Source organism: Sceloporus occidentalis, unplaced genomic scaffold (assembly GCF_023333645.1).
Source record: "Sceloporus occidentalis isolate IW3139 unplaced genomic scaffold, rSceOcc1.0.p SCAF_2, whole genome shotgun sequence".
Taxonomy (NCBI): domain Eukaryota; kingdom Metazoa; phylum Chordata; class Lepidosauria; order Squamata; family Phrynosomatidae; genus Sceloporus; species Sceloporus occidentalis.
Genome location: NW_028316982.1, coordinates 79,151,185 through 79,295,363, shown reverse-complemented (window position 1 = coordinate 79,295,363; position 144,179 = coordinate 79,151,185). Strand labels below are relative to the sequence as shown.

The window sequence follows — 144,179 nt, the reverse complement described above, 5'->3', positions numbered from 1 at the left end:
TAGCTGGGCAGTAGTGAGCAGCTTGGGATCATCCAATATATGCTGTGGCTATACAGGGCTTAGTTTCTTCAACCTCATACAAATGAGTCTAGAGAGTAAGGGAATCTGTCTGATGAAAGGAATGAATGTCTAATACAGAGAGTCTTTATTTTAAAGAGGTGAAAGCAGAATTTTTAGAAGATGAGAAGAACCACACTCTTTCACACAATGGCCAGTCCATTGCCCATGTGAAGACATTTGGTTCTGTTTCACATGTTGTGCTGTGTTAAGATTGCCACAAAGTACAGAAAGTAGCCTTCTTATGTTAATAGACAATCATTCCTACATCAGGGTAAATCCCTGCATATGGACTACACATTAATTGTGTTACACAGCTCTTGTGCTGAATGGCAATATTGTACAACTGAGTGCACACTGGAATATGAAACCATGTACACATGCATATTGCTTGCACAGTGGGACTGCAAGTTATCACACTGCTTCTATAAACTTGAAATGAATGAATGAATGAATGAATGAATGAGAGGGAGCGATCAGGCAGACCCAGCAACATCAGGGACTGCCTGAAGGATGAGACTTCTCCCTCCTTTAACTGTCACATTGTATTTTGTATTGTATTGCAGTTTTTTACTGTACACCGCTATGATCATTGCGGAATAGCGGTCTATAAATAAAATTTATTATTATTATTATTATTATTATTATTATTATTATATTTTCCATTGGATTAAAAGATGCAACAATTCCTTTTGGAGGTCCTATGTATGTGCATATGGATCTTTCTCCATATGTATGATCACCTTCTGCCCCTCCCCATTACAGAAGTAGTAGTGAATAAACAGCCATCTTATTGCTACAGTATTGACTATAATACAGTGCACCCATGCTATAGGTGAGTGCCCCATATGCGGCTTCCTGCTTATGCAGAAGCCGCATGATGGGAAAGTGAATAGCGCATGCACCAATGGTGTGTGTGCTCTCCCGCACCACGAGCATGAGCCCCATTCAGTCGAATGGGATTCAAGCTTATGCATTTTTGGGCTTACTTGGGGGGGGGGGGTCTGGAACAGATCCCCCACGTAAGCCAAGGGACCATTCTATAACTAAACAGCAATGGACAAACAACCATTTCATTGCTCCCATTCTTACTGCACTAGCTCAGTGGTTAAGACACTGATGACTGCAAGATCATCAGCAGTTTCAGACTCAAGCACCACATGATAGAGCTTCCATCACTAATCCCAGCTTCTGCCAACCTAACAGTTTGAAGCATGTAAAAGTGCAAGTAGATAAATAGGTACCATTTTAGTGGGAAGGTAACAGTGTACTGTGCAATCAGACTGGCCACATGATCACAGAGTTGTCTTTAACAGCGCTGGCTCTTTGGCCTAGTAACTGAGATGAGCACCATCCCCTACAGTCAGACACAACTTGACAATCTTATCAAAGGGGAAACCTTTACCTTTTTTAACTTAGGGGCTCTACAGACTCCCCTAAGGGGTGGCAGAACATTGCCCCTTTCCTGGCTGGATTGGGGCCATGGCAACCTCATGCTGTGGCACCAATCTGGCCTTTGGAGTACACATAAAGGAGCTTCAAAAAGCAGCTCCTTTTTGTGTCCTGAAAAGGATGCCATAGCTGCAGCAGCACAACTGTATGGTGCCCCTTTAGCGCTACCTCTGGAGTTTTGCACGGCATCATGGTACCCTGGGGTGGAGTCAGGGCATGCATCATCAGGATGCTGCACCCCGACTCTGCCCACAGGCCGACCTTTCGGGCCAGTTTGTATAGGACCATAGTGGAATATAAGACAAATAGCTATTGGACAGCAACATTAGTAGAGAGTAAAAGCTGGAGGAAGAAACATAAATATTTTTAAGGTATGGAGATTAAACCGCACTACTAGCAGAAAATAGCAAAAACTTGGAATGATTACTGAAGAAAGTCAAGGAGCAAAGTGCAAAGGCAGGTTTATAGTTGAACACTGAGAAAAGAAAAAACAATGACTACAGATGACTTACATAACTTTAAATTAGACAATGAAAACATTGAAATAGCTTGAGATTTTTCATGCCTTGGCTGCCTCTCAGAATGGAGACCTCAGTAAAAAAAAAAGAGAAGATAACTAGGACTAGGACAGTCATGACTATGTTCCAAGATTAATCCTGGACATATTTTCTGGTGATGAAAGCCATCCACTTTTGATTCACTAACTTTAGGTAATGTAACTGAAAAGTTATGGCTATTAAATCTATATTTTTGTATATGAAGTGGGTGAACAGTGGGTTAAGATCTTATTAGAGAGGTTAATGCACAGAAAGCCACAACTGTAAATGAGGCTTTAAGCCTAAGATTTGAGCTTCTCTTTTTTGAACTTGCAACGTTTTAACAGATGTGTTTTTAAAGAGAGCACAAGGAATGAAGACATAATAAAATGACATCCCTGCAGCAGAAATTCCAGATTTTCAAAATCCCCATAGACTTGATCAAAGAGGAGGGCAAAAGTCATCTAAACAATGTTTCATTAATTAATCCTTGTAATTTAAGATTTAGAATTCCGTCTGTCCAATGTTTACATTCCATGCAGTGCTCTGAAATGAAGCCCTATTAATTTTAGCTGTATAGTAAGGGGGAAAGGAAACCTAACTTGGACGTTATACTGAAACAAATGTGACTGTATACAGTATGAAGACAGTTATAAACAGTAATTTGTAATGGTGGATTTTTGTGTCCACATGGCACACTGATCAGATGACTTGTCCTACCAGGCAGTAAAGAGAAAACAAGGCTTTGTGTTCTCTTAATTTACGGATGTATTTATTTATGAAGTCATTTGATTCATATCTCACTCTCCCATGAATAAGACTCAAGACAACTTGCAAGGATATGGTACAAATGTTATTAAAACATAAAATGAATAAAAGCATAGAAATCCTAATTACAGAACATAGAAATAAAAGAAACTGTACAGCATCACCAAGGGAAAACAAACTCCTTCTACATTTTGATCTGGCATCCAGATTCAGTAATTCAGATCTGTCTGATTTGATCTGGATGGATTCAAACTCAATCCAGGTTTCAAATCTGAACAGAGATATTGGAATCTGGATCATCAGCCCTTCCCTATTGACTGGAAACAAAACATAGCTAAAACTTTACTATTTGCTTTATTCACACATCCTCATGAAGACACAGTAGACCCCAAAGAGTTTATTAAACCAAACAAATTTCAGAGTGATTTGGGCTTGGCACCTGCAAATTTGCTTTAATAAAAAAGAAAAAGAAATAGAAGAATATTGGCTGTTCAGTCTTGACAATTCATGGTGCTTTTGTCTCACAATGTCATCTTGCAGCATCAGTCAGCCAAATCTGAAAAAAATTAAATAAGATAAGATGCGGTAATGTTAATGATAACAAGCTACTTTTTATTTGTTTTTAAGGAAAACTTCATCGATTTATGATACAGGAAACATTTTTTTAAAAAAGTTCAGCTTTCATATGCCTAATGTTTACTCTCTAGGATTGCATCTAGTTCTTTAATAGCTGTCCCTCCCATTCCTAATCTTCGGTATAAGCTCCTGCTGTCGACATTTAAAGCCCTCCATGGACTGGCCCCTCCTTACTTATCAGACCTTCTTTCTCCTCACCTTCCCACTCGGGCCCTCCGTTCTGGTAGTCAAGGGTTCCTGTCTCAGCCCAGGATTTCCTCTGCCCCATCCCGGATTCGCCCCTTTTCACTCGCTGCCCCTCACTCCTGGAACCTTCTTCCCCCACAAGCAAGAGCCATCACTTCTTTAACCAGCTTCAAAACGGAGTTGAAAACCATCCTGTTCAGAGAAGCCTTCCCAGGCATTGCATAATTGTCGCTTACTATTTGAAGTTCTTTTGGTGCCTGTTTATCAAACCATTTCCTGTATTGCTATGTACTGTATATGCATTATCCTACTTGAGAGTATGTATTTTCCCTGGAAAATGATTAACCATCCATTATGAAGCCAAGCCCTCCCTCCAGTCCATCTGCCTTGGTCCAGGCCTTGGAGGTAGAGAGGAACTGCTGGACCTCTTACCCTTTCCTTCCACCACTCCCTTCTCCTTCTGTGTCATATCTTTTTAGATTGTAAGCTCGAGGGCAGGGATCCGTCTAACTAAAAAGATTGCATGTATAGTGCTGTGTAAATTTACAGCGCTTCATAAATAAAGGTTAATAATAATAATAATAATAATAATAATAAATTTTTTTGATTCCTTGACTGCAGTCTCCATTCTGATCAATGTTTGATCCAAGGTATGGGAAATTTTTAAATAATTTTGATTTCTTCATTATCTAGGTTGAGTGACCATTCTTTTTGTTTTCTTTATTTTTAACATTAGTTCTACCTTAGCACTTTCTTCTTTGACATTCTTTAGTGATCCAAGTCTGTGATGCTTTCTGCTAGTAGTATGGTGTCATCTGCATATCTTAGGCGGGTTACAGACCGCCCATTTGGGGCGGGCTGTACCTGCCCCTTTCCCCGGTGTATCGGGGCCTCAGCTGCCAGAATGGCAGCTGCTGAGGCCCCGATCTGCCGCTTTTCAGGCTGCAGGGAAGCGGCAAAACGTCGCTTTCCCGCAGCCTGAAAAGGGGTGTCCTTGGGGCTTCAAGCCCCAAGGACACCCCGCGGTGGCGGGGAGAAGGAGAAAGGGACCGCTTGGTCCCTTTCTCCCTTGCTTCACTGGGCGCAGCCGTCTGAAGGCTGCGCCCAGCGATGCAAAGCGGTGCCACAAACCAGGAAGGAGCTCTGAAACGGAGCTCCTTCCTGGTCTGTGGAAAGGGTGCACTAAGCGCCCTGGTGCGGACCGACGTCCCGTCTGCGCCACCCCGTATAGAGGCGGCGCGGTTGTGACGTCGTCATGGTGGCCCCCATGTGGAAGGGGAGCCGCCATTTTGTACAGACTCAGTCTGTACTAGGGTTAGGGGGGTGCGGAAGCACCGCACCTTCTTAACCCTAGTACGGACTGACTCCGTACTTTAATGGTGGTGTGTAACCCGCCTTAGATTACTGATGTTCCTTCCTCCTATCTTCACTCCTTCTTATTCTGTGTCTAAACCTGCTCTACGTATTATATTTTCTGCATACAGGTTGAACAGACAGGGTGATAAAATGCAGCCTTGCCTGACCCCTTGGGAACCATTTTGTTTCTCTATATTCTGTTTTTACAGTAGCCTCTTGTCCTAAGTACAGATTCCTCATCAGGACTATCAGATGTAGTGGCATCTCATTTCTTTATGTGCATTTCCTAGCTTTTAATGATTTATGCAGTCTAAGGCCTTGTTATAATCTATAAAGCACATGCTGTTTGTTTTTTTCTGGAATGTTTGCATTGTGAGGGTAAAAGGTAAAGGTAAAGTTATCCCCTGTTGACAAGGTTGTCAAGTCTTGTCCAACCATATAGGGCATTGCTCATCTCCGTTACTAAAACAGATGATCAGAGACTACTCTGTGCTCATGTGTGGGTACTTTTCCTTTGTTCTACCAGCAGTCTAACTGGTGAGATTCAGTGATGCAATATATAGAAGGAAAAAGTGATGAACGGCTACTTCACCAGTGTTCCAACTGATGAAATCTTCCCGATCACCCTGCCCCAAGTCATCTGGTGATCAGGGTTAACATTGGTGGAAACTTTCAACCCTAATTCTTCCAGAGTCATCTGCCTAAACCTATTGGTCTTTCCCTTGCTGGATGATGGGACTTTTCAGCATTCTGAGTGAAACTGTTTGATGTTACCTCTTGAGGTACTTGAACAGGTTGCTAGTGCTTTAATGCTCTGGCAGTCCACCCTTGCTCATTTACATCTCCTGTGAAGACAGCTGGAAACTCTGGAAATCTCTCGCACCTCTGACTGGTTATAGATATTCATCTGTTTTTCTGTAGTGACTCAGGTAAGCAATCTTCTTATACCTAACTACAACAACTGGGGCAACTGGGTTGGGAGAAGAATATATTTTGTTAGCTACAACAGTTATAAACTTATGAATAGATGAATTAATGAGTTTACAAGAAAATTAAACAGAAGATTAATACAAGAGGAAATAAATAAAAAACATAAACAATCAACAACTTACCCTCAATAATTTTCACCATCTACTACTTTGTTGTTGTTATGTGGCTTCAAGATGTTTCTGACCTATGACAACTCTAAGGTGAATCTATCATGAGGTTTCCTTGGCATGATTTGTGTAAAGGAGGGTTGCCCTTTCTTTTTCCTGGGACTGAAAGTGTGTGACTTTCTCAATGTGACCCAGTGGGTGGCTGAGCTGGGGTTGAACCCTGGTCTCCAGAGTCCTAGTACAACATTAAAACCACTACACTATGCTGGCTACCACAACTAAATCAAGCAGAGTTCTCAGAGGAAAAAAACTGACAATATACATAACTTCATTTACTAGATTACCGCACTATACTCTTATAGTGCTGCTATTCCACTTTAACTGCTTTGGCTGGCTCCTGTTGCATTCTGGGATTTGAAGTTTAAGGAGGGGCATTTAGAATTCTCAGCCAGAGAGCTCTTAGGTCTCACTGAACTACAAACCTCAGAATGCAACAGGAGGCAGCCAAAGCCGTAAAAGTGGAATAGCAGTACTATAAGAGGGTAGTGCAGTAATGCAGACAATTCCTCCCCATAAACACTGTAATTGGAGAGTGTTGAGTTCTGTTTTGTTTTGACTCAGACTGCATGACAGAGCTGTCAAAAAGCAAGCTCCATCTTCTTTACTCCCCTTTCATAATATCCTTTTTTGGTAATTTTCATATATGGTCATATTGGAGACACCAATACCCTTTCACACTATACAATTGTAGCACTATGATTCCACTTCAGTTGCCAAGGCAACCTACTATGGAATCCTGGGCAATACCACACTACACTGTTACAGATTATTATTCCATCTTTACTGCTCTAGCTGCCTCCTGTGGCATTCTGTGGTTTTGTGAGACCTAAGATCTCTCTGGCTGAGAATTCCAAATGCCCCTCCCTAATCTGCAAATCCCAGGATTCCACAGGAGGCAGCTATAGCGATTAAAGTGGAATAATAGTGTAGTGCAGTAAAGTCAACATTTAAGGTAGAAGTATTTATAATTCTCAGCCAGAGAGCTCAAAGAAAGCATCACCAAACCCCAGGATTTTATGGGGCAGTTAAAGTGGAGTCATAGTGCTCTAATTGTGTAGTTTGAAAAGGTCCAATGTCTGTCTTTCCCCCACATATTTTAAAAATCCAGTTCTCTGGATTGGTCTGAAGTGTTTTGGGCTGTGCTGTTTTCTTCTAGAACCAAAACAGGCCAAACTACCCGCCCTGCATATACAACACAAATGGTAGCATCTTGTGGTGACTGAGGGGCTGTGCAGACAAGGCCTTTAAGGCCTGCCTGACAGTAGAGTTGGGGTGTGGCATTGCATGTTCTGACTCCGCCCCCATGGTGGTGTGATGTTACGCATGTTGCCACACAGTGCAAGGCATCATGGCACTTCTCTGGTGCTGTGTTTACATGACACATTGCCAAAGGAGTGCCTTAAGGCCATGGCGCCATGGTTATTGCACCCTTTCCAGGAAAGGGCAGATTGGTTGCCATGGCCCCGATCCAGTGCAGATAGAGGCAGTTGCAGGCCACCCCTTAGGGGTGTTCTGCACACAGCCTCTGAGTGACTTATACCACTTCAGGGGATAGGTCAGGAGATACAATATTTAATGCCTCTATATGAAGAAAAAAGTCATCTAGAGAGGAGAAAACTACCACACTAACCATGATGGTAGGATTAACTATTATCCTCTCTGTTGTACCATCAGTCAACTTACCGATTCTTACATATGAATGCAAAAACTTGATTCTTCCCTACCCCACATCACAGGTATCCCACATAGTACAATCTGTTCTACCAGCCCAGCATTTCTGATGCTTTACATCAATGGTTTCCAAACTTTGATACTGCACGTGTTTTGGATTTCAACTCCCAGAAGCCTCAGCCAACACTCAGGACTTCTGGGAGCTGAAGTACAAAACACCTGGAGAACCAAAGTTTGGGAACCACTGCTCTACATTCTGCTTCACGTGTAGAGCTAGCGAATTCGTTTATGACTGGGGTGGGATGAATGACAACTCATGGGAGGTGCTTCCCCTGCTCAGCCCACAAATTGCCTGTGGATGGGATGCACTGTGGAAATGTCACTGTCACAGTTGGTTTGAAATGGCTGATTAAATATGTCTTCTCCAAAATTCATCAGTAGTCTCTTCTTGCTTTCTCTCGTTTCTTCTCACATTATTTCATGCCATGCTGTGGAACAGCCTATTCAAAATGACAGGCATTATACAGCAAGGTGAACAAGGACACCAGTAATCTGTTTTTCTTGGACCTCACTTTCAAATATTAATAATTACCTGTGATACCTAGCACAGCATCCAGAATTAATTTTGATTTATTTTCTTTTAAGAATGAAAGAGCATATCAAATTATTGGCATGTGATTATATCTGCTGATGAATCCCAAAGGAACTTTTGGTGCTGGAAATATTTTACACATGTTTCACACATGCAATACTGGTAACACAAGTATCAGGAAAGAATTTACATAGATTTAGGATGACTTTTTTCTTTTAAAAATGTGAAAACTAAGGCTGTGTCATTTTATTATTTTATTTTATTTATATTAGTTTAGTTTAGTTTGAGAATTTATACCCTGCTCTTTAGCCACAAAGTTTCTCAGAGTGGTTTACAGATTATTTCATCTGGTATCTCCTCTAGTGATTAGGATCTGGGCCCAATTTGTTCCAGATACAGGATATGAGCCTCAGATCCAAACTGAACTTTAGAAATCCAGATCACCAGGTCTCCCCTTGATATTCATTAGAAACTGAAATGGCTGCAATTGTATTTGTTTCCATATTAGCATAAAATTCAAAGACATGGTAGATACTAAAGAAAGATTTGTCCTAAATTTCAGTCTGTTAGGTTTGGGGGCTTTGTGATAAGCACCTGTAAAGTCTGCTTTTTCTAAAACAAAAAACAAAACAAAACAAACAAAACTGGCTCTGATCCAGCATCAAAGACACAGAGTGTAACTTATGCTCATGAATGTTTACAATGGTTTTGCTTTGCCACCTTGTTGCAAAATTGTAACATTGCACAACCCCCTGCACTATGTGAAACCATACATCAATGCGAAATTATGCTCAGTACACACACAGAGTGCACAATGATTTACAATGGTATCACTTGAATATTTCTACTGATAGAAATTTCAACTGAATGTGGACATTATGCATAGGCCAAAAAGAGATCTTACACATGTGTAAGACACAAGCTGAAGGCCAGAAATTAAAAAAAAACAACAACAACCTCTTGACAGCTTTTTCTTGTCATTTCATGCTGATTTTCTCCTGGCACAGTCCTGTCAGTACTGGGGCACTAACCTATCCCACCTGGAGCATCACCACTGTCTACAGTTGTAGAACTCCATAAGAGAAAAGCAGGTGATGCAAAAAAAAAAAAAAAAAAAAAAAAAGGCAGAGCATCAGATTTTAGGTTCTTTTGGCTTCTCAAGTCAAGATGTCAAGAACAGAGCATCAGTCAGCTAATTCAGAGTTTAACTAAAGGGGTATATATAATGGGGTGGGTAACTGCAGAGAGGATGGAGGCAGGTTTTGGGTTTTTTGGGTGATTCTGGGGGTGAGGGAAACAAACAGTCACATTTGTGGGTTGTGTGAGGAGCTCTGCGTCAGCTTTCCGGTGGAAAAAAATCACCTGAAAATTGTCATTTTTTTTTATATGAGGGGGAGTTCTGAGGAGCTTCAGATGTTGCACTTAGGGATCCCATATTGTCCATGGGCTACACTTTGCCCAATATATAACTATGACATAGTGCAGAAGTAGGCAACCTTTTTGAGCCGGGGGCCGGGTTGCTGTCCCTCCGACAACTGGGGGGCCGAAGCCAAAAAATAAACAATGAAATAATTTTTTAAAAAATTAAATAAATAAATAAACCGGGACAAATATAAGACAAAATTTTCAAATGGAGGACACTTTTTTTTAAAAAAGTGGAGGACACGTGAAAAAATTTGCTGATTTTTTAAAAAAATGTTTATATAAATGCATGTTTCTGAGGCTTCTATAGACAATTTCCCCCCTTGCCCGCTGCTTGCCCCCCCCTTGCCCGCCTCCTCCTGATAGGCCAAAGGCCCCACACCCTCATGCGAGAGGCCAAAGGCTCCGGCGGCAATCGGCGGCAGGACTGGGCTGTTTACTATTTTGCTGAATCAAATGTAAATAGTAATTACAACTGGCCCTCTGTGGTTTCTACATCCATGAATTCAACCATCCATGATTTTGCTATTTTATATAAGGGTCCTATTTTACTGCACGGTTTTGCATAATGGGATTTGAGCATCCATGGATTTTGGAATCTATAGGGAAAGAGGTACTGGAACCAAACCCCAAGGGATACCAAAGGTCCCCTGTATTTGCAGACAGAACTGAATGCACACATATGCACCTCCCCACACATTGAAAGAAGTTAAATTGTATTTTCAAAGAAACAAATACTTTTCCTGACAAAGCCCAAATAAAACCTGGGGTCCAAGGGAAAGCAATTTTGCCAGGTTTATCCTCCTACCCAATGAAAAGTTTAAAAAACAAACAAACTACACACTCAATCTTGGGGGGCGGGGGGGGGGGGAGACTGGTGAAATTGCTTCTAAAGCCCCTTGGGTATATGAATATTTTCCAACCATTATTAAGACTTTGGGCAGCAATGCATTCTTCCCAGGTCTAAGGAAGGATTAATTTACTTTCATTTTCTGGATATCATGGATTCTGACATCAAATAACCCCAAGGAAGACCTAGAGAATGAAGAAGAAAGGCAATGGTTTAGACTGGGCAAATAAATGGAAGACCTAACCGTTTACTGAGCTACCTCCAGTTGCATTATTGAATGCTTTCCCTCTTTTCCACAGTTTAACTCCCTTCTCTTATATTTGAAATTAAGGCAGAAAGTAGAAGGGTGGAAAGGTTTTCTGTGCTACTTAAAGGAGCTTAGAGAAACATCAGAAAAGTTACTTAATTGAAAGCAACTTAGCCAAAATAATTCAGCAACCACTGCAGTTAAGAAATAGGCTAAACATCAGAAAGTAATAAATATACTTTAAAATAAGAGAACCCACTATCTATTCACACTGTGGCCCTGTAAAAAAAAAAAATACCCAAATGAAATAAAGAAATCCAAATAGCAACAGCTATAATATATTAATTCAAGGGTCTAGTCAAGTTGAGACTACCAAATGGATTTAGGCCAGTTTTTTAGTCCTCCCCCCCCCCCCCAGTATTCATGATCAATCCAAGTGACAGTGAGATAAGATGTCCCCTTTTACCAGCTGTGTTGATTCTTTTTCATTGGAGGCTTGTCCTTCTAGATGCTTGACAGTTTTAATTTTAATTAATACTTTCCACCAATTTGCCTGGAGCAGACATTAAGCTAATACAGAAAATCTGTAGTTAATTGAATCCATCACCCCCTTTATTAACTGTAGCCAAATTTATGGCTTTTCAGACATTATCAAAATAGAGTTTCATAAGAGCATTACAACCAGCTGTGCAGGCTGATTTGAGAATTGTGTTTGGAACCTCTGATTTTAAATATTTGAACTGATTCTTGCTTTAATTGATTAATTAATGCTTTGTCTTTTGATATTTTATTTCAATACACTTAAACCTTTTTAAATATAAAGAATTTTATTTATTTGAAGCAAGATCTGTTTTAAGATATTGCTGGATATTGCAAGTGATGTAGAAAATCCATGAATGAATAAATAATACACAAAATCTCACTGCGGCTGTTTCCAAGCAATTCTGTGTGGTGTAACTATGAAGGGGTATCCAAAAGTAATAGTTATCACCCAGACGTTATTATGGTATATGATGGCCCCACAGCCACCACGTGGTAGGGCTTGGGACCATGCAGTTGCTTCACAATCATGAGCCCTAAAATTAGCCCCAGACTGCCGCTTTTTGCCAGTCTGTACCAGGCCTAAATGCATGATGTTGAGAAAATCAACTCATTGTGTCCTTTATTTTTGTTACAGGTTGTGACAGAAGTGACTAAAGTGTAAGATGGAGAAGATTGAGGCTCACAGTGTGATAAAATCACTGCATTTGAAGAGTTATAATGCCTGGCAAATTCATGATGAAATGATGGTAGTTTATGGAAATGATTGCCCATCTTAGGACTCTATTGTGAGGTGGAAAAGGAATTTCCAAACTGTTCACATGTCCCTCACAGATGAGCCAAGACCTGGAAGACCATCATTGACGGATGATGCGGCCACAGTGAAGAAAGTGGAGTGTTTAATACTGGAAGACAGACAAGCAGCCCTCCAATCATGAATGAAATTGGTCTCAGAGGAACTTCCTGACAGTAAGGGCTGTTCGACAGTGGAACAAATTCCCTCAGAGTGTAGTGGAGTCTTCTTCCTTGAAGGTTTTTAAACAGAGGCTGGATGGCCATCTGTCAGGGATGCTTTGATTGAGATTTCCTGCATGGCAGGGGGTTTGACTGGATGGCCCTTGTGGTCTCTTCCAACTCTATGATTCTATGGTAGTGTGTAGAAAATTATTCATGATGAACTGCACATGTCTAAGGTGTCTGCACATTGGATTCCATTTTTGCTAACTCTTTTCCAGAAACAAACATGGCATGACCTTTCAAGACAAATGTTGATGCTGTTGGAGCAGGATGAAGAGGACTTTTTTTTGGTGGTCTGGTACTCATGGAGTAATCTTGAATCTATCAGTATGATCCAGAGATCCATGAGCATGGAATGGAAGCATGGTGATTACCCTCCCCTCCCCCCAAAGAGGCAAAGGTGCAAAAGTCATCAGGAAATATCATGCTCTCAGTTTTTTGGGGGACTGTCGTGGAGTCATTCTCATAGATTACCAAAGGGACAAACCATCACTGGCACATACTACAGCAATCTTCTGGACAAGTTGAGAGATGCTCTGAAAAAGAAACACTGCGGTATGCTCTCCAGAGGCATTCGTCTTCTAGCTGACAATGCACCAGCTCACTCGTCTCAAACTGCAGTTAACAAAGCAAGGGCATGTGGCTTTGAGATTTTACAACATCTGCCTTATTCTCCCATCCCCGCACCAGGTGACTTTTTCTTATTCCCAGAAATGAAAAATTCATTGCAGGGACACCGATTTGACAACACAAATGACACCATTCATAAAGTGGCAGAGTGGTTTAAGGTTCAATCTGCAGTTTTCTACAATAATGGTAGTCGGAGGGTCAAGGAACATTGGAGGGGAAATGTATAAATCTGGATGGTGACTACGTAGAGAAAAGTTGACAACTACAAAACAAAACAAACTTTCTGTCACATTTTTAAAGGTGATAACTAAAACTTTACAATACCCCCTCGTATTAATGCCAATATTCCTAGCCTAGTTCTAGTGATATAACTAAAGAATTTAACTATTTATATCTGTGCTAGGAGAAGATACTACCATCCATTTTCTGATATGCTTCCCTTCCTGTAACTCACAGTGTTTTCACAATTAGTGAAATCAAAGTTGTCTAGTTAAGCATTAAGAACAAATAGGTCAGCGTATAAAATTTAAAATGTAGTGTGTGTGTGTGTGTGTGTGTAGTCAGTTGAAGCTAAAATGAGATAGTACACATTCTTGCATTTCACAGTCATATACTTTTCTGCAGAATATATAAGATAAGGAATATTTCTCTATAACTTCTGGAGATATGATTCAGCAACTTAGTGGGATAGGTCTTAAATAGCTCATGGCTGGAGAGAAAGAAGGAAGAAGCTGTTCACAAATGTCTTTAACAGACATAAAATTTATGACCTGCTTTTAATTAGATATTTTTCTTGTGAAAAATATGAAAACAATGTTATTTTTAGCTAACTTGGCCATCTTTCAATTAGATTAACCTTGTGGCTGGAATCCTATTGGTGACATGCGTGCATATAACTTGGACAGTCATTGACAATCAGGCAAAGTGACTTTATTTTTCTTCCTCTGGCTGCAGAGCTGCAGATGGACATATCTGTTGCCTTCTCATCTCTCCTTTCAGTCCGTCTCCTTTCAATATAAATGACTATGGGTATGCCCTTGGGGCTTGTGGGAGAGCAACATAGATATACTGAAGGTTATGCTTCATATGCCTGGATGTAGGATTGTACTGTGTATATTTTAATGCAAGTTTTTTTTTTGGGGGGGGGGAGGAGAGGGTGGTTACAAATACATATGAAGTACCTCCCCAAAAAACTCTTCTCCAACATTACCCCCACTCCAATACAGTTTTGTTTGTTTCTTTTTGGGGGGGAAACTCGGTATATACATTCTGTTTTCCTTGATGATTTGTTAGCATGATCACAATAGATCAGGAATCACATTGTTGTTGTTGTTGTTAACCATCCTCAAGTTGGTCCCAGCTCATGGCACCCTGTCCATGACACATCTCCAAGACCCCCTGTCATCCACTGCTCTGCTTAGGTCCTGTAATTCAGGCCTATGGTCTCCCTGATTGAGTCTATCCATCTGTGGCTTCCTCCCTTTCTGCTGCCTTCTACCTTCCCTAGTTTTATTGCCTATTCCAGTGAATCATGCCTTTTCATCATGTGGACAAAGTATGACAGCCTTGGTTTGTCATTTCATCTCCCCATTTTTGTGGTTTTTTGAGTCCTCTCCTATATCTTTGATGGCAAGGATTGGATTTGGAAGGAAGTAAAAATGTGGGTGAAATTCTAGCCATTTTCTAGTGTGCCTTGCTTTCTATTAATATAGCAACCAAGGTGTCTAAAACTTTTTTGTAGACTTCTTTGGAAGGAAACATGCCTTGATTCTGTATTAAGGGACCCTACATGTGTCATATGTGTTGCAGTTTGTTGCAAATCTGCATCTCCACTTTTTAAAATGTTCAAACAATAGTCACATGAACTCCCAAATCTGGCGTCTGAATCCATGACACAGGAAGCTCCACTGTGATCAGGCCTATGAACTCAGGAATTCATTTCGACACACTCCTCTGGCCATGAATGGGATTTTTGAATCAGCAGTTTGGGTGAATGGCATGTTAGTTTTTGAAAGGAAGTGTTCAATTCTTCCTAGTAATACAAATGCTCCTGAAGCCAAGGATATGTATGAATAGAATTAACCTTTTGGTACAGAAGTGTTCATCTGGTTTCTCTTACTATGGTATTTCAGGACATTTGCCTTGTTTTTCTGCTTTGAAGACAAATACAGCATCTATTATAGAATACTAATAAATCTTTGATGTTCAAATAAATAACAGCAGGCTCTGTCTTGCAGATGAGAATCAACAAATGTTAAGCCAATTAACAGTCTGACTCTATCATTTGTAGGGAGTTGGCTATGTTTTCATATAATTTCTACTGTTGGCTATGTTTTCATATCATTCTACTGTAATCAATAGCAAAGAACACACGAGGAAATATTTTGCTTTTAAGGCATCTGATCCATAGAGTCTGCATTTTTACCTTCCGAGACATTTTCCAACATGCTGGCACAAGTTTAGGTTTAATGACTGTTAAATCAGGTTTGAGCCATTTGCTCCACAGCTGTGAAATCATATTGCTATGTATAACTAAACCTAGAATCTCTTTTCAGTGCTTGCTGTCTGACATGTAAAAACATATCTCAAAGGAAATGCAGCATCAAAATGAAAGAGATATTACGATATACCATTAACTAAATTTACATTATATGCAGTAATCACATTTGCTGATGCTAAAAATATTTGCTGATGCTATAATTGATCTTGGAAAAGCAACATGTTCATTTGATTCATAAACACCTGACCCAAGTATAATGACAGACAGGCCAAGTATTGTCATCATGTTGGAAAATGAAAGGCTATGGTTGATTTCCTGTTCAGTACTTATGAGATCCTAAGTTGGACTTAGGATCTTGTAACTTTGGGGATTCACATTTATGGTCTCTAACAACCCAATGTGACCCACAAAACCTACCTTTTCAGACAGGCAGAGCCTCAAGCAAAAAGTTTCAGAGGTGCTGCAGTGCAGGGCACTGGGAAATTATGTCTGCAATGCTCTCCCAGTCAAAAAGCATGTTGAAGGGCACAGTTATGCCAGGCCCTTGAGGAGTCTCTCTAGATTCCACTTCTTAATGTACCCTTCAACTGGGAGAGCACTGCAGGCATCATTTGCCAGTGCCTTGAGCTCTGTTGTCAGAGTTACAATTGACATTACAGGCTCTCGGACAATGTTTCTTTCTTTACATCTGACTTGTATCAGTGTTGGTCACAGAGTAGCTCACGGTTAAGTGAAAATACAACATCCTTGAAAACAGAACCTGGGGAGCAATTGTGCAGCCCCCTAGAGTCACATTTTGTTGCAGAACACACACAACACCATACATAAAATGTAGGCATTTGATCACATTGTCACCTCAAGAGTTTTAAACTATGTCTCCAAATATGTCCCCTATCATGGAGATTTTTTTTCAAAAAAATTGTAAAACATGGCTGGAACAACAGAATGTCCCAACTAATAGATTATATTTTGTTGTTGGGTGTCTTTTTGTTCCAGTCAAGATAATGTTTTGGCATTTGCGGTCGAGTCATGAAGCAGAAAAGATGATGTCAATGTGTAGATGAGAAAGAACCCCTTCCCTTCTCAAACAGAGAAAAAATGGAAAATAAATTGAAATGCCATCACTGGCATAAACAACCTATTCTTTTCTAAGGCCCCATTCATAGTGACCTTTTTGTGCTGGAAGGAACTGGGAAGATTCCCCCCCCGCCCCCGAATCCCTCCGGAAGCAAGTGCCCACTGCTCAACCAGGGTATTTTTTAACTCTGAATGCCCTCTAAGTTACTGTGGAGAAATCAGTTTAAAATGAAGGTGCCTTTGCTATCATTCAAATTCATTTCCGCTTTTGTCTTAGGTGACATTTCCTGCACCCAATGAGTAATCAGAAGTGTGCTTCCCCCTCCTTTAAAAAAAAAAACCAAACAGGCGCCAGTATGCACATATTTTGTCAAATAAGAAACCTCCTGTGTGCGTGTGTGTTGTGGGTATTTGGGTCACTGCAGGTTATGGATCTTCCCTTGGCCCCGTTTTCAGCCCCAAAATGCAATCTAATGCCATCTCTGCATCCTCCCTCCTTGCCACCCCAGAATGTCTCATACATGTGTAATAATAATAATAATAATAATAAATTCCTCACCTCAGAATGCCAGAAAAGGATGGCATGCATTCTTTGCTTTCCCTCAGCTATCCCTGAATTCCTTACAGACAGTAGCAAAAGCATTCTGTATCAATTTGCCAAACATTCACATTGTAGCATTCACAAAGAAAAAAAGCCTCCTGCAAAGTGCCCTGCTGCTGGAAGCAAGGAAATGAAAGGGAAAGTGAACTGGCAGGCAACCACATTCTATCTATATATCTATCTACCTGTAGCAAAAAACATGTGCATAGTCTGTCAAAAATAATTAAAAAAATAAAAATAAAAAGAGAGAGAATACTGCCTGGTGGGAGAACCCTCCCTGTGACCTACCCTGAACTTGACCCTTCGTCCTGCTCCTTCCTTCTCCTCCTCCTGCTCCATTACTCAGATTGCCTTTCATGGCCCCCTTCTTCCCCCCGGCTCCTTCATCCTCCTCCTCCTCCTCCTGCTCCTCCTCCATCACCAATTCTTTTGGCACCCTTTGGCTCCTTCCTTCTCCTTCTGCTCCTGCTCTGTTACCCTGACTGCCCTCCATGGCCCCCTTCTCCCCCCCCCCGGCTCCTTCATCCTCCTCCACCTTCTCCGTCACTCTTGGCACCCTTTCTCCAGTTCTGCCCTCTGCCCTCCCTCTGCCCTAAATCCCTCCCCTGAACTTGCCCCGATCATGATCAGGGGTAAGTTCATATTCGCCAAACCCATTTTTTTTCAAAAGATACAGCTTTTACCCCAATTCCAAATGACCCGTGCTAAGGGGCATTTGCCTCAAAATGGTTGTGGAGGCCTCAGATTTGTTTGTGGGAGATTCGGGGCGAATATGAACTTCACATGCATAATTCGGTTCCTGATCCGGGGTAAAAGGTAGTCTGAATGGCCCCTAAGACTGGAATCCTGTTGGTGCACTAAGGGGAATAACTATGCTGATATAAAGAGCAGCAGTAAGAGGGAAAAGGCTGTGTACATAGTAATAATGAAGGGAGGCAGGCACTGGAGAAAGAGGCTTCTAGGACCTAGCAGTTTTTGCCTGCCTTCTCTCACCACAGTTGTGCAACCCTGGACCCAAAGAAGACAAGAAAGCAAGCCAAAAAGATTCTGGCCCAAGTTAGCAATGTCCTGGTTTTTAAAGCAAAGCAGTTTTCATATTGAGGATTTCCTGAGATAGATAGATAGATAGATAGATAGATAGATAGATAGATAGACAGACAGACAGACAGACAGACAGACAGACAGACCGACCTTTACTGGAGGTTAAATCCCTGGCTTCCCCATCAACTATAAGTGTGTGTTTGCAGAAATTTCCTATCTATATCTGTATCTATATCTACATCTATATCTATTTGTTGTGCTCTGCATGAAGACATTACTGGTGCTTCATAGTGTGGTGTGTAAAATAATTCCTATTTACTGAAGCAGGACATATGGGGTGGGGAGGTAGCATAGTTGTTGTAATTGTTTTTATTGTATTTTGTAATACTGTTGGGGTATGGGACTGTGATGGTTTTACCTGTTTTTATCCTTGTTGTACACTGCTGTGATCCTTGGAACAGCGGTATAGAAATATTTTTTTTGTTATTTATTATTATTATCAGTACAGTTGTCATAGCTGGTCTTGCGTTTTTGTGTTCTCCTTTCTGAAAGTCCCATTAAGTGAAAATGTTCATAGGAAGCTCTGGATCCACTCTTTCAGAGCAAGTGTGAAAATGATAACATCTGAAGATGAAGACACCATGCTACCTAATGAAAGTGTTCAGAATCTGAAGACAATTTTCCCTCAGAATTTTTGTCAAGCACAAGCATAGTTAAGAAATAACCTCTGCAAGTGCCTCTAGGTGCACAAGATGGATACTGTGGCCATGGTTATCCAAGGGGCAGAAGAGCAAGAGGTAGGAAGACAGCAAGTACATGCTTAGTTGATTCTGTCCAAGAAGGACCAAGAGAGATGCTGCTGGTGTGAGTAACAAGGATAGTAGCAGATATCCACAGACAGTTCACCATAGAACACCCGGAGATACCATATGGGAGCACCCAGACACAAAAAGGGGAAAGAAATGAATTAGTGCTAGGAACTTTTAACAGCTCCTCACAAAAAGCATTCTTTACTAAATTATCTGTGAATTAAATAGTGAAGCATGGTATATGTTAAGGAAATGAAGCAAGAGAAATCCTACCAAAACTGAAATGTGGAATCCTCTTAATATCACTGAGCTGAAAATATAAATTGCCTGGAGGAAATGCAACATTCAGAAAAATGAAAGACTGAACAAACTGCAACATTCAGTCATAAGGCACTACCACTTAAGCACAATGATGAGCCTGAAGCAGTTTTGTGAAGTCAGGTATATGAACAATACTAAGAGACTGGACAAGGATATTAGAGTGACGCATACGGTAACTGATAAACTGGCTGCCTTTCCAGGCATGCCAATTATGCTTGTTGAACAACTTCAGAAGTGGCACACTTTTGATGGTTCAGTGGATGGATCTAATCACTGAAGAACAGCTGGTCAATTTTAGCAGTAGAAGTAAAGTGGCTCAATGCAATGGAATTCTGAGTATTGTAGTTTGTTGTGGTGCCAGAGCGCACTGACAGAGAAGGCTAAATATCACACAAAACACACACAGAGAGAGTATTCCCAGCATTCCATAGCATTGAGCCATGGCAGTTAAAATGGAGTCACGCTGGATTATTTATGCATTAAGAATGCAGCCATAAAAGTGTGGTGTTGCTGTAGTGCTAAGAGATTTTGTTTTCTGAAGGGAGACATTTACCTGAGCAAGAAGCTTAGTATATCGTGGGAAGCCAAGCTTGGTTGCAGTGGGGTGATAACACTTTCCCACATGGAACTAAATGTGGCAAGATACATTTTTCCCCACCTATATTGAACTGGCAAAAGGTATACTTGTCAAAATCCTAATGTAGATTGGGACAATTTAATGGAATAAGGGACACCCCCCCCCCCAATTGTTTTCACACTAGGGCAGCAGCTAAGAAACCCAGGAGGCAATGCAGCACATGTGAGAGCTATGCTTCTTGTTAGGTTTTCTTTCAAATAAATAACAACAGTTACTCTCCTTCAAATCTGGTTCATAATTCAAGGGGTTCAAAACAATTTTTTTTTTAAAAATTGAGAATAGTATTTTAAAGATGCAAATTATGCTGATTATATATTTTGAGTTGGGATGGAAGAAGGCTGATAGCTATTTGAAACAAGGCTGGTCAACCACTGAAGATTTGGAAATCTGCAAGTTGTTACCAAGTTTGGTTTTATATCAATTTTGGGTGCCAAGCGATCAAAAATCATGACCCCTAACTGACCCCATTGCAAGCCGCCATTACCCTAAAAGTGAGCTGACCACGTAGCCAGCCTGCCTTGCTGGACTTGGTCATAGAAAAAGGTAAATTTAAACCTTAAGAAACCAGTTCTGGGAGTTGCCCTACAAGTTTCGCAGGCAGCCCAAAGAGAAGAGGACAAAGAAGTAGCTTCTCTCCTAATGAGCAAGTGATTGTATTAACAACTCTGCCATTTAGATATTTGCCTTCACCTGAAAGGTGTCCGACCTCTTCTTTGTGTATCCATTGTGTAAGTTTCAGCTTAGACAAAAGATAGCCATCAAGACCTTTGTTCACCAGGTAGCCATAGCCTGAGGATACGTTTCACAGTATAAATAGGACCTAGATTTCTGCCCTCATTGGGCTTGTCGAGCTCAAGTTCCAAACCTCAAAACCTTGCTTGTAGAGCTGCTGCTCCAGGCTTGAGTTCCCCGAGCCTTGGGCTCCACTGAAATCATTTGAGCTAAGGCAATGCTCACTGTCTCTCTGAGGCCTCTAAGTTAGCTTTGCCCGCTGGAACTCAGCTCCTAAACACCGCGGTCACCACTTGCTTTCCCCGTTTCCGCGACCGTGTTTCACCATCCACCATCCCTCACATCCGTTGCTTGGAGAAGACTCCTAAGGTAATTATTCCAACGGTGCCTCTATCCTTTCTCCTTTACTCCCAAACTCTCCCCCTCCCTTGCTATAGCACTGAATGTGTGTGTGCATGCATGATCCCTTTTGTTGTGTGGTTTTAATAAATGTTTATATTTTATTGCAACTCATTGGCATTGGAGTCTCTGTTTCTTGGGGTTGGACTAGATGACCTCTGGTATACACATAGGGACCCGATCCGCTGCGTGCGTTGTTAGGACATGCCTCTCGTAAATTTGAGCTAATTAAATTCCCTTAATTCGATCCTTCCCAACAAAGTGCAACCTAGTCTTTCACAACTTCTTTGAATAATGAGTTCTCTTCACCTCAGTATCTGAGGTTAGCTGTATTCAAAAGTGACAGTTTCATCTGGGGTAGCAATAGATAGCCATACTTCATCCTTTTATAATATCTCCAGCACGAAGCAATTCTAAATCCCTTCTTATTCATGGGATTGTGGAATTGGCACCCAAGGGATACCTGATGGCGCATAGCTACAACAAAAGATATTCCTGCTTAGCAACATTTGGAGAAAGTAGTTCTCTACTGAATGTGTTGGCAGTACATTGAGTAAACATTTATTTCTGTGTTTTGATATTTTTAAATTAGGGAATATAGTACCATGCACTTCAGAGAATGGTTCTAAATGGTTTGAAGCTGTCCTGACCCTGTAAATGTATGAGATGAATAAAATGAAACAAGTGTCAGAATAACTTTCAAGTCATGTCTCCAGCCAGATATATGTCCTCTGCTGCAGAAGATTTTTTCTGGCAAGTCTGTATTGTTTGAGTGGCATTAATTAAGTCAGGTCAGTAGTTGGGCAGCATTCAAGTCCTTGAAGCATACCATTTTACAGATGAATTTGCTTCTCTTGGGATTCCAAAATAGAACCGCTATATCCTTTCAAATATGCCAGAAGAAATGTTAACTGCATTAGCAGCCTTTGTGAACTACCTCACAGACACACTGAACAGTAGAATGTTCCTACTTTCTTACTTGTTTACCAACACATTTTATCTAAAATATCTGTGGGGAAAAGCTACATATAAAAATAGAGTAGGTCTGTGCTGTAAAAATATTCAGTCTACCTGTCCCTCAACTGATTGCTGCAGGCTGATTCAAAACATCTATTATGGACCCTTTCCATCAGGCATTCTGGGCTATTAAAAATAATTGCCCAAATTATGTAATCCTAGCCATCTTTTTCTTTTTTTCTTTTTAAAATTCAGATGGTGATGGTATCACCACTGTGCAGGGAAAATTTCAAAGAACCAGGAGAGGCGATTTGCGTTTCCATGGCAATTGGGCTTCTTCCTTATGTACAAGTAAAAAGACAATAGAATGACTCACTTTATAGTTCAAGCAAATTTAAAAGAGGGAACCTGCAATGTAATCCCCCCCCCCCAAACAGGGTTGTGTGCACTTCTGAATAACTTGAATGAATTTCAAGGTTAATCTGGGGGAGTAGTGGGTGTAACATATATGCGCCATTTTCCCCTAGAAAAGTTACACTTTTTAAAGTATTGTCTACTACACCTTTATTTTTATGCCACAGTGGGAATCTGCATATGTGAATCACTTTCAGAGCAACAGGAGAAAGTTGAGGAAGGGATTCACTCAAGATTTCCTTTACCAGTTGTGTTGTTCTATCAGTGTTCACAACATAATGCTAAGCCTGTCCTTGAACTGAGATCTGGGATAAGGAGAGAGCTGCTGTTCCACTCTTCAGTGAGTTGGGCCTCTGCCACCAGGCAGATGGGTTTTAGAGTCCTAGTTAGCATCATGGCCAAATGTTAACAGTTGTCTAGGGGCATGGAAGAATTAATGATATTTTACATTCACGTTGCAGACTGAGGCTAGGAAAAAAAATATGAAGGCTGAGGACCAGCTGAAGATGTGCATTGTTCTCTGTTGCTAACCTGCTTTACAGTTCTCATAGCTATTGCAGGAATCAGTGAGACAGCTCATGTTTGCACATTTTGATTTTCTTACTTTGCTTCTGCACTAAAATTTAGAAGTCCATTTTCCATTGGCCTCACTATGGAGGAAAACTGCTACCCAGCCCAAGGACTCTTCATATATCCAGCAATGGGGAATTTGATTTTCAGTGGAGGGACAGTATCAATAGAGTTTGTTTTAGGGCTCAGTTTTACCATTGGCTGTGAGGGGATGTTGGAACTTTTTTAGCAAAAGAGCTGGCATTCTTCTTTGTTGTGTAGCATCCACTACATCATTTACATCATAAAGCTTAAGCTATAGCTGTAAAGTATGGTCCAAAACACACTGCAGAAATAATCCAGTTTGAGACCACTTCAACTGCCCTGGCTCACTGCTAGGGAATCTTGGGAATTGTAGTTTCCTGTGGCACCAGAGCACTCTGACAGAGAAGGCTAAATGTCACACAAACACTAATAATAATAATTAATAATAATTTGTTTTATTTATATACCGCTATTCCAAAGATCATAGCGGTGAACAGCAAGTAAGCTAATTAGCAAGTAAGCTAATTTGCCCCCAACAGTCTGGGTACTCATTTTAGCGACCTCGGAAGGATGCAAGCCTGAGTCGAGCTTGGGCCCTTTTGCTGGTCTTGAACTCGCAACCTTGTGGTTTTGAGTGAATGGCTGCAGTACAGGCATTTAACCACTGCGCCACCAGGGCTCCGATGCATTTCCCAGAGTTCCCCAGCATTGAGCCAGGGCAGTTAAAGTGGTCTCAAACTGGATTATTTCTGCAGTGTGTTTTAGACTTGAGTCTTTGGCATGGGAAAAAACCCTTCTTGGTGATGCCTTGTAACTACACCCTCTTCTGGAACAAGACACATTCCTTTATTGTTCTGTGGATCTGTTGTTGTTGTGTACCTTCAGGTCATTTCTGACTTATAGTGGCCCTAAGGCGAACTCACCTTGGGATTTTCTTGGCATGTTTCCTTAGAGGAGGTTTGCCATAGCCATCCTCTGAGTCTGAGAGAGTGTGACTTGCCCAAGGTCACCCAGTGGGTTTATATGGCTGAGCCGGGAATCGAAACCTGGTCTCCAGAGTTAGTCCAATGCTCAAACCACTAGATCTACTTTGTCCTTTATCTCATGCCTTCCAAATTCTAAATATGGCCCTTCTTATCATGAGAACTTCTTATGCCTGCCTACACTGTTTCCAAAATGTTATGGTATGTCCAAAGCAAATATTAAAGAATTATTTTATACTTGGAATAAATAACATTGGAATCAGGCCCTGTTGAATGGCATTCCAGTAGATAAGAAGACATGAGATCATACAGTAGCTTTCCTGTGAAAACTTAATCAGTTTCACCAGGAAAAACAGTGGGGAGAAATTATTTAAACAGCTGCTCAGCCTTTCTGTTGTCAGAACTGCTAGAAGCGGGAAAGGAAGACCTTGTTTTTCTGAGTCAGGATTTCTTCCTCCATGTTTTTGAGGCAAGCAATACAAACATCAGCATTTGACCACACCTTTGCCTGGTCTATTCTGGAGAGAATACACACCTGCCTGAGAGTTATGATAGTCTCCAGGGTACTCCTCCCTGAGTATGAGGTTTGTGCCAGCTCAAGAAGAGATGGAGTTTTCTTGCTTTAAAATGCCTACTGCCTTTAGGAAACACCAAGAAATCTTCTTTTGCACCTACAGCTTTGTCTCATTTTGAACATCCTTAAATCTGCTTTGGTGAAGTGGTCAGGATCAAGCCCCAAATTGTGATAGCATCACCTTTGCACTTGAGGGGTTGATATCTACAGTATGGAAGCTGATATTATCATGATTTCTGCACAATTTAAAAGCAACCAGAATCAGGATTCTGAGCACACCTAACTCAAACTGGGAGGAAAATATTTTTCTTCCCTTGAAGAAATGTGGAAGAGTTCCTCCTGATTTGGGAGGAGGAAGAATAGCTTATTTTTTCAGGGACATGTGGGTTACTGGTAGACACTGAAGGGTACAAACAGTCACAAAGGGGTGGCCTCCAAGCCACACCTTCTTCAACCAGATTGGGGCCACAGCAATTGCATACCATAGCCTTTCCAGGGTGTGAAAAGGAGCTGCAAAAAGCAATAGCCATGGTGCTGCAGCTATATGGTGCTCCTTTGGCACTGCATCATATGGACGCAGCACCGGAAGAACACAGTGACAATGTGTGCCATGTGGAGCAGCACACTGCATCATGGTGCCCTGGGGGTGGAGCCAGGGCATGCATTGTGAAGATGCTATGCCCTGACTCTGCTTCCCCATCCGGTCCAAAGTGCCAGTCTGTACAGGGCCTGACTTGACTTAATCTTATGAAGTGGCAAGGGGGCGTGTGTCTCCTTTCCTCTTCTGCTTTTAAAACTTTTTAAAAGAAAAGATCCTGCATTTTCTTACATAAAAACAAAGTTCACTCTGCAAAATTGCTTGCAGGGCATGCCTGGACCTCTGTCTGGTGGGAAGTTGAAGAAAATGAAAGCTTCATGGGGCTCCCCACCAGCCACACACATTTCCCAAAATGCTGCAAATTGATGCAATGTGAAATGGCATAACATGGCCACATGCTACTGTAAGCAGTACAGAGCTTTTTAAAATATTATTTAAAAGTTAAGTAAAAATTCAGTTTAAATTATGTCAACCAGCTATATAGAGTATGGAAACGACCTTTTAAGCTTTTGACTCATAACAGCTGGAGGTGGGCTTTTAGGTGCTCAGAATAATGAAGATAAGAGTATTTAATGTTATTTGGACTTTATAAAAGCATGGTCCTGTGCTTGAACACAGATTACTTTGTATTCTTCAAAAACACTTCTAAGGTTTCCCACCTGTGCAGTTATAAATTTTGCTCCCATTGACAGCAGGTATAAATGGTTATTGTGGAAAAGAAAGGAAAGGTGTTTAAAAATGTAATTCCATTTTATTGCTCCAATTTACAGATTTTAAAAAAGTGAGGGACATAAACCTTCTGGGGCTTTCAGATCTCTCTTAGTACTATTTTTAGTAATATGTTGTTGCCAAATTGTATACAAAGCTTATGTGTTGCTTCCAAGAGTTAATGTAGGTACTCTTTCAGTTTAAATTCTCACTTAGCCAAATGCACTATTGCAGAACTAAACTAAATACAACAGTTTAAAATGCCTTGACAGTTTATGAGGAAATTAAGTATAAACTCTATTCTCTGTTTATGGGCTTCCTTGCCAAATTGACAGACTTCTACATGCTTTTGGGTACATAGGTACTTTATTTTTTTAATGTTTTGGTGAGTGGAGAGTGAGTGTTGAAACAACTCTCTGCTACAAATAGATTACTGTATATATTTGTGTATAAATCTAGAAATTTTAGTCAAAAATTGACTCAAAAAATCCGAGTCCACTTATCCACGGGTCAATGTATGCACTGTACATTACTTTCATAAAAATAGAAACCACCCCCTAGTGAAATGCAAGGTGTAATCTGTCTTGGAAGCATTAATCTTCCTCTGTTCTCACATCCATCCATCCATCCATCCTTCAACGTGAACCCAAACAGTTATGCCGCCTACAATTTTGTAAGTTCTTTGGCATTGTTTTCCTTGGCTTCATCCTTTAGAATATTTGGCCTGAGACACTCTGGCCAAAAGCGGTGTGCTGGTGCCGAAACTAGGGTTCCACAGTGTGTGGCAATTGCACGCTCTGGAACCCTAGTCCATACGGGCAGCGGCATCATGGCAGTGTCCTTTCCACATGGGGGCTGCCATGATGATGCTGCCACTGCTGTGCAGCGTCTCCACATCACTGCATGTTGTGTATATCAGGAGTGTGCCAGAAGCCATGCCAAGCCACGCTCCAGTCCTAAGGACTGGAGTGCAGCTTTGGCACAGCTTCTGGCTTCTTAAGATGCATGTGTCATTTAAACAGCATACCTCCAAAGTGACCTGAAGCAGCTTTATTTTGGCCTGTCTGTACAGGCCCATATATTATTTTTGAAAATGTTCAAGCCATGGATGCTTGAATCTGTGGATAAAAATATCAATGGATATGAAGGGCTGACTGTACTTTAGTCATCAACGTGTTATTCACTAAGAAAGTCAGCCTATCCATTTTTCTCATCTCACTGACTTTAAGGATCTATTTAATTATGATCTTTTTGAAGTACATATGTCATGTTGAAGAGATATAATTCTGGCATAAAGGACTATTGTATTTTGAAGATTTTTTGTACTGTCATGTCAGAATAGCTTTTGGCTTTCATGACCATTCCTCAAGATCCTTATCTACCTAGGCTCCACCTTATATAGCCCCAATGGACTTTATATAGCTCCAACATACTTGCTACAAAAGGCCTGGTCCTTTCACTACGTATATCCAAGAGCGGGGTTCTGCAAAAGTGGGGTGGGCAACTGCAGAGCAGCGGGGGGGGGGGGGATTTCACACCTAAAATCTAATTATTCCCAATTAGAGCTAATTCCTAGTTCTATTTACAATAGATTGAGTGGTGTCTGTTATATTCTAATGAGTTAGAATTGTTTGCTGAATATGACATTAATGTAAATCTCCTTGATTCAATGGATTTACTCTAGTCAGGACTAAACATTGGATTTAGGTCTTTGGGATTTGTAGTTCTTCATATGAATAGGTAGACTATTCAAACAATTGAAAATATTGACCCTAAAACCAGTCTATCATTGGATTTTCTTGGTACGTTTCTTCAGAGGGGGTTTGCCATTGCCATCCTGTGAGGCTGAGAGGGTGTGACTTGTCCAAGTGGTGTTTTTTTTAACTGTATGTAAAGTTATGTAATGTAACAGGTCATATAGTATTTCAGCAAATAAACCTTCCTGTTTCTCCATTCGTTACGTATTCAGGGTTATCCATGTGAGAAATACAGTCAAATACAACAAAATCCAAAATACACAAAGCAATGATATTTTTGTGGGTTTTTGGGCTATGTGGCCATGTTCTAGAAGAGTTTCTTCCTGATGTTTCGCCAGTATTTGTGGCTGGCATCTTCAGAGAATGCTTGCCTGGAAAGGAATTGGGTGTATATATATACTGTGTGACCTGGGAAGGCAGGAGTGATTTGCATGTGTATTGTTCTGTTGCTAATGGCAGGACTCACGGTGGGAGGGTCTGCAAAAGAGGATTAGTATCTGCTTGATTAGTGCTCATTGTCTTCATCAGGCAGAAATGTTAAAAATCGTACAAGAGGAGAATCTCCATCTGTCCCTAGTCATCATATGGCCAAGGAGGAGAGTGGCCCCTATGTGCATTAAAATCCCTCAGTACCATCTTAAATAACAGCAGAGTAACATCTGAAACAAAATGTTTAAGCCTGTGACTCTAACATCATCACCTCCTGTATGATTTTTAACATCTCTGCCTGATTGGAAAAAAAAAAAAAAACAGTGAACCTTTGAAAGTTTGCATGATGTATTTTATCTTTGGAGTTGGCCCAGTAAAGGTGTCACTGCTCTATAGTTTTTGAGTTTTGTTGTATTCTGTACAGCCACGTATTAATACAGGACTGAGGAAACAGTTTCCACAGCCCTCTCACATTCATTTTTTTCAAATGGCAGAAAACACCCTAGGGACCATGGTAGTTTTTTTCTTTTAAAAAAGAAAGTAAAAAATTGGGCAGCATGGTATGGTATGGGAGGGGGTATTGCGGCCCGCTATCTCTGTCCTTTGTCTACCCCTAGTGTAACAGCAGAAGCACAATTTCTTAATTCTAGAGAACAGTCTTGGGCAGAGGTCAGACCAGCAGGCCTTAGCAATTTGCATTATTTATTTAATTTGTATCCTGTCTTTCTTCCAATACAGGGCTCAAGGTGGCTCACAATATAAGACAAAACAAAATACAAAGTAAAACAATGGGTAATACAAAAGTTAAAAATTAAACAATCATATGAAAAACATTAATTTCAAAGGACTTTATCACATGGGGAAAATTGGAAGGGTAAACTGGTCAGAACCCAAGGTTATCCAGGGCATTAGGCACAATTTTGCAATTGATTATCATATGCCGCTGCATGCAAACAGCTTAGAACCCAAACAGAAAGTGACATTAATCAGGGAGTAGGCATTTTTTGAAGAATACCATGTTTTCATTTCCAGTTCATTCCCGAATTCGCTGTGTTTGCACAATTGCTGTAATCTGAAAACAATTTGCAGGATTCTCCTTGTTCCCAGATTTCCCATGGCTCTTTTGTTGTGCCGAGGAGAGGGAGGCAGCCTTGTTCTTAAAGGGACACACACACACAAAACACTTCTTTCCCTTGCACAGCTGGTCTCCTCCTCGTGCAGCTTCTGAAAGGGAACAGCTGATTTTGACCCTTGCTGAAATCAGACAGGTTTATGGACCAGCCACATGCTCCTTCTCTCTAGTGAGTGTGTGGTTTGTGTTGTTTTTTGGGAGTTTGCAAATGGAAACTTCAGCCTTCCTTCCTCTGAAACAGCTTCTGGGGCAAAGAGTATTTTCCTCCCTGGTTTCCCTTCCCTCTCTGGAGCATGTGTGTGTATCAACTTGTGGAAATGACAGTTTTGAGCATGTGCAAAAAAGTTATTTTTTTGCACATGCTCAAAATTGTCATTTCCAAGTTATCAACAGGATTTGTCCACATCTGTCTGAAACCCAAATTCACTTTTTGCCCACTTTCTCGTATAAGTAATGTGCTTTTAATCCATAGTTGTGCTCTGTGTGTGATAATCATTAGCGAATTTGCTTGCTTTTCTGAGATGACTACACTTTAACCATTTTTAGGATGGAAGCACATTTTTGGGATGGAAGGTCCCTGTGTGATAAGGTCCAAAGTGTTTTTAAAAGGCCTTTTAATAATAATAATAATAATAATAATAATAATAATAATAATTGCACTACTCAGTTGAAAGACCTTCTCCAGCATACAGGCCTGGGCAGATAAGGTGGGGAGGACAACCTAGCCTCCCATGGGAGTGAATTTGACAGTCTGGGAGCCACCACTAAGAACCATTAAACATGCTTGTGATGGTGACGGGACTGAGAGAATGCTCTCCCATGATCTTACCATTTGAGCAGCCTCATATTGGGAGACGCAGTCTTTCAAGATTGTTTGAGATTGTTCAAAACTCTGCTTCCAATTGGCTCTGACAATAGATACAAAGGTACAAAGAAACAAATTTCTATAAATATCCTCTGGCATGATCTATGGCTTGTCTTCAGTTTTTTCCTCAAAGTTATGGGGTTTGTAGCTTAGGCCAGGACCATCTGGACCTCTGGAGCTACCATGGCTAAATGCTAGGGAATTTGGGGATTTGTAATTTGTTATGGCACCAGAGCTCTATGACAGAGAGGGCTAAATGTCTCACAAAACTACAATTCCCAGAATTCCATAGCATTGAGCCATGGCAGTTAAAGAGATGTCCAACCACATTATTTCTGTAGTGCAGATGAAGCCTGAGTGCCAGTACAGTGTCCTTCCTTCTCAGGTGCGAAAAAAGAATGCTGGGCTAGCTTGTACTCTAGGCTTATTTGGAAAAGAATCTGAGACTACATTCCTGTTTCACGGTATTACAACACAACCTTTTGAGCCTATTGCTTTAGGAAGCTGAGGGTTAAAAACTGTTCCAAGTAACACACAGGAAAGAGCTGTAGAATGGAAGTGTGGTGCCAAGTAGCCATTCCAGCACTTGTGCTGGCCCTGTTAAACATTTTCTTTCCCAACATACCATTTCATGCTCCAAAAGAGACAAATAAGCAGTACCCCTAGTCAGCTAAGGAGGAAGAGAAATTGCTTTGCGTCCTTTGATGTTTCTTTTTTACTGGCAGGAATATGTAAAATTGAGGGAATCAGGAGTGTTTGCCAAATGCATACATTTTTTCTGTCCTGTCCTGTCCTGTCCTTTTATTTTATTTTTGCTAGATGTTATGGGACTGCCATTTCTATCATTCCTCTCCACTGGCTATATGGTTATGGATTATACGAGTTGTGATCCAACAACATCTGGAGGGCTGCAAATTGTCAACTCATGTTTCATATATAAGTATAGTATAGCTTACTGTGAGTGCTGAAAATGCCCTGAAGTATTCAGTTTTCCATCCAAAGTGTAGGCTGAACATGCTTGGATTGGAAGGTCTGTGTGCATGAATATGCCCAGTGATACATGTAGAGGAACATTAGAGTCAGTAATGCATAGGCTATTTTTGAACCAGGAATCTGAGTTCATTGATGAAACATTCAAAATTCATGCAGATCATCATCATCATCATCATCATCATCATCATCATCATCATCATTATTAACCTTTATTTATAAAGCACTGTAAATTTACACAGCGCTGTACATACAATCTTTTTAATTAGACGGTTCCCTGCCCTCAGGCTTACAATCTAAAAAGACATGACATAAAAGGAGAAGGGAAAGGTGGTGGGGCTAGTAGGCTAATACATATAAAGTACATAGCAATACAGGAAATGGTTCGATAAAACAGGCATCAAAAGAACATCAAATAGCAAGCGACAATTACGCAATGCCTGAGAACACTTCTCTGAACAGGATGGTCTTCAACTCTGTTTTGAAGCTGGTTAGGGAAGTGATGGCTCTTGCTCGGGGGGGGGGGGAAGGTTCCAGGAGTGAGAGGCAGCAAGTGAAAAGGGGCGAATCCGTGATGGGGCAGACCACAGCCAAGGCTTGTAGATTCTTTTTGTACAATATTGCTAAAATCTGACCATATCTCAGGTATATACATGAATCAGAAAGTCAATAGAATCATAGAGTTGGAAGAGACCACAAGGGCCATCCATTCCAACCCCTTGTCATGAAAGAATGCACAATCAAAGCATACCCTGCACAGATGGTCATCCAGCCTCTCTTTAAAAAACCCCAAAGACGAAATCTTAATCACCCAGCAAGGCAGCATTTAGAGCGTTGAACAGCTTTTACAAGTAGAAGTTCCTCCTACTTCATTTTGCTCTTTAGCTTTTCTGATTTTCTCCCTACACAGGTTAGCTATTCAGTTGAATTTCTCTGGTGATTTCCATTTATTGCACATGTCCCTTTTAAATCTCAGCTCAGTTGAAAGTTCTTTAGATATCCATCCTAGTTTCTTTGGACACCTCCTATTTTTCCTCCTTATTGAAATTGTTTGAAATTGTGCCTTCAGTATCTCTTTTTAGAGAAACTTCCATCCACCATGAACTCTCTTCCCTTTTGGTATTTTGTATAGATGTATTTTTCTTTCATTTTTGCATTTGGTAAACACATGTGAAACACAACAAACATTCATCTTCATGTTGCTGTCCCCTACCACAGAGCTGATAGAAATATGAGAACTGAACCAGATGATTCCCTTATGAATTTCATTTCCAGGAAGAAGAAAAAGAGGATCAGCCTTGCATACAGATGCATTTTTCTCTTTCATATTTTTGAGTTTTTGCTATATACATGCGTCAAGGAGCTGCTTTCAAGATCTCTCCAGCTAGCAATGACTTCCTTGAATAGTGTCAGGTGACTCTGTACAGCCAATAATGTCCTGTGCTTAAAAAAAAATTCTTTCATACAGTATGCTGAAGTCCAACATAACTATAACACAAACTTATGGTGAAAAAAAGTTAAATAATTAGGGAACATGTAAGTTCAGGATAGTTATGCAATTAAAGATTGACGTTGCATGATTATATTGCAAGACTTAAACCTTAGGAGGTGTGTTCGTTGTTGTGTAGCCTCTAAGCCATTTCTGATTTATGGCACACCTAAGGTGAACATACCATGGGATTTTCTTGGCAAGATTTGTCTGGGGAAAGTTTGACATTGCCTTTATCTGATTCTGAGAGCATGTGACATGCCCAAGGTAACCCTGTGGGTTTCATGGCTGAGCTAGGAATCAAACCCTGGTCTCCAGAGTTATAGTCCAGCACTGAAACTACTATGCTATGGCCCAATACACATGGGCAGTGAAATGCCGCCCCTCTTTGCTGCACAGCTGTGCAGTAGCATCTACATGTGGCTGCATAGATGTGCACTCAAAAAGGAGCTGTTCTAGGCAGCTCCTTTTTTGCACTGTCATAAGGGTTACGACACAGCCCTATAATGTCACTTCTGTTGACAGGTGTCTGTACGCAGTGCCACAGCTGCACAGCTGTGGCACCTGTTGTGTGGACGGGTGTGCATACCTGTGACATCACTAGGGCTGGGCACATCTGGATGCTTAGCCCTATCGAGCCCTAACATCGCCACAATGTGCCCGTCTGTACTGGGCCTCTGCTAGCATATTCCAGAGTAATGTCACTAAAAATATCAGACATATTTGTAGGTGTGGGTGTGTGGATGAAAATATAGGTTGGCATCTTGTTTGTGAGTTATGATGGCATAAATTAGTCTTACACCATCATAACTCACCTTTTCCTATAATTGTGGTGATTTTTCTACTGATCATGCAATGACCGACCTCCTCCAAGCCATATTTTCTGAGGTGAACCTCCCTTCAACATCACAATTTCCTGGTTGGTTGAATGATGGAGGGGGCTGTGGAAAGTGGCTTCAGCTTTCCATAACTGGATGGACAGTGATGGCATTATATATGGGAACCTCAGGAGGATTCCAGGAGAATCCTTTGGATTCCTTCCAATCATAGGAAGATTGCTGTTTGTCTCCTGGCACCCTCATTACTCACTGTCCAGGAAACCACCTTGTGTGGGGAGGGTACTACTGAGAAAAAGTAGGTGGGAGGGGGGCTAGATGGGAGAAAGATCATAGCCATGTATTCTAGCCACATCTCTGGATCCAGGATCTTGGCCACAGCTTGATTTTTGGCAGTCACAAGTGAATGTGGTGTTGTGATTTCAGTGTTGGATTATGACTCTGAAAACCAGGGTTTTGATCCTTGCTCAGCCAAAGATATTTCACAGGCTTTATCTCAGATTTCTTCTTTTGAAAAATTAAGAAGTGGAAACACTTGTGATATCAAAATGAAAGCTTTGGGTGACAGAGCTATTGTCCAGAACCACAGGATAAAAAGGAGAATAAAATGTAATGGAAGTGATCCAAAACAGAGCAGTGTGCAAACAGCCTCTGAACATTTTCCATCTCATATGTGGACAGAAAAATTCTCCACTGAGATTTTCCAACAGTTTCACTGAAGTGTGTGTCACTTCTATTCTTTCTCCATTCACTGGCAGTGACAACAGCAGCAACAACTCTTTTGGTCTCAAGGCCACCGTCCATCGTAATGCATCAGACCTAATATCATTCCAGGACATTGTAGCACTGGAATATGGCTGCCAAAAACAATTATAATCAATAAATGAAGAAAAGCAATACAGAATATTCAGAGAAAAATATTGCAATGTACCACTCTGGCCTTGCATATATGTGTGTGTGTGTGTGTGAGAGAGAGAGAGAGAGAGAGAGAGAGAGAGAGAGAGAGAGAGAGAGAGAGAGCGCACATGGACAGGAGAACAAAATATCAGGTTTTCCCACCGGGGAAAAAACAGATGTCTGTAGTTGAGCTCTAAAAATAATAAACAGAATGAAAGATATGGATATAAATCTAGAACAGAAAGAGCTGGGGTGTGAGGCTATTTAGGGCCAATAGAGACAGGCCAAAATAAAGCTGCTTCGGGTCTCTTTGGAGGTATGCTGTTTCAATGATGCATGTGTCCTAAGAGGTCAGCTAAAGCTACACTCCTGTCCTAAGGACTGGAGTGCAGCTTTGGTGCAGCTTCTGGCCTCTTAGGATGCATGCATCCTCAAAACAGCATACCTCCAAAGTGACCCGAAGCAGCTTTATTTTGGCCTGTCTGTATGGGCCCAATGCCTAATATTCTGATATTAACGTCTTGATTGCTGCAAGGGTTTCAAGGGGGCAATGCAAAATATAAAGTTTCTATGGTCTTGAAAGCCTGCACCTGTTTTCTATCAAATGCTGGAGGAGGAGAAGGAATTTTTAGAAGCATGTTTTCCTCTCCTTTTCATGGAATCTGAAGGCTATCTTAATATTCTGTAGTGGGGAGGGAAAAGAACCCAAACCACAGGAGAAAACATTTTCTCTTTCCTCACTTTCATCTGAACATATTATCCAGCACATAGTCCCAGAAGGAGAAAAGATGCATTTGGTAAAGGGATTTGGAGAAGCAGTCCTGTGGCCAATTTCTAATTCGTTTGAATAAACAGCAGTGTTCAGACTCAGCATTCTATCAGTGCTCAGACGAAAGCAGCATACATTTTGTAAGCCAAGAGTTTGATTAAAGTTTTAATGGGGAGCATGTAAAGGTGGGGGAAGAAGAGGAAGAAGGGAGGAACTGCAGAGACTTGGGCCAGAGAATCACACCTGCCAAGTGCTGGCTCTCTTCTCTCATATATGTCTGCATGTGTGTCTGGCCAGGCAGCCCTAGTGATCACATGAAGCTCAGGCAACAGTCTCCCTCCCTCTATTTCCAGTCCTCACTCCCACTTCATTACTTGCAATTTTGCAAACTCGTCCAAAGCAGAAGCATTTATCCCAGACTCTGCTCTTGATCTTGGGACATACTAACAGCCAAGTTCTCTGTTTTTAACTTGCTGCTGAAACTAGACTGAATATTCATAGAGGAGCTTTTTTGGTACAATAAAAGTAACTTTTTTTTCTTTTGAAAATGAGTCCTCTTTTGAAGAAAGTATCTGGTGCTCAGGTCTGTCTTGTGCTCTGTGTTTTAGATTTGACATTGCTTGGGGATACAATTTGGGGTCTCCCTATGGAAGACCAGGATTATTACCTACAGGAAATTATCAACAGGGGTCATTATTATTCCTTCCCGGATCCTGATGAGGAATTTTCACCTTTCACAGAACAACCAAGGGAAGAAGAAATGGAGCCTCCTGCAGAAACTGAAGAACCCCCAAAATCCAGAACAGATAAGAAGCAGTTCAAAACAAAGAAAGCCAACAAAAAAGAGAAATCCAGTTTGGAGTCCCCATCAGGTAACTTTTTTCTTTGACTTCCAAACTTTGAGATTCCAGATTCTGAATATCCTCAGAATAAAAGGAAAGGGAATGGGGGGGGGGGGGATAGAAAAAGGACAAGCTACACTGCAAATGACGTTAAACATCCTCGTACTAACAGCAGCTGTTAAATTAATAGTTAGTGATCATGATGGTGAGAAAATCTAAATTTATCCTGAATCCATTATTTTGGCAAGGCACAAAATTACTTCCCCTTCGTTTCTCTCTTCATCTAAATTTAAGAAAATGTTCTTAATACAAGTCATGCAGCCTGTGCACAAGCTTTTCCCTTCTTAATTGCAGGTGACATCTGAATTGATTTGCTTTTTAAATAGTCATATTAAAACCAAAGATAGAGGTGGCCTGTGTTCTGTGCTCAGACTGCAATCTGTTTTTGGGACAGACTGTGAATTATGGTTAGACTTCAGAGCAAAGACTTCCAAAAAGCCAAAACTAATTAATAAGATATTAAGGGATGGCACATTTTATTTTGATTTTGTTGAACCAATATGTATTGTTTTAAACTGTGCTCTTGATTGTATCCTGTCCTTAAATCTTTAGCTATAGGACAGAATATATGTCTTCTAAAAATGAAATGAAATAGTTTAAATTAAATTATTTCCTTTGAGAAAATAATTAATATAATCCAGTGGAGAGTATGACTGCTCCTATTTGGCTTCAGCAAATCTGTATCTGCTGCTACTGCTTAAGTATAAGTGGCTTATCTGCATTGAATTGTAATCAGAGCACTAAGGCAGCTGAAATATGATTATTTGTCCAGACATGTTCCAGGCACCTTGTGGTTTATGCCTGCATGGAGATTTGAGCAAGGTTTTAGTCACTTCAAGGTCCAGATTTTGGGACCAGCTCAAGACATCTTGCCGCCTGAGGAACAAATGGTGTCCTCCCTCTAAGTCATGGTTCATAGGCATCAAGGCTGATCATGTAATTTTTGACATCTGTGGTGGAAAACACAGATGTCAAAAACTTCACTTTTCTCTCTTTCTGATAGGAACAATACAGTGATATTAAATTAAATAACGTAAAATGTGCCACCTGAGATAGTGGCCTCATCTGGGTAATGATAAAGGTAACCATTTGCCTTCTTTCTACAGAGACCCAAGATGTGAGCATAAAGTCTTATCCGTCTGCTAAAGGGTGCCTCACAAAATTACAAATCCTGGGATTCTGTAGGATGGAACCATGGCAGTTAAAGTGGCATGAAATTACATTATTTCTCCAATGTAGATGTACCCTTAGCCTGATCCAATCTTGCATCACTGTAATGTAGCCATGGGATTGTTGTTTTTCCTCACCTTTGTGTGTCCTCATGAAGTATCTGATTTGGGCTACAGTATAGAAATCTTAGGGATGCAGTGGCTTAGTGGTTAAGACACTAATTTTGATGATTGGAAGGTTGGCAGTTCGAGGCCTGAGTGCTGCACGATGGGGTGAGTTCCAGCTTCTGCCAACCTAGCAGTTTGAAAGCACGCAAATGCAAGTAGATTAATAGGTACCATTTTGGTGAGAAGGTAACAGTGTTTGGTGCAGTCATGCTGCCCCCATGACCACCAGAGTAGTCCTCGTACAACTCTGGCTTTTCGGCTTAGTAAGAGAGATGAGCACCGTCCCCTACAGTCAGTTATTCATGTCAAGGGACTACCTTTACCCACTCACAGAAGACTTAGGTTGAATTCTAGGTGAGCTGTTCTTACTATATTAATTCCTTTATGCAAAGGTTGCCTAGGGGATTAATTTAACTGAAAATAGAGCTTGCTGCGGGTGGGGAGCTTCCAGAATTCTACAGCCAACATGACAAAATTTCCATAGCAAACAATGGTGTATGGCTTTCTGGGAGCCATAGTACCAAAAAGTATTATTTCCAAGCTCTGGCCAAAGGCAGAAAAACACAGAACAAATAGAGTTAGCAATAATTAACCTTGATTTACAGCTAAGAAATTAGCTGTAGGGTTAATTGTCTCTCTCTGTAACACAGCATCCAATAAAAAGTTGATACAGTGTATGGAAGACAATTTAACTGGCATATTGCTTTCATCTCACTTTAGCTGAATGGGGCTAAAGGCATGTTGGATTAATTAGGTGTTTGTAGCAAACAATCAGTTGGCTGGGTCTGAGCTGGAAGGAAGGAAAGCCAAGGGATAAGAATTAGGAACATGTGATCTGCCCTTTGGCTGAGCAGCTGGTGTCAATCAGTGGTTGCTTTGAATCAAGAGTTGGAACCAAAATTCATAACAGTCTGAAAGCTACAGCCGCTTACATATGACACACACTTTTGATTAATCTAAGCTAATGGGAATGGAGAGTTCAAATGCAGCTGTTTCCAGCACTGTGACAGCAAAGAGAGGACACACTTTCTTCCACTTCTGTTGTTTTAAAGTGGAAATCGATTATGACAGAGCAATTCAGAGTTTTGTTTCACATAAATAAAGGCATGCAAATCCTAAAATATGAACTGGCAGAACCACACCCTTATACCTTCCAACCAATTAAATGTTGACAGTATCACTGTACAAACAAGAAATGCCCAAATGTCCTCTGGGGCAGTGCTTCTCAGAGGGCTGGTCCTTAGACTGGTGTTAATCCCTGAATCATTGGCTGCTGGGCCCTGGTAAATTTCCAGGAAAGAAAGAAACAACTGCAGCCAAGGGGCACAAATATGGTACCACTATGGCACACTGGGGGGTGGGGGGTGGAGTCCTGCTAGTCTCTTAAATCAGATATCTTGAGATGTGCTGTTCTGGAGCACATACTTCATATGATAGTTTGCTGTTAGAGTGTTGGACTAGAACTTGGGAGATGCAGGTTCAAGTTCAAACTCATTGAGTGACCTTGATCCAGTTACTCTGTCTCAGCCTAGCTTACTGTGCAGGGTTATTAGGAAGATGAAGTAGGGAGGAAGAGTATTTTGAACTCAGTGGAGGAAAAGTGGAAAATATGTAACTACTGTTGTTGTTGTTTTCATTGTTGTGTGCCTTCAAGTCATTTCCAATTTATGGTGACCCTAAGGCAAACTTATCATGGGTTTTTCTTGGCAAGATTTGTTAAGAGGAGGTTTAAGAGGAGGTTAAGAGGACAGACCATTGCCTTCTCCTGAGGTTGAGAGCATGTGACTTGTCCAAATTCATCCAGTGGATGTTATGGTTGAACTGGGAATCAAACCCTATTTCTCATACCAAAACATTTCCTGGAGGGGTTTCCAACCTTCTGGAGCAGGTTTGGGGGGTTGTGCTTGGGAGGGGGTGAAGCTGTGTGAGGAAATTGCACACCCCTTCTACACGCTTGTGTTGGATTTTATTTCTGATCAGCAGGACACGGCTCCATACTTATAGTCACCCATAGTATTTAGCCATTGGTGTGGAGAATCCATTCCAGGTTAAAACCAAATTTTAGATGAGGTATCCAAGAGATAACCAATCCTATACCCAAAATAGGTACAGCACATTGGATGAGTGGTTTTAAATCCAGAACAAATCCTGGCTTCAGTGCACCATTGACATTGGTGCCACCAGCCTTTACTGACATGATACTGCCAGGACTGAGAGGGTTCTTGGCAAGATACCTTGTGGAGATCTCCCTTTATTCCTTCGGCTTCTCTGCACCTTACATACCTATGCTTGCTTATTCCCATCTCTAATTAAAAGTAAGAAAAAGGAACAGTTCCTTTCCTTTCCATCGCCTGCCAAAGGGCGGTCGGGAAGTGTGTGTGTATGCTTTATTTGGGGGAGACCCATTTGTTCTTCCCTCTTTTTTTACAAGGTGTATGGAAAAAGATCAAATGGGACCTAGAAGCTCTTCATGGCCATCTTCCATAACAGTGGGGTAGGGCTTAAGCTGTAGCTTTACCTTCAGATAGTGTTTTTTTAAGTTTAAATTAAAACCTGGAGATAGTAACTGCCAGCCTCTACAGAGCAGGGAAATGAAAATGTCAGATGCAACTACATTTGCTCCACAATAGCTAACCCTCCTGCCATGAAAAGGGGGGTGGGCATAGGGATTGATTTTTATTTTATTTTATTGTAACCTTGATATATTTTACCAGTGTAACCTGCCCAGATTCTCCGTGATAGGGCGGGCTAGAAATAAATCTATTATTATTATTATTATTATTATTATTATTATTATTATTATTATTAAAAATAAGTCGGTAGATAAGTAGTCATGTGAGTAGGTAAGTATGTATGTAGGTAGGTAGACAGATAGACAGACATAAGAAATTCAGTGTGACAGTTGCTGTCATTTCATGGCATTCCAGTCTAAGGGCCCCCCAGACATGTGCCTAGTGGTGTGCCTCTAGTGGTGCATCCTGTCAAAGATTTTCTGGTTCAAAATTGCTTGTACATCATATATTGTAGCTGTGTATGACTTAGTGGTTTGAGTGTTGGACTATGACTCTGGAGACCAGGGTTCAAATTCCTGCTCAGCCATGTAAACTTACTGGGCAAGCTTGGGCAAGTCGTACTCTCTCAGCCTCAGAGGATGGCAATGGCAAACCCCTTCTGAAATACTTGCAAAGAAAACCTCATGATAGACTTAGGGTTGCCAAAAGTTAGGAACAATTTAAGGGCACACAATGACACCACATATGATAAACTGTTAGGCAGTGATTTGTAAGAAAGCAATATGAAGTATGATATATGTGGGTGTATCAGTGGATACACGGCAAATATAATTTCTAAACATGGGTGACCATTTAGCTGATAGGACTATTCCAGAAATGATCTGTTTCAAATCAAGATTAATACAGATATACCTTCTAGGGCTGTGGTGAGGATTGTTTAGGAAATGGGGTGGGGGATGTTAGCTCATATGTTCCTGTGAAGTGCTGTGAACGTTTCCTAGCACTCTCTCCCAACCACAGCCTGAGCTGTTGGACTAAATTCCAATCACCCAAGGCCATTTCTCCTTCTGGTTGTGAATGATGGATGTTGTAGTCTACCATCTGGGGGCTGTTTCTGGCAAATTCTGTATTTAAAGCATTAAACAAATTCCAGGTTATTACATACCTCCTGACCCACCCTAAAAGGTAAAGGTAAAGGTAGTCCCTTGACTTGAATGTCTAGTCGTAACTGACTGTAGGGGGTGGTGATCATCTCCATTCCAAGTATTGTCTGAGGACTGCTCTGGTGGTCATGCGGCCAGCATGATTGCACCAAACACTGTTACCTTCCCACTAAAGTGGTATCTATTTATCTACATGCATTTGCACGCTTTTGAACTGCTAGGTTGGCAGAAGCTGGGACTAGTGACAGGCGCTCACCCTATAGTGCAGGACTTGGGCCTTGAACTGCCAATCTTCCAGTCTTCCAATCATCAGAATTGGCATCTTAACCTCTAAGCCACCACATCCCAGCCCCATCCTTATTGTAGCATAAAACAAAATGTACGCCCTCCACTACCAATATAAAGATTTTCTTGGCAGAGAAAAGTTGCATATGAAGCTGTTTAGGATGAGAACTATGTTTTCCTTCCAAGTAAGCTTAGAATAAAAATATCTAGCCACGGTTGCCAGATGCACTTATTTAAGGGAACATTCCTTACTATGCAATGCCTCCTGGCCAAATGTCACTTTTCCATAACATTCCTGAGAGAAAGTGGGCATTTCAAACTGGATTATGTTTCTAATTTTTCAATGGTGATGTGCCAGACCTATAAATCTTAAAATACCTTTTGAGTTTTATGTGCAGTTTCCTTTCTTCAACTAAAACTACTTTCCTAGATTTGGGTCTGTTTTTATTACTGTCAACAAATATAATCCATTTCTGCTAATTTCCTGTTGTACTCTGAGTAACACTTCTAACAGGAATCTTCCATTCAAGTTAAGGCTTTTTACTGTCCTACACAACTTATGGAATTACCAGTTTAAATGCCCCCCCCCCCCCCACCTCTACCATTAGTTCAAGAAAAGATACTCTTCCTTTTGCCTATTCTGGGTAATGCCATGTTTAGCTCTGTAAATAGGTACAGTTGTAGAGCCATAGTACATGCAATCCTATCTTAACCCTACTTATCTATTTCTCTGCCCTAGTAGTGTAAAGCAGTTATCTTATGTAAAAGGCAAACATTCTTGCCCCAGCCTAACATTAACCAAATGTTTTTATTATTTGTTGCCAATACCAGTGAAAGGATGGGCTGTTTGAAAGTGTGGGGAAATTGAGTAGGTGGAGGTGGAGTGTTGTGCAATCAATATAAAAAATAAATTGAAGTGCCATGTGTAAGATCAGTCTAAATTGTTTGAATAAAGGAGGGTCAGAACTAAATTAGAGGAGCTAGAGAAACAGGACATCACACCCAAGTGCGTGCACATTCTCTATTATTCACTTAAAATGTTTCACATTTATGTCTTGTCACTAGGATACCCAAGGCAGATAATAATAACATTTATTTATAATGCCCTTTTCACCAAAGGGTGGAACATCAGACAAATATACAGTAATCAAAATTGGTTGATAAAACACAGCACTATAAAATGCTAAAATACTAAACTACTAAAATAGTATAGTAATATACTAACAACAAAATCCTCATCAGTTGTTACCCATCTCAGACACCTTAGGCACACTCAGCAACTTGATCCAGAGAATCACAGAAGAAGACCTAGGCTGACATCCTGTTTAATACTTATGAATGCATAAACTAGTCTAATGCATTTATAATTGTTTGGTATTCATGTTTATGATTGTGGCACTATTGTCATGATCATGAATTCCCCTCTCAAACCCACCTTAACATCCACCAGCCCCAACTAGGGCTTGTCTACATGGGTTATTTAGTCTGAATTCCCTCCATGCTTGCTGCATCCTGTTTACATGATGAATGGCCAAAACCCCAAATCAAGCACAGAGTGTTTTCACAACATCTGCACCCAATTTGGCCTTTCCTCCCCTTAACCAGAATTTAAAAACCTCACCTTTTGCTCCAGGTTTTTGGCTCTCTCTGCAGTGACAGTGGGAAGAGAGCCAACCACATGGTCCTTGTGGGCCACCCAGCATCACAGCTGTAAGCTTGAGTTGCTGTGAGATCAGCACGAGGCACCCAGTGTTGATAACATGTCTGGATGCCTCATAGTGACCTCAGCAGCAGCATCTGGGTGATGAACAGGGATTGAATGAGATGGCAGCTGCTCATTGTCACAGCAGAGAGTGCATGGGTAATGGAGGAGTTTGGGGGGAATTTGAGGACAAAATACTCTGGGTAGCCTGGAGTATTCTGGCCAGTGAAGACATGCCCCTTCTGATGGAAGTCTGTCCTGCTGGTGACTGCGGTGCAGCAAGATGACATTAACTCACCCCACTGTAGATTTGGAAATTTTGGTAAGTTCTTTTCAAAAACAAATTGTATTAAATTAAATCTGGCCAAATTCAATAGGTAGAGCTATTCCTGGTATGGGCAGGATCACACACAACTTACCTGCCATGCAGCTTTTAAAGCTTTTAAAGAAGAAAAGAATCATAGGTGCTTTACAGACTGCCCAAAAGGGCAGTCTGAAAAGTTCCTTCATTTGCTGCGTGGAGGAGCCTCCGCGGCCAAACCGCGCGGCTCCTCCGCGCAGCAAAAAGAAGCTGCAAAATGCTGCAAAAAGAAGCTGCAAGAGTGGCACTATTAGTTCCGTTGATCTAGACACTATACTGCTATTGATGCAACCTAGAATCGCACTGGCCTTTTTAGCTGCCGCATCTCACTGTTGACTCATGTTCAACTTGTGGTTTACTAAGACTCGTAGATCCCTTTCACATGTAGTCTCGTTCAGCCAGGTGTCACCCATTCTATACCTATGCATTTATTTTTTCCTCCCTAACTGCAGTACTTTACATATCTCTGTGTTGAAATTCATTTTGTTATCTTTAGCCCAGCTTTCTAGTTGATTAAGGTCATTCTGAATTTTGATCATGTCCTCAGGGGTATTAACTATTCCTCCTAATTTGGTGTCATCTGCAAATTTGATAAGTATGCTCCCAATTCTGTCATCCAAGTCATTGATAAAGATGTTGAATAACACTGGCCCCAGGACAGAGCCCTGTGGGACCCCACTGGTCACTTCTCTCCAGGATGAAGAAGAACCATTGCTGAGCACCCTTTGGGTTTGGCCGGTCAACCAATTCCAAATCCATTTAACAGTTGCATTGTCTAATTACTAGCTTGTTTGCAAGAATGTCACGAAGAACCTTGTCAAAGGCCTTAATGAAATCAAAAAGAGATAACAATCATAATAACACAACACAACAGCAACACAAACTTCATTAAATACACAGGGATTCAAATCTAGACCTTCAAGAACAAAGGATTCTGTGGCTTTTTCCTAGCTAGGCAAATCTTTGTCAGATTTGCTTTCTCTGATGTTCCTTTTGTAGTTCAAATGTTAATGCCTTTGGTTATTGTGCCCTAATGAAGCCTTGGGAGTCAGTGTAGTGAAGTGATTTGAGTATCGCGACTGAGGCCCTATACAGACCGCCAGAAAATGCTGGCCTGTGGATGGAGTCTGGGTGCAGCATCCTGATGACGCTTGCCCTAACTCTGCCCCATGGCACCATTTTGGTGTGCACCAGTCCAGACAGCGCACTCCATCATGATGCACTTCCGGCACTGTATCCAAATGATGCAGCACCAAAGGGGTGCCATAGAGCAGCCACGCCATGGCTAAGGCACCCTTTGGAGGGTGCAAAAAGGAGCCGCTTTTTGTGGCTCCTTTTCGTGCTTTCCAGAGGTTGGATCACAACCGCGGCGTGAGGTTGCTGCGGCCCCGATCCATGCCATGCTTAGGGGAAATCTGTATAGCTCTTAGGACTCTGGAAGTTGGGAGACCAGGGTTTAAATCCCCTCTCAGCCATGAAAATTCATGTGGTGTCCTTGGGCAAGTCACACTCTTTCAGCAATGGCAATGGCAAATCCCCTCTGGAGAAACCTTGCCAAGAAAGTCCTATGACGGGGATGCCACAAGTTAGGGTTGACCTAAAGGCATACAACAGCGGCAGCAGCAACAACAATAAAAACACTACCTTTCCCTACCTTGGTCTTCCAGCTGTTGTAGCTTCTCTCCCCCCCCCCCCCCACTTATTTTCTGGTGTGTGTGAGGGGAAGGGTTCCTTTTTTCTTTCCTTGTTGAAACCAATGACGCTTGGGGAGGAATTTTGTTTATGTCTACTGAAAAGTAACCCCACTGAAGACTGTGGAATTGACTTTTGAAGAAACATGAACAAGATTGTATTGCATTAATAAAAATGGAATTATTAAAAGCTATTAAACTTTGAAGAAAACCCCATGTCTATATGACTTTTAGACTACAGTATTTGGCAAAAAAATGGAAATTCTCTGTTTACTTTTGGTAATAAGAGGGTGGGTGATGATGGGATTTCCCCCTCTTTGTTTTCTTAATTTATTGACTTGGTGTTATGTTATGGTAGCTTATATATGAGGGAAATAATATAACATGTTTCTCTTTTATTCTGTCAGCTAAAAATGGCAACAAGAAAGGTGAAAAAAGCAAGAAGAATAATGAAAGAAACCTGGATGGTGACTCTGAAAGGCGAAGCATTCATGAAGATATCCGAGAAAGTAAGCTAAAATCTTTTGGTCATGCTTTCCTTGAAACTGATAGGCTTTGTACTGCTCCTGTTGGAGTAGCACATCAGCATAACTCTAGGTTATGCTGCAGTTGCATTTTCTACAAGCTTCCTCGAGCTGTTTCCTGTTCATCCACACTGCAATGTGCTGGCTGTAAAACCCCTATGACCTGGAATGGCCAACAGAATGTTGCTCAGAACATTACTATTGTAGATGTACATTGGTGTAGTTTTATGTTCTGCTGGTGTTACAAGAATCTCAGTCATAATAATAAAAAGTAGACACTTCAGTGGGATGGTTGCACTGTTGTCATGTGTTCATCCTGAAGCTTTATTTTCACTAGTTGTCGTTGCCACAACTTGTGTGACAGGTACTTTTGCGAATGGAAAAAACCCCCAATCTATTGCAAAGTTTGTTAAAAGTAAAATCATGAGGAGAAAAGAATATTCTGTTGCACTGGGTTCTAAACTATATCACAAGAGAGGCTGGTGTCACAAACTGCTCTTTGGAAAATACACTTAGTTCAAGTCTGCCTGCCCAGGCAAGGCAAAGCAATCAAATCTAACAAGGGGCCTATAGAACAAATTAGTGGGAGGGATATGCAGACAAGTAGTCAGAAGGAGCACTTCCACACTGCAGAAATAAAGCAGTTTGACACCACTTTAACAGCCATGACTCAGTGTTATCGAATTCTGGGATTTGTACTTTTGTGAGACATTTACCTTCCCTGTCATAGATCCCTGGTGCCCTACCAAACTACACATCCAAGAATTCAATAGTATTATGAGAACTGAGTTAGCAAAGCTTGGTAGGATGTCTTTCACAAGTTGTCTCTCATGGTTGTTTCGAGCAATCAGCCTGTGTGCAATCCCACCTTTTCTGCAAAGGCCAATTGAGAAGTAGGAACAGCTGGGACTGGTCTAATTGTGCTACTGACGTGTGCCTTTCCGCTGAGCCACTCTCCAAACACACATACTTGTGACTTTGGCTGCATTTGCTGCCTTAACAGCTTGGGTACTGTTGTATGACTGAGAAGGAAAATAAAGTAAAATCTCATGAACTGGTAGAATAAAGCTTTCATGGGAAATAATGATTGCCCAATATCTCTAGAAACCTTTTAAGCCCTCTATTTTGGTATAGACTACTGTATTTTCTGGCGTATAAGACTATTTTTTAACCCAGGAAAATCTTCTCAAAAGTTGGGGGTCGTCTTATACACTGGGTGTCATATTATAGGGCAGGTGCTGAAACTTCTGAGCCGGACTGGAGAATCTGCGGTCGCCGCATATGGTGGGGAGAGCTCAAAAACGGCCGCGGCCACATCCCCACCATATGCGGCGATTGTATGAAAGCAGCTACCGCTCTGATAGTCTTGGAGACAGGGAGCACTGGGCAGGCAGGGAGAGCTGACCAATCCCAGCAGGCTTTGCATACAACAAAGTTTCCTGCTAAGGACCTGCATGTCATAAGCATTTGAATTTAAATTATCATATTGAAATCAAATCTGATGTTTTGTAAATTTTTATTTGGTGTGCTTTGGAAGAGGGGTAGTCTTATACAGTGAGTACATCCCAAACTCTATATTTTAACTGGAAAAATTGGGGGGTCGTTTTATATGCCCAGTCATCTTATACGCCGGAAAATACAATAAATACTATTCATTACTTTATTATAACTAAGGATAGAAACTGCATTTTTAAAGAAAGCATTTATTTTAGATTGGGGGTAGTGTGACCACGTGAAATAAGGGACTGGGCTTCTGTATTTTTAATGATAGTTCAGAAGTGGATATTTCATCAGGTTACAAGCAACACCATTCTGTGTAGGTAGGTAGCTACCTACTTCTCCTTGGTATTCCTTCATAAAATTTGTAGAGTCCCCAGGTTTCTAAAAAGTTTTGTATTGTATTTCCTTTAATCAAATTTGTTATTTTTTCTCAATTTCCACAATTTCCACTAGTTTGCCCACCCACTCCAAACAGTCTGGCAATTTGTTTGTTTTCCAGTGTCTTGCCAGGACTATTCTACCTGCTGTTACTAAGTATCTATTTAGATTGCAATTTCCCCCCATTTATTTTCTTCATTTATCATGTTTAGCAAACATACGGTTCAGAGTCAGTTTGAATCTTAAGATCCTTTATGCCCATTTGCTCATTTTGAACCAGAATTTATTAACTTTCTGATAGCTTCATAACAAGTTTTTTTAAAAAATGAAACAATTTGTTTCCCATATTTCCAACAAATATTATTGACCCCTTCCTCTGAGTCTGAGAGAATGTGACTTGCCTAAGGCCACCCAGTTTCATGGCTGAGTGGGAATTTGAACCCTAGGCTCCGGAGTTGTAGTACTACATTCAAACTGCTATGCCATGCTAGACTGTATGAACAAATAAGCTTTAGTCCCTTTATCCAAATATTTTCTCATTGGCACATTCTGATATTGTGCCTCAAATTCTTTGTCCAACTGATCATATATTCCTTAACTTGTTTATCTTCCATATCAAACCTACATAGTAGCTTATACATTTTACTAATCAGGTAACATTCATCTGTATATAGCAATGATTCAAATTCTCATTTTTGACCTTCATATTGTTTATCCTACCTATCTTCTCTTACCCCTTCTCTTAGTTTATAATATGACAAGCAATTTAATTTAACCCCTTCTCTTTCCAGTTCTTGATTCTAAATTTAAACCCTTCTCTTTCTAGTTCTTGATTCTCCTTAATTTTCCAGCCCTCTGATTCTTTCTTCAGTATGTCTCCATATAAGTTGTCCAATTAACTGCTCTCAATTCACACTTACAAAAGGCTTCTTGCAGAACTCTGCTGTTTCATAATATTAAAACACACAGAGAGACTGTAAATGCCCATTTCACAATCGAGCCATTTCTTGTCTCCATTACTTCATTAAAAAGACTTCTGTGATTAATCTAAAGAAAAGCAAGAAAGTAAAGTGACTGGAATTGTTTTTGTTTAACATTACAAACACTGAAAAAGATGTATCAAGTCTTGTGCTGGCAAAGATAGGCAAGTCCTAATTGAATATGAAGTTCTTCCTTATTGTTTCAAGTTATTTAAAAAGTCATAGTTATTCTTTCTTATCCACATGCTCATGTGTCATCAGGAGCAGTAGCCCTGGTAACCATGAATGCTATAGAACCATTTGACATAAACCTTGGGTGGCATTTAGAATTTTCCATGTCAATTACTGGAACTCATGCTAGATGGTGCCAACTGTCTGATTTTTGGAACCACCAAGCTACATCAAGTTGCTATCACACTGACAACAGATATCAGTTAGCAGTTTGATAATATTGCTCTTGTATTTCCTTGCCTATTGGATGCATGTCATGTGGAGAAAGCTGTGGCAAGCAGTTCTAACTGGCTTACCTCCCAAGGCTCAGGCCTGATTAGCTGAAAATGAAGTGCTTTGCAGAAACTGTGAAAAAGCATTGGGGAAACAAAACAAAAAATGGCCTCTTGGGATGTGTTCATGTCCACCTTCGATTATAAATTCCTTTGGCTCATACTCCTGCATTTGCTTTTGTGTATGCAAAATAAAGGCTATAGTCAAGAGGACCCACCAATATGCTCTGAATACTTAATTTTTCTTTTCCCAGAAACTCTTCCCATCCTTCCTGACAAAGGTAAAACAATTTAGGAGAAAAGGCAGCTAAAAAGAAAGATTTAAAAAATCAAGCATAGTATGAAGAGAATGTGTACATAGAGATTTTTCATCGTGCCTCATAATTCGGGAAGCCAGGATCAGTGAAGCCCATGAATGGAGAAGGACTCCACAATCTATGGGGACTCTCTAAATGTAGTGGAACCCTGCAAATCCTGTTGGGCAGTTATAGATACATAACATACAGTTACACATTTGTAAGTGCTGCGTATTCATATTCCTTTACAGTCCGTCCTTGCCTTACGCGGGGGATCCGTTCCGCCTATGCGGAAACAATGGGACTCGTGTGCGGCGGCGTGGCGGCGCGGCGGTGCGGGCACGTGTGGGGCGCAAAGGGCGCGCGCACCCATTCAATTGAATGGGACGCGCCACCCCTTCCGCCCCGTGCGCGCGCCGCGGCTTGAGCACGTACGCTCAAGTCCGCGTATGGCACGCCCGTGTATGGTGCGGGCGCACTGTACTTTAGCAGCTCTATCACATCTGGACTGAGGAGATTATCACATGGAGGATGGGATGTCATTGTCCCATGCCTGCCCCGTCCTTCCCATGTGATTGTGGGAAGGGCTTTCAAACAATGTTGTGCTTATCCGGACATTGCGCTATTCAGAAAGTGCGAGTAACATTGATCACATGAAAGCCTTTCAAATGACATTGCACTGATCCTGTCATTGTCTTGTCATTGAAGTGGCATTGCCCCGGTATTTTGCATTAACGGGAATTTGCATTAATGTAGTGGCGATTCAATTACAGAATAATGACATGATCAGCGCTACAATATGAAAGGCTTTCTCGTGATCACCCCCATGGACAGCATAAGGATGAGAGAGAGATCCCATCCCTATCTTGTGTGAGTGTGAGAATCGCCTCTGTCTTTAAGGATTACACAGGGACTGTGAAAATCCCACTTACCAGTAAGCAGTCATTCTGTGTATTCTGGTTTCAATACACAGGTCCATTCCCCTGTCAGTTGAGAAGTGGCTGCTGGACATTCCCACCTCCTTCTTGCATGAACGGTCTCTGGGATGAGGGAGGATATGTGATGGGAGTCCTTTTCCTGCCTATTGTGCCAGAGATGGCTCATTGGAAGGGGTTAGGACCACCAGACCGCAGCTTCTCAGTTGACTGATACTTGTTAATGTCAGTGGCTGCTTACTGGTAAATGGGGTTTGGGAGAGATCTGGTTGAATCCACTACATAGCACTGCAGTTACCGTGCCACATGGTAAGTAAGGGTCATACAGATTTGACTGAGCATTTTCAGCATCACAAACAGCGATTTCTGTGCAAAAAAAATAAGGTGGAACCTCACAGGAGATTAAAGTGAAAATGCCAATAGATCAGAGAGAAGTCCCTCAGATCACCTCAAAAACAGTTAACCAAATATGAAAATAACTCAGAATTTGGGGGAAATTACTTTTTTTCATTATAGCTACCAGTATGGCTACAGTATGGCCCTGGTAGAACTACTGTAATGCTGTCTCACCTTCTCATGATTCTAGTAACTTCTCGAGAAGGTCAATGGCATTAAACGTTGCTGAGATGTTCAGGAGAATTGAAAGGATTGAGATGATCATGAAATCTTAAATTCTAAATGGGTCACTCTTTTTTGACAAATTATTGAACCTGATGATCTAACAGGTTATAGGAAGCATGTGTGTTATAATAGACTCTTCTCGATTTTGGTTTGCCTTTGGTTTATCATTGAATTGATCTGTGGTATTCTGTACAAGGAGCAATCCCTTAAACTGGCACAGCTGTTGAGCGGTACATATTTCTAACAGCCTACTTGTGCAAGTCACAGTTCATTTATTCATGTAGAGGAAATACATTTTTATCACTCTAGATTGTTCTGTGGAAAATCAGTATGAAACTTTTCTTATTATACCTGGCAAAGCCAAAGATTTATTGAGGTGACAAAAATAAGGAAGCGTTTGTTGGTAGAAAGCAAATGGAAATGCTTTGGATGAGGGGAAATGATTCTGTTTTTCTAGTGATTGGGCCATTTCCTACCTTTATATAAAAAAAGTAATTTTCATTTCTATCTCTCTTTCCTCCCTCCCACATTGCCATCACACACTGTGCAATTAATTTTGGTTTCTCTCTCTCTCACTGTATATTTATCTGAATGCATAGGGCAACTGGACATATCAACTGTGGGATTCCAATTAGAAGCCCCCATTTACAAACTTACTTTCTTTATTACTCCATTACTGGTTAGATAATTAAAAACTTAAAACCTTTTCTTAGGAAAAATCATCTAAGGTCATAGCCAGTGACAGCCAGAGCCCAGAATGTCTGGAAACACCTTTCTTAGTCTCCCTCCAACCATGATTCACCCTCTTTCTCTCTCTCTCCCTTCATTTTTCTCTCAAACACAAATGTTCACACTCTCTGGACCATCCCTCACAATGATAGGACAGTAGATGCAGGAAACTATTATGAGGGCTGCCACATGGCTTGTCTACACCAGGGAAGAACTCAAGCCAAAGGCAGTGCTGGTAGTTCTGATGGTGTATGGCTATTTCTGGTGAGGTACCATGGTTTTGGGGCTTTAACCTGACTTTGTTTTGAACTAAGCAAAGTTGGGTGGGGAGGACCCAATGTTTCCGAGAAGCCCTGGCATGACCTTGGGTTCGTTTTGTGTGTGGAAAGCTGCATCAGGTCTGATTTGGCCTAATCCGTGGTCCACATGCCAAGAACAGTGCCATACCCCTTCCTCACATTGAATAGTGCAGGGAAAGGGGATGGTCTGTTTTTGGAGCAGCCACTTGCAGGCAGGAGCTCTTTCTAAATCCTGCCTGGTGTGCCACCATTTCTGAAGAGGACAGAAATGAGCACCTGTGATCAACAATGAGTCTGGACACCTGTTTCTGTCCTCAACAGAAATGGTGGTGCACTGGACAGGACCTCCAGTCCGAGAGGAAGCAGCAGGGGTAGTTCTGAGAACAGGCCACCATTTCTGCAACCTTGCCATTAAATCAGCTCCTTGAGAAGGCCTGGCCATCACCATTACTCCTTCTGTGGTCAGAACAGGGCACCTATGTGATCAATGGGGGTGGGGGGGCAGGTAGATGGGTAATAGGCAGACGTTGATGCATTTGCTGAGTCTCCTCTTTCAACATATATAGCAGCATAACAGTTGAGCCCCCTTACTTTGACCTAGGAATGGGTCTGTTTGTTTCCAGTGCATGCAAGCTTCATAGCTCTTTGTTATATAAATCAATTCCATCCCATTTCTATATTAATCTGTAATTTAAGAAGACGTCATGATAATTTATAGACTAAACAAAATCCTTGAGTTCTCCTACTGTGACTAGTTGTCAAGTAACTGAGAATGGTTTGAAAAGATAGTAAATGATTGGTTTTATTCAACTTGTTGAAGAGGTTCTGTCCTGGTTCCATTACTGACCCAAAAATCCCTAGAAGAATCCTGCCCTGAGTCCTGCTGTCTCCCTTTGCCCAGTCTGAGGTGCTGGTAACCTTGAGTGTTCATGGTAGTCTGCTTGACAGAGTAGTATGATAATAATGTTTCAGACACAAAGCTCAATGGCCTTCCTGGTAGCCTTGTTGGCTGATATACTGGAAGTTGCAAACCAAATAAATAACTTGTCCAAATTCCATTCTTAGTATATCTCTGAAAGAGGATTATATATGGGATATGTGGGGAAAGATAGGTTGGTGGGCATACCTTTTCAAAAAAGTAATTTGGTTTAAACCAATGTTTAAACCAACCTTGTTTAAACCAGCCAACCCTGAGAATAATGCATGCCTCTGAGATATAGAGTTTAGAAATTTCATAATTGTTTGCGACAATAAAAATCATTTTTTAAAAAACAGAACAAGGCGCGCGCGCAAACACACACAGACACACACAGAAATTGGTCATGCTGGCTGGGGAGTTCTGGGAGTTGTAGTGCAAAAAGTAACTTTTCCAAGTTCTTCTGGGATAATCTTCATATAACTGTGGGTGGATTGGATTTCTCTGCCCTCTGAAGCTCTCAGTGCAGCCCCAAAATCTGCATTAGAGGACTAGAGGACTGGCTGGAGAAGCTTGAAGGACATCACAGGGAGGAGGGGGAAGAAATCCCATTCTGCAGGCAAAAGTTCACTCATTCAGTATGGGATGTCACCAAGCTGATTCACTGAGTTGTTTTGATGACAGATTTCCCATTTTATTGGCATCATATGGCTATACTGGTGAGACAAGATATGAGAGGAGTAACAATCTTAAAAATACCAGTTCCTAAGTTATCTAAATCTTAACCGAACCTCTTTTGAATATGAAAACTTGGAAGGGAAATCTCATGAGAACAGATTTACTGGAATTTCCCTTCAGTTCTGCCAAAATAACAGAAGCTCAGCATTAAATGTGCTTTTTAGAAGAAAAAGAAGAAGAAAAGATTGGCACCACACAACAAGCTGAACACAGAAGTGCAAAGGAGCATTTAACTCATTTAAAGACTGATGAGTAAACAGTCAAGCTTTTCTAAATATCCTAAATGTTTGGTTCTACATTTTCATGTTTGGAATAGAAAGACCACGCTGATCATTATCTCAGTGTTGTTTTGCCAGCATGAGAAGCGATGATACGAATGGGAAGGGAACAGGCTCCTTTCCTTTGATAATGATGGTATTTGCCACAAATGTTTTCAACAAAGTTAAGTGCTCAGTTCGATTGCTGTGAACAGAATATGCTGCAGCTTTTTCCAGGAAGAACAGTATCTTTCATCTTTAAAATAGGGATGATCAAAGAGTGGCCCTCCAGATTTTGTGCTGGGCAGCAGCTCCCATATCCTCTTAACATTGGGTATGCTGGCTGGGACTTCTGGGAGTTACAGTCCAATAACATCTGGAAGGCCACATGCTCCTCATCACTGAATTAAAAAAAACACTTTTGTGAGAAAAAAAATCCAGGGAATTCCAAGGACATGGAGAGAAGGTGGGCTTCCATATAAGTATGGCACTTAATTGTACTTGCTGCCAGTATGCTTCTGGACTGAATTCAAGAACCCAGCAATGGCATTTAAAGCCTTAAATGGTTTGGGGACCTCAGTACTTGAAGGAGAGCCTCTTCATACATATGGCTGCCTGAGGTCTGGTAGAAAGGTTCTCATCTATGCCCCATAAGTCAGGGCAATATGTTTTCATAGGATGTGGGAGAGGGCCTCCTCTGCTGAAGTACCAGTTATGGAATACCTTCCCCTAGAGAGGTGTTAATGTATATTTAAGGTAAAAATGTTCAGATGTGACAATGCCTGCAGAAGTCTAAATTGGCTACAGCCAGAGGCCAGAGCCGCAGATGGATGTTCAAGGTCAACTGAGCAAGACTAAATGTAAATATGATATGTCTTCAGTCTGAACAGGGATTGGTTTCTATGTTGCATAGCAACTTGTACAGAAGGAGGCTGGACTTAGTAGTCACATCGTGGGAATATTGTTCTGGTGAATTGTGGGAGTCTAAGAGTCTGGGAGTTTGGAGTCTGTGAGTTGAAGGTAGTGTGGTGTGACAGTAAGAGTGTTTGTATAGTAGTGACTAGCTCGTGTTATTTAGCAACAAAGAAATAAAGCCCTCTAAGGAGTGAACCTGCTGGACTGTGATTCTTTAATTAAACAACTGTTTCACTAGACATTGTTCCAGCAAGCTGAAAAGGCTGTTTGGAGTTTCACTTTGTTCCTGAGTAGGAGAGGAGCTGGCATCTTCATCCAGTGGGCACCAGACCGGGACCACGGGCAAGGTTCATCACCCAAAATATCAACAAGAGGGTCAACATGGTGTAGTGGTTTGAACTTTGTGTAAGGACATTGGTGACCAGGGTTCAAATCCCAGCTCAACCATGGAAACCCACTGGTTGACCTTGGGCAAGTCACAGCCTCAGAGGGAGACAAGGGCAAACCACCAAGAAAATCCTATGATAAGAGTCACCTTAGGGTTGCCATAAGCCAGAAATTACTTGAAAGCAACCAACAAAAACAACATGTTATAGCCATGGGAGAGGTCTTCCATCACCTCTTCTCTTTTGATATCAGAAACTTAATAAAGCCTATGCTGGGTGACCCTTCCATGACCATGATGTGAACACCATCACTGTAAGTATCCTTAGCACATAAGCTAGCTAAGGAGTGCATGATGGCCCTTGACCTTGACTGATCTGTTGTGGACATTCTGAGGAGGTGAGGAGATCCAGATCTAAAGATCAATGGGTTGCAGATTTAATATAAACAAGACACCTGCAACCTTGTGCGCTAATCCTCTCTGCCTGGAAATGCATGTCCATCATTTCCCATTCACACCTCAGTGTTATCACCTTGGAAGGATACTTGAAAGCATCTCTTAACATTTCCAAAGTACTTCAAAACCCATTTCAAAGAATCTTAAGACCTTTTGGTCTTTTAGAATCTGCCCCCAAGACATAAATTTACTATAAATATGGGTGCCTTGTCATTGTGCCTTTGGCTTAGTCCAGCAGCAGGCAGAACACTGCCAGTTTGCTTGATTTAGCACCTCAACAGCGCACCCACCTCCATGCTGTCTAAGTTCTCCATTTCATCCAGGACCCCAGCAATTGGAGACAAGATCTGTTCCGGAGTCGTATATCCATGAGGGATGCCTCATTTTTTCCCTAACCTTCTACCCTTGATTTCCTTAATCTCTTCAGTGTGTGTGTTTGCATTTATTGTGTGAGTGTGTTACTTCTCTTTTTAATAAAATTCATTATCATTGAACATTTGACTCTACAGTTCTATATACCTCTGGACTTCGTATATATATAGGGATTGGTCCTCCTAGGGTAAGTTACCCAGCCATCCTTTGTGCTAAAACATAATTCCCCTAAGTAGGACTCTCCTTCTTAGAACAGGTCTGCTTTCAGGACAAAATACAAAAACAACAATGCAGAGGCTCAATTGGTCCCTACACTCTTGTCATTCCAGTGCTAGGTTAAAACATGGCTATTTATAAAAAAGCTTTTGAGGCCTAACTTGTTTCATGCAGATCCACCCTTGCAAAAAGGAAAGGCTTTGGTAGTTTCTGAAGTACCTGTTAATGTACTTTCAGGAAAGTGCTTGGCTAAGTACACTGTCAAAAGTGTACCTGGCTTCAATATCAGATGGTGGCTTCTGTTTTCCTTCCAGAGTTATGGACAGAAGGTTTGCCTTAGGTTATAAAAAGGGCAATTTTGGGTATCTTTGTGAGTAAACCTTTCAGTTTCCTGACAAGAGGAGGGCTGAGCTTAGCAACAGATGCCACCAAATCACAACAAAATCACTCACAGGTTCTTTTCCAAGTATCATTCTGGCTTTCCAGGCACAATCTTTGAAGACTCCTCCTCTCTCATAACTAACAGGCTGTACAGACAGGCCAAAATAAAGCTGCTTCAGGTCACTTTGGAGGTATGCTGTTTAAGTGACACACAATGTAAAATATACAAGAACAGGGAAAAACAATGTTGGAACTGTATGGGAAACATTGGGACCTTTGTGCACATGTGGTGGGATTGCAAGAGAGCAAAAAACTTCTGGAAGCAAATATGTATAGAAATAAAAAAAGGTTTTAAATATTAAAATAAAGTACAATATAACACTATTCTTACTTGGAATGATAGGAAAAGATAATATGGAAAAGCAATATGGTAGAATAATCTTCTATATATGTTGGTTGCAGCCAGAATGACCTTTGAGAAAAAATGGAAGAGGAAAGAGGTCCCAACGTTAAGTGAATGGTATAGCAAGTTATAGGACGTTGCAATTTCTGACAAGCTGACATATATATTAAGGGATGGAAAAAATAACAAAGTGGAAAAACAATGGATACCTGTTATTGAATATATTGGAAAAAAGAGGGGGGAAGATTAATGGGAATCAAATACATAGGAGATTACCTCACTAGGGTAAAAGCGTTCCCCAATGCATTCTCACGGGCGCGAGCCTGGAACATGATGAGGGCCAGAACGCTAGTTTACCGTACAGCAGAACACCGCCGTCACCGCCGGGCGTTCCAAATGTGTTCCAAATGTGTTCCCAATGTGTTCCAAGGAGGCCATTTCTGGGAACGGTTTCAAAACCGTTCCCAAAAATGGCCTCCCTGGAACACATTTGGAACACATTTGGAATGCCTGGCGGTGACGGCGGCATTCCGCTGTGCGGTAAACTAGCGTTCTGGCCCTCATCACGTTCCAGGCTCGTGCCCATGAGAACGCATTGGGGAACGCTTTTACCCTAGTGCAGTAATCTCCATAGACTAGGAGTAATTAAACAGAAATATATGAAATAATAATGTTGTATATAGAGAGTGATTGTGATAAAAGGATGTAATTAAGAATCTTATGAATATGAGAAGTAGAAGGGTTGTTATAAAGTAATGAAAGATATGAATGCTTATACAATTTAATCCAAATATAGTAATCACTTAGGGAACTAAAAATAATGAAAGAATATAGACTACAGGTAATTAAAAAAAGTCAAAAGGAAATAAAATTATTTTTTTCACTTCAAAGGAAGGGAAGGTTTTTATTTTTTAAATGTTTTAAGTAAGAAGAGAATGAGAATAGCAAATAGGTAGAAGTAAGTATGTCTATATAGTAAATGTATGTATGGAGGTTTGAACTGTGTATACTGTTGAATGTCTTTTGTGGGCTTTTTGTATATTTTTTTTAATTAATAAATATTTAATATTAAATAAAAATAAATAAATGACACACACATCTTAAGAGGCCAGAACCTGCGCCAAAGTCCTCAGGACTGGAGTGCAGCTTTGGCGCGGCTTCTGGCCTCTTAGGATGTATGCATCATTTAAACAGCATACCTCCAAAGTGACTCAAAGCAGCTTTATTTTGGCCTGTCTGTACAGGCTCTATGTTTTCTGTCAAGAAAAAAAGAAGTGAAGATTCCTGCTAACTCTGAATTGAAGTCTCCACCGCAAGATATTGTATCAACACAAGAATGGGCTTTCTAATAACGAAGATTTTCACACTTGCCTGCATCGCTGCATAATCATCCTCCAAACAGAGCTAAAAGGGAAAACAGCCCCTGTATGTGAAAGCTTGGGGTGCTGCTGAATTGCCATGGAAACATACCTCCCTCCTTTGTGTGCCTGAATCATTCTTGGGGAGAGGAAGAGAAGAACGCTGAGTTTGCATTAAGAGGGAATCTGCTTCCCTTGCAACGATTCAGGCTGAGAGCATATGACTTGCTTTAGATCATTCTGTGGGTTTCATGGCCAAGCAGAGAATTGAACCTTGGTCTCTAGACTCAACTGTGGAGCTTATCACATGAACTTTATAATCAACTCAAGCCTCCCAGACTGCAGCCGGGACACAGGATGGAGGCATGGATTATCGCATGCTAAATCACTGCCTAATCGCCACCCGTCATCAGCCCAGGACCCAGCCACGCTCTGCCAACACTTTTTAGAAGCTGGAAAGCTTCCAACTTTGAAAAAGTGCTGGCGGAGCATGGCTGGGACCTAACTTGGTCGCTGGCTGATAGCGGGCAGTGATAAGGCAGAAATTTAGCATGTGATAATCCCCACCTCCATTTTGCGTGCTGGCTGCAGCCTGGAAGGCTTGAGACGGTTTTAAAGTTCATGCAATAAGCTCCCATATTTACTTCTGCGTGTGTGTGTGAGAGAGAGAGAGAGAGAGTTGTAAAAAAGGGAGGGGAAGAGAACTGAATTTAGGATCAGGGTTAATGTTGTCTCATGTTGGGTCAAAGTGGCCAGCTGAACAAGTTCATGACAACCCTCTCTCATACTCACTCTTTAAAGCACCTTGACATGGTTTCTTTTGTCTAAACTGCATATAAAAATAGAAGAACAGTAGTTGTGTTAGCATCAGGGGAAACAAAACTATGCCTCAAACCACTCTGAAGAGGACACATGATTCCAGAGAGAGCAAAAAGGAAAAACAAAAAAGTTTGTTTAATGTAAAATCTCTTGTTATTTAAAACTAATTGAAAATAATGGTGCTAATCCTGTTGGGCAGATACAAATGCATAACTTAGAGTGATGCACTTGTGATTGTTTCATATTCAGAAACTACATATTCGGAAACTACATATCCCCAAGTTTTGGGGATGCATTGGCTGTGTTTACATTGCAGAATTAATACAGTTTGACACTGCTTTAAATGCCTTGGCTCAATGCTATGGAATTCTGGGGTTTATAGTTTTGTGAGAAATTTAGCCTACAACAAACTACAAACCTCAGATATCCATAGGATAGAGCCATGACAGTTAAAGCACTGTCAAACTGCATTAATTTTAAAGTGTGGCAGCAGACTAGAGGCTGTGAAGGTACCCTGATCCCCACTTACCGGGCAGTAGCCACTATGATCATCAGAAGTCTCTTCACCTGTCAATTGAGAGCAGCTGGCTCCTATGGGCAATTTCTGGCATGAGGAGGGAATGTGAAAGGATTCCTGTTTCTGACTGCCACACAGGAGATTCTTCATGGCGGGGTGGGAATATCAGTCAGTAGTTTTCCAGTCAACAGGGGAACAGACCACAATAGACTGTTGCAGCTGCCTCCCAGAAAGTGTGCATTGGGGTGATTGGGACAGGATTCACTATGTAGCACTGCAACTACGATGGCTACATATTCATAACTCCCCAACAGGATCCCAGCCAATATGTATATTGACCACAAAAGCTTACGCCATTAAAAAAAAAAAAAGAGTTGGTAAAGCGCCACAGACTTTTTGTGGTTGTTTTCATGTTGACTGAGATACATTCCCTGAGTGTGACAAAATTGTTGTCCCTGTGAAATATATTGCAGATTTTATCTTATCTGAAATGTTTGGGAGCAGAAAGGTTTGGGATTTTGGGTTTTTGTTTGTTTGTTTGTTTGTTTTTTTGGGGGGCTGGATTTTGGAATATTTGCATATACATAATGAGATATCTTGGAAGTGGGACCGAAGTCTAAATATGAAGTTAATTTATGTTTCATATAAGCTTTATACACATAGTCTGAAAATAATTTTATACACAATGTTTTTAATAATTTGTGCTTGAAACAAAGGTGGCATACCTTGAACCATCAGAAAGCAAAGGTGTCACTGTTTTTGCCATCCATATGGACAATTTTGGATTTTGGAGTATTTCAGTTTTCGGGATACCAGATAATGCATAGTCAATCTATAAATGCTAAGGAGACTCTCGACCTACCCCAGGGGTAGGCAACCTGCGGCCCGCAGGCCGGATGTGGCCCGGCGAGGCCTTGCGACCGGCCCCAGCCCAGTCCTGCTGCCGATTGCCACTGGGGCTTTTGGCATCTCTTGCGAGGGGCATGGTGGGGCAATTGTCTATAGAAGCCTCAGAAACATGCATTTATCTTAACATTTTTTAAAAAATCAGCAAATTTTTTCCATGTCCTCCATTTTTTATTTAAAAAGTGCCCTCCATTTGAAAATTTTGTCCTACATTTGTCCCGGTTTATTTATTTATTTTTATTTATTTTTTAAAAAAATTAATAATTTATTTTTTGGCTTCGGCCCCCCAGTTGTCTGAGGGACAGCAACCCGGCCCCTGGCTCAAAAGGGTTGCCTACCCCTGACCTACCCAGTTCAGTCTTTTTTACACTTTTGTAGCATCTTTAGTCCACGTGAGTGCTTGTGTTTTGTTGGTCTAAAGAAAGTGAGTGAAGTCAGGATTAAGAACTAAGCCATTCTGTGAAAGCCACAGGCTGTGTGACTGAATGATGTGAGGATGTGATGGAAAGGTTATGATCAAGTGTAGAAGTTATTAATGAGGAAGAACACATAAAACTGTACTATTTTAAGCAGAGAATACTCTGGGTTTAGGTACAGAATTCTAAAAAAAAACTAAATAAGTATAACAGTACATACTTGTGTGTAGCATGATTATAGATATTATAGTATACATTAATGTAAAGTCAAATAGATCCTGCTCAGCATGACAGTTTCTGCCTCGGGTTCACAATCACTGCATGAGTTCAGTGTTCATACCCACCCCATTTGCCCAATACACATTCTATGCCTGATTCATAGATATCCCAGCTTCTCAATAAATCTCATGTGGTCACCTTGAGATAATCATAGCCTCTCAGTCTAACCTACTTCAGTGTACTGTTAAACTACAAAGACTAGTGGAAGTGGGAGGAAATACTGTACAATGCTTTCAGATCCAGGGAATAAATGGTATAGAATTAATTCAAATATACATAGTTTGGAAAAGTATGTTTGGCATTAAAAAATCTGAAGCATTCCCGTGGCCTTTTAGCTTGATACACAGGCTACAATCTTGTACGCTTGGGAGTAAGTTCCAGTTAATTCAGTGGGGCTTACCTCTTTTTTAATTAATTTTTTTTATTAATTAATGAATCCAATTTTGGGAGAATGGTGGGATATGAATCCCATAAATAAATAAATAAATAAATAAATAAATAAATAAATAAATATTGTGCAAACAACCCCCCCATAAACATCATACCAATAAAAAATATTCTATTATACACATAATATTTAAAAGCAATTCTGAATTGCCAACAATGTAGGCTCCCAGATGAGCTGCTCTGGTGGAAGGAGAAGGAAGAAGAGGAGGAGGAGGAGGAGGAGGAGGAAAAATTGAAACCAGAGGTTATGCCTGTCCAAAATTCCTCCATGCCACATGTGCAGCCACAAAGTTAACACAAAGTTAAGAAAGGTTGGTGATAATCTTAAGAAATGTCCAGCTTTATGAACCTTGCAGGGATTTGGGCACAGCACAGCTTCAGCTGGCCTAGTATCTGCATAGCTAGCCCTTGGTCAACTTGACCAATTAGTGTTGTCGTTTAATGAGACATGACACAAAAGTGAAAAAGAGATGAGAACAAAAGTGGAGGGGGGAATGCATTGGCTTTCAGGACAGTTGCAAGAATGACTGTTTCTCACCACATCTCTCTTTGCTACAGCCTAATGAAATGGTTGCTGGTTTCTAGTTTTGGAAAACTAATAAGATTAACATATCTACATATTTCCCCATTTTCAGCTTTAATGAAGCACTGGATCTCAAATTCCAAAAATTAAAACTGATGCTACTAAGCCAAAATTTTGCCTTAAACCGAAGGATTAACAATAAAGTTCCTCTTTTGGATGTAGTTCAGCTTTTAGACAATTGTCATGAAAATAAGATCAAATATATTCTAGCGTCACCCCTGTATTGAAGAGAGGTGACAAACATTTATTAAATTTATTTAATTTGTTATATCTTATCCCAAATCATAAGTTTTCTATGTGGCTTACAATAATATCCGTTTAAACAATTTAAAATGTAACCAATAAAATAATGTGTTCTAAGTGTTACATATTGAACAAATGAATGATTTAAAATTTTAAGACTCTAATATTTAGAAAATATGAAGATGCCACTTTTTCTCATTCTTTGTAACTTTCTCACTTCTTTGCTCAGCACTTGTAAAAGTCAAACATATTATCTTCTGTCCAGCATCAAAGATCAAGTAACCCATTATAATTAGTGAAAAGCTTTACAAATGTTGAATTTTATATTGGTATACTTACTTGGATGTTCATGCAAAAAGGGATCTTGTAGCACCTGTGAGACTAACTGAAAGAAAGAAGTTGGTAGCATAAGGCAGCTTTCATAGACTTGAACCTACTTCCTCAGATGCATGTTTGGAGTGCAGAACCAGAGACATATATTTGCCATTTATGTCTGAGAATGTCAATTCAAATTCAAAACCTTGTGAGTATGGAGATAAGATGGCAAGTACAGTTTTTATTATAGACGTTGGAGGACAAAGGCAGGAGCAAAGCTGTTTCATACAGCCAAGGAGAGTAGATATGAATGTGTATTAGAACGTAGTGTAGGAAACAGAGAGGGAATATGATGAACGGGGCAAGAGTGCCCTTATGAGGATGGGGGTTAGATAGTGTTGAAATGTGTGTAGTGCGTCAGGAAAGCTTTGTGATTTTTCAGACTAACATCTTTGGATTCTACCACCTAAGATATTCATGTTGACATTCATACTGAGTCACAGCTGAAGTCTGTAGAAAGTCTGTATTTCTAATTTTTGGTTACACAAGAGACACTTAAATAACAGAAACTTGTGATTGCCACACGCTCACACACGGGGCTCTCTCAGAGTCATTTTTCCAGTAGCATCCAGTTTAAGACCATAAGGCCAGATATATTTATGCTAAGTTAATGGAAGCAAAGCACTCTTTCTTAGCTGAGCGGCTGAGAAGGTGAACTTATTTAGAAAATCGCGTGTGGGTTTCATAGTATGCTTTTAATGAGATTATGTTAGCAAGGCATTAAGAAAGAGACCCAATATGAATTCAGATAATTAGGTTTTTGAAATGTAGGATTATGAAAATTATACTTTAAATTAGTACTATCATCGAAATCAATAACATACTTAGTGGAGACTAACAGTAAAAGAAGAGTGTAATGAGTCAAAGCATGGTATTAGCAAATAGCTTACAGTGTGCAATGCTGAATATGAGAAGTGTTCATAGCACATCGCCCATTAACAATGACAGGAGGCAGACCCTTGGGAAGCTTGGTCCTGTTATTTATTTATTTTATTTTTTTAATATAAATTTTATTATTAAAATCAAATACAATTATTTACAACACAAAACACCATTAACTCTCATACAAATTAAACATAAAAACAAGAGAAAGCAAAATTAAAAAAATAAAAATAAAAATAAAAATAAAAATAACCTCAACACAACACATTCTATATTACACTATACATAATACCTAATAACTTATACTAAAGTATACACACAAAAAACTAAACTAAGTCAAAAAATAAAGAGAAAAATAGGAAAAAAGGACCATACACAACCATACACATTTAAAACATGACCTTCCCGTCCTTTAAGCTGAATATTTATAATATTTCACATATTATGACTTTCCTTTACTTATTCTTATATTTCTTTACAAAAGTTACTTACTTTTCTTTTAATTAAATCTTCTATGTCTTTCTTAAATGTGTAAATATATAAATAGTATTGTTTATACTTTTGATATCTTTCCTTAGTGTACTATTATCTTAGTAACTTTTATTGAGTTCTTAACATTACTTTACTTTTACAATTGCCAGTATATTCATAACATCTTTTTTCCTTAGCACTTTAACATCTTCTTAACAATCCTAAATACATCATACACATCTTAGGCAGATTTCATTTTTTCCCCTTCTCTGTTAAATATTTCATAATTGGTTCCCATTGCTCTTCCGCTCTATTAGCAAAATCATTCCTAAGTAAACATGTCAATTTATCCACAATCATCATATTGTAAATCTTGTCGTACCATTCCTCCACTGTTGGGTTTTCTTTACATTTCCATTTCCTTGCAAAGACCATTCTTGCCGCAATTATCAAATAGAATATCAGTTTCCCATACTGTCTTTCAATATGCTCGTCTGCTATTATTCCCAACAAAAATAACAATATATCCTTCTTTATTTTAATATTTAATATTTTCTCGATTTCCAGATGTATTTGTTTCCAGAATTTTTTTGCTCTCTCACAATCCCACCACATGTGTTTGAATGATCCTACATTTTCTTTACAGTTCCAACACTCTAGCCTCTGCTCTTTGTTTATCTTACATATTTTCTCTGGTGTGAGGTACCATTTATATTGCATTTTATAGTAGTTCTCCTTTATATCAACACAGAGTGTATATTTTATTCTTTTGTTCCAATTTTTCTCCCAATCATCTAACTTTATTGGCCTGCCGATCTCTTGTGCCCAAGTTATCATATAGTGTTTTATTGTTTCATTTTCCATTTCCAGATCTAATAGTAGTTTGTATAATTTGGATATTTTATGTTCATCGTCATAGATTATTGTCTTTGCCAATTGCGTCTCTTCCATTTCAATTTGTGATAATTTGGAGTCTAATTTATATCTTGCCCCCATTTGCATATAGAGGAACCAATTACATTTCAGGCCTTCTGCTAATAGTTCTTCCATCGTTTTTAATTTATATTGTCCTACCTCCTTTTTTAGTAAATCTTCATATGATGTCCAATCTTCTTTTTTCATTTTTTCTCTCCTAAAAAAAGCTTCGTTAATTGACGTCCATCTAGGAATTTTTTGTATAATGTGGGGCTTATATTTTGTCCAAATTTTAAATAAAGATTTTCTTACCAGGTGATTGTTAAAATTTTGATTTACTTTAATTTTGTCATAAATTAAATATCCATGCCACCCGTAGACATTATCGAATCCCTCTAGTTCTAATAATTCATGATTTTTGATTTGTATCCAATCTTTTATCCAATTAAGACAACATGCGTAGTAATATATCCTGAAATTTGGCAATCCTAGTCCTCCTTTTTCTTTTCTATCTTGCAAAATTTTCAATTTGACTCTTGGCTTTCTGTTGTTCCAAATGAAATTAGATATGTCCTTCTCCCATGTTTTGAAGTGTTTATCATTTATAATTATTGGGATATTCTGAAATAAAAAAAGTAATTTAGGGGTTACATTCATTTGTATAGTCGCAATCCTGCCTAACCAAGACACATTTAAATTATTCCATTGTTTCAGATCTTTTTTTATCTCTTTCCACAATTGTTCGTAATTATTTTTGAAAAGGTCTGAGTTTTTTCTTGTAATTTGTATTCCCAAATATCTGATTTTCTCTTTTATTTCACATCCCGATATTATCGGGATGTGTCCTGTTATTTATAAAAAAAGAGCTACTTTAAACCTCAGAGAACATTCTCAAATAGTTCCTATTATATTGCAGCCTTGTAAGGAACTTTTAAGTTCAGAAATGATAACCAGGCTTAGGTGTATTTTAAAGCAATTAGCTTAAGCTTTTTCATTTCTTTAAAAAAATATCAAGGAGAGATCAGCCTAATTGTCTCTAAAGTTTGAAGACTCTGAACTAGTCCTGTGATGCCTTTGAGAATGAGAAAATGACATTTTGGGCAACTAAGATGTTGAGATCATTAGCTGACATTCTATATTTAAGGCTTAAATTTTTAAATTTTAAGCAATTAGATACCGCTAACACAGAGCGTACAGTTTAAAAAAATGTTCAAGGTGAAATAATCTTCCAAAGGCCTAAACTCCCAAAATAGTTCTATGGCATTTTTGAATGCTAAAAAGCAGAAGCATTTTGCTGTTAAGGCTTTTTGGAGAAGATGTAAGAAATATCACATCACTCTGTGGGTGGATCCAGAGAGGGCAAATGATGTTGAAGGTTGCAGTATTTGTACCATAGGTAAAGGTAAAGGTTTCCTTTGACATGAATGACTAGTTGTTTCTTTGATTTGGAAGAAACAAAAATAAAAAGTTCTTCTCAGGCCAGAGCATTCCCAGGAACTCCAGTGAAAAGTCATACTTTTTTTTGTTCATACCCCTTGAGATTTTTTATCCTGATCTGCTCAGTCCTACAACAATTCAGGGTAACTCCCACCCACTTTTGCTTCATCTGGTGCTGAAAAGGAATGGAGACAATGATCTTTGTCTGGATACAGAGGTGGGACAATCTGTCCTGGCAAGTTCAACATCTTTATATTTTCCTCTCTGAGGTTACATTTGTATCCCGTTTGATATCACTTTGTCATGGCTCAGTGCTATGGAATTCTGGGAATTCTACTTTCTTGTGTCACCAGAACTCTCTGACAGAGAAGGCTTAACTGTTTCACAAAACTACAGTACCCAGAATTCCATAGCACTGAGCCATACAATTAAAGTGGTGTCAGACGAGATTATTTCTATGGTATGGATGCAGTTTGAATGACAGGGCTTTGTTTATGTGGGTTTATCTAGAGGGATGAAACAGATGTGGGTTTTGAAGAGTTAGGAACCCTGGTGGCGCAGTGGTTAAATGCCTGTACTGCAGCCACTCACTCAAAACCACAAGGTTGCGAGTTCAAGACCAGCAAAAGGGCTCAAGCTTGACTCAGGCTTTCATCCTTCCGAGGTCGCTAAAATGAGTACCCAGATTGTTGGGGGCAAATTAGCTTACAGTTGTAAACCGCTTAGATACTGCTTAGGTGGTATGAAGCAGTATATAAATGAAGCTTGTTTGTTTTGTATTATGGAAAGAAATGAATACTGTTTTACAGCACTTTCACTGCACATACTCATACTTTTTAAAAAAAAAAAATCCTCAGAAGGACTTGACTGGCCCAAGGTAAACTTGAGTGAAACCATTTTTATGAATTTCACATGTACAAATTTCACTTTTTATCTAATTCATTTATATACCTTCTTTCTAACAATATCGGATCTAAATTGAGTTCAGCTGAAGCCTAACTGGTATGTTACCAGTGTAACAATGAAAGTGACTTCTAGTGGCACAGTTCTACAACATCTTGGTAAATAATTTGGAGGCAGGAACTAGGCAGATTGTCTTAATGAAGTTGTTTCTTCTCACAGATAATGCTGTCATATGAAATAACCATAACATCTATCAAATACTTTTACAGACATCACTTGAGCAACCTGAGCACTTGAACACTTGATCATTTCCAAAGGAAAGCGACTAAAATGGTGAAAGGTCTGGAAACCATGCCCTATGAAGAGTGACGTAGGGAGCTGGGTATAAATATCTAGAGACGATAGTCTTGTTTAACTATTTGAAGAGATGTCATATTGAGAATGGAGCAAGTTTGTTTTCAGTTGCTCTAGAAAATAGGATACGGAACAATGAATGCAAGCTACAGAAGAAGAGATTCCACCTAAACATTAGAAGGAACTTCCTGACAGTAAGAGTTCTTTGATAGTGGAACACACTCACTCGGAGAATGGTGGAGTCTCCTTCTCTGGAGGTCTGTAAACAGAGACTGGATAACCATCTGTCAGGAGTGCTTTGTGAATTCCTGCATGACAGGGGGTTGGACTGGATGGCCCTTGTGGTCTCTTCTGGCTCTGTAATTCTATAGGCAACATTATGGGCAACATTATCTAACTGCCTTATATAAATGGAAGGAAGGAGGAGAGGATTAGAGATGGAAGGAGAGATGGGATGGAGAGCAGGAGGAGGCTAGATGGATGGTACTGATTGACCTCCCACTCTATGTTTTGGAGGGTCTACTCTATGGCAATCTGATTCAACAAAAAATATTGTAGTGATGGAGAGGGCCTTCTCACTGCTCTCTTCTGTCTCAAATAGCAGTTGGGACTTTTTGTACACATCCTAACATGCTTGTATAGTAATGTGTAAAAATAAGAGGTTAAAAAAACCAGTGATATCACAGTAAAGCCAAACAAGTTAACAAATGTCAGATGCAGATTCATATGCAGAGTTAGTTTGAAACTGATGCCTAACTGTTCAACATGTGGATGGTGTTGAGGTTTGTAAGGCACCCTTTATGACTCAACATACAGGCTGCCTCTGCTAGTATGATGGAGACAGGGCAGATATAAGTGGTGGGAAGTAATGGCAGGAATCCTTTTGTTGTCCTCTTTATATAAGGGGCAGATCAAGTATTGCCTGATTGGTCTCAGTCAGGATTAATGATGCAGGAACAGGATTTGTTTTGTAGAAGAATGTAATTATGTGATTTTAGGGATCTCAGGAGACCATTCTCATGATTATGTATAAATTATGGGTAATGACACTGGCTAAAAACCTCTGGTTGTGTCACACACTACCTTTATTGAAAAGCCTTTCAAACAAGGTTCTTTGAATTTCCTCCAGCATATCTGTATCTACTGAAAGACTCAATTTCTTTATTTAGAGAACTCTGTAATTATAATAAATCTACTTTTAATGGATTGTTGATAGAAGAGGCCCACACATGAAACTAATAATGCTAGAGATTTTAAATAGTTCTTATTATCATAGATTGAAGATATACAGTTGCATGTTATTGCTTACATCTAGCAGTTGACTGTAGAAAATCTTTATGCAGTGGTTGCTTTGAATCAGAAATTATTTTACTGATATTTTGATAAAATGATAACTTAACACCTGCAAGTAGGTGAACCAGAAACCAAAGATTAAAAAATGATGTGTAATCTCGCCTTTTAACTTCCTGTCTTGATTCAAAAATTATGAGAAGAAAATATCAATGGAAGTAATTTAAATGTTTGGCTATGTTTAACATTTTTAATTTAAATCTGGATAGATTTGACTGCATTCAGAAGCTGGAAAAAAAGAATAGTTAATGACCAGTGAATTGATTTTAGCTAAAAGGAGAAGCCTAGAGTGTGTGGTAGTTTGGTAAACTGAAATCAAAATAAAATATAAAGGTGTAAAATGATTTGTTGTTTTTGTTAACTGCCCTAAAGTCTACCCCAACTCATGGTGGCCCTGGCCTCAAACAGCCCAAAAGAGCTGACATAGAGCTGATCTAGAGCAGGGTGTGTGCATGGCACATTCCCCCGGATCATACAGAGGCCCAGTGGAGGCTGCACCAGGGCCACCTAACATGGCCCAAATATGGCCATAAAAGGAGTGGTTTCTTACTGCCTCCTTTTCATGATCCATTTGAGACCACAGCAGTGGCTGCCCTTGATGTCTGGTTGTCATGGTCCTGCGGCAGTCCCATGGCGATTGGTGCAGGAGCCTTTGGACACTCCTTTTGCCCTGTCTGCTTTGCCACCCTGTGAATGAAATATCCTCAAGATCTGCTGTCCTCCACTGCTTTCCTCAGGTCCTGAAAATTCAGACCCATGTCCTCCCTGATTGAGTCCATTCATCTGATGTATGACCTTCCTCTCTTTCTACTGCCTTCCACCTTTTCTAGCATTATTGTCCCTTCTAATCTCTTTTCATGTTATGGCCTAAGTATGACTGCCTCAATTTCATCATCTTGGTTTCAAGGGAGATTTTGGGCTTGATGTGTGCAAGTACTGTCTGTTCGGCTTTCCACAGTCTTTTTAGCTTTCTTAGTACTCTCCTCCAGCACCAGTTGAATGAGTTGATTTTCCTCTTATCTGCTTTCTTCATTGTCCAGCTCTCACATCCATACATGGTGATGGGGAACACTATGGCTTGGACTATTCTAACTTTAGTGCTCAGCTATATTTCATTACTCTTTTAGGATCTTGTCTAGTTCTTTCATATCTGGCCTTCCAATTCCTAGTCTTCTTATTTCTTGGCTAAAGTCACCATTCTGATCAATGTTTGATCCTAGGTATGGAAACTCTTTAACTATTTTGATTTCCTCATTGTCTATGTTGAATTTATGTATTTCTTCCAAGGCCATTATGTTTTGTTTTCTTTATTTTCAGCATTAAGCCTGCCTTTGCACTTTTTCCTCAATGTTCTTCAGTAATTGTTCCAAGTCTGTGATGTTTTCCCCTACTAATATAGTGTCTTTAGCATATCTAAGATTGTTGTTCCTTCCTCCTATCTTCACTCCTTCTTCTTCTGAATCTAAACCCAATTTTTCTAATGATATTTTCAGCATACAAGTTGAACAAATAGGGTGATAGAATGCAGCCATGTCTGACCCTCTTGCTGACTGGAAATCAGTCTCTTTTTCCAGATTCTCTTCCAGCAGTAGCCTCTTGTCTTAAGTACATATTTCTTATCAGGACTATCAAATATGGTAGGACTCCCATGTCGTTAAGAGCACTTCATAGCTTTTAATGACCTAGTCAGTCAAATGCTTTACTAAAGTCTATAAAGCACATGCTGATCTTATTTGATGATAGAAAAAATATTTTTACATGGAAAAGCATTTGCTGTAAAGTTCTGTGAATGCAGGCATCCACACATGCATGTCCACTCAGAAGTAAATTTAGTGATATATGCTTTGTACAGTTGTTTTCTCAATTTAAATTGTATATCCTTTTTTCCCTAGGTTGCCCTCCTTTGGGTCTTGAAACATTAAAAATTACTGATTTCCAGCTCCATGCTTCCACAGTAAAGCGATATGGTCTTGGGGCCCACAGGGCACGGCTGAATATTCAGGTAAGCTCACTTTTCTGAGTGGTGTAAGCGGTAGCTTGTTCAGCAGTGAGGATGGTTTCAGCTTTTAACCACTTCATTGGCTATCATTGTTTTTAACAAAAGTGTATTTTTAAAATGTTGCTATAGTGGGTAGCTTTGTTCCTTTAACTTAAATGTTCCAGTATTAATTTATGAATGGCTAATTTTTATGGGATCCTTTAGTATTAGGTGAATGAGAACCAAATTACACATTACTTTTACAGCTGGGGATTTTTTCCTGTGTGAATTTTAAATGTTCATCCCCCAACCTTACAAGGATCATGTGAGAATGAAATGAAGCACCTTTTGTGCTATACTGAGTTCTGTGTGAGGAAATAATGAAATGACAATGGATTAAAATTATAACTATATTAAAAATGTAATTCTCACAAAATAGACCTTCAGAGGAGTTTTACTATAGCTCCCATTATTCCCAGCCAGAATGCCCATTGGAAGAGGATGTTGAGAGCTGCAGTTTAACACACATAGAGATTACAAATCTGAGAAAGTGTCCATAATTTCATCCAGTCTCTGCCATTTCATTAGTTTTTGTTTCCTTTCACTAGCATACTCTCTTCATATTTTTTTCTGAACATGGGGTTCCTGCTTTCAGCAGTTTTCAGCATAAATTATTTTTGACCCCTACATTTAGAAATACATGCCAACAAGTGACGCCTGAGTTCTTACTCCACTGGAGTTGATCAGCTTGCTTTTTCATGTTTATACACAATCTATTTTCCTGATGCAACTTTATCTGTAATAGACAGATGCAGCAAAGCTAGAGTTACACTTTTCCTGCTGTGTAGCACTCAGATAACCCTCTGCTAATCCCATAATTCAGATCAGACATTCACAAGATCCATTTTGACAGACAGTTGGTGTGAATGGGTGGTTTTGCCTCTGTTTCCTTTGGGTATATCCCAGTTAAGAGCTTCCTGCTGAAAAAATAATATTTTTGTAGCATTTTCAGATTAAAAATATTAAAGATCTGTGTTGTGTTCTTAATGCTAAAGTATAATTTCAGGGCATGGAATTTACTGAAAACTCTTTGTCTTCTTTCCATTCCTTATGATTATCACTTCCACAGTCCAATAATTTTATAAGACATTTAATGTAGCGATTAGAAACATTCCTTTTTAAAAAACCAAACAATCATTTCACAGAATCCTTCAGCCAGCATTTTCTGAGGTCTGGTTTAATGATGCCACAACTAAAAATAGCTCAAGCTCATTACATTAGATAGATCTAGTTACAAATGTACACACACACCCACACACGTGTACACATTTGTATATATAGCAAAACTGTCTTTGAATCTTCTATGGAAGGAATCTCCATGTATAATTGTCATTAAAATGTAATAACAAATGCCTTACAGTTTATAAAATAACAAAGAACATGAAGCTACCCTGAACACTAACAAGTCATTTCTTATGGCCTACCCTTTCATATGTTTCCATTGCCCCTTTTGTCAGTTGCATGGAGAGTTATCCTCTAATGGCTTGAACCTTCACTTGGGCCTGTTACAGACTGCCAAAATAAAGCTGCTTCGGGTCTCTTTGGAGGTATGCTATTTAAATGATACATGGGTCCTAAGAGTCCGGCGGTTGTGCCAAAGCCACACTCCATTCCTAACCACTGGAGTGCAGCTTTGGTGCAGCTTCCGGATTCTTAGGATGCATGCATCATTTAAATAGCATACCTCCAAAGAGACCCGAAGCAGCTTTATTTTGGCAGTCTGTAACAGGCCATAGAAGGATGTAATGGGATCTACTGAGGACACATTATGCAAACATACTGTCTAAGTTCTTGCTTGTTAATTATCATGATCATGATGCTACGTGATTATGGAAGAGAGACATTTGCCTTGATTAGAATATTGGTAGCACCTGAAACCCTCTCAACCCATGTCAAATTATTTGTAGCACTAATTGGAATTATCTCAAATCATCTCAAATCACTACAATGCTATGCCATCAAAGACTGCACAATACTTCAGATCTAACTGTTTGTCACACGTGCCTGGAGTGCTGTGCATTCCAGAGCATCGTGGTGCTGACAGACAGACTGATACATCATATTTCAGGAGAGGTATACTTTGGGAGGAATCTGGTATAGAGTTGGAAAGTACTGGAAATTACAGAAGGCGTAGGAGATATGCCATGATATCCAAGAACTCATCCCAAACTACAATTTATGAGTTGTTCTATTCCACATTATCGAAAATGAATTCCAAGTATTCATGTCATAACTTACCCTCTGACATGTGAAGAATTGGTTTCAATTTGGCTGTATCTGGACACACAGAACTGGACAGAGTGGAGTCAGATTGCCATTCCAGATTGTGGCAACCTCTCTGATTCCAAGGAGCTAGGGGATTAGGCAGTTGGGAGTGAGCATTCCCCAGCAGGATGTGGCAGATCTTTTTTCCTTTGAAGATCATAGGAAAAACAAGGAGAGGTTTTGTAGGTTCTAGCATCTGTTAAACGTGAAATGTTGACTCATTAAGTACCTGGTATCCAGATACAGCTAACTATAAATCTCCCAGCATCTCTCTGGTGTCTTTGTTGCTTGCAGCTATTCTATGTCTATGAGTGGCAGTACTCTGTGTTTGTTTGCTCCTGACCTTGGACTGGTTACACCTGTCAACTCTGTGTCTTATTACTTGTTGGTTTAATTTATCTAGCTTACTGGCTTGGTACAATAACTTCTGGACTGGTTGATTACCTTACTCTTGTTCCTCCCTTCATCTCACTGATAACCTGTGACTGACTTGGACTGGATTGACTATCCTACATCTAATAAAATAAACTCTTTTAGAACATGGCCACATAGCCCGAAAAACCCACAAAATACTATCCTATGACTCTTTGGGGTGAAACAGACCATCCCAAAGGAGTGGCTTTCTCCATACATTCATACACATACAACAAAACCTGTCCCAGTGAGAAGAAATATCAGCATAGAATTGAAACATGCCGATTATGATTGCCTGTAATGGATGAATGCCAGCTTGGTGTAGTGGTTAGAGTGTTAGATTTGGGACATCAAAGCTCACCAGATCACTACTTATCCATGTAGTGACCATGGGCTAGTTCCTTTCTCTCAGACTAACCTAACTCACAAGGCTATTGTGAGGATAAAAATGTATATTGCACACTTGAACTCCTTGAATGAAAGGCAAGGTAGAAATTTTGACAGTCATGATGATGAGAAGACCCTTGTCTTACCACACATTGAATAATGGCGCCAGACAAGGACTGGACAAATATGAGACTTTTTAATATTTATTTTATTAATTTTTATGGGATGAGATAATTATATCTTTTCTAGTTCTTGTAAATATGTTTTAGTGAAACAGATCCTGATGCTTTTTTTTTAAAATCTATTCTCCATATTCCTTTTAAAAATATACTTACATGTCTGTTTTATATGGTAAACTACATCTGTATTATTGCCATCTAATGGCCACAAAAGAGATTAAGAGAAACTTTATAACTGCATCTAAGTCTGAGTGTGCTCTGGAATTTAGGTAGCATTCCCAGACAGAAAACATTCTGAGCAAATAGAGCCAAATGGAAACCAAATATATTCCAACTGTTTTGCTTATTCTAAATCAGGAAAGGGCAACTGTGGAGGGTCTTGCCCTTCCCCAATGTCATTTTTCACCCCTGAGTGGCTCTCTGTCTCCAGATTGGTCACCTCTGGTTTAGAAAACAACCCGCCTTCCAAAAAAAAGGAACATGTGAGTGGGGACTGCAATTACTTCAGAATAGATAAACCCGTGGAGTTTTCTAAGTGTGTAAATCTCTGTTTAGGCAGAAGTTTTACAATGATGGGGGTTCTGAAATGTACAGGAGGTTGTATGAGGGCCATTGATGGGGCACAACTGTCCTGTGGGCTACACAGTTCCATCACTGTTTTAAATGTAGAGGTAGTAATACAATACTCTACTACTAACTCACTCAGTTCACAGGGTAACACTGGAAAACATGTACATGGAAATGTAAATTTATCTATCATTTAAACTAAGGGATTTGAGGTAGGTGAATGGCTTCCTCACATTCCTTAATTGCTCCATAAACCTGTTTCCAATGCTGCCATAAGCCACAATTTCAGGGCAGAGACCAAGAGCTTATTTAACAGAATGAACACCGGGAACTCTAAATACCATAAGACTGGCTCACCACATTTTGACCCAAGTGACGTAGTTCACCATTTAAAATCGTTTCCAGATAAAAAGTCCAAATTTGGTAGGTCAAGTGCAAAATTGCCTAAATCCACTATTGCATCTGCTTTGTCCTTTATGCCTGCCCTGCTATTTGATCCTAGGCATTGGCTTTTTTCTTAATCCTGCCTCTTGTCTTGTGGTTTGGTTTCTAATTTATTCCTCTTCAGTCCTGGCTTGTCCACAGCTCCTGGTTCACCACAGACTCTGAAAAACAGAATTTAGAGTGGGCTAGACCTTTTTCTTTGTTTCTTTTTAAAAAGTTGGTTTGTTCCAGATTTATCAAGACAGCTTTGCCTTCTTTTCAGGCAGGTGTTAATGAAAATGATTTTTATGATGGTGCTTGGTGTGCAGGACGGAATGACCCTTACCAGTGGATTGAAGTAGATGCTCGAAGGCTAACAAAGTTCACAGGAGTTATCACACAGGGAAGGAATTCTCTCTGGCTGTGAGTACCTGTTTTATTTCCTTTCTGCAGAAAATCTAGAAGTCTGGGTGAAGTTTTATGTTTAGTTATGTTAGTGGTTTAAATTTTATGTTATTATGGAATAATATGAAAGCCAGCGTGGTGCGGTGGTTTGAGAGCTGGAGTGTATGTGCATCTACACTGTAGAAATAATAGAGTTTGATACCACTTCAAGTGCAGTAGCTCCATCCTATAGATTCCTGAGATTTGTAGTTCTACAATATCTTTAGCTTTAGGAGCCCTGGTGGCGCAGTGGTTAAATGCCTGTACTGCAGCCATTCACTCAAAACCACAACGTTGCGAGTTCAAGACCAGCAAAAGGGCCCAAGCTCGACTCAGGCTTGCATCCTTCCGAGGTCGCTAAAATGAGTACCCAGACTGTTGGAGCAAATTAGCTTACTAGCTAATTAGCTTACTTGCTGTTCACCGCTATGATCTTTGGAATAGTAGTATATAAATAAAACAAATTATTATTATTATTATTATTATTATTATTTTGCTGACAGAGAATGCTGGTGCCTCACAAAACTACAAATCTCAGGATTCTGTAGGATGGAGCCATGACAGTGAAAATGGTGTCAAGATTCATTATTACTGCAGTGTAGATGCACCCTATGACTCTAGAGATCAGGGGTTGATTCACTACTCAGCTATGGAAACCCACTGGGTGCCCATGGCTGATTCATACACTCTCAGCCCTAGAAAACTCTGTTATAAGATTATTTATTTATTAGAGTACTTATACCTTCAGCCCTAAAGGCTATCAGAGCAGCTTACAATTATTATTTTTAATTAGATGGAAATGACTTGAAGGGACACAACAACAACAACAGTGGGATAATACAGCCATAAAATTAACAAAACAAAATACAGTGGGCCCACTGGACTTTGGTTCCAGAACTCTCCGTGGATACCAAAATCCATGGATGCTCAAGTCCCATTAAATATAATGGCATAGTGAAATGGTGTCCCTTATATAAAAGGGCAAAATCAAGGTTTGCCAATGGTAATTTGTATATTTTTAAAGTATTCTCAACCTGTGGATGCTTGAATCCTTGGATAAAAGTACTGTGAATAAGGAGGGCTGACTGTAAAAGATTTACTAGAGAAATATAAAATTAGTATTAGATACTTTTCATCTTGGATCAGGAGTCAGCAACCATTCTCTCTAGCATTTCAAGACTGTTATTAGTACAGTGGTTTCACTATCAGTGGGGTGGTGAATCTGCTCTGTCTTTTAATCCAATCTGGGTTTTAGCTTCATTTTTCTGTCCTAATCTTTTTATTTTCCCTCACTGCCTCTTTGATTTGGATAATCCGGTTTCCATGGCAATGTGCTTACCTGTCTGGTATTTCAGGAATGAGTCTGGAAAACTAGAAAGCAGCCTTGGGCTTTCTCTAGGCAGAATTCCTATTTGGTTTTCAGCATTCAGCATTTGTAATGTTGTGGCTCTAGGGGACAGGTTACAGAGAATTAGCACTATTTATTCAGGATTTGCAAGAAGGAAGTATCACACAAGTCTTGTCTTGGTCCAAAAAACAGACTAATATTTCATCTATGTATGCCTTCAATGCATTTACAGTCTATCTTCATTGCTGCTGCTTTTGCTATTGATTTGAAGGCCTTGCATTACATCATAGAGTTTTTGCATACATGTTATAGTGAAATGAAAAAGAAGTCAAGAGGAACATCTTGTTTAGTTTTCACACTTTCCAACAGCAGATGTTGCTGCTTGGTGTCAAGAGGAAATGTAAAGACCTGTCACATCAGTACACATGGTTGCATTATTTGACTCCTAGGACAAGAACATCAAAAAACTGAAGCCATCCATGGTACTAAATACTGAGAAATTGCTTGGGTTGCCAGTAGACAAAAATGATTTCTGAGGAATCATAACAAAGTATTGTTAATATATCATATTTCTAATGATATATAGCATAGTAGTTTTAATGTTGGACTATGACTCCAGGAGAAAAGGGTTCAAATCTCTTCTTGGCCATGTAAACTCAATTAGATTACCTTGGGCAAGACAAACTCCCAGTCTCAGAGGAAGATAATGGCAAGTGTCATCTGAACAAATCATGCTAAGAACACCTTGTGATAGAGTTTTTCCCCCTAGGGTTGCCATGCCCCAAGAAACTGATGTGAAGGAAAAGTAATATGTGGATACATATATGCATCTTCACTGTGATGCTTTTCTGGAAGATCTGAATGCACCACATAACTGAATATTTGCTTAGAATGAATATCTGCTAAAATAAAATCACAAGTAGAAACTTCCATCCATCGTCTGGCTGAAAAGAATTTCCTGGCATTTGAGGACATGTCTTTTCAGAAAGGCCAGTAGCTTTTTTGACTGTGTTGTTTATTTATAATCCATAGCTGGAAGATACAGTATTCCTTTAAAAGTTGATGAATCAATGAATCCTCACACCAGAAAAAATATATTTGGCTATATAAAGAAGGAATGAAGTAGATTCTGAGGAATAATATTTGTTTCAGATATTAATCTTCCCCATATATTGCCTTCAGATTGATATTAAGGCACCAACTGTAAGCATATTTCAGTATGATTCGTTTATAAAAATTATTTCTACAATTGCTGCCTCAGTTAAAAGTCTGAGAAAAACAGAGGTATAATACAAAGATCAACTGGAACTTTTGATCAACATCTGATATAATTCATCATGAGCTACTCTCTGAGATGATTGCATCATTAAATTTGTCTTGGTTTTGTCCTGCCTTTTTTCATTTTCATGCAGTTGTAGTTACGAAGAGTCAGACAAAGTATTCCATAATTTCCCTTGAAAGCTAAGGGCTTGATTTTAAAAAAAATCTTTACTCTTTGTAAATATTTTTTTTCAGAAAAAAATGTCTTAAAGTGCTACACTTGAGCCTGAGGAGTTATCCAGATGTTTTCTGCATACTTAGTTTAACTTTGTATTAGTTGGTGCTACAGTACTTCACCCAAAATGGAAAGAGAACTGGATTTCACCCAGACATTGTGCATTTCATCACTTCCTTCCTTCCTTCCTTCCTTCCTTCCTTCCTTCCTTCCTTCCTTCCTTCCTCATGTAGTTGTGTTAAGATTAACACTTATTATGAAAACCTCAGGATTCAGGGAGTGGAGAGAGGACTGGTATAACTGAGGTATCATTATTTCTGTTTTCTTTTTGCAAAGGGACAGTCACATTTCTTTTTTGAGAACTGGCAATTGTTTTCCATTGAGAGACTTAATGCTTGCTGGTGGCTCCAGTAGAGATCAATAGTGGCTGCACACCAAAAATACTTTCCTTCTAGAGGTTAAACCTGAGAAAGCTAGCTGAAAACTCTAACCACCAATGCAAATCAAATATATAAACAGCACCAGTGATCTAAATGGCAGCCCACACTGGAATAATTTTGTTCTTTCAATTTCCAGCCCACCCGCTATTCACTTAAATTGAATTTATTTTTAAGTAATAATGAATATAAAAATGAATAAAATACTAAAAATGATGAAATGCAAAGTCATTGGCATAAAAACAATGAAAGAACTTAAAATGGTGACTTCCTATTATACTTTGGCCATTGAAAAAAAAAGAAAGTTCCTATCCTGCTTCAGTCACTAAAGCTATCAGTAGATACTGAAGACTACATGTATTCAGTGAGAAAAGTCCACTAGGTCTATCCAGGTCTGTTATACAAGCTTGAGCAAAAAGTTACCACACGCAGGAAGCAGACACACAAAGTATATTTGCAGAACAAATAGCAAATGTCCTGAGCTATATTCACCAGGAATTATGTGTATATTTGCAGAATTCAGCAGTGAACAATTGTAGGTTGATGATAAAAGCCAAATAGTACTGTTGTGTGAAAGTGGTCAGTCCAAAAGACTGTATGAAATAATGTTGATGTATTATACTGATGTAATTGTTTGTCCAGTTTTCCAGATATACACCTAGTGACTAAATTATATATCTGGAAAACTGGACAAACAATTACATCAGTTTCATTGCACTGTATTTGTCACGTCCCCATCCTTGGTAGCTTTAGGACATTCTCTGCTATAGAACTCTAGCCCACACCTTTGATTTACAGTGCTAGAGTTCTTTAGCACAGAATTCTTAGTATCTCTCCAAACTACAAGTACCGTGAATTAATAGGATAGCTAGAGAGTTATCAAGCCGCTGTGCTCAATCCAGGATGCGGGATGGAGGCAGGGATTATTGCACACTGAATCGCTACTGAATCACCAGCTGTCATCAGCCTGGGTCCAAGCTGTGCTCTGTCTGCACTTTTTAGAAGTTGTAAAGCTTTCTGATTTCTAAAAAGTGCTGGTGGAGCATGGCTTGGACCCAACTGGGCCCCGTACTGATGATGGCCAGTGATTTGGTGTTGATTTAGTGTGCAATAATCCCTGTCTCCATCCCGCATCCTGGCTGCAGTCCAGGAGGCTGGAGCCGATTTCAAACACCAAGTGATAAACTCAGGAAAATCCCATTCAAAGCTGTGAGAGAAGCCCGGGTTGCATATGGGCTGCATACTGCCCAGTGATGGGTGACTGTGATAAGGTGTGTGTGTGTGTGTGTGTGTGTGTGAGAGAGAGAGAGAGAGAGAGAGAGAGAATGATTTAGTCTTAGGTTCCTTAGTTCAGCAGTAGAACGTTGGTAAAAAGTACATAAAGGCTGGCAAAAATGTTTGAATAGAGAAATGACGTTCAATAGAAGGTGTGTGAATAGAAACAGGTAGCTAAGTTGGACAATGGTCAACAAGTACAAAAGTTAAGAGAAGGAAGATTCAGAGCAGCAGGCGCCTAAGGGAAAGTCAGATGGAGGAGACAGAGATCTAAGAGAAAAATGAATAGAGCAAGTATAGAGATAATAAAAAGAGCAGTCGATAAAAAGAAGGACTGGGAAAGGAGAACAATCACATAACAGATGAAGAAACAAGAGAAGCTTTGTGCTTGGCAGTCAGGAAGTGAATGGTAAAGAAGAAGATGGATAAGAGAATACTGGAAGTTCACTATAAAGGACAGTGAGACCAGTAGCACAGTGATTTGAATTGACTACCCAGTTGAAAATGATTTTTAATATTGCAAAAGTGCAATGTATATTTTTGGCTGTAATTTCATTAGAGTTTGAAAAAAGCGACTCTTTTGGATTGCAGTGCCCTGAATCCCATTTATTTAAATGTTTAATTTATATTATTAATTTTAATACTTAGAAGAAGTGCAGGTACTTTGTAATGCAATTTTATCAGTTTGAAAATGTCCCTTTTTGATGTACCACTCTCCAGCCAATATCCTGGGCTTTGGGGAGTTATAGTCAAAAAACTAACCTTTCAAACTGCAATAATCAAATTGCAGTAAGAATTATTTGCTTCTGATTCTGAGAATTTTGTCCACAAAAGCAATTTACTAAGCTCTAGAATGTGACATTCTAGAGAATATAACAGAATAAAACTTAGCATCAGTTCTCAGGTGTTTTGTGTTAAAAATAGTTGAGTTTTGCATACCAAGGCTTAGTTTGATCACACCACCAAAGATGGGGTTAGCCTTTGGCCATTTTAGCCTTTCCCCCTCCCCTTCTGTAACCATTTCCTTTCCATTCCTCCAAGTACTAGGGAAACTTTGCCAGCTTCAGGGCTTGTGTGCCTTTTGTACATGTGTCAAGAAAATGGTCTCCCCATGTCTGCTCAAGCACACACACACACACACACACACACACCAACACTCTTAGCTGTCCTCCCCTCATTGAAGTGCCAGTGGTAGAGAAATGAGTGGTAACATATCCTCCCATGTACAATGGGAGGAAGCTTGTGTGGGTTTGTATCCTGCTATGGTGATGGCAAAGAGAGGGTCCAGGAAATCCTATGACCCTGGGACATCTTTCCTGGAACTGCATATTCATGGCATTATTTAATCAAATCAATGCATATATGTAGTAGAATCTTCCTTCTGAAATACATGTATTTTTCAAGTCAGTAACTAAGACCACTTTAATGTAAACAATGGCTTTGTGTTGATTTTATTTTGTATGTATGTATGTATGTATTTCTATGCACTCTGGGAACTTACAGCCAGTGTGGTGTAGCGCATTGGATTACAGCTCTGGAGACCGGAGTTTGAGTCCCCACTTGACCATGGAGACCCACTGGGTGACTTTGGGAAGTCATTGATCTCTCAACTTCAGAGGAGGGCAAAAGCAAACCTCATCTGAAAAAATATGTTGTCAAAAAAAACAAACCCCTTCTTCTTAGGAAATTACTTGAAGGCACACAACAACAGCAACAACAACAACAAGAAGAAAATACATGCTTATTCCTGAAATAAGTGAGTAAATGAATAGCTTCAGCTTATCATATATAAGCATTGTTACCCAGTCCCCCTTTAATGGATAATGAATTAAATCCAGCTGTTTGTATTTATTTATTTAATTAATTTGTATCTTACCTTTCTCTGAATATAGGTCCCAAGGCAGCTCACCATATAAGATAAAACAAAACACCATTAAAACGATGAATAATACAAATACTTAGAAACAATAACATAAACAATCATATTAAAACACTAATTTATATCAGTCTTAAATGTAATTAAAATTGAATAATAATTATAAAAATACAACATGCCTTAATTCAAAGAGGTTCTGCAACAGCCATTTAACAGTAAAAGGCCTGGGTAAACAAGAAAGTGTTTGTTGGTGGACATAAAACCCAAATGGATTCACCCAAGCCTCTTGACTGAGGGGAGTCCACAGCCTAGGAATAGCCTCTGAGAAGTCTCTCTCTTCTGTGTTTTCACCAAATATTGCTGCAATAATGGTGAAACTGTGAAAACCTTTCCCCAAGGCTCTTAAAACTCAAGCAAACTAGATTGGCGATGTATGGTGCTTTATGGATTACAGCCAGCACTTTGAATTGTGTCCCCAGACACTTTAGAGCAAGAGTTAGCAAAGTACATTTGGGGCAAAAAAAAAATTGTGGGAGTGGGTGAGGTATGTGTGTGGGGAGAGGGATGCCCTCCAATTTCTCCTGATGTGCTAATGCAACCCACTTACCTTTCCACAGTTGCCCATCTCTGCTGTAGACCCACTAAATCAATGTGATTTATATAAGTAATGATTCAGCATTCAACAATTGATTCAATGAGACTACTCTGTTCTATGGGAAATAGCAATTCAGACTAATGTATGGAAGTCAGTTTTCCATGATTAGCAGTGACTAGTTACACATAACTTTCCTTAAAGACAGTGAAAGCATGAAAGTGTTGTTCTGTATTTTCTGTTCTATTTGACTAAACTTCAATGGGAGAATTTCCTTGAGGAATTTAACATTTGTTACTTTATGCTTATGTTTTCTGGAATTTTCAATAAATTGAGATTTCTATATAATTTTCTCTTGCCTATTAATATTTCATTTCAGGATTTCTTTTTCAACTGTCCAATCCGAGACTCTCTCTGGCTTTACTTCACTAATGAAGATTCAGGAAAATTACACTGTTACTGTGAATTGTGATTCAGTACAGATATATGCTCTTTTTTTTTTTTTAAATGAAATCTTTCCCTTCTTTCTAGGAGTGATTGGGTAACATCTTACAAAGTTATGGTGAGCAACGACAGTCATGCATGGGTCACAGTCAAAAATGGTTCTGGAGACATGGTTAGTATCAAAAAATATAAAATTTGTAAATCACACCTATCGGGTACTAAAGTTGTCCCTCCATATTCGCTAGGGTTAGGGGAACAAGACCCCTGTGAATATGGAAAAACTGCAAATAACAAAAACACTGTTTTTACCTGAGAGGACACTTCTCTAGGAATCTCTAGGTCCTCCAGTGCAACTCTGTGGTCAATGTCCAACATACACTGACCATAGAATGGCACTGGAGTAGCTACAAATGATCTTTCAGCACAACTTTTAGTTAAAGTTGACCACTGAGTTGCACTGGAGGACCTAGAAAGCTATAGAGAGAACATATTAATGAAATCCGTGAATAATCAAATCCGCAAATATCAAAGCTGCAAATATGGAGGGATGACTGTAGCTCCATCTTAATAAATTGTCACAGTTATGAGACCTGCTATCTAAAAAGACCTTCATTAGCAGACATTAGATATCTGAAATTTTCAGAGAATATGCAGTTAATAAATGAATAAATAACAATTGATATGTTGACATTTTCTTATAAGTAATACTGGATTCCAGTGTTTAGCAGTGCACCCTGGTACATACACATATAGCAAAGATCATACTGTGCGGGCAAGCAACTTACATAATTATTTAACATCTTGTTGTGATCTGAGTGTTGAACTGCTATTCTGGAGACCAGGGTTCAATTTTCCACTTAGCCAAGAAACCCATTGGATGACCTTTGGTGAATCACATACTCTCATCCCCAGAAAAGTCCAGGATAGGTTCACCTTAGGGTTGCCATAGTCAGAAATTGCCTGAAGGAACACAACAGTAACAATCTACATTAAAAATGGAAGGAGAATCTTTCTCTCTTTCTTCCTGTCCACCCCTCACTGCTCACTAACATTGACCTACTCTACCCCTAACTAGAGTAGAGCTATTCAATCAATTGGATTTACCTATGTGTTGACTCACCATTAAGTAACTCTGTCAATGGGTCTACTCTAGTTGGAACTAACTGGAAGGATTCCAGCCATTTGCTCATGCTAAAGATACCACAAAGGCAGAAATTGACAACAGATATTTTTTTCCCACTCTTTCAAGTTATGATCTTGGTGATTGTTCTGCATCTGAATGTGCAGATTATAATCATGTGAGAATAACTTCATATTTAGCCAGTTTAACTTTTCTGACATTCCATAAAGAGATTGAAATGCACTGAAAAATATAGACATAACTGAGGCTTGTATCTTCAAGAACTGATAGGACTAGCTTCAATTTAAACTCCCAAGCAGTAATACACTACCTAGAAAGAGTCAAGGAGTAGGTCAAGTTCTTCTATCCCTACTCTAGTCCTATTTCTCTGTTGTGCCTCAGAGGAGTCAATTAAGCTGTACAGAGGCCAAACAAAATGTGAGCCTAAATTATCATGTGTTCCTGGTTGCTTTTTTACAGTCGGCAAAGTTATGATTGAATCTCATCTTTTGACTTGTTTCAGGTGTTGTTACTAATGATGCCCACTACTTGTGTGTTGAAATAGATTTTTGAAGGCAACAGTGAAAAGGAAATCCCAGTCCTCAATGAGCTGCCAGTACCTCTTGTTGCACGTTACATTCGGATAAACCCTCGAACATGGTATGAAGAAGGAAGCATATGCATGAGACTGGAAATCCTTGGCTGTCCTCTCCCAGGTAAAAGCAATGTTTATGACAGGTCTTTTCTAACTAAGGGAGGCTCAAAACACACAGGGCAAAAGAAGTGGCTTCCGGCTGCTTCAACAGCATAGCATTTAGATGATGCATGCCCCCAATGTGCCCTGAAGCTTCTCTGATGCTGCCAAAAGGAGTCCGAGGCTGCTGCAAAAAGCATTCAGTTTAAACCAACTCCTAGCAACGTGACTTGAGATCTGTGGCAGAGACCCACTTTGGGAATGGGCTGTGTTGTCACCATGGTCCTGTCCCGATTGCAACCAGCGTGGCCAGCGGCCACTCTTTCCCAGCCATCTGCTTTGTAAAGTATCTATAGGAAGGCTCCTTGATTGATGTGAATGAGTTACAAGCGCCACACTATTTTGGTTACAAATGTTATGGTGTAAATCCAATTGGTAGTCTTAACTAGAGCAGTTTCGTTGAATCATAGATTTCACATAACTGTTGTCTAATAATTCAGCAATGTATTCAATTAATGTAGTCTAGCTGTTACTTGTGATTGGATTTTGGTCTCTTTGTGGCTCTTTGGTTTTGGATTTTTATTAGTGTTGTTAATTCAGAATGAATAGTTCTCCTGTATATGTCCTTCTTACTAAATATTCACAGAATGTATCCAAGAAGAAATAATCTGAGAACTCCTTGTCAGATCATTTTGCTAGCTAAAATAAATTTATCATTTGAATGGCTGTGGGAACCTTTAGCCAGTTCATAGTTGAAGACGTTGAGAGATAGCACACACAGGACAATAATAGAAAACAGAGATAAAGGATGTGGGGAGGTTTGTACATAGGCATTCACAGGCATGCCCATGCACACACATATACCCACACTTATTCTTTACCTTTCCTTTCTTGTTTCCAGAGCATTGCTGTGCAGATGGATACAGAATGACACATAGGGATTAGTAGTTGCCTGAAAGGGATAGACGTACTTTTCTTTGTAGTTCTTTTGCAATTTAAGCACAAAGAAAAAGTGTGTGTGTGTGAATGTGTACACATGTGTGCATATCTTGATGCAAGCAGAGAAGAAAATGCCTTTAAGCACAGACTGATTGTATTTATTTATGAAGATGTCACAAAATGGTCGTTGCAGAGTAGGATAACATTTTTTTTAGCCGAAAGATGTTCTTTATTTGCTTACAAATGCTTGATGATTCAGTTGATAGATGGGATTCAAATCCTATTTCAACCATGGACTCCTTTGGGCAAGGCTGTCTGCTGTTTGAAACTGGGGAAACTGGAAATTGACTAGTAGCATCCCTGCTCTGCCTCCTGCATACTGTCACTTAAGCAAATTTATTTATTTATTTACTTTATTTATATGCCACCTTTCTCCCATGATAGGACTGAAAGAGGCTTCCATAATAAATTAAAAATGTTTACAAAAAGTTTTTAAAAATAATTTAAAATCACTGCATTAAGTAAATGGGTTGCACTTACAGGTATTATTACTGAAGTGGAACAATTACCTCTTGCTAAGATTTTCCTACCTTCTGCTTTTATTGTCACAGATTTATTGTTGTTGATGCTGTGGTTGTTAATTACCTTCAAACTGACTTCAGATTATAGTCATTCTATGAATAAGAGACTGCTCAGGTCTTGCAAACTCAGGGCTATGGCACTCTTGATTGAATCTGTCTACCTGCACCCAGTTTCATTATTGACATGAGTTAATAATGTCTTTAATATATCCAGTAATTATCACTTTATGAACAGTTTGTTGTTCTGTGTCCCCAAGTAAATGTAATTTATAGCAAACCTATCATAGGGTTTTCTTTGAAATACAGTCGACCTTTTGTTTTTGTGGGGGATCCGTCCCTCCCACAAAAATGGAGTTTGTCCTATATGGTGTGCCTCAGGCACACGCTCCATTATTTCCCCCTTCATTCGTTCCTTGCGCATAAATGAGGGATGCAGTTTCCAAAACCACGAGAGTGGAGGGACGACTGTATTTGTTCAGTTGGCATTTGCCATTCCTTTCTACAACTGAGAATATGACTTGCCCAAGACCAACCAGTGGGTTTCCATACTGAGCAGAGATTTGAACCCTAATCCCCAGAGTCCTGGTCAAACTACCTGACCACTAGGCCATACTGTTTCTCTGTAGACTGTAATCTGAGCAAATTACAAAAGACTGAAAGAATTCTATAGTGCAATGCAATGCAATACTATATACAAAAACATAATACAGAACAAGAAAAACAGCTATAGAATCTAAAATTTAAGAAGCCTTGGAGGAAGGCCTGAGGGCATTTTGATGGCACACACTCTACTGAAAAATGCTGTGGAGACTTTGCTTGTCTCTTTTATAAGAAGCAACTGGTGCAAAGATCAGCATGCACACACACACGTACACAAACACATGCTTGAGGACTTTAAGTGCCAGTCTGCTGATTCAGCAACCTTAACATTGCTTAAGGTCAATTATATTCAGTAATGCATAAAGCAGAGAAGAAAAGTAATCTCCAGACTTTGATTATATATTTAAGACAAGGACACCTCTAAATTTCAATCTGAAATAGTCTCCCATGAAAAAATGTGCAGAAGTTGCAAAAATTAGGATTCATTTTAGTTTTAGTTGATCCTTCTTGTGAGATGCCTTAGGTCCCACTGCAGATAAATGAAATAAAAATAAAAGTGGATGGAGAAATAAAATGCCCTCCTCTTTGACCTGTCTATCATTTTTATTGTTGGTAGAACCTTAGCAAAGAAAGGATGGAGAAAAATAAACAAATAATAACAATGACTGATCTTGTCTGAGGGGTTTATCAGATGGGGGAGAGGATAGGGGTGGGATCGCTCCCACATCCTTATCCTATCCATGACCCATCTGTACCCCTAGTGAAAGTGATCATGCAAATCACTTTCACATGAAAGCAGGCTGAAAAGCACTTTCAGACGTCATGGTATTAACGGGTTCTTCCGTTAATACAAAAGACTGCAAATGACAGAAGAAAATGCTGTCAGCTGATGACTGAGAGTGCTTTTCAGCATGCTTACATGTGAAAGTGATATGTGCAATCACTTTCACTAACTCTTCCCTGCTGGGTCAGTGATGGGTTATGTGTGAAAATCCTTCCTGCAATTGGGCGGGAAGGACAGGACAGGGATGGAACAGTGACGCCCCTTCCTTCATGTGATAAACTCCTGAATGTGTATGTGCCTTCAAATCACCTGTCAATTTATGGTGACCCCATGAATTTCCTATGGTTTTCATAGGCAAGGTATACTCAAGGGTGGTTTTGCCATTGCCTTTTTTCTTAAATTTAGCCTACAGTGCCTGGTATTCCTTGATGGTTTCCCATTCAATACTAATCAGGACTGACCCTGCTTAGCTTTTAAGATCAGACAGGATCTGGTGCTTTCAGGGTATTCAGGCCCTTCTTATCTACATATTATTGTTGTTTAGTGCCTTTAAGTTGTTTGCAACTTATGGCGACCTAAAGGTGAACCTATCATGGAGCTTTCTTGGCAAGACTTCTTCAGAGGGAGTCTGCCATTGCCTTTCGTTGAGGCTGAGAGAGTGTGATTTTCCCAAGGTCACCCAGTGGGTTTATATGTCTGAGCTGGGATTTGAACCCCAGTCTCCCAATGTCCTAGTCCAGTGCTCAAAGCACTACACGATGCTAGTTGTATATAGCTTATCTAAATTTACAAGTTATAGTACAGTCGGCCCTCTCCTTACGCGGGGAATCTGTTCCGGACCCCTCCACATAATAATAATAATAATAATATAATATTTTTTATTTGTATACCGCTTTTCCTTCAGATCAAAGCGGTTCACATAAGGTGAATTCCGCCTATGTTCAAGCCCCATTGGAAACAATGGGGCTTGTGCACGGCGGCGCGGTGGTGCGTGGGTGCCACAGGCGCACGCACCCATTCAATTGAATGGGAAGCGACACCCCTTTTGCCCCGTGTGCACTGTATATCTCTTTTGCTTTGGTTTTCTCTCCAGTTTATCCAAAGACATGGATAAAATCTCAACTGTGGGTTTCATTCATGTAAATTGTATATGAATATATATGCACACACACACACACACAGACACACACAAATAATATATATGAATAAAATCCAAAGCTGGGCTGTATATCAACTCATACAAACTTGCAAAAATTCTAAAGTCTTCAGGGGAAGGCTTTCTCTCAGTCCCACCAGCATCACTGCCTCACTTGGTGAGAACATGAGAGAGGGCCTTCTTCATGGCTGTTCCTACCCTCTGGAAAGTCCTTCCATCAGAGGCTAGGCTTTACTTTTGCCAGCAGGCAAAGACCTTTTTGTTCAAGCAGGGTTCTGATATATAATTATGGTCAAGGTGGCTTTTATACAATTTTATGGTGTTTTTTTTTTAAAAAAAACTTTTGTATATTAATGCAATTTCATTTTGTTTCAACAAGATGACTCTTAAATTTTTATTGTAAAGTTTTTAACTGTTTTTATCTGTGAGCCACCTTAGGTCTATTTCCAGGAGAATGAGAGCATATAAATGAAATGAAATGAAATAAATATCTTTATTAAGACCAACCAAAATACATAGGGTTTTCTTAGGCCAGGAATGGTCAGGGTGGTTTTGCCAGTTCTTGCCTCTGAAATATAGCTTATAACACCTAGTATTCATTAGGGGTCTCCTATGCAAGCACTATGCAGGGCTGAAAGATCAAATGGTGTCTTTAGGGTATTTAAGTCATACCTATGGGTGCAAAACTAAATATATAATATTCACAAATTATGTATGTGAATAAAATCCATACCCATATGGCCCTTATCTTTATTCAGACCAAACAAATTGCAGCAAAAGTGGGACAGCTTCTTAGTTCTCTAGAACTCTTGATCTGGCTAGGAGGACCTAAACATGGAATGAAGGAAGAAACAGAAAAGTCCAAATAGACAGACATCTATATATGCCATCAGCTTTTACCCTAGATGTTTTTATTTTTATGATATCATTATATAGTTTTTCTATACCCTCATGAAAAATGTATTTTATTTTTACTACAGACCCAAATAATTATTATCATAGAAGAAATGAAATGACAACAACAGACAACCTTGATTTTAAACACCACAACTACAAAGAAATGAGGCAGGTAGGACACAAAGAGCAGAATTTCTGGTGAGGACTTGTATTAAAGCATGTGCATTGACCTTTGTAAGAATGGATCATGAACACTGCAGTGTTCCCAGTTCTCAATACTGGGTAGCTACACATTCAGAAGAAAAATAAAACAAACTCTACTGTCTTCATAACATATGACATTTATAGTCCCCCTCCTGACACCCAGTTCTGCTAAGTCTTTTATCCCACTGAAATCCCAGTTTGATAATTGAAACCTGCAGACTCATCAATATTGGCCCAGGCCTTTCGACAAATAGCTCTTTAAAATCTGGGTTTGATGCCCTGAAATATGCTTAGAAAGGCATATTTTGAGGGAAAATATATATCAAATGACAATAAAACTGTTTAATTATTCTCTCTCTGTGTGTGTTTTAATTCAAATAATCATGAATCAGGATGCAACAGATTCATGAGTAAATATAAATGTAAAAATGATCTGAACCAGAAACAGAAAGATTTTCCATCTCTTTTCTCTGCTTGCAGGGCACTATAATAATAAGCTCTGAAAATGAAGTATGGTGTGGATTGGGTTATTGTATAGAATATATTAGACATCCTTTGGAAAGCTTCCTGTCTTATTTTTCTGTAGCTATAGTTTTACACTACTGTAAATGGAAGCAGTATTTCATTCTGAGTTGACAGATAGTGTGACTGGAAGCAGAAGGCTTGTGCTACACAGATGACCAAGATTCAAAGGAACATTAATCGTTGCCAGTCTATGTTTAGACCTACCAGGTATAATTGTATTCCTTTAGCTTTAACCATACAGCAGAAAAAAATGTCCAGATTTATAGCACCACAGATGTAGGTGTAGAACGTGCTAAAAATATCTCTTCCCTATCTTATTCTTCAAATATATAAAGATAATATGTTTGGACATGAGGTATGAGTGTGCTGAATCTTCAGCCTGTTTATACTGAGTGAGTCATCATTCATTTTTTATTGAGCAATTGTGTACTGAGTCAAGCACTGTGCTCACCAGAGATTTCATGGCCTATATTTCCAGCAGACAGATTAGATGAGTAGAAACTCAATTGGCATAATTAGTGTCAAAAACAATAAAGTTAAATGCATTTTAGGTCCTAATTGTGCAAAGACAGGTTGGTCAGGTTTGGAATATATTTGGGAAATGAACTGCTTAAAGCAGAATGAAATTATTTCCTCTGGTTTTATATAAGGACTGAAAAGAGCTGTGATTAAACAAAGACAATAACTATAACTGGTTAGTGAGAACTACATTCTTCATATTTGCTGATATTCTCTGATCACTGAGTCATTCGAGAACATTATTGTAAAGGCACCTTTCAACAGAATGATAGTAATTCTACAAAGCCCAAATGCTGCAAACTGTGATGCAACAAGTCTAAGAAATATGAGTATTAAGACTGGATTAACTTTCTTTTTTTGTGTTATACAGACGTGTGTGCAAGGACATGCGCGTGCACACACACACATATTAAAAGAGGCAATGCACATACCTCAAAGTACTTTATGTTAAGCCTATAAAATAATTGCCAGAATCCTAGATAAGATGCTTAGTTAAAGAGAGGTAACTTAATAATGTCTTAGCAATGTAAGTAATGATAAGAGTCTTTAATGTAATGTGGTTGCAAGCTCGCTTACTAGCAGGAGGGAGTGGAAACATCCAAGTCCTTGTGCTCCAGTTGCCTGTTGAATGGAACTCCTTTGTCCTATCCAATGATGGCTTTTAAAGTAGATCAGGGGCTGGTGGCTGTTATGGTGGGCTGTGGCTCTGTAGGATTAATAAATACAGAGCAGTTGCAGAAATGCAACTCCAGATTATCAATCTGTAACTGAAATAATAACTTCCAGCCAATATTTGTGAGTCTCACATTATCTTTCCTCTTGTTGCTGCCGTGATGTCATTCCCCACATTCCTTCTCCAATATTGCTTACTCTGCCTCCTTGTTTAATCATTTGGATGACACTGGCCAATAAAGCATCATATGATCATAGGTAAAGAGACAAAATTATTTCTTCCCTATAATTCTTCCCTCCCCAGACACACAAACCTATGTAGCCAAAAAATCTATGTAGGGGGATTTTACTTTAGCTCAGAGTGGGTTAGGCTACAAATAACCCTTGTGATCATTTTCCTTTTGTATACTGAGAGAAAGAAGAATTGGACCAGAGGAATAGCGCAGAGGCAGAATTCTTATAATCAAAATCAAATGTTTCTTTTATTGGGGGGAAATCACACAGCAAATCACTAAAACACACACACTAACACAAGGCTCAGGAAATAAGGGAGGAGGTTTGAATAGATAATAGATGGAGACAGAACTAATGGAGATACTTACACAAGCCAAGACTTGCTTCAGGATCCAATTGGTTGAGGTGGTATGAGAATTAGTCATTGAGTGAAGGACTGGGCCAGAACTAGAGCATAGTGATAAAGTGTCCCCATGAATTACAAATTAACATGCTAAGCAAGGATTTCAGGGAGCTTATATAGGCCAAATTTAACCTCTGGGCAAAAGCAATTCTACATCTATGGATGAAGTCATTGGCAGTATTCAAGGTGGAAATGGGTGCTTGATTAAGTCCATCAGGCTCATCTGGTGAGACATCCTTCTGATAATGGAGATGTTTACTGTCCCATTTAGCAACTCCCAAACTACCTGCTGGGCCAGTCCTAAGGGTATTGGTCCCAAAATGTCCCATTAGGTTGACCTCACCTGGGTGTAGTGTGTACATGTCTCCTCGCTCTGGGGATTATGATGGACTGCATTGCAGGGTCCATATGGGGTTATGTGGAAAAGTACACACACCAAAATCAGAATTATGCTATTTGTGGTAATACCTAATACCTAGATATTCTACTGAATGTTCAGGAATGAAGCTGTGCTGCATAGCTTGCATTACATAAGGCTTCCTGTAGCATTTGCATATTTATCAAAAAACCCTGGGGGGGAGTCCTAATTGTATGTGTATTGACACCCATGTCATCTGGGATTTCCATTTGGCATTGTAATGGACATCCACATACAAATTTATAGATGATTATTGCAGATAATCCAAATTTTCCCTGATCTACCTTTTGATTTACCCGAAGCATGTATATTTTGTCTGTATAAAGCTTCAGTTCGTTCTCCCTCATCCATTCCATTAATGATTGAAGACATTGGTTAAATACCAAAATAGCTTCCTTGGAATTTATAGAAAGGAGAGACAGAGTTGGGTGTCATCAAAAACAAAACCTCCAAAGAAGAATAGCAGTGTTACCTTTTGCTTCCACAACATCTTCATATGGCCTCAAAACTAATCTCAATTTTTGCAATTTAAAAAAAAAACTTTTAGAGGGTTTTTAATATGGTTCTTAGTTTTATTTGGTTTTAATGTGGTTTTCTGTGTGTTTTTAGTATTATCTTTTAAATGTGTCAGCTACCTTAACTCTTGGGGAAAAGGTGGGATAGAAAGAAAGAAAGACAGGCCCATTACAAACGGGCCTTAAAGTATGCGACGAGCGCGTACTAGGGTTAGGAAGGGGCGGTGCTTCCGCACCCCCTAACTCTAGTACGCACTCCGCGAGCACAAAATGGCGGCGGCCGTTCCACACGGCCGCCGCCATTTTGACGTCTTGGACACATAGAGTCCAGACGTGTTGCAGCAGAAGTGATGCCACGAAAGCGCCCCTTGCGCTTTGCGGTGCCACTTCCGGGGCCCAGGAAGGAGCGCGATTTCCGCGCTCCTTCCTTGGAGCGTCCGGGAGCCCCGCGGTGTGGCAGCTGCAGCTCCCAGACGTTGCAAGCGGCGGCGGCAGGAGACTGCCGCAACCCGGCGGTTTGTGACCCGCCAAAGAGAACGAGAGGAAGACTGAGTAGGAAATAAAACTGGGATTTTTTTGAAAGTGAAAACAAGAAATTAAAATGAAGTCAATAAACAGATGAATCAGTTGTGGCAAAGAATGTGACTCAATAATGAAAGAGAATTTGTCATAAAATGGCCCCACAGCACTACAGTCTCTTGAAAAGATATAACTGACTTAGATCTGCCATCAACTGTTGTTCTGCCTTGAGCACTGTGTGAATTGAGATTGAATCCAATGGGTTGTTTTAGGGAATGTATGCATTTTTTGCCAGGATGGTAACAGAAGAAATAATTGCCACATAGAACTCATAATAACAGTCTATTAAAAAGTTTACTCTAGGCATGATTTATAATCCCTCTGGTTTTTAATTGCCGTGAAGGCATAATATCAGAGACAGCTTTGTTTTTGCAAATACAAGCAAAAGGTGTGTGTGGGGGAGGGGGAGATCAGTATTTCCCATTATGTAATATGCACTTTGTATTTTTGCAGCTTCTGAAATGAAATGTAAATACAAAATATGTCTGTCTTTATAGAATTCCTGCAAAATGCCAATGTCATTTTAACAAATGTGAAATAACAGTTAATTGTTATTTAGTGTTTCTTTAATGTTCATTCATGAGCATATCTACATGGGCCAATTACATTGGTCCCCCCCCCCCCCCACTCCTACTGTAACCTGTCTCCATGATGCAGCACCAAATCCCTAATTCACATGCAGATTGTCTTCTGCCCTATCCCTGTCTAAAATGGATTTTAAAAACCCTTACCTTTTTCTATGGATTTTTCAAGAAAATGTGGGGCATTCCATAGCATATATCCTACTGGGCTGCCACCACTGGCGCAAGTTGCTCTCTATGTCATAATATGGTACCTAGACACAGTAGCATCACTGGGGGTTGCAGAGAGTGTGGATAGCACTTGGTTACACCCTAGAAGGGGGGAGTCACATCCTAGAAGGCTCCCCTACACTACCTCTGTGCCATTTGTGCACACTACTCGATGCATGTGTGTGTATATGTGTGTGTGTGTCACACCGTGCAAGTGCTGTTCCGATGCACACACCGCTGTGCTCCCGGCCATCACATGCACTTTTTTAGCCTCACGTGTGTGCTTCTTCAGCTGCCCCATATGTGCTTCTCTGCCCCATACACTCCCGTGCAGCCCATGTGGCCTGACACCCTGCCAGAAGTCCCCCCCAGGTGACACCCAGTGGAGGAGTGCCACTTACCAGACATATAATTAACGGTAATAAGCAACCTATACAGGTAATCTAGCATGCACTGAGGCAACAGCTTGTATCTCTTGTATTCAATCCTTCTTTCTTCTTTTTACAGCTGATGAAAGTGGTGAATGAGATGTGTCCAAATATCACAAGAATTTACAATATTGGCAAAAGTCACCAAGGGCTAAAGCTGTATGCTGTTGAAATCTCGGACAATCCAGGAGAACACGAAGTTGGTTAGAATTATATTTTGACAAAATTAGAATACAGCTAGAATTACAATCCAGCTAGTGTTGTTGTTATCTGAGAGTTAAAAATTATAATATTCCACTTGGCTACAAAAGTTAGCAGTGGGGGCATGTGCTTGTTAGTAGTCGGTGTTGAATATAAGTGGGAGGAATTCTAATGATACTTTTCTAATTAGAGAAAGAGAACAGGAATATAAATAGAAGCCATCCAAAATGTGGGATACGTACAATTACCTGTTACTAATCATATATTCCTCTTTTGCAATTAATAAAGTGGAATAAACATCAATATTGGAAAATATGCAAAGAAAGGTCCTTTTTAGTGATGTCTTCTGCTTAACTGGAGAATTCACAGCAAGAGTTAGAAGATAGTTCTGTTCACTGTTATTACATGTCTTAGAAGCCTAACAATGTTGTATTTGTGCCAGTGGGAGGTGCCCTGTCATTGCTAATAGCAGACCATGTAGAAAAGGTGTTGGGGTTCGAGGGTTGTTTTACGGAATAGCCAAAAGAAATTAGATTAGATCACATGCACCCCTCAACAACTCTTCTTTTGGTTCAACATGCTGTGTTAATGAGTTTTCATGTTCACTTGAGGTCCATATTCGCTCAAGCACCAAGGAAATAGCCAGGAATTAAGGGACAGACCCTTCATAAGCATGTTATTTAGGCATGGTATGATATCCTATGCTCTGGTTAGGTCTAATTCACCACTACATTATAACTGAATACCTGTCAGTGCCAGAGTGATGAACCTACATTCTAGATTTTTCTGTTCACTGGAACACGGAGTCCATGGAATGGAAGATGCCTTACAACTGATGCTAGTATGCCATATTACAAATACCCAGCTGACAACCAGTACAATTCACAGAGTATTTTAAAAAAGATGTAGAGAGCTTAGGTACTAATAGGACAGAACACAGACTAAACATTCTTGCTGATGTAACACAGCAAAGTTTACAGAAGACATTGTAAAAGAAATAGGTCTGCAAATTCTGACTCCAACCAAGTGTAGAAGGGCAGGCAGTCCCTGTCAAACTGCTAGAAGTCATTTGTCAGGCATTAGACTCCTATGAGTAAAGCATTGCTTAATGTTTAACTTAACGTGAACTTGTAACATTCTCTGTATCTAAGCAAACTGTTTTCTAAAATAAGTCTCTATCTTATTTAGGCCTTATGGCTAGTTTCTGATCTTACCCCTTCATCACTATAAGGACTTTATCACATGGGGGAATTGGGGGATTCCAAAGCCATTATCCAGGGAAAGTTGCACGATCACGTCTAAGATTATCACATGACGTCACAATTAGAGAGGCTAATAACCAGGGAATAACCAGCAACAAATCATTCACGGGGAAATCCTGTGAATGACTTGTTGCTGGTTATTCTCTTTTTATTCCTGGGATAAGCCCTCTCTAATCACAATGTGTGTGATATTTGTAGCCACGATAGCACAACTTTCCTTGCTTTAGAATCCCCTGATTTTTCCATGTGTGATAAAGTCATAGTAGAGAGGATTTAAAATGTCAAAAAAAATGGGAGGAATGGACCACTTGGCCACCTTTTAAGGTTGAGTGGGATAAGTGGCAAAGATTCCTTTGAACATATAAATAAGATCCTCTTCCCACCAAAAAACCCCAAAAAATAAAAAATAAAAAAGCAGTACAAAATTAATTGATATAACAATTGAATTTTGGCCCAGCCTGAGTTCAGATCACAAAAGATGTCCTTCACTCTGCTTTGCTATCAATGCTTGCAAAAACAATGCTTGCAAATTTTCTCATCCTTGGTGAGAAAGTGTATCTCACCACACTGAGACACACCATCAAAACATAATCAACAGCCATGACATTTTTGCATTTTGGGACATTTTTGCAGTATAGTCAGTTTATTTTGTACCAAAGCAACTACATTCTTCACCGGATAAATTACTCTCTGCACAAAACCTTTTGCAAAAAAGTTCCAGTATATGAAAACCATCAAAAGTTATGTGGTGACAAAAGATATGAATTCTTTGTTTTTGTGGATAAAAATGAAATAAGCAAACATCAACACCCATCTTGGAAGAGGATACTTCTTTGGCACAATGGGAGATCCACTGGGGACTGGTTTTAGCACCAAGACTTCTAGCTGTTATCCCTAGTGTATGGTACTGAAGAAGTATAGAAAATATACTACGCTGGTATGTACCACTCAATTTTGTTTTGCTTAAGGCCAGACCAAAAGATGTGTATTCCATAGCATTAAGCAAATGTTGAATCCATTTTTTTAGTGTGCTAGTCCAGAGTTTTAACAGTTACTTAAACATTATTATGTAACATGTTAGGAAACTTCCCAATTGACTCATTGTTACTACTGCTTTTAAAAGTATGCTTATGTCCCTTTTTGAAGAAAATCACCTTAAAAGGTAAGAAAATTTGAACAAAAGTCCCTTCAGAATGCTTCAAGAGAGCAATTTAACCTCCCTGAAGTAATGAGAAAAAGTCACTAGTAAGCATTACGTGTTACTAAAGGAAAGTGACAATATTTAACAGTAACAAGTTACACTTATAATAAATGGTAGTATTATTACTTCCTCTAGGTTAGAAGTAATGTTTACTGGTGACTTTTTCCTCATTATTTAGAAATGCTTTGTTCAGACTATTCAAAGAGACTGTTGTTCAAATGTTTGGCCATTATCCTGTGTGTTGCTACTTCTAATGTGTTACTTTCAAACTTTGTGACACTTTTTTGTTTTGTTTTTGAACAGGCGAGCCAGAATTTCGATATATGGCAGGGGCTCATGGGAATGAGGTGCTTGGACGTGAGCTATTACTTTTGTTAATGCAGTTTATGTGCCAGGAATATCTGGCTGGAAATCCACGTATTATACGTCTTGTTGAGGATACCAGAATTCATCTTCTTCCTTCAATCAACCCTGAAGGATATGAGAAAGCCTATGAAGTAGTAAGGAAGATTGTTATTTTACTTCATTCCAATAAATAATCAGTTATGATATTTGATTAACTATGTTCATAATATTCCATAATTAGTTATGATTGATTGATACAATAGATACTCCTATAAAAGAATTGACAAACTATGTTCATAAAAATTCCACAATCAATTGCCTTGTCTATGGTAGAAGGAGGACAAGGTAGCTTGCAAATGGAAAGACTTTAATTAATTATGGTTCTCCCAGTAATGCAGTTAATCTGATAATTTAATAAAATTGCCAACCATTTCTTAGAACAAAAAGTGCTTCAACAGCGTATTTTTCAGATTGAAAGTGGCCAGGGGAAACATTTAAAAAAGAATCTTTAGAAAGGTTTTTGCAGTTAAATGATATTGAACTTATTTCTCTTCATGTTGTAACTGAGTTAATAACTCAGGCGGGTTACAGACCGCCATTTAGTACGTATTCTATACGTACTAGGGTTAGGAAGGGGCGGTGCTTCCGCACCCCCCTATCCCTAGTACGTATAGAATACGTACAAGATGGCGGCGCCCTGTTCATATGGGCGCCGCCATCTTTACGTATCGGATGCTGTGCGTCTGAACGTGTCGCGGCGCTAATGACGTCGCGAATGTGCCCCTGGTACCTCGCGACGTCATTAGGGCGCCGCAAGAAGAAGCTCCATTTTGGAGCTTCATTTTTGCTCCGTAACTGAGCCGCGCGGTTTGGCTGCGACGGCTCCCTTACGGAGCAAATGGCGGCGGCGGCAGACCGCCTCAAAGCGGCGGTCTATAACCCGCCTCAAACTATATATAAACAACCCTGGTTTAATTGCCCTGGAACATCATTTTGCTTTCTTTTTATTTCAACTTCACTGTTTCTTTCCATTAATTAATTATGCTGTTCATTAACATCTTGCTACCTTATTCATTTATATTAATTGTGTATCCAGCCACACACTTAGGCACAAGCCTGCAGCTAGCTTCACAAATGGGCTTACACGTTATAGAAAATATGATGACCTATGTAGATTTTCTGCCCCCCCATCAAATGGCAAAATTGCTTAGGAATGAATAGATAGACTATTCAAAAATATTCAAGCAAGTGTTGAAAAACATTAGTGTTGTTCTTCCTTAGCGGAAAGAGATAAATAAATCTGTCAGCACCATAATCATGAATCCTTGTCCCCTACTTGGGATGATCTCCCTTGTCGGTCTTACTGTAGCCAAATATAACAGAAACCTTGGCTACATAGATTGTAAAAAGCTGTGTCTGAATTAGAGTCACACCAATAGGCAGGTGTTTAAGAAGATTAAAAAGAATCCTGAGATACCAGTTAGAAGTTCCATTAAGACCGTTTTCTTTTCCTTTGGCTGGTCTCCCTTGATGATCTTATTATAGCCAAACATGAAAGAAAGTTCAGATGCAAAAATGGTAAAAGGTAATGCTTCAATAGACAGAGCTTGTAATGCATTGTTTTTTTAAAAAAAGTAAATTGTTAGTGCTTAGGGATATAAAGAACAAATAATTTCTACAAGATTCTCTCCACTGGATGAGAACACAAAGATTTCCATGCAGTTCCTATTGTTGCTTTGGAAGTATTTGTGGGGAAATACATTTTTTTTCTGTGCAGAAAACATACTTTCTGTTCATTTGTTTAGAGGAATGTCAGTGTTTTAAGGGTTGTTTTTTTTCTTCTGCCACTCCAAGCATTGATGAATGGTTATTAGACCTATTGGATGTGATCAAAATGGATAAATTAATGCTACTGATAAATAGATAATCTACAGAGGAAGTGTGGAAAGAGTGGGAAATATTAACAGAATATTACAAAAATAGATGAAGGATATAAATCAGGAAATAGTCAAAATATTAACATTCACAAAATAGCAAACAAAGATCTCAACTTAAAATAAGAAAGCATAAAGTACTGAATATGTCTTACTTTCAAAAAATAAAGAAGTAGTTAAGCATAAACAAATAATCCACACAATTCAGATGGACTGTTGGAAGTTCTAATAGAAGATAAAATAGAATATATTTATAATAATTTACAGTGTCGGTTAATTGTACCTTACTTACAACCGATGAAGAAAATGCAGCAAATGCTTCGCTCAGCCAAGGACCAGAGAGACCCTCTCACAGCCGCAGGACTTTACTGCATACCATGCAGCTGTGGACAAGTCTACATAGGGACCACCAAACACAGTGTGCAAACCAGAATCAAGGAACACAAGACACACTGCAGACTGGGCCAGCCAGAAAAATCAGCAGTAACAGAACATGCTACAAACCATCCTGGGCATAAAATACTGTTTGAAAACACTGAATTTCTGGACCATGCCAGCCACTACCATGTCAGGATGCACAGGGAAGCCACTGAAATCCACAAACATCTGGATAATTTCAATCGGAAATAAGAAACCCTAAAAGTGAACAAAATTTGGCTACCTGTCCTGAAGAATAGCAAAATGAGGACTCAGCAAATGCAAATAGGAAACCACTCAGAGTCAGGGGCTTTCTCAGCAGATAATGGCCTGTTACAGACTGCCAAAATAAAGCTGCTTCGGGTCTCTTTGGAGGTATGCTGTTTAAATGATGCATGGGTCCTAAGAGTCCGGAGGTCGTGCCAAAGCCACACTCCATTCCTAAGCACTGGAGTGCAGCTTTTGGTGCAGCTTCTGGATTCTGAGGATGCATCATTTAAATAGCACACCTCCAAAGAGACCCGAAGCAGCTTTATTTTGGCAGTCTGTAACAGGCCAATGATCACCAATTAGCAGACATTAATCCTCGTTTGCATTAGCCTCCCAGCTTGAGGCCTGCCATCAGCACACAACAATACACATGCAAATCACTCCTGCATTTCCAGGCTCACACAGTATATATAGACCCAACTTTTTCCAGGCAAGCATTCTCTGAAGATGCCAGTCACAGATGCTGGTGAAACGTCAGGAAGAAACTCTTCTAGAACATGGCCACATAGCCCGAAAACCCCACAAAAAACTATGGATGCCAGCCATGAAAGCCTTCAACTGTACCTTAATTGTTTATGTATAATCATTTATGCATATAGTGGAAACATCTGCTGAATGCATCTATGAAATGTAATATCTTTTTAATAATAAAGAATAAATAATAAAAAAAGAAAATGCATCTTTGTTTGCAATATGTTTAAAATATTGCTATTTTCATTGGCATTTGGGAGACTTGTTCTGTGTCTTTAAGAAGTAAAGACTGGGCTCCAACATTATAATTCTACTGGATTTGCCTGCTTTTGCCAGTGGAACTTGGTGTGTGTGTGCTTTTTTTCCCTCTCCTCACCCTCTTTAATGCCTTAAAGACTATTCTGGAAGGCTGGAAAAATCCCTGAAGTAAGTTTTGAGTGTCACAGAAGGAGGAAGAGGGACATTCTAATTTTAATTCAAAAGTGATAGTCCAGTGGAAATACACTGTTGGATCCTGGCCTCAGTTTGACACTAGAAGATCTGTTCAATTTTTGCTGCCATAAAAATGCTAAATAAATTGATCACTGCCTTACAGGGTTCAGAATTAGGAGGATGGTCTTTAGGTCGATGGACTCAGGATGGCATAGATATCAACAATAACTTCCCTGACTTGAATACTTTGCTTTGGGAAGCTGAAGATCGGAGGAAGGTTCAGAGAAAGGTCCCAAATCATCACATTCCAATTCCAGAATGGTACCTCTCTGAGAATGCTACAGTAAGTAAAAGTGGCACCAAGAAAAGCACCATCTCTATATAAAGTGGTTAAAAATGGTTAAAAAAAATTTATTGGCAATGTCACAACTGTGTCAGAATAATGAAGGGTGCTCCTCTGTTGGTCTTTAAGGATTAGAAGCAATGGGCAGGGTTTTGGCATATTTGTTAACCATCCAGTAGTCATTCTGGGCTTGCTGCCTTTGTAGACTTTGCTTCTCAAAAGAGGACTCCTTGCTTAGGACTCTAAGGCGGGTTACAGACCGCCAAAATGCGGCGGTCTGCTGCTGCCGCCGGTTGCTGCATCCGGGAACCGCAGCAGCCAAACGGCGCGGTTCTCGGACGCAGCAAAAAAGGAGCGTGAAAATCACGCTCCTTCTTGCTCCCTGGAAGAGACGCCGTGAGGCGCTAGTTGCGCACTCGCAGCGTCACTTCCGGGGTGTGACGTGTGGACGCAGAGCGTCCGTTATATCAAGATGGCGGCAGCCGTGTGGAATGGCCGCCGCCATTTGTTACAGACTCAGTCCATGCTAGGGTTAGGGGCGTCTGGAAGACACGCCCCTTTCTAACCCTAGCACGGACTGAGTCCGTCCTAGGGTGCCCCGTTTGTAACGGGCCTAAGTTTGGACAGTGACAGTCTTGTCTGAGACTTCAAAATTCCTTGTTGAGATGTCAGATGACATAAATCAATAAGAATGAAGAATACACAATCCTAATTAATTAATGAGCACCAGTTTTGTGTAGTGGTTTGAGCTCTGGACTGCAACTCTGGAGATTAGGGTTAAATTCCTTGCTCAGCCACGGAAACCACTGGGCAACTTCCCTCTTCCCAGTGGACATGTCACACACTTGGGTCACCATAAATTGGAAATGACTTGAGAGCACACAACAAAAACAACAACAACAATTCATTGACAGGGATTAAATGTTATTAAAGCTAGCATGATGTAGTGGTTTGAATGATGGATCACAACTCTGGGGACCAGGGTTTGATTCCCATCTCAGCCATGAAACCCACTGGGTGAACCTGGACAAGTCAGATGCTCTTAGCCTCAGGGGAAGGCAGTGGCAAACCTCCTCTGAGCAAATCTTGCCAAGAGAATCCCATGATAGGGTCGCATTAGGTAAAAAGTGAGTTGAAGGCACACAACAACATCAGTATGCACACATATATATTCTCTTATTGAATTGTATTGCACTTATTGGCAAATGTACTCTGAACAAATGTTGCCAAGAAAAGTCTATGGGCTTAGGGTTGCCATTAGTCAGAAACTACTTGAAGGCATGCAACAACAATGGCAATGATGTTAATTATTAATCAGTATGTAGAGAGATCTTGTAGCACCTTTGAGACTAAAGAAAAAGGTTGGCAGCATGAGCTTTTGTAGACTTAAGTCTACTTCCTCAGATGCATTTGGTAACATCCATCTAGTTTATTGAAAATAAGACTACTGTCTGCCCTCAGACACATTTTACAGTTATTCTGCTTTGTTCAGTTAATAATCTGAAATATGAATTTAGATTTTTCTTTATCTTTTAGATTCTGAGACCTCAGAATGGCCTACAAAGGATAGGTTTGGCTGAAAAATGTCCATTTCCAGGAATGGAGTGGGGTAGTGACTCTGTTAAATAATAAACTAAGGAACAAATGAACACACAACCTACAGTAAATTGCATTAATTAACAATGCAACAATATTACTTCATTTCTGCTTGTTGTCTATGGGTGCTGATCATTTTTCCCCCAGTGGCTGAACACAACCATCTTGAGGTAAAATGAGGAGAAAGCACTTAAATAAATCCTACTTAAGGGCTATTACTTCAGCTATCATTTTTATAATACATTAATTTAATTTGGTACCTCTTTCTTTCTAGCTGTTTACTATTCCATTTTCTTTAACAAAACTCCCAGCAGTCTAAAGATATTAGTGTATACCAGCAGTGTTTGGAATATAGACTGCAAAAGTATAGCAGTGTCCCTGTTTTTGCCTTTGTGGATGATGACTGATAGAGAAAGAGAAAGGCTGTCCTTTATCATCAGAGTACTCCTATCAGGTGCCAGTGACAGTTGTGTACATAACAGTGTAGCTGAGGAATGTGGATGAATTTCTTAACACTGTGGCCTGCTAGAAACACAAAACTTCTAATATGCTAGGCTTAGGCTGCCCAGGCCCTTTTACCTGTCTTTTTTCCTCTCATGCATTGAATGCTTGCCCACATCTCCTTTTTTTAGAGCCCAAGGTACAGCAATACATCTACACTAAATCTTACCATAGTTTGGTTGGAGTTGCTCTGACCTAGGCTGGTGAACTGCTAGTGTTGTATTCACATGTACATTCCCTTATGCCAGTGATTGTATAATTTTTTGTCATGATGTAACATCCATATTCAGGTCACAGTTTTGTAGACACTTTCTACATGTATAACCATGTCACATGTAGTTGTGCCATTATATAGTTATGGGGTGCCAACAACAAGACATTTCCAGGTTATGATGACCCAAAAGCAAACCTATCCTGGGGTTTTCTTGGCAAGATTTGTTCATAGGGGGTTTGCCTTTGCCTTCATCTGACTGCTTTATCACACTAGGGGTCAAACAGGATTTAAATTAGAGTTAAACTAGAGAAAACCAGGAAATGCCTGATGTTTATCACATGACATTCCTGGTTTTCTTTAGTTTAACTCTCATTTAAATCCTGTTTGCCCCCCTAGTGTGATAAAACAGTCTGGCTGAGAGCATACGACTTGCCCAAGGTCATCCAGTGAGTTTCCTTGGCTGAGCTGAGATATGGACTGTTGTTTCAAGAGTTGTACTCCAATGCTCAAAACTCTACACCATGCTGGCTTTCTTTTCTTTGAATGCCTATACTATATTTCGAAATGCTCAACTGCAATTTTAAGTTACTGCAAGGCTAGAAATTTGGGAACTTAAAGAAAATTTAATGAGAAGGAGAATTTTTATTCAGGAGGGCAATAGCCACATCCCCCCCCTCCCATTGCTATATTCCTGAGTTATAGCTTTTTGAATGGTGCCTAACTCCTCATCAGTATCATCATTGTACCACTTGATGGTACAAAGCTACCATTGCTAGGTGCTTTTAAGCAAGGCCTCCTTACTCCTCTTCAGTCTTACCATGTGTCATATGGATGGTGGCATCTATTATTTATGTTGTAAAACATCACAAATTAATATTTATTAAAACATAATAATAGCTTACCTTACAAGACTGTATGACTCCTGTAACATGCATGTTGCAAGTATTACAGCTGGATAAATGATGTCATTTCATACCTGAAAACACTACACAAATCATAATGCCAGTGATGATTATACCACACACTTTCTGAAATGTTAATTGTTACATTTATCATCAAAGCACACACTTTGCATAATACATGCCCAAGAGGTTTAACTACCTCTGTAAATAGTTTTCATCATCAAGAAAATAGCTTCCTGTAATTCAAGCCTATAGAAGTTACGTTTTAGATTGCAATTCCCAGAATCCTCCCGCTAGTAATGGCTGAAGGATTCTGATAGTTTTACTACAAAAATTATTTTTTCTGAGCTCTGTCTGTGAAGGCTTTCTTTTGCCTCTGTTACATTTTCTTTAAAATAACAACAACAACATAAAGATGTACTGATCTACTGCTGCTTTTTAGTCATTTTGAGCTTTTGTGTTGGGCTGTGCATTTAACTTTGTTGTAGTCTTTCAGTTTTTAATTAGTTTAGTATGCATGTCTGTGTGATTTTACTCTTGCATATTGCTCTGGATACAATAAATGCAAAATATACAATAAGAGAATATATGTGTTGTTGTTGTGTTTCTTCAAGTTGATTTTACTTATGGCAACCCTAAGGCAAACCTATTGTGGTGTTTTCTTGGCAAGATTTGTCCAGAGGAGAATTGCCATTCATAAGATTTTCACTGCCTTCCCCTGAGATTGAGAGCATGTGACTTGCCCAAGTTCACCTAATGGGTTTCATGGCCAAGCTGGGAATCAAATCCTGATCTCCAGAGTTGTAGTTCTGTAGTCAAACGTCACCAAACCTCAGGTTAAAACAGACTGCACCAATCACTCTGATTTTGATATCTGTTTCAAAAATAACCATTAAAGTTATATAGAAATCTCCCCCAGGAAATGTGACTGTAGAGGGTCCCGGAGGCCTGCTGCCTGCAGCAATGGCAGGGAGGAGCTCAACATTTGATGAGCCCCAGTGGGATTAGGCCAAGGGTTTCAGCAAGTAGTGCAAGGCACTGTGATGCCAAATGGGGGGCAGGGAAAGAGGCAACTTACTGTAAGTGCATGAGCATTGTATGAGCATTTGTCTCTTAATGATCCTGCTCAGTTTCATCCTGGTTTTATTATCCTGGTTTCTGCTTCTTAATCCTGGCTCAGTCCTGGATAAGATTTTCATGAATTTTGTAGTACCTGTATGCAGTCTTGTCATCTTGAGTTCTTCTCATTTTCAAATGAGAAGACAATATTCCTTATCTCCTCAGATTTGTTGTTAGCTTGTCTAAGGTTGACAACTCATGGTGACCCTATGGATGAGACATCTCCAAGCCCTCCCCCCCACACACACACAGCTCTGCTTAGGCATGTAGATTCAGGCCTGTGACCTCCCTGATTGTCTAGCTATATGGCATACAATCTTCCTCTCTTTTGGCTTCCCTCCACCTTTCCTAGCATTATTGTCTTTTCTAATGCCATGCCTTTTCATGATGTGACCAAAGTACAACAGCCTCAATTCAACCATCTTGGCTTTCGTGGTGAATTCAGGCTTGATCTATTCAAGACCCATTTGTTTGTTTGGGCTGTCCATGGTATTCTCAGCATTTTTCTCCACCACCATATCTCAAATAAGATGATTTTCTTCTTACCTGCTTTCTTTTCTGTCCAGGTCTCATATCCGTACATGTTGATGGGGAGTACAATGACTTGGACTATTCTAATTTTATTTTTCAGTTGTATATCTTTATTCTTTGGAATCTTGTCTAGTTCTTTCATAGAATCATAGAATCATAGAATCGTAGAGTTGGAAGAGACCACTAGGGCCATCCAGTCCAACCCCCTGCCATGCAGGAAATCCAAATCAAAGCATCCCTGACAGATGGCCATCCAGCCTCTGTTTAAAGACCTCCAAGGAAGGAGACTCCACTACACTCCAAGGGAGTTTGTTCCACTGTTGAACAGCCCTCACTGTCAGGAAGTTCTTCCTAATGTTGAGGTGGAATCTCTTTTCCTGTAGCTTGCATCCATTGCTCTGGGTCCTAGTCTCTGGAGCAGCAGACAACAAGCTTGCTCCCTCCTCAATATGACATCCCTTCAAATATTTAAACAGGGCTATCATATCACCTCTTAACCTTCTTTTCTCCAGGCTAAACATCCCCAGCTCCCTACGTCTTTCCTCATAGGGCATGGTTTCATTGCTCCTCCTCCCATTCTTAATCCAGGGCTTCCAGATTCAAAGATTAGCATCTTCAAGGGGTGTGTAACCTTAACACAAGCTGAATCCCTGTTCCTTGTTTTGCTTTTCAACTGCCTAGGAGCACCTCTGTCTCATCTGGACTGAGTTTCAATTTTTTCTCCATCATCCAGTCCATTACTGATGATAAGCAGTGGGTTCCATTCAGCAGCTACATATTAGTTGCTGATGTGCCACAGTATATAGCTTCTGTCCATAATCATAGTGGACCATTGAATTTGCTTACAGAAAGGAGAAAATTCTTTGGTCAAAAATACTCTTAGTGCAACCTGGGGATAAACAGATTTAATTTCATTTTTATTTGGATTTTAGAAAGAAAAGTCATATCAGCTAGCCATTGTTATGTGAGGCAATCACATTCTATAACAATATGGAAAAAAGTAAATTAAATATCACAGATGTTTATTGTCAGTAGTGTCTGCATGGGTCAGTATACTCCAGGAGTAGCTTGGCATGTACTAGCCTTGGAGCTGCCCCAATCTGTCCCCCTTTATCTGAAGCCCTCTGTTCCAATGTTGGATGGCTGTTCCAATGCATGTCCTGCTCTGCAATGTCAGGTGGCTGTTCTGATACAAACCCTGTGTGGCTGCCACTTCTGTGCATCCCTCACTCTGAGGTCAGAATGAGGCACCCAGCTTCAGTCACATGGCAGAGTGCCTTGTCCTGACATCACAGCAAGTGATGCATGTCAGCAGCAGCCACACTGGGTGACATAGCAGCATGTACATGTAAATAGTCTACAGATATTGAGTCAGAAGGATCTGGATCTTCCAAAAAAAAAAAATCTAGAGCAACTAATGACTTTTTTTTACACCTTTATAGGGGGGTATAACCCAGGTTTGATTCTGGACATGCCAGAGATCATCCAGAGTCAGGGACTGAGCCTTGCCTTGTCTGAATTCTGTGTCCATAGGATGAGGGCAGACCATTTTATTTGGCTCATGCCAAATAACAGGGCCTTGTTAGGTTCAATTAAACCAGCATTGCTGTTGATGTTGGCAGTGCTCCTAATATTCAAGAGCCCAGGATACTTATGCTTAGGTTGAATCCTGGTTCCAGATACAGTAGAAAAGGTTCCCACTCATTTAAAAAAATCAGCTTCATTTTTGCCATTTGTTTGACAAGCTTGTGGTAATTGTTCCATGCTAAGGATTCCCCGAGGTGGCTTAATTGTTTTTCTTCTCTCCCTATTTTTGCCTCTCCTTTCACTAGGTGGCAGTTGAAACACGAGCAGTAATAGCATGGATGGAAAAAAATTCATTTGTGCTTGGGGGCAATTTACAAGGAGGAGAACTCGTTGTTGCTTATCCTTACGATATGGTCCGGTCCACGTGGAAAACTCAAGAGCATACACCAACTCCAGATGATCATGTTTTTAGGTGGCTGGCATATTCCTATGCTTCCACTCATCGGCTAATGACAGATGCTCGAAGGAGAGTATGCCATACAGAGGACTTCCAGAAGGAAGATGGAACTGTAAATGGAGCTTCATGGCATACCGTTGCCGGAAGTAAGTATTCCTTTTTAAAAAAAACAAACTGGTAGAGGTTGAGTCTCCCTTAGAATTCCAAAATCTGAAATACTCCAAAATCTAAAATTGTCCACCTAGATGGATGAGACAATGATGTTTATCACACTATACTCTTAAAGTGCTACTATTCCACTTTGACTCCTCTAGCTGCCTCCTGTTGCATTCTGGGATTGGCAGTTTTAAGGAGGGGTATTTAGAATTCTCAGACAGAGTTGCCTGAGAATTCTAAATACCCCTCCTTAAAACTGCCAATCCCAGAATGCAACAGGAGGCAGCTAGAGGAGTCAAAGTGGAATAGTAGCACTTTAAGAGTATAGTGTGATAAACATCAAAGATAACTTTGCTTTCTTATGGTTCATTATACACAGACTTTGTTTCATGCGCAAAATTATTTAAAATATTATGTATAAAATTACCTTTAGACTATGTTTATAAGGAGTATATGAAACACAAATGAACTTCATGTTTATACTTGGGTCATCATTTATATGCAAATATTCCAAACTCTGAAGAAGAAAAACCAGACTCCAAAACACTTCTGATCCCCAGCATTTTGAATAAGGGAGACTCAACCTGTAAAAAATTTCTAAAAGGTCATACTTGTTATTTTTCTCTTCCACCATCACTATAATGGCTGTCACCCACCTACACAGAATGGAAACAACACTCTAATGACTGTGTCCTTTTGTGTTTTGCAAGATGTCCCTGGATTGACACTGAGCTGTCAGATTTTCATCACCAAGGACTCATTTTCTGTTAGTGCTCTCCATGGTTCATACCTGTCTCTTTTTATAGTGCCATGGATTTGAGTGTCACTTGGCCCAGGTTAAAGAGAGAAATTCAAGCATCTGTTACAGTGCTTGTGTGAACTGAATGGATGTAATTTTAAAAAGAAAGCTATATAATCCACTGAAGTGTTTCAATAGCAAGAAAAAACTTTGTGTGGGATCAGAGATGGACAGGATGGGGTAGATGGGGAAATAAGCCAGAAAAGAAAAGAAAAAGAAAAAAGAACAAGCAAGGAGTGAGGGAACAGAGGAGTTGTAGGTCCAGATGATACATAGCAAATAATAGCCCTCTTTTGCTTAAAGGGTCTGTAAGTATTAGCTTTGCAGATACAGTATTGTATCTTGTGAATGCTGAAATAGACAGATAATTTCAGTGATGTGGTGCCCATTCTGGTTAAGGGGCGAGAAAGGTACAACAGACAATGATAGTCAGAGTCAGGGGTGCAGCAGCCACCACATAAACATATATGTGCACATGGACATGGACACAGATGCCCAGAGTCATTGTATACCTTGAAGATCTCTCTAATGTGAGTAATCCCTCCAATGATGATGAACACAACTATTCTTCACACTGTTCCTGGGGCCAATTTGTCATCTGGGGACCATTTGTTTGGTGATAAGTCTCTCCATTCTTAGGCTACTTCTCAGATGACAGACACACTGTTAGGATGCTCTGGGGCTAACCAAAAGCCTAATTAGTCTAGCAGAACCTGTTAGAACAGATTTTGAGATCTATAGGTTATCCCCACAACACAATGAGACACAATGCCTTGTGAAGTGTTCACACATTTTTCTACATTTCATTGTGCTACAGCCTGGGATCAAAGTGCATTTAATTGGCAAAATATCTATCTCTCATGAACAGAAAGCTCCCTAAAAATACCCTTCAGTATGTTATTGTAAAACGGAAAGAATATAGCAAGATGGCCATCTTCTAATGACTGGGTAAAAAAGCTGGGCGGCAATGACAGTGACATTTTAATCAGAATAATAAGGGCATTAATCAGAAAAGCCACCAAGAAGCCAGTAGTAATGCTAGAGGAAGTGGGAAGATTCAAATTGGAAATGGCAGAGATATTCACAGGACAACTATGCTTAGACGTTCCACATAGCTGGGCTTCATGAGAAAGTGGCAAGGAAAAAAAAAGCACATTTCTGAAACAAACATGTATCAAAGCCTGTTTGTGGAGTTTGCCAGAAGGCATGATGAGACCAAAACTGAACTTCTGGCCTTGTTGCAAAACTCTGCAAGGTAGAAAGTCAACACTGTCCATCACCCTAAGACCAACACCCCCATATTGAAGTATGCTGGTGGTAGTGCCATGGTGTCAGGATGCTTTTCCCTTGGTAGGGAGTGAGAAAGTTGGATGGAGTCCAATATAGGGCAATTTTATGGGAAAATCTGTTTCAGGCTAGAATAGATATGGAGTGGTGGTAGTGGATGAATTAATTTTCAAGCAAGGCAATGGTTATAAATATACAGCCAAAGCAACACTGGAGAAGTTTAAAAAGAAGCTCAATGTCTTAGAATCACCCAGTCAAAACCCCAATCTTACTGTGGCAAATCTGTGGCAAGAACTGAATGTTCAGCAACGATTTACAGCACTTTTACCAAAAATAATGGGCAAAAATCTGTAGGATCTAGATACCCAAAATTGATAGAGGCTCTCATCTCAGCCAAAGTGCTCCTACCCAACCAGGTAAATGCTTATGCAACCAACAAGTGCCAGTTTGTCATTGTTTAATTGTTTGTGACATAATTAAATCTATTTTTCACCTATGTAGTGTGAAATATCCTGTGTACCGCAAGTGATAACAATTTCAGTTAAATCCATTTCAAATCAGGGTGTAACACCACAAAATGTGAAAAAGTCGAAGAGGTGTGTGGTGTGTGTGTGTGTGTGTGTGTGTAAATAATTATTGCAATACTCTGGATAATTTATACATTATATTTTAAAAAGTAACATATCACATACATTTAATTAGAACAGAACCATTTAAAATTGCAGTGATAAAAAGGCTCACATGTATGAATTAAAATGGCCCTATATTTAAATGTTCAAACATTTATGTGATATTAAGAAAGCAACCAAAGACTGCTGAATATTGACTGTGTTGTCAGAAAGACAATCAGATGGTTTGGGTTACAGAGACTGCTTCTTTCTTACGTTTAAAGGTCTTTCTATACTCTTTTCCTCCAATGGTCTTGTGAGTATTCAAAAATTACAATTGATCTCACTGGTTCAATCAATAACACCCAACTCTTTCTCCCCTATGTAGCAACAAAAGAAAAAAGAGACATTCTGTAATGTGTTTGGTCTACAGATCAATCTGGAACCAGTTAGGAGCACATTAGGCTACAAATAGGCCTTGGCAGATATTGCTGTAAGTAGAGTCCTCACAAGCACTACAGAGATTTCAAACTTTGTCCTTTAAATTTGCCTTTCCGTGACTCTCATGATAACCCCCTCCCTCCCAAAAAAGCGTAAAAACACCTCAGTGAATTTTGTGTGCTTTAAGCCATCTCTTCCTGCCCTATAATTAAAGGGTCGCTCAGTGGTTTGTTGCTGTTATTGTCGAGTGCCTTCAAGTCATTTCTAACTTATGATGATGACCCTCAGATACTCCTAGGTAATTAAAAGATAAAGGGTACAGGCTTCTTTGATAAATTGGCCTAGAATTTGCACATACAGATTTATATGTGCATCTGCAAAGCTGGAATTGCTACAAATAATTCAGATTTCAGGAAAGCATGTAGAAACAATAGTTAAAATGGATGTACTGCTGAACTAAAGCAACATATCTAGCTGACAGATCTCTGGCAGGTTATTCCACAACCAGGACTTGACTGAAGAAAATGTCCTCTGGATAACAGTTGTCTGCCTAGTTTTGGCTGACAGATATTCCCCAGAGGTCTTGAGTGTAGAGCAGGGGTAGGCAATCTTTTTGAGCCGGGGGCCGGGTTGCTGTCCCTCAGACAACTGGGGGGCCAAAGCCAAAAAATAAATAATTAAATAATTTTTTTAAAAAAATTAAATATATAAATAAACCAGGACAAATGTAGGACAAAATTTTCAAATGGAAGACACTTGTTTTAAAAAAATGGAGGACACATGAAAAAATTTGCTGATTTTTAAAAAAAATGTTAATATAAATGCATGTTTCTGAGGCTTCTATAGACAACTGCCCCCCAAAGGCCCCAGCGGCAATTGGCGGCAGGACCAGGCTAGGGCCAGTCCCAAGGCCTCGCCGGGCCACATCCGGCCCGCGGGCCGCAGGTTGCCTACCCCTGGTGTAGAGGATGGATTATGTGGAAGATGGTGATCTTACATCGGGACCAAGTAGGAACTTAAAAATAACAGCCAACACTTAGTACCTTGCCTGAAAGTTAGGTGACAGCCAGTGGATTGATTTAAATCATAGGAGCTTATCACTCATCTGTTTAAACTGGCTCCAGCCCCCCAGGCCAGGATGCAGGATGAAGGCGGGGATTATCGCTTACTAAATTGCTGCCGAACCACCAGCCACCATCAGCTTGCATCCAAGCTGGATCCCAGCTGTACTCCACCAGCACTTTTTAGAAGTCAGAAAGCTTCCAACTTCTAAAAAGTGCTGGCAGATTGTGGCTGGGTCCTGGCTGGGACCTGGGCTGATGGTGGCCGGTGGTTCGGTGGTAATTTAGTGAACGATAATCCCTGCCTTCATCCCATATCCTGGCTCCAGCCCAGGAAACTAGAACTAGTTTTAAAAGAAGCAATAAGCTCCTTAGTGTATTGCCATTACGCCTAGATGTTTTAATAATTAATCTGGATGCCTTGTTTTGAACTAATTTAAGTTTCTGAACTTGGTACAGAGGTAGTCTGATATACAGCACACTGCAAAAGTCCAGCCTTGAAGTTCCCAGTGTGTCCACTGCCATATTTAGACCCTACAGCACCAGGTGGGGGCAGAGCTGGCATAACACCAAAGCTGATAGTAAGCATCCTAGCCACCATATCTATCTGGGCTGTCATTTGGAGCAACCAGAAGCATCCCCAGGTGGCAAGCACAGTCTTTCAGAGGGAGTGTAACTTCATCCAAGACTGTTTGACACAGCCCAAGCCCAGGTTAGGACCCTTGACAGTAAGCACATCTATCTTGACTGGATTCAGCTTCAGGGTTTCCCCCCCTCTTTTTCCTGTAGTAGCCCATTATCTCTTCCAGACATTCATTCAGAGGAAGCACACTATCCTTAGCTGATGCTATTTCTGAGGGTATGGAGACGTATGTTTGGGTGTCATCAACATACTAAAAACACCCTTCCCCATGCCTCTGGATGATCTCTCCCAGCAATTTCATACAGATGTTAAGTAGCATTGAGGATAGAATGGTACTTTGTGGTATGTCAGATATAGCTTTCTTGAGGAACAGCTATCCCAAAGCATCAGCATTTAGAACCTATCTGAGAGACAAGATGCAAAGTTGACTGTTCAGTAGTTGCTCCAATCCTCTCCCTGCCTCCTTTTTTTTCAAAGATGGAAACAACATTCAGCCTCCTCCATTCTTCTGCTTCCCAACTATATGCACAAACTGTTTAGTGATCTGTTCTAGAATTTTTCCCTGCTATCAGCATAAATCTCATTAATAGGTAGTTGCTTGGATCCCCCCCCCTTTTTTTCCCCCTTTTTTGAAGATGGGGAAATTTGTCCTCCTCTAAACTGTTTTCCTCTTCATTTTAACCAAGAATTCTCAAAGAATACGGACAGTGGCTCTGAAATTACATCTAAAAATTCCATTAGTGCCCTTGTATGTAGTTCTTTCAGACTGAACACTTGAATTCATTTAGCATTTACTCTGAGGTTTGGTTCTAGGACCCCCTGTGGATACCAAAATCTGTGGATGCTCAAGTCCCATTAAATACAATGGCATAATAAAATGGTTCCCTTCATATAAAATGGCAAAACCAAGGTTTACTTTTTGGAATGGTTAATATTTTCAAACTAATGATGCTTGAATCAGTGGATAAAAAAATCCATGGATATGGAGAGCTGACTGTAGTTTGGTATTCCTGTTCTATCTATTTACCTATTCTGTTGTAGTTGCACCAATTAGAACATGTTTTCCTTTGGGGAGAAGACTGAATCAAAATTGATCTTGGACAGTTCCACCTCCACTCTGTCTCCATTAACATTTCACTATCTTTTCCATACTGTGACTCTACCATTTCCTGTTGTGGAGCTTCAGCCAACATGAGATAGCTTTAACACTGTTCCTAAATCAATATGCTTGGAGATCATTGAACACTGATGGCAATTCCATAGAAATGAATGCATTTGTGTAGCCCCCCCCCCCCCCCCCGCCGCTTTGGCCTGTTTTGTTGTTAATTTCTGAAAAAAACTTCTATTAAATAAGCAGTATATAACTTGGGCCAGTTTTACAGTGTTTGCTTGGATAACACAATATTAACCTTGGCTTGGAACATGATGATTCAGATGTCAGAATGCAAATATTTCTTTCTTCAGTCTGCAAAAATGATTTAAATCAGGAAGTGGAGACTGTTTTTAATGTTTGCATTGCAATATTATTTAATTATTTTAATTAAAAAAATCTTTTGAGTAAGTGTGTCTGATAAATGTCTGAAGTTTTACTTAGATAACATATTTTCAATACATTAGCAACTGTAGAATCATTTACGTTATTACTTCATTTAAAAAAATGCTGAGCAAATTTGGTTATGAATAGACCCAACAACTTCATGATGCTGTCAACTAACACAGAAGAATTGGCTTTATCACTGTGCCTAAGTACTACCTGATGTCTATAGTAGCACTTATTGCTTTAGATTTGGCTCATCAAATGTGTTTTACTGCTATGTTATATTCTAAATTATCTTTAAGAGAATCCATCCTAGTGCTCTAACACATTCAGGAACATTCTGAAAAGGAGAGTTCTAACATATTCTATACCCCCACTTCCTTTTTAGTTGCTTTGACATACCTAAGTATTCATCTGAGATTAATAAACATAAAATAGAATTAGTTTTAAAGTGTTAATTGAATCAGAGCAGCTTTTACACAGCATGCGTTCAATAAATGTATGAATCCATTAGTCCTCCAGCATCCCTGCTACATTAACCCATGGACTGCTCAGTAATAAAATGCAAAGGACAATTAAAGTTGTTGTTGGATTCCTTTTCTTTTATTGTGAACAGCTTGGGTTCATAGACCATAATCTATGTCTTCGAAAGATTAAACATGTCAGATCCAATTAACTAAAATGTTTTTTGGCATGGATTCAGGCAGAGGTCTCTTTGGATGCATCTACACTGCCGAAATAATGCAGCCTGCCATGACTCCATTCTACAGAATCTTGGGATTTGTAATTTTGTGAGACACCAGCACTGGTTGGCAGAGAAAGGTAAAAACTGTGTAAAATTTCAAATCTCAGGATTCCATAGGATGGAGCTACAGTACTTAGAGGTGTCACACTGTATTATTTCTGCAATGTAGATGTACCCTTGGAAAATATGAAATCTAATCTGACTTGTGTACTGTCAAAGCTTGACAGTAATATTATGACACCTAAGAAAGACATGAAAATAATCAAGTGATAAGGCCATTATTCAAATGAAAAGAAATTTCATTCTGCAACAGACAAGTGCTAAATAATTGTGGAGTCTTAGGGAGACAAAGTAGAGGCAGTGTTTGAAAAGGGTCACAACTTGACCAATGCTCTCTATTACCATGAAATGTTTCCCAAGAAAATGGGAGGAAAATTCCACATGTTCACAAAGAACAGGGGGGAAAGTCATCTTCTTTCTAGTTTCATAACGAACAGGATAAATTTGGTTCCACATTCGTATTATAATTCAAATAGTATGGGAAAAGAGTGAATTTATTCTTTCAGATAATATAAAGCTGTACTGTATTTATAATTAATGTCATCATACTAGCCTTCATGCTATTTAAACAGGAAATAAAAGAATGATTCTAAATGGTACATTCTCTTTAACTTTTATATATCATAGTTCAATACAAAAAAATAAAAGAAAATGCATAAACTACTTTTACAGTTCCTTGTTGTTGGTGGTTTTATTGTGTGCCTTCAAGTTAATTCTGATTTATGGCAATCCTGAGACGAACCTATCTCTGAAGCTGAGAGAGTGGGTTTCCATGGCTAGCTTCAGAATTTTCTACTTTTTGTATTTTATGAGTTCTCATAGGTATCTCTTTTCAAACTGGAACATTTCCACACATCCATATACATTTAAAATGACTACTAGAATTGAACATCCTACTCTATTTTATACTCTATATACGTCCATGCCTATAAGAATTTGTTGTTGCTGCTGCTGTGTTCCTTCAAGTCATTTCTGACTTATGGCACCTTAACTCCTATCATAGGGTTTTCTTGTCAAGTTTTTTTTCAGAAGGAGCTTGCCATTGCTATCCTCAGAGACTGAGAGATTGTGACTTGCCCAAGGTCACCCAGTGGGTTTCCATAGCAGAGCAGGGATTTGAACCCTGGACTCCAGAGTCATAGTCCAAGAATAAACAGGGCCAAAAACTCTGGGGAATTTAATACCACATGAAGATCATTTACAGTTGGTAGAAATCTTGGCATCTAAAGCAGTGCATGAGGATCTTTAATAATGCATTCCATTGCACTTGAATCCACCTGATGAGCTTCTTCTCAAAGTATGGAGAGTGGAAGGGGGAAAACCATGAATCCATCAGCATTGCTTCCAGGGTGGGAGAAACAAAGCAGTGGTGGAAGGAAGCCCATCTCACTATCCGGACAGACCTCACTCTTGTTTGTCTGGTTTGCTAAAATACAAACCCAGTTCAAAGCATGCTCTTCTAAAATTGTGATCTTTGATTGTTGTGGCAAATGATATTTCTGAGCATGCCTGGGAAGTGTCATTTCCAACTTTGATCCTGAGCAGGTAAGATAGAGACATGGCAAATTCATGAGAAACAATGTGGAGTCGAAGGCTTCATGGCTGGCATCCATAGTTTTTGTGGGGTTTTCGGGCTATGTGGCCATGTTCTAGAAGAGTTTCTTCTTGACATTTCGCCAGCATCTGTGGCTGGCATTTTCAGCATTCTCTGAAGATGCCAGCCACAGATACTGGCGAAACGTCAGGAAGAAACTTCTAGAATATGGCCACATAGCCCGAAAACTCCACAAAAAACTAATGAGAAACACTTGGTGTCACCTTCAAACAAAGTTGGTAATGTTTCTTTCTTCTTATCCCCTTAGGTTTTTGCATTTTGAAGAGAATGCTTATGTAAATCCAGTCATAGTTGACTAGAGGCTGCCCATCTCTAAACTAAACCTTTGATATTGGTGATCTTAAGATTTAAGGAACTCAGCCAGTAGCTTTCTTTGACAAAAGTATACCAATAGCTTTGTTTTGTGGAATTCGAGTAAACAATTCCCCTAGATGCTTGAGCAAGCAACCTGGGCTCATAGAATCACAGAATCTTAGGAGATTATCACATGGCAAAAAAGACTTTCTTTTCCCATCCTTATTGTGTGAAAGATATCAGATTGCATCACAGTTATCTGCTCATTATCCCGTCACTGAAGTGGAATTCTCCGCGATCACACAAAAGACTATCAGATGATGTCACACTTATCCTGTCATTGTCCCTTCAGTGAAGCGGAATTGTCCTGTCATTTCTCATTAAGAGAAGTTTCTGTTATTCAAAAGTGACAGGACAATTCAACTTCATTGACAGGATAATGCCAGGATGAGTTGGACATGTGTGATAGTATTTTGTGCAATCATGCGATAAGGACAGGATAAGGATGGGAGCAATCTGCTTCTCTCTCGTCCTTTGTCCCCTCATCTGATAATCTCCATAGAGTAGGAAGAGACCTCAAGGACCATCCAGTCCAACTCCCTGCCATGCAGAAACACAGGCGGGATACAAACCGCTGCTTTGCGGCGCTTCCCCGCCGCCGCCATTTGCTCCGTGCGGGAGCTGCAGCAGCCAAACCGCGCGGCTCCCACGCGGAGCAAAAAAGAAGCTCCATTTCGGAGCTTCTTCTTGCGGCGCACTGATGATGTCGCGAAGCGCCGCTGGCGCATTCGCGACGTCATAGGCGCCGCGACAGGTCTGGATGCTATGCGTCCAGTACGTAAAGATGGCGGCGCCCATGTGGAAGGGGCGCCACCATCTTGTACGTATAGGATACGTACTAGGGTTAGGGGGTGCGGAAGCACTGCCCCTTCCTAACCCTAGTACGTATCCTATACGTACTATATGGCGGTTTGTATCCCGCCACAGAATCAAAGCAATCCCAACAGCCTCTGGCCATCCAGCCTCTGTTTAAAGACCTCCAAAGAAGGACACTCCAGCACTCTCTGAGGGAGTGTTTTCCACTATTGAGCAGGTCTTGCTGTCAGGAAGTTCTTCCTAATGTTGAGGTGGAATCTCTTTTCCTGTAGTTTGTATCCATTCCTCCAGGTCCTATTCTTTGAAGCTGCAAAAAACCAAGATTACTCCATCCTCAGTATGACACCCCTTTAAATATTTAAACATAGCTATCATAATTACCTCTTAACCTTCTCTTCTCCAGCTAAACATACCTAGATCTCTAAATGACTCTTCAAAGAACATGGTTTCTAGTCCTTCATCAGATTTCCCAGGTGAAAGATAGCTCTGAGGTCTGCTGCAGCAATGAGAAGGGAATGACATGGGTAGACTCCTGGATATGTAGAATGAACTATATGCCTTTCTACTATGGACAAGGGAGTTATAATTTTGTTTTAATGCCCATCTGTGTAAAAACAAACATACAAAACCTCTGAGTTGTAAAAGAACATCTTTTTGCTACTGAACATGTTGTTCCACAACTACTTATCTTACATTTAGCATGATTTTTTTTTCTGATTCATCTTTGCAAGGTTCACAGTGGCTTAGTTTGCTAGTTTGATTGCTGACACATCTCTGAGGAAATCACACTGTGGAAGGGAAATAGATTAATCATCAGATTTATACATCCTTTAATGTTTGCCTTGGTCCTAAGAAACAGGCCAAAATGTATCACTTGATACATCCATGGCAAAATATTAACTGAAAATATGCAAACAAGTTTCCCACTTATTTTTGGGAAGGGGAAAGGCTTTAATAGAGCAGCATAGGCCAACGTTCTGTTATTTTAAATTTTCTCCATCAACAAGCTTAACATCTGTTATATAATCCTCCTACACAAAATCCAGAAGGTACTTTTGGGCTCATTAAATACTTGACTGCTGCTGCACAGTAATAGGATTTCCTCTCCTTCATTCTCTTCACTCAGACGTATTAGTTGCATTCATTTTCTTCTATTTTTGGCCATTATGACATAAATGGATTACGATGTTTCAGAATGCATTGTCTATAAGCATAAAATTTCCTCTTTAATGTGAAACACAGTTTGCTAATGAACAAAGCATTCTTCTTCCCACATGTCATGATAAGAGGTCTGTGCAGTTGTTATATAAGCATGTTTGATCAACATGTGAAGAAGGAAGTGAGCTAACCCTGTCCCCAATTACACTTTCCTGACATGGAGAGGTGATTCTAAATGGAAGAACTTTTGAGGAAGTAGACTGAAGTCTACGAAAGCTCATGCTGCCAATTTCTTTCTCTCAGTTAGTCTCAAAGGTGCTACAAGATCCCTCCACATACTTTCTCTACACATGGATACTATCCCTGAAATGTGGGGTGGGGGGACAGTTTCTTTTTGATGATGTGGTTGTTTCTGAACTTGATTAAATAGAAAAGAATCAATGCATAGGAGTGTGTGGTAGATTCATTGCCTTCCATGTGAGGGCTGCAATAGATAGATTCAGTTTATTGATTCATTGCAAAATATACATGATAAAGATATGAAAGCATAAGCAGATAAAATTAAATATAAAATATATGCAAAATGCATGTGTACAGTCTAAAATTATTTATGGATTTTGCTGTCTACAGCCAATAAATGCATCATTCAGAAGATCCTAAGTATTACCTGTAGGTATATCATTCTTTGCCAGCTTGAGGTGTCTACCATCTTAGGTTAAAAAAAAAAGTTCTTTTTCCTCCTATCAATGCAACAATGAATAAAAAGGTATACAGTTTGTGGATTTGCATTTCCTGATCACTGGATTTATGTAGGGTTACCATTGTTATTGTGTACCTTTAAGTCATTTCCATCTTATGGCAACCCTAAAGTGAACCTATCACAGGTTTTTCTGGGGCCGAGAGTGTGTGCCTCACTCAAGGTCACCCAATGGGTTTCCATGGTCATGCAGGGAATCAAACCCTGATGTCCAGAGTCATAGTACAATGCTCAAAACACTGTGCCATGTTGGCTATCAGGGTGACTTTACAATATATCCTGCTTTTGTTGGCTAGGTCCTCTTTTTCCGACCTACAATTTCTGTCTGGGTGATTTTTTTAAAAAAATATCCAGGATTTTGATAATGATAGCAGCTACTTCACCTCTGCCATTGAGAACTCCTCTAGGAGAAGGGATGGAAGCAGGCCCAATGGAGCACTCAGAGAGAGAAAGACTGACTCTTGGGGAGAGAAGGGAAACAGACCTGGAGGGGGAAGACAAGCTAGCAAAACAAGGCAGTTGAGGGAGCCTCCTGTTGTTTAGGGGCAATGAGTGGATTGGTGGAACTTGTGAAGCATTTTGGAAGAGGCAGAAAATGGAGAAAGGGAAGACAAAATTGCTGTTATTTAAATACAGTAAAAGTTAGGAATATTTCTAATAGCAATTGTCATAGCTTATATAGAAGCAATCACTGCCTTGAAGTAGTTGTTAAAAAAAATCTTCTTCATCTTCTTGCTTTTCAGACTATGGTAACCCTAGATTTATGCATATTGCTTTTGCATTCATTGCAACCTGACTGAAAAGGGGGAAAATAAACATGTATCTTCACATCTAGAAAGGAAAGACATTTTGCAACACATATCTCAACCATATTTTATGGCTGAAAACACACAGGCTGACATAAAGTTATTTGGGCTCATTTTAATTAGATTATTTATATCTTTGTAAATGAATACATTTTCCCAAAAAGTTTTTTATTGAATCAAATTGAAACTCAACTATTAAGACAATTTGATTATTTTAAAAAAAAAATATGATTGAGACTAGTCCTTTTTTTTAATAATAGATTTTATTTGTTAAAAAAGACAAAACAGCAACAACAGATACTAAACAGTAGACAAAACAAAATAAAACAAAATACAAAAAAAAAATCATTCTAACAATAACCCATCTCTATTCCTTTACGTTCTAAACTAAATGCCAACAAATAAGAATAGACATTTAAAATCCCTTCCCTTCCTCCAAGTTGAAGACAACTGATTACTATGAACTTTCTCTATTAGTCTTATCCCTTACTTTGTTACGTTAGTTCGAACATTTCCCTATTATAGTGTTACATGTTATATCAGAGTGTATCTATTATCATTTTTCATTATACATTTTTGTAAATTCTAAGATTGATACATTATATAGTCAATATCACCTTCAAGTCATATTCTATTCAATGTTCGAACAACCACTTTTTTCTTTTTGTACACTCCTGCATCTTCTTAGTGTTATTGTTCCCCTTATGTAATCATCACTTTACCTTCTTGATATTACAGGTGACTCTTAAGTCAGTATTGTTGAACACTGCATTGTACTACATGAACAAACTATTTTCTTTTATGTTCCTAACATTTTACCCTTTTTATGTTCTATTCCGGTGTTTCTTTATTTGTTCTATACAATGATCTATAATGGGTGCCCACATACCTTCCCATCTTGTTTCATCTCCATTTCTTAATAAATCTGTGAGTCTATCGGATTCTGTCATATCAAGTATTTTCACATACCAATCTTTTACCTGCAGATTATCTTTACTTTTCCATCTTCTTGCTATTATCATTCTTGCAGCACTTATCATGTAAAATATTATTTTCCCATAATCTTTTTCTAATTCTTTATCGTTTATCATGCCCAACAAAAAAAAAAATTGGTTCAAATTTAATTCTTGTGTTGAGTATATTCTCCATCTCTTTATGAATTTGGCTCCAAAAGTTTTTAATTTTTTTACACTCCCACCACATATGTATGTAATTTGCTTTTTTGCATTTACAATTCCAACATTCTTTCCTATTGTGATTGTCCATCTTACCCAATATTTCCGGGGTTATATACCACCTGTATTGCATCTTTAGATAATTTTCTTTTACATCTGTACTTAGGGTATATTTCAGCCTAGTTTTCCAGTTTTTTTCCCATTCTTCCAATAGTATTGGTGTTTTTAAATCTTGTGCCCATTTTATCATAAAATATTTGACTGTTTCATCCTCCATCTCTATTTTTAACAATAACTTGTATAATTTGGCAATAATGTGTTCAGTGTCTTTCATCATCAAAAGTCCAAATGTTGAATCTTCTATTTCTATTTGGTGTTTTTTGCTATCTAATTTGAATCTTTCTAGAATTTGTCTGTATAAGAACCAGTTAACGCTAAAGCCTTCTTCTGTCAATTCTTCCATTGTTTTAATTTTAAATTTCCCTTCTTCCAGTTTTAATAAATCCTTATATCTTACCCATTCCGTTTCCTTCATTCTTTCTCTCCTAAAAAAAGCTTCGTTTATCGACGCCCACCCTGGGATTTTGGTTACAAAGAAGGGTTTATATTTCTGCCAAATTCTTAGTAGTGATCTTCTTAAGTAATGATTATTGAAATTTTTATTTATCCTGATTTGATCATATAGTAGATACCCATGCCACCCTGCCACATTATCGAAACCTTCCAATTGTAAAATTTTATTATTCTTAATTTGTACCCAGTCTCTGATCCAAGCCAAACAGCATGCATGATAATACAATTTGTAATTCGGTAATCCTACCCCACCGTTTTCTTTATTATCTTGTAGTACTTTAAATTTGATTCTTGCTTTCTTTTTATTCCAGATGAATTTGGATAATGCTTTATCCCATTCTTTAAAGGGTTTATCGTTATTTATAATAGGGAGGTTTTGGAATAAGAATAGTAGTTTAGGGGTAACACACATTTGAATCGCTGCGATTTTCCCTAGCCATGATATTCGTAGACCCGCCCAGCTTTCTAAATCCTTTTTTATATTATTCCACAATGGTATGTAATTATTTTTAAATAGATCCGAATTTTTCCTTGTAATGTTTATTCCTAAATATTTTACTTTACTTTTAATTTCAAATTTAGACAGGGTACTAATTTTCTCACACTCCTCCTGATTTATATTCAGGGGTAAAATAATTGATTTTTCCCTGTTTATTTTTAAGCCTGCATATTTCCCATATTCTTCTATTGATTTAAGTAGGTGTGTCATACCTTCCACTGGATTTGATAAGATTATTGCCAAATCATCTGCATATGCTAATACTTTATATTCGAAACTTCTTATTTTTATACCCGCAATTTTCTTATCCTGTCTAATTTTATTATTCAATATTTCCAAGGCGGTAATAAAAAGAAGGGGGGATAGGGGGCAACCTTGTCTAGTACCTTTACTTATTTTAATACTTTTTGTCATTTCCCCGTTGATCAATAGTTTGGAGTTTTGTTCTTTATAAATTTCCTTGATCCATTTTATGTAATTTTCGCCTAATTCCATTTTTCTTAATACAGCAAACATAAATTCCCAGTTTAAGTTGTCAAATGCTTTTTGGGCGTCTAAGAAAATTACAGCTACCTGTTTGTCTGGTCTCTTCTCGCAATACTCAATCATATTTATAATAATTCTTATGTTATCCTTAATTTGTCTTTTCGGTAGAAAGCCACATTGGTCCCTATCAATTTAAAATTCCTTTTAATCTTGATGCCAATATTGTTGTGAAAATTTTGTAGTCTACGTTTAATAGAGTTATCGATCTATAATTTTTAGGGTCGTCTAATTTTTTGTCTTGTTTGGGGATCAGTGTAATATATGATGAAGTCCAGGTATCAGGTAGTTTTCCATTTAATATATTATTCATGACTCTTTGTAAGGGAATTATTAATTTGGATGTTAACTTTTGGTAATACATCGCCGTAAAGCCATCAGGGCCTGGTGTTTTATTTGGCTTCAAGCTTCTAATTGCATCTATAATTTCCTGTGAAGAGATTTCCTTGTTGATAATATCTTGTTGTTCTTTTTTAATTGGTTTAATTCCTTCCCTTTCTAAAAATTTTTCCATTTCTCTATTATCGGTTTTCCCCCCTAAGAAAAGATCAGCAAAATAATTTTGAAATACTTTTTTAATTTGACTTTGTTCTGTATATTTTTTCCCTTTCACATTTATTTCTGTTATCGTTTTCTTTTCTTTCTCTTTCCTTAATTTCCAAGATAGCCATTTTCCGCATTTATTTGCGGATTCAAAGTATTTTTGCCTGGTATATTTGATTTTCTTTTCCATTTCATCCATCAAAATCAGATTTAATTGTTTTTGTAAAATTTGTATTTCTTCAATATTGGTTTGATTTTCTGGTTTCCTTTTTATCATTTGTTCCTTCTCTTTTATCTCTTGTAATACTTTGTTTAGTTTAGATCCCCTTATTCTTTTTATCTCTACATTTTTTTGTATAAAACCCCCCCTCATCACCGCTTTGGAGGTGTCCCAGACCACACGATCTTCTATCTCGTTATCCAAATTTTCTTTGAAGAATAGTTCTAGATTTTTTTGAGCCTGTCCTAAAATTCTTTCATCTTTCAACAGATTTTCATTTAATCTCCAATTATATTCTTTTTTGCCAATTTTTGTTTCCATAATTATTGGATTGTGGTCCGATAATATTTTTGGGAGTGAATCTATTTTACAAACTTTCGGAGCCAATACAGATGAGATAAGAAATATATCAATTCGGGACCAGGACTTATGATATTCGGAGTAGTACGTATAATCTCTTGAATTTCCCAATTTTAAACGCCATATATCCAATAGAGCCAATGTGTCTTTCATTTGAAAAAAGGATTTTGGTAATTTTCCCTGATTTTTCCTATTAACTTTGATACTTTTTCTGTCAATCATTGGATCAATGACCCCATTCCAATCCCCCATCATCACAATGTTTTCATAATCATGGTGTAACATTTCTTCTTTCAATTTTTGATAAAATTTTTCTTTATTTTCGTTTGGTGAGTATACTCCAACCACTAATATTCTCCCAAGATTACACTTAATCTCTACCCCTATGAAGTGACCTTTTACATCATTAAAGATTTCTTTTGCTTCTAATTTTTCATTTACATAAAGTACTACACCTTTTTTTCTCTTTTCCCCAGCTGCTACAAATTACCTTCCTAGTTTTCTACATTTTATGTATTTGGTCTCTGTATTTTTAATGTGGGTTTCCTGGAGACATATCACATCTATTTTTAATTTTCTTAAATAGTGATTTATTTTTTTCCTCTTACTAGGATTATTTAATCCCTTTATGTTCCAGGATAGATATTTGATTGTGTTATTCATTTCCAGGTACCATGTCTCCTAGATTTTGAAGACTGACCTCCGGGTCTGATTCTTCAATGCTTTCTTCTTCCGTATCCTTGACTGTTATTATGTCCTTTTGTTTTTCCTGACAATCATCTTTCCATTCTGTTCCTATATTAAGTTGTGAGTTTCTCGACGTTCCATCTCCTTCATCCTGATCTAGATCTTTTAAGAACTCTTCCAAGAACTCTCATGCTTCTTGTATATTTGTGAGTCTCACTCTCTTTTGCCTGTAGCGGAGCGAAATGCCTTCCGGGACTTCCCATCTGTAGCGTACATTATTCTCCCGCAACACTCGTGTTAGAAAACCATATTCTTTTCTTTTCCTTAGCACGTTATTTGGTATGTCCTTTAAAAGTTGCAATTCCACTCCGTCCACGATCAGTTTAGCCTCAAAGTGTCGTTGTAGCACTTGTTCTTTCATTTGAGTTTGGACAAAGTAAGCCACAATGTCCCTCGGAAGTTTTCTCTGTTTAGCCACCCACGAATTCACGCGAAAAGCTTTGTCTAGTTCAGATTCCATAATCTCCTTATCTTTATCTAGAAATTTCACCAAGATATCCACCATAGTCTCAAAAGTATTTTCATTCTCCACTTCAGGGAGTCCTCTTATTTTCAAGCATCTTTCGCGCCATTTCTGTTCCCAAATTATCCTTTCATCTTGATTATCCTTTCTTTTCCTGACTTCCTCTTTAAGTCTCTCTTCCAGTTCCTGGTTCTTTTTTTCCAAGATTTTAACTTTAACCTTGATTTGCCGAACATCTGAAGTAAGTGTCCTAATAGCCTGGTTAATTTCCTTAAATTCTTCTCTAACGCCTTCTCTTATCTCCACCTTCATTCTTTCCATGTCGTGCTTCAAATCTTCCTTATCCCTCTTCATGTCAAGTCTCATTTCTTCCTTATCCTTTTTCATATCTTGACGCATCTGTCTTATCTCATCTAGAAGCAATGAGGACATGTCTTGTGTGTTGGTTTTCATCAGATCAGCTGAAGCTCTTCTTTGGGACTGTTGCTGTTGTTGCTGCATCTTACTCACTTGTGACCTAGTAGTTGCCATCCTTAATTCTTCAGCTGCTATTCCTTATGTTAATTATTTCTTTTCCAGGGTTTTCAAATTACTAAATCACTCCAAATGTAAGGGGGGGGGGGTAATAAGGCTATCTGACACGATATTAACACAATATCACAATAGGTCAATTATCAAATTCTCCGCCAGGTGTCACTCTTCTACAATTTATCTCACTGTATGTATGTTTTTCGTCTATGTTATTATCTCCTCCAGATAGGTTTTATAATTTGGTAGTTTTGACCTTGAAATCACCAAGAGGGTCTATACAGCTGTGTTCAATTTTGAGTATTTGCAATTTTGTTTATCTTCCCTTTTCCTTACTTTACAACAGTTACTCTCCCTCACTAATCACTTACTGAAAAGCCAGGGTAGTTACACAGTCCCTGTTCTTTTTAAATCTGAAAAACTTCTCTCACTGTTTAATATTTCCTCCCACTGTAAACTTCCAAGCAAGAGGGAATAGCGTTTTCAAAATTTGACATATAACCACTTATAGCAGAGATATTAACTATAAAAAAGAGCAGGAATGGAGTTTGATCAGTTCACATTCATATAAATGAGAACCACTTTTTCTCCCGCACCTCAATATTACGTTACTACCTTTATTGTCTATTTAAACCTTATATTCGTTGTCCTCTATCCAGGCTTCTACCTCTGTCCTCTATTCAAGCTTCTATCTCTGTCCTCTATCCAGGCTTCTACCTCTGTCCTCTATTCAAGCTTCTATCTCTGTCCTCTATCCAGGCTTCTACCTCAGTCCTCTATTCAAGCTTCTATCTCTGTCCTCTATCCAGGCTTCTATCTCTGTCCTCTATCCAGGCTTCTACCTCTGTCCTCTATCCAGGCTTCTACCTCAGTCCTCTATTCAAGCTTCTATCTCTGTCCTCTATCCAGGCTTCTACCTCAGTCCTCTATTCAAGCTTCTATCTCTGTCCTCTATCCAGGCTTCTACCTCAGTCCTCTATCCAGGCTTCTACCTCTGTCCTCTATCCAGGCTTCTATCTCTGTCCTCTATCCAGGCTTCTATCTCTGTCCTCTATTCAAGCTTCTATCTCTGTCCTCTATCCAGGCTTCTATCTCTGTCCTCTATTCAAGCTTCTATCTCTATCCTCTATCCAGGCTTCTATCTCTGTCCTCTATCCAGGCTTCTATCTCTGTCCTCTATTCAAGCTTCTATCTCTGTCCTCTATCCAGGCTTCTATCTCTGTCCTCTATTCAAGCTTCTATCTCTGTCCTCTATCCAGGCTTCTACCTCAGTCCTCTATTCAAGCTTCTATCTCTGTCCTCTATCCAGGCTTCTACCTCTGTCCTCTATCCAGGCTTCTATCTCTGTCCTCTATCCAGGCTTCTATCTCTGTCCTCTATCCAGGCTTCTACCTCAGTCCTCTATTCAAGCTTCTATCTCTGTCCTCTATCCAGGCTTCTACCTCTGTCCTCTATTCAAGCTTCTATCTCTATCCTCTATCCAGGCTTCTGTCTCTGTCCTCTATCCAGGCTTCTATCTCTGTCCTCTCTCCAGGCTTCTGTCTCTGTCCTCTATCCAGGCTTCTGTCTCTGTTCTCTATCCAGGCTTCTATCTCTGTCCTCTATCCAGACTTCTTTTCCTCCGGACTTTTGATCCTCCTCCTTTCAGTGTCTTTTGCAATTGGTCTCTATTTTTAGCTTTCCACAGTCCAATTAGGTCTTCTCTCCCCTCGGCTTATTTGTTTTCAATTTGTCTTGCATTACAGTCCTCCAAATCCGGCTCGATATAATCCCTTTTGTCCGTCATGCCAGCCAAGATAGCCAGATCTTTCCCGTTGCCGCTTTTCCTTTAACACTGTCTCTTTTAATTTCCTTCTGCTCTCCGTATAGCCCTCTGTCCTCCAACGTTCTGTCCTGGATACAGCACTCCTGTCCTCCAAGATCCTCTTCCCTGCAGATTTTTCTCCCCTTCACTTAATCACTCCTTCCTCCTCCTTCCTCTTTAGTCCAGCTTACCAGCTACATGCATCCAGTCCGCCGCTTCACGTCTCCTCCTGAGTCACAAAGAAAAATCTCCTGTGTCTCTGTGCCTTATTCAGGAAATAATAACACCAATCTGTCGGATTTTTGTTAGAGTGTCCCAATTTGCAGAAAGCTACTGTATCAATTTGGAGGTTTTTAAGATTACAGTAGATTGTTGAAATATTTGTAGTCAGGAGCGTCTTGGGCCATCAATGATGGCGGCACCAACATGGACGCACTGTCCTCCGATCCCCTCCGCTTCTGTCCCTCGAGAGGGTTGTGATCTTGCCAACAAAAGCGGGCAACGGATCCGAATAGGACTAATCCGAGTTTTCCATAGCAGGGAGGCTTCCGAGCTGTCAGCTCCAGCTCTGAAACCGCGTTGGGCAGCAACTCTCAGCAGCAGCGCTGAAAGTTTGCTTAGTTCGGCGCCATGTCCTGACCGGAAGTTTCGAGACTAGTCTCTTGATTAAATAAAAGTGATTTTTTATTACATCTTTCTTAAATTTATTCTTTTTATCCCATTGACAGGTATTAATGACTTTAGCTACTTACATACAAATTGTTTTGAATTATCCATATATATTGGCTGTGATAAATATCCACATGAAAGTGAGTTACCAGAAGAGTGGGAAAATAACCGGGAGTCCCTTATCGTTTTCATGGAACAGGTATGAAATTGCAGACTTTGGAAGATGCAGGTTTAAATCTGTTTCAGATTATCTTTTTAATTTAAGAGTTTCACATTTGGTTACCACCAGTATTGCAGTGATTAACTTTAACTACAATTCCTTAACAGGAATGTCCCCAAAGGTAGTCTCCAATACAGGGGTTCCCAACCTGTGCTTTGAGGAGCCTCCGCGGCTGCTTCAAGAAAATGAAAGAAATAAAAATTGAATGAAATTAAAGAACAAGAATACACACACACACACACACACACACACACACACACACTCCTAAACACCATTAACTTGTAAGACATAGGGTAGGTCTCTTAGGGGCTCTGCCATAGAAATACATCAAAAAAGTTGGGAACCTCTGCTTCAAGAAGAGACCAAAATATAGGCAGCTATGATGATCCATCGATATATGTATCGATAGATGTATATGTTTGCTTGTATTATAGTAGTTTCCCTCTCCACAGACAAGTCTTGATTAAAGGTAATGAGACTTAATTTATCATTCAGGACCAAGCCATTCCCAAATATGTTGCATAGCAATAATCTCACAAGAATATATTATTAGGAAAACCAAGATCCCCACTCCAGCTACTGAAAAACTTGCAGTTGCAGATGTGGCAGATGATGCCATTATTCCTGCTAAAAAAATGTTAGCACTCTGATTCTGTGAGTCCATGTCCCACTACACCACTGTTTACCACAATTCATTGTTGTCATTTAACCTGGAGATTATGGATTATCTCAGAGAGCACAATGGAAAGTCTTCAAAATGAAAGTATCTTTTAAGAGAGCACTACGAACCAATGGGATGCATTCACATGTCAGGAGATGAATAATGATGAATTGCCCTACAGAAGCAGAAGGGATGAGGAACATGTCATTAATCCAGTGAAAAAGAAGAATCTCAGGCTGTGTTAAAGTAGTTTTTAAACAATCCCATAGGACTGTTTTGAGGGGGGGAAATCTTTTACACAGTCAGAGGCTCGGAGCAGACAGGCAGGAAAAAGTGGCTCGATCTTGCTTTTCCCAAAAGTGGCTTGAAACCCTGCTGTTGGCATGACCTGCTCCCAAGGCAGGCTGAATACCCACGGGTAGACTTCATGGCATGGCTTCAAGCTGTGCCGCTCTGTATTCTTTTTTGTTGCCTGCATGCACACTGTCACACAAACACACTGCCTGCAACCTCCAAATACCTCCCACTTCCTGCCCAGATGCCATCCTGTTGCATAGCTGCCCCTTTGATTGACCACACAGTCATATGTGCAATGCTCCTCTTGTACAGGACATTGGTGTATCAGTGTGCGAGTGATACAGTGGCAAAGCACAATCATGGACTTTCTGGTTTGTGTATGTTGTAATTACATCCATTGGAGCTGTTGCACTTTCATTTTTTCACTTTTCCACAGCCCCGCACTGGCACAGGTTGTTTATGTGCAGGCACAAAAACGTGCATTTTCTGCATTAAGATGGAATATCCCACCTTCTTTTTGCTCCAATTTTTAGCCCAGGAGCACAGCTTCATTTTGGTTTCCACCTGCTTTCAAGGCTTGTGTCATAGAAATGCCCAACCTTCAATGCAGCTGGAAGCTGCTTTATTTTGTCTGTCTATTTCACCCTGGAACTATCTGTCTCTCCTTTTAACAATGGTGCCCTTTCCATTTCCATCACCAAGCTGGCTTCTTAAGGCTGCACATAGAATAAAACTATGATAAAAATACTACAGCCCAATTCCAAGTACTGCTTTTAGTAATGTGAAGAAAAAGAAAGCTCAGAAAAGTATGGACTAAAACTCCCTCACCATAAGGCCTTGATGGCCGAGGAGGTGGTTTTCTAGGAACTTTAGTCAAAAAGTAAGTTTTCTAAGGTGCGTTACAGACTGCCCGTTTGGGGCGGCCTGTAACCGGCCCTTTCCCCGCCAGATCGGGGCCTCAGCTGCCACAACGGCAGCCTCCAAGGCCCCGATCTGCCGCTTTCCAGGCCACGGGGACGCTGCAAAAGGCCACTTCCCCGTGGCCTGGAAAGGGGTGTCCTCAGGGCTTCAAGCCCCAAGGACACTCGATGGCGCTGGGGAGGAGGAGAAAGGGGCCGCTTGGCCCCTTTCTCCTCTGCGTCGCTGGCGCAGCCATGTAAAGGCTGCGCCCAGTGACGCAAACCCCACAAGGAGCTCCGTTTTGGAGCTCCTTCGCGCACCATGGAAAGGGCACTCTAGGCGCCCTCATGCGGTGTGACAACGTCACAACCGTGCCGCCTTGTTTGGAGGCGGCGCGGTGGTGACGTCGTAATGACGGCCACCGTGTGGAACGGGCGCCGCCATTTTGTACGGACTGGGTCTGTACTAGGGTTAGGGGCGTCAAGAAGTGATGCCCCTTTCTAACCCTAGTACGGACCCAGTCCGTACTTTTATGCCCGTTTCTAACAGGCCTACGTTTGTAGAATTTCATCCCATTCTCTCTTTTTCAAATAAGGACAAACTTGGCAAATTTCTTAATTTAGAACAATACAGAAAGAAAATAATAAAGATGGGAGGATGTGAAGTAGTGAACCTAGTAGATTTATTTTTCCAGACAAAGGGCTTTGAGTGCTTAGCACTTAAACACCTATCTTTGGATTGCTGTATATTCAGTCATGTCTAATGTGCTGAATTATGATTACTAACCCTTTATTTTCCTGTCTGGTAATAAGTTACACAATTACTCCTTCCTTGCTTAGAAAAACTGTGCATCCTCAATTGGCCATGGTACCCATTTGAGAATTTCATTTGGTAATGTTTTTTGTTTTAAAATAACTTAGCAAAACTTGCAGGTTTCTTCATTTATGGGAAAGAAAAAATTGGAATTTAAGCGAATTTAGAGGTGGGTGAAACCAGAACCAGTGGGTGTATCAGAAGCACTCCCACCTTAGCTTTCAACAGGTTAAAAAGGTTCATTGACCTTGGTCAGACAAGTTTAGGGTTTGAACAGCTTAGAGCTCCACTTTTGGACTAGCTCAGGTATTGTACAGTTCTCTGGAGACTTCAGTATCAGCAGTTGACCACATTTGCAATCTGAGCTTTTTAGACTGTGCTTTTTATCCAACATTTAGAGGACAAGTTGTCCTATTTGACTAGCTGTTTGAAGAAACCATCTCGCCACTGAACATGTAGATGTCAATGGAATCCAAACCATTAACAAATTAGCCTTAGCATAGGCTAGGATAGTGATTTATGTGCCAAGATAAATTTGCGTCCTTAATGTCTTCAGACAGTGCTGAAGGAGCTTCGGCACTAGGAAAGCTCCTGCCCAACCTGGATCACCTATGAGAAGAGCAGCCATAAAAACGAGTGTTATTTAATTGCCCCTGTGGGAATGGAACAACTAGACACTCTTGTTTCTCTAATGCTTTATCCACACTGCAGAAATAATCTGGTTTGGCACCACGTTTTTGGCACCACTTTTTTAGCAGTGCTTTGCTCACAACTATCTAGAGTTTCCAGAATTCCACATCATGGAGCCATGGCAGTTAAAGTGGTGCACTTGGGGACTTGCACACTTGCCAGGTCATTACTGGGTTTTTCTTGTCAATGAAAAGGAATGGGATGAGGACAGAAGAGCTAGGCAGGTAGTGACATGCGATAAGTATGGCCAGTTCCATTTCTTTCCTGATGTAAGTGCAGTTTAAAAAATGTGTGTAGTAATGTCCACAGTTTTCAAAATTACTACCATATTTTTTTTTAAAAAAATAGCAGACTCCTTCTGTTAAATCAAGAGGTGAGAGGAAAATATTCATATCTCCAAAAATCAATATATTACGTAAGTTTTACTTCAATGATATTATCTGGATCTCAAAAGTTAACGCAAGATTAACTTAATGAATGTACAAATGCATTTAATTGCTTCTCATGCCTCTGAGGTTGACAAGATGTTAATACTGATCTTTCCAAGCTTATGTTATTCATAGAGAATATACAGATAGAAATTGATTCTGTTTACACACATATATTTAAGACATTTTATGATTGTATGCCCTTAAGCTTTCATAATAAGCCAAACTGAAGAGGAAAATCTGGGTCAAGCTCCAGTAACACAGAAAGGAAATGCAAAGGTTTGACAGAGCACATTTTGAATAGTCAGTGCAAGGCAGTTCAGTGGGGCAGGCCCTCTGAAGCTCACAGCTTTCTCTAGTGCCTGTAGGGGACATGGGACAACACAGCCACATCTTAAAATGTAAGGAGCTGTGGCATGGAAAGACTAAAGCAATATATGGATCTGTTTCTGAGAGTAAACATAGTAAGAAAAATGACCAAGTCAAATGTTTCATTTCAGAAATAGAAGCAAATGTTGCTATTCCTATTTCCTATTGGAATTTGATGCACCTTATGGCACATGGACATATTTTCAAATTTAAATTTAAATTACATTAAATAAACATTGACTGGCCACAACTCACAAAACCTTTGCCATGCTTGGATTGTCTAGTATTAGGGTGTTTTTTAAGGTCCTAGATAAAGTGACAGAACTGATTGGCATCTCTTTCTGCTCTCAGTTTCCTTGTATCCTAATTGTTTCTAAAAGCATATTTTATTGGGCTGTTTTTTGCTCTTCATCATGATTAGCATGCATTTGGGTTTTCCCCCCCTGCTATTGTCCAGTTTCCACACCTATGTAATTAATTTTTTTTTGACAGGTACATCGGGGAATTAAAGGCATGGTGAGGGATCAACATGGAAAAGGAATCCCAAATGCAATTATTTCTGTAGAAGGTGTTAACCATGACATCCGCACAGGTAACTATCCACACAGGTAGTTGTGTTGCAAGCAAAGGCTGAAAGGAGCACCAAAAAGAAAATCAATACAGAGTGAGATGGGCTAGAATATTATAAAGGGGACATTTTAGTGGGTCAATGAGTGGTACACAATAGTATATGTAGTACTATATAAGAACATATGAGTCCATATGTGAACATTGTAATCCACCCAGTCACACTAATAGGCCTATGAAGGTACCCAGCATGCCTGTTGATTATTTTTATTTTAACTGTTTCATGCAAATCCTGAAATTCTGCTACTGCAATTTAAGGCTTGTGAAGGTTTTTTTTAAAAAAAGAAAGAAATAGAAAATAAATAATTAAAGGGATAGGCCTATTTGGCAATAGCGAGGGGGAAAGGGGAAGGGGGAGAGAAAAAGACTGACACTACATGACTGCCAATATCGCAACTGTCCTGGCAGTGATGTTTTGCACCTGGGGACTAGTGCGATTGGGAGCTCAATGATAGGTTTCCCCCATCAATGAAAAGGGATGCCAAGCTACCAGAACATTGCAGCGAGAGATTGAAGGCATCATTGTGCAATAAGTACTGCCAAAGCTGCTTTGTTTGGGATGTAATCATGCTTTAAAAGCCATGTGTAGTAATCTTCAGAGAGAAGGTGTGTGTGAGAGAGAGAGAAAACAGAAGGAACCCAATTGTTTCATTCTTTAAAACCAAGAGACAGAATATTTTTGGCAGATGTGACCCCCTATATTCCAGGTTTTAAGTATTTAGGCAACAGTTACGTTTAGATATGTGCCTGCTTCAAGTCTGCTTTTCTAAAGAAAACAGGTTCTGATGGTAAATCTTTTAAAAAGGTAGATTAAAATGTCAGAATCCTGATCACTCTGTTTAGCGTCTTATGATATGATACATGACAAACTTTTAACTTAGTAAGTTAAAATCTGCAAAATCTTGTTTGAAATCTCAATAATAGGTAAATGTGGGGTTCATCAAAAGGAAGTGGGATTGAATTAGATTAGGGATGGGTGCCTTTTCCCCACCTCCGACTCCTGAAGAACTACAGCAATAAGGTCACTGGCAACCAGGAGTAAAATTTCAGGTGACTGGAAATCATTTCACGCTACTTTTACAGCCATTTTGGGACTGTTTCAAGGAGTCCCCTGGAAGAACATTCATGGGTCATAGTGAACTCCCTAGAAGCTGTTCTTAAATGGATTTTTTAAAAATTAAATTAGAGTTGGTGAGACTGGAGGGCCAATGGTTGCATCCACTCCTGTATAAAAATTTTTTCCCTTAAAACATTTTTTCTTTATTTTTTCTTTATTTTGTTGTGTTGCTGCTACTAATAATAGGGATGGAAAATAAGTTTTTATTAACTTTTCTTTTTTTAAAAAAAGAAGAAGAACAAATCTATCTCTGAGACTATCCATAGTTTCGCTTTCCTGTTATTGTGGAGAAACTAGAAGTTGTGGAAACTTTCATCTCCTTTTCCTGGTTGCATGTAAATAAATGTGTACAACTCAGAATTTATATTTTGGTAACATGCTTCAATGAATGGGGGAAATGCATACATTAATGTGAAAAGTAATAGTGCACAAGGAAGTGTGTGCAGCACAAAAAGTATGTAGCAAAGTCACAAGAAATTTGAGAAGTAAAAGAAGAAAAGGAGAAGGAAAACATTTTGAAGAACAAAGCAATAAATCTCAATGAAATTTAAACTAAGGAGGAGAAAAAATCAGGTGGGATCCAGAAAAAAATAAACAAAATTGAAACAGATTTCAAATCCCACTTGTTTTTAAGGCACAAGTCAACTCCTAAACATGACATGTTGTGTGCAGACCAGCTTTAGCACACCCACCCCAACAATGATCAGAATTCATTCTTTTACTCTAACTTGAGTTTTATTGTAGCCTCACATTATACCAGAAGTTATCCATCGGCAGAAGAAATAATAGCAAAATAATAGTGTCATTTTGCATTAGTGTAAAATCAGCTCTTTGTGTGGGAGAGCTATTGTATTTATGTTTCTACATCCTCTTATTTCCTAGGAAGCATGGTGAAGGACTCTTGGCAGACTTTCCCACCCAGAGAGGGAAAATAACAGGTTTCACAACACACACACACCCTCAGATTGGACATATTGATAATAAACAAATAATCTGCACCTGGAAATATCTAAAAGGCTGAAAGAACTGCCAACTGAAAAAAGTTTTCATATTATTTATAAAATGTATTTATAACAACAAATATTTTAAAATATGTTCAATATTTCCTACCCTTTTGTCTCACACAAGGGCATCTTGGGGCCTGATGAAGTCTACCTAATCTATGCTATCTTGCACATATCCTGGATAAATGTCTGTATGTATATGTATTGCCGTGGCCTACAAAATGTTAGACCTAATTTGTAGTCCATTCCACAGCAAAACTGAAATATTTAGATCTGAATCACTTAAATCTCATGGAAATCAATGGACTTGCAACCAACCACTCCAGTAAGTAGTCCAGGATGACACTTGAGTTTTTGAGACAGAACTTCACTTTTATGAAAATAGTACAAACATATAATGGCCATTTTTTTAAAAGAAAAAATCCCTCCTCCCTCCCCAACCATTTTTTAAAAAATAACCTGCATTGCATAGTAAATTTTAGTAATACATTTTCCACATGATAACAATCATGTGTTATTTTTATTTCAAGATTTTGACATGATCTTTGCTCAAAGCTAATGTAGGGCAAATTTGTGTTGTCTCTGATTCTATCATTCGGATTATTCATGTCTTTTGCACCAGAAAATCACTGGATGTACTGATCAATTACAACCAGTTCAATGTTCATTTTTCTAGCCAATCTGGAGCCTAAGGTTGCTAAGAATAGCAAAGCATTAATTACTAATGATCTACTCCATTTTGGCTGAACAACAAGTGGATTTCCACGGGCAAAATTAAATTTTCCTAGGCTTCAGTACAGCATCCTCTCAGCATAGCATAAAGATCCACATGTGGAGATACTCTGTGCTATCACTATGGTGTGATACAGCATGGTGTAGTGGTTTGAGCACTGTACTAAGACACTGGAGATGAGAGCTCAATTTCCCACCTCTCTATGGTAACCCAATCCAGGTATGATAAGTCATCATAAGTAGGAAATTACTTGAAGGCATATAAAAACAACAACAACAAGCACTTAAGAACCTCCATGCAGAATAGGAACATTGCACAACACTGTGAGAAATGCATGTAAAGAGTGTAAGAGGAGAAGTACTTTAAAGGACAGGCTTTATTCTAAGCAAAACATCTACATTTGCCAAAGATATCTCTTTCCATGAAGAGAATCTTTCTTTCAGGCACACCTAGGACAGTTACAAGTGACACAATAGTCTAGATCATATTCAACCAAGGTCACCAAAATTAACATAAATTCCCTATACGAATAATGTAAACACTCTTTAGTTACTCACAGGATTAGGAGTCATAGTGTTACCTAGGAGTTTGGAGCTCCCCATGAGGTGGGACAGAGCCTTCTGTTTCAAAACCTCCCTTTTGCTGTTCTTTTTAGACTCAGCCCATCACACTGAGTGTCAGGCTTTTTAAAATTTCACCTGGGAAGCCTCTTGAAACTTTGTGCTTCAGCTCACTAGGCAACTGTCTCTTATGATCTCAGTGACTCTCCAGTGATGTTGACCCCATCACTGGCCTATCCCATCTTTAACCCTTTGGTTGCCTAGAAGGAGACTATCTCCTCAGCCATGTTACCCAGCTAATGGGAAAAGCCCATTATCATCACATCACACACACACACACACACACACCTCAATCTCAGTTAGTCTGGGAAGAGCTGGAAGCTGTAACCACACCAGCTGTGAATTCCTCCTGTAACTTAGAAAAGAGTTAAAAGCACAGCACATGAGGAACCCCAGCTATGTCCAACTGTGCTGCTATGCAAGGGATGGTGGATGGTGGTAGCTAAGATAGATAGCCTCTGGAGGTCTCATCCAGCTTTGACAGAAGCAGGAGAGGCCTGTCAGACCTTGACAATCTTCCTCTGAAATTAGCCTACAGCACTTGATATTCCTTGGCAAGCTTCTATCCAATACTAACCAGCCCTGACCCTGCTTAGCTTCCAAGATCAAAGAGGATCAGTTGCTTTTGGAGTATTTAGGCCCCCAATAAAAGTCGCACAAATGTGATTTAGGGCCAGAACAGACCAGCAAGAAGGGGCGGCTTGAAGCCGCTGTTTGCTGCAGCAAACACATGCCACAGTCCCAATCCACCTTGAACCCAACGCCTTTCCCAGCCCTGCCGCAGCCCAAAGTCAGCTTTAAGACACTCTGGCATCATGTGACATGTAAATGCCATGCTGCTGGAATGTTTTGAAGCCACCCATGTCTGGGCAGCTGCCCAAGTTCCAGGCAGCTTCAAGGTGGCTTCAGAATACCATGCTCCCAAGCTGCCCAGATGTGGCTTTAAAGGGTCATCTGTTTGGCCCTTACTCTTAAGCTTTATCTTATTCTTAACCACAAGCGCATTATATATGGAATTCTAGTTTCAACTGGGAAAGGTGCATTAACTCAGGTGTTGAATAGTGAGTTAACTCTTATATAAATCCCATTGATTCAGTACATCTACTGTAGTTGGGGCTACCAATAGGATTCAGACCAACCTATTAGATCAACTCTCAAAAATTGTCCTACCAGAAGAACTGAAGGACAGTAAAACATACAAGAATAAATGCCCTTCTGTACTTTGTAATTCTCAGTTTTTGCAAATATTTACCTTGAAAGATCAATATTATATAAATGAGAATGGAGCGCAAATTTTATTTGGAGCTGAAAATGAATGTTGAAAGCACATAAATTGGACATGACAAAACTACATATATACTTGACTATATGGCAAGAAATTTATGTCCCAAAATGGACTCCAGAATCATGAAGTGACTTATATATAGGGCAATAAGTTAATACTGCTTATAAAGTAGGTTGATTTATACATGAGTATATACAGTAACCTCAATCAAAGTGATATGAGAGAATTAGCACTGGGAATAAAGTTAAAGTATACATTTTGTCATTTTAAATGTTCAACCACAAGTTTACACACTGATTTAGATGCACAGATTATAAATATTTGGAATATCCATTGCAGAGATGGAAGGAAGTTGAGTTCTGCTTATACAAATTCATATGCAGCCTCCTTGGCTTCTTGCCTGCCTCCTTCCTTCCCTTTTTGTGCATCTTGAAGCCCCTCCAGGTGAGGGCAATGTCTCTGGAAATTCCAGGTTCTGTTTATCTTATTCTTAACCACAAGTGCATTATGTATGGAATTCTAGTTTCAACTGGGAAAGGTGTGTTAACTCAGGTGTTAAACCAATTTTATTTTGGAGATCCATTTAACATTTTCTTCATCCTGAAGTATTTTGGAAAAGATTGTCACATTAGGCTTCTATAGCATAGCAAATGCATTTTTGGAGCACACTGAAACATACTGGTATTAAAGCAATCTTTATTGCATCTTTGCTTCAATACTGGTATGGTGCTGCACTGTATGGAGCACCAGTATCCGCACTGCCCCACTTCTGCTTCCTCCCAGGTTATTGCCCTACTTAGGGCATGCAGATGGGAGGAAGTGAGATTAGTGGCAGTTGGGAGTGCAGGGAGAACAAATCAGGTGGCAAGGGGTGCAGTGAGGACGGATGAGGCAATATCAGGTAATAAGAGCACAGAGAGGACAGTTCATGTCAGATCATATGGCAGCGGTGTGAGGAGGACAGATCAGATGACAGAGGTGTGGGGAGCACTGATCAAGTGGTAGGAGAGTGTGAGGAGGTCAGATCAGGTGGTGGGGTGTGGGCAGGGCAGATCAGGTGAGATCAGACAGTGGGAGCAAACAGAGTGGACAGATCAGGTGGCAGGGGTACAAGGAGGAAATCTAACAGGGGTGTGAGGAAAACAGATCAGTGAGCACATGAGAGGAGGACAGATCAGGTGGCATGGGGAAGAGAGGAAGTGGGAGAACCAGCAAACCCAGCTGGCAGTAGCTTCTAAACATCAAACAGCAGCTGCTTTGGCGAAGGTGTTGGCAGCTAGGATCAGCAAACTGTCTAAATGGATGTGAAGGTAAATGTGTTCTAATATTTACTATTTGATTCTTCAACAGCAAATGATGGAGATTATTGGCGCCTTCTCAACCCAGGAGAATATGTGGTCACTGCAAAAGCAGAGGGTTACACGGCTGCCACCAAAAACTGTGCTGTAGGCTATGACATGGGTGCAACCCGATGTGACTTCACAATTAGCAAGACCAACTTGGCCCGAATCAAAGAGATCATGGAGAAATTTGGAAAGCAACCCATTAGTCTCTCACTCCGACGGTCCAGACAGCAAGGAAGGCAGAGACGCCAGCAGTTTAGACTACTTTCTAGAGTGTAAAAAAAAATTGCTATCTTGTCTTGCACCTAAACTGAAGCCTACTCTAGCAGTAGAAAAAAATATGCAGGACATATTTATAAATACAGTATCCTTTTCTAACCATATTCTCATTAGCAATCTTGGCCTGAAGGATATTTTGGATGCCACAGCTCAATGTTTAGATTTATGTGCTATTCTGAAAATACTAGAAAATAATACAGTCCCCTAAAAAAGATGTTGCTGAATAGCAGTTGAGTGTGGCATCTACACTTTTTGAGCTGGAGGAAAGCCTCAATATAACTGAGTGCTAAGACGAAATTCTGTGCAAATATGACATCACATAATCTGCTTCACTTGAAACCGTTGAATTAAAGATGCTGTGAAGATCAGTTGTAGAATGGGGATGGGTGATGGAAATGAGATTTCAGAATTCAAAACTTAAGTACAGTATATGAATTTAAACCTTTGGGTTTGGAAATAGAATATGGATTCAGCCTAAGAAAACTACCCAAGAAAACTACCCATCAACTGCTCATTCAGGTACAGCAAACCCAAAATGAAACACAGCAGGGAGCAAAGAGGTATGTGAAAAGAGAAGCAATTAAAATCATGCCCATCTATCATAGAAAAGGGAAGTACTAAATGAAGGGGGAGTTTTTAAGGTATCATCTATATGGCTCTGGATCACTCTACAGTGGCCTTACTTTGAAACTGATTTTTCCATGGTATGGTGAAAGCCATTGCTTGGTAGATTTATAGCTCTGCCACAGCCAACCATGAACATCAGCTCAAAACCAGCAGTAATAACTACCTTGCTGAATGTATAATAAATGCATTGTTCATTGCAATTGATCTTGTGTTTAGAGCATCCTTATTTTATAGTCCTGTTATAAAGTTAACATGAACTTTAAATGCATGTTCTATATGTTTTCTATAATCAGTTTGACTGGATTAATTCCAAAGAGCAAGCTTACATGGAGTGAATATTGAATAATCTGGTGCTCTGTTTTCCATTACTTAGGTTGATTGTCCCTTTAGTAACATGCAGTAACTGGGATAATTAAATTAAATTAAGGACAATCATGCTGGCAAGAGTTAAAAAGTTAAAGCAAGGCCTTCAAGGGTGGCAGCTGAACAAATGAGTTAAAGATAAGGAATATCTAGATAGCTCATTTGTGCTATGATTTCAATTAGCAAATGACTCTCTCTTAGCCCCAGCCTCATTTCTTCAATATGGGGATAAGTATATTTAACTCATAGGAGCTAGTGTGGTGTAGTGGTCTGAATGTTGGTCTAAGACTCTGGGAGACCAGGGTTCAAAACCACACTCAGTAGTTCAGGGCACAGCTAAAAAATCTGGTTTACCTTGCCTGGATTGAATCCTATAGTTCATTTGCATTCTTCTAAAGGTGAGAGTATGTGAGTTGCCCAAGGCCATCTAGAGGACTTCCGTGACTGAGTAGTTAGGCATACAGCTAAAAAATCTGGCTCCCAGCTGTGCAAACTGGCCAGCTGAGCATGGCTGGGATTTAGGTGGAATTTAGGTGAGAGGCAGCATCAGGGGCAAAATGCATCTGATAATATCTAGCTGTATCCCAGAAGAGGATTCAAACTGGGCAAGGTAAGCCTGATTTTTTAGCTGTGTGCTAAACTCCTCAGTCATGGAAGTCCCCTAGATGACCTTGGGCAACTCACACACTCTCACCTTCAGAAGAAGGCAATGGCAAACCCTCTCTGGCCAAACCTTGCTAAGAAAACTCAATGATAGATTTGCCTCATGGTCACCATAAGTCAGAAATGACTTGTAGGCACAGAACAACAACAACGAATATTTACCTAGCATAAAAGTTTAGTGTAACGATTTCAACAAGTTAACTTTTGTGAAACCTTTCCCACACTTCCAGTGAACTATAGGAATGATAAATGTAATTGCTGTCATTTTAGAAATATTTTTAGAAATATTTTAATTAATTTATTTGGTTTATAAATCACTCAACTAGCAAGTGTCTTCAGGGTGCTTTACAATCATATCAATCAAATATAATGATACAATTTGATACAAATCAAATACAATACTTTATTAGTAATCTAGCAAATTTGTATATTAAGTTTTAAGATTTAAAAATCCACCAATAAAACTAATAACAAAAACAATATACGAAAGATTAAATGCCTGCTGGAAGCTAAAGGGTCTTAGCTCAGAATCAAAATGTATGTAATGAAGACCATTCAGTGGATCTCTTTAGGGAGGGCATTCCACATTTAAGAGATCAATACAGAGAATGGGATGGTTTCAACGTGGGATTGACCTTTTCAGGAAAAGCTGGGTGAGAAGCCCAGAGAAGTCCGGGTTGCATATCGGCTGCCTACTGCCCGGAGATGGAACAATGTAATAGGATTCGTCCTTGCATTTTAGTTCCCATGTCTATCCCGGCGGGACTTTGCTGTGTGATAATCTCCTTAGATACATTTTCTCTCTTTGTAAGGGATGGTATTCATACCCTTGCACAGAAAAACTCTGAAGACACCTTACAGGGAAATTTCTGTATCTCCCACTGTCCTTATGGCAGAAAAGGGATTTACCATGGTGTTGTTTTTACCATATCCAGTAAGTAGTATATCATGGAAGAATAAACAGAAAG

General features: G+C 39.6%; 1 protein-coding gene across 1 annotated transcript; it reads left to right on the top strand.

Moving 5' to 3' along the window:
• Positions 1-35,773: 35,773 nt before the first annotated feature.
• On the top strand, positions 35,774-142,360 carry CPXM2 (carboxypeptidase X, M14 family member 2). The gene is made up of 14 exons (XM_089507824.1): positions 35,774-36,098; positions 45,588-45,689; positions 71,132-71,241; positions 75,796-75,935; positions 83,511-83,595; positions 85,109-85,259; positions 90,278-90,366; positions 95,562-95,685; positions 98,450-98,646; positions 102,179-102,358; positions 109,054-109,351; positions 130,232-130,371; positions 135,043-135,142; positions 141,287-142,360. Exons 1-14 carry the CDS (start codon positions 35,774-35,776, stop codon positions 141,556-141,558), a joined length of 2,313 nt encoding a protein of 770 aa, XP_089363950.1. The 3' UTR covers positions 141,559-142,360.
• Positions 142,361-144,179: the final 1,819 nt, after the last annotated feature.

What these genes read in the sequence shown, in the direction of transcription:
- CPXM2 (XM_089507824.1), top strand. Translation starts at nt 35,774, where the DNA reads ATGAGTCCTCTTTTGAAGAAAGTATCTGGTGCTCAGGTCTGTCTTGTG. An exon ending in CAGTTTGGAGTCCCCATCAG is followed by an intron (nt 36,099 to 45,587) that starts GTAACTTTTTTC and finishes TTATTCTGTCAG; the next exon opens with CTAAAAATGGCAACAAGAAA. An exon ending in ATGGCATACCGTTGCCGGAA is followed by an intron (nt 109,352 to 130,231) that starts GTAAGTATTCCT and finishes TCCCATTGACAG; the next exon opens with GTATTAATGACTTTAGCTAC.